This window comes from Prionailurus bengalensis, chromosome B3 (genome assembly GCF_016509475.1).
Source record: "Prionailurus bengalensis isolate Pbe53 chromosome B3, Fcat_Pben_1.1_paternal_pri, whole genome shotgun sequence".
NCBI classification, from domain to species: Eukaryota; Metazoa; Chordata; class Mammalia; order Carnivora; family Felidae; genus Prionailurus; species Prionailurus bengalensis.
The window spans coordinates 19,019,482-19,163,660 of record NC_057355.1 but is presented as its reverse complement, the minus strand read 5'-3'; the positions used below and the strand labels follow the sequence as shown (position 1 = coordinate 19,163,660).

Genomic DNA, 144,179 nt, shown 5'->3' with positions numbered 1-144,179 from the left:
CTTCCAAATGGCACACAAATCCTCCCCCGCCAATTGGCTGCCTATGAGTAACTGGACCAAAAACATAAACATAGTCCATTAGGTCCATAGCAAAACAGGGCAGGGCAAGGCAGGCCCATCCTTGTCCAGATGGAGCTGGGCTTGGCACTTTTTCCTATAAGAGCAGGGCCTGCACTGGACCCTGAGTGTTATGCCCAGGAATTTTCTGGTACACGTAGCACTCGAGAGAATCACTGGCCCATTCCACTGGAGCTTATCTAGGAGATCCTGACCCAAGCCAGTCACCAACCAGTCCCCTTGTCTTCCTTTCTCCTTGCCTTTCCTATGGTTCCATCCACTTCTGTGGCTATTGACCCATACCCAAACTTGTATCCCAGAGTCCTCTCCTGAGTTCCAGCAGGTAAAGCAGCAGTTCTTTGGGACACCCTGTGTCTGCTCTGCAGATGTCTCAAACTATGTCCAAGATGAACTGACTTTATTTTCCCACCTTTTATCCCAGCCCCAAATCTACCCTCCACCTACATTCTCTCTCTTGATAAAATTCATCTAGACACAGGGTCAGGACTTTCTGCTACTCCCCACCATCATCACCTCCACCTCTGCCACGACCATCACTAAAACTTCTACCCTGACCACTACCTCCATATTCACCTCTGTTTGTGCTTTCACCTCTGCCACCATCACCATCACCTCTGTCACCACCACCTCCACATCCTCCACCACTACTATCATAACAACCTACACCACCTCCAGACTTACCTGTACCAACACCTCTACCTCCACACACACGTGCGCGCGTGCGCGCACACACACACACACACACACACATTCACACACTCACACACTCACACATACCCTTAATGGGTCATCCAGTTTTGGTGGTTCTTTCTTCCAAATTTCTTGGAATCTGTCCCCTTCCATGCATCTACCCAAATGCTGCCTGAGCTAGGACTAGGACACATTAATCTTGCCATAACCAGCTCTCTATTCTTCATCTCTTCCTCCCATCTGCCTACACATAACTCTTAGGGGAACCTTTCTAGTGTGCTCAAAGCCCTGCAATGGCTCCCTACCACCTGCTCCTAAACTTCCCCAAATGTACCCTTAAAAAGAAGGTTTTGATAAAATATGGGAAATGCTGGATTAGAAATCTAAGACCTTTCTTTTTTGTGAGATTTGTCAGAACTTTAATATGAATAGCATGGAGACATTTCACTGGGAAGAAAACAGATGTAAGGTGTAATTTTCTGAATTTCTTTTCTTTTTTTTTTTTACAGTCTAGAGGTTTGTTTGTTTGGGTTTTTTTTATACTTAGCATGCCATGAATGAATAGAGAATGGGTTCCAGAAGCCCAGGCTCCTTTCCATTGGTTCTCACAAAGTGAGCTTCTCTGGATGGAGCAGGCTGGTGCTTCAACTGAACCCAAGTATCTTTCTCTTTGGCTTCCTTCACTTTCTGATCATTTTCCTTCACATGCTTCAGGAAGCTACCTCAGCTCTGTGAGTGCTTAATATGATCAATCTGTACATTAATTCTCTCGGCAAGAATCTTGCCTGTAACTTGTTTGTTTACAACAATGCCAACAGCATGCCGGGTGACATTGTAGACTGTGCCAGTCCTTCCATGGTAACATTTGTGGGGTATTTCGTTTTTGAACAGTGCCCATTCCCTTGATGTCTCCAATATCACCTTTCTTAGAGATTTGCATGTATGTGGCCAAAGGAACAACTCCATGTTTTCTAAAAGGCCTACAGAACATATAGCAAATGCCTCTCCACTTTCCTTTTGTGTTGGTCATTTTGGCAAATTACTGTTAGATGGCAGAACTTGCTGAAGTTTCTCAGGGTGGAAGAAGCAAGACCAAGACACCTGTTTTGGCTCTGGCTTCCCCTCCTCACAAATCCCTTCCTGCTGTTCACTCTGCACAAAGGTCCTTTCTCTCCTTGACAACCTCCAAGGTCAACATAATCACCACCCCCCACATACTCCTACCTTACTCACTTTCTAATATTATAATTATCTTAATTTCTGATTTACCCACTGTTCTAGGATCTCCCTATGTGTAGGGAGTATTGGGGATCTCCTCAGCCAACACAGTGCCCGAGAAATGGTGGTGCCCAGTGTTTGTGGAAAACTGTCCAGTGCTTACTGATCTAGGCAGGAAAAGTTGAAGCAGACCAAATAGTGCCTTGTGCTATTTGCCCACACTCTGAATGTACTTCCCTCTCCCCTCTCTTGCTCCTCAGACCACCACACCCTGGAATCTGCCTCGGCACCCCCACCTACAGAACTCCTACTCATTTGCCAATGGCCCAAATCACTAAACTTACCCTGGTGTGTTGCAGTTTTCAATGGACTCAACTTCTGGTCAGAAGTCTACACAGCTGCCCCTCTGTCTTTCCCAAAGCCTCTCACCCACAACCCCACCTGGTTCTCTTCCCACTGGCCACTCTGTCCTATGCCTTCACCCTTCCAGTCAGTCTGCAACTCCTCCCCTTTCAGGTCTGGCCTGGTTCTCCTCTCCTGCCCTGGGCTCTTCCTCAGTGAGTTCTCTTTGAAGCTCCTCCCGTGGCTTTGCCCCACTGCATCCTCTGATAATTCCCTCATGGTCTGCCTCCCTCAGTCCTCTTCTCCAAGATCCCGGTCTGATTCCACCAACTGCCCACTTGACAAATACACTCTGATATCTCACTGAGGCCTCAAATTCTGGACAGCCAAAATATAAACTTTTGATCTGCAGGCTCAAGTATTTTCCCACAGTTCTAGATGGCACCACTATTCACGGCCATCCACCCACTCCCTCACTTCCCCAGCTTTGCCAACAGTTAGCCCCCGTAAATATGTCTCTTTTTAAAATTGTTAACATTTAAAAAAATTATACTGTGATAATATTTCACATGAGATTTACCCCCTTAACATTTTTTTAAGTGCACACTGCGGTATTGTTAACTACAGTCACAGTGTTGTACAGAAGACCTCCAGAACTTCTTTATCTTGCATAATTAAGACTTTATGCCTTTTGATTCCCCATTCCCCATTTCCCCCTCCCTCCAGCCTCTGGAAACCACCCTTTTACTCTATGCTTCTATGAGTTTCACAATTTCAATGACCTTGTCTGAGTGGATTCATACAGTATTTGCCCTTCTGTGACTGGCTTATGTTACTTTACATAATGTCCTCAAGGTTCATCCATGTTGTCACATATTGCAGGATTTCCTTCTTTTTTAAGGTTGAATAATATTCCATTGTATGCATAGACCATAACTTCTTTATCCATTCATCCACTGATGGACATTGAGTTTGTTTCCAGTACTGTGAATAATGTTGTAATAAACTCCGGGGTTCTACTATCTCTTCAAGATCCTGATATCAGTCCTTTGGGGTATGAAACCAGAAGTGGGATTGTTGGATCATATGGTGTTTCTATTTTTAGCTTTGCAGGAAGTTGCCATACTGTTTTCTACAGTAGCTGCATCATTTTGCATTCCCACCAACAGTGCACAATATTTCCAATTTCTTCACATCCTGGCCATTACTTGTTTTCTCTTTCCTTCCTTCTTCCTTCATTCCTCCCTCCTTCTCTTTCTTCCTCCCTCCCTCCTCCCTTCCTCCCTCCTCCCTTCCTCCCTCCTCCCTCTTTCTTTCTTTCTTTCTTTCTTTCTTTCTTTCTTTTTCCTTCTTTCTTTCTTTCTTTTTCGTTCTTTCCTTGATAATAGTCATCCTGACAGGTGTGAGGTGCTATCTCATGGTGCTTTGGCTTTGCATCTTTCTGGTGATTAGTGACACTAACCATCTTTTTTAGTTACCCCCTTTTCTCTTGGTCCCCAATGCTGCCACCCAACCTGGACTCCACCCTCTCTTGCTCGGATTCTTACTAGAGCCAGAGCCTCCAAACAGGCCTCCCCTTACCTATCCATACTTCTACCCATGCTCTGCACAAGCAGAAAGGTCTTTCTAAATATAAACCAGTCGTGATGAGTATAAACCCTCTGATAAATTTCCTCCATTACTCTTGAGATAAAGTGAACATCCCTAGTGTAGACCCTCCACCTCATCAATGTGTTTCCAGCTGCAGGTTCGCCAGCTTTTGTGGGTCGCTCTTCCCACCCTCCCCCTTCTTGCATCACTTACCCAAATTGTTCTATCTAACTCTGTAAGTCCTTTGGAGTTCAGTTCTGAACTGTCCTTTGGAGTGTGTTCTGATAGCCAGCGGGACTTAACATCTGGAATGTTATAAGTCAACAGCTCTGCTCCGAGGGCAGGAGGGCTAGAGGACAACAGGAGGGAGAGTTGTTGAGCCCCAGAGGACAGAGCTCAGCTTGGCGGGGAACAAAGGCACTCGCCAGCACCATCTCCCTTGCCCATCCCCCAGCCAAAATATCAAAGGGAACTGGTTCCCATCAGGGAACTTGCTTGCACCAGGCAAACACCCAATGCTGTGCTTCTGTGGATCCATCCCTCCAACGGGTCTGCCTCCCTCCTGGTGCTGCAGGGCCCCTCCCAAAGCAGACCACCGAATGCAAAGTGAGCTGAGTCTGCCCCTCCTGCCCCTGTGCACCTTGTGGATCCACCTGGACTAATACACCAGATCCCAGATTACCACAAGCCTGGCAGTGTGCAAGTATCCCAGACAGGGGCCACACCACTCCACAGTGAGCCCTGCCCCTGGCAGAGGGGAAGATAAGGTACACACCAGTCTGACTGTGGCCCCAGTGGTGGGCTGGGGGTAGACATCAGGTCTGACTGCGGCCCGCCCACCAATGCAAGTTACTCCAGACAGCACAGCGGAAGAGCCCTGCAGTTCTGCGCCACTCCAGGGACTATCCAAAATGACGAAACGGAAGAATTCTCCTCAAAAGAAACTCCACGAAGTAGCGACAGCTAATTGGTCAAAAACGATTTAAGCAATGTAACAGAAAATGAATTTAAAATAGTAGTCATAAAATTAATCTCTGGGCTTGAAAAAAGTATAGACGACAGCAGAGAATCTATTACTACAGAGATCAAGGGACTAAGAAATAGTCATGAGAAATTCAAAAATGCTATAAATGAGCTGCAAAATAAAACGGAGGTGACCACAGCTCGGATTGAAGAGGCAGAGAAAAGAATAGGTGAATTAGAAGATAAAATTATGGAAAAAGAGAAAACTGAGAAGAAGAGAGATAAAAAAAATCCAGGAGTATGAGGGGAGAATTAGAGAACTAAGTGACACAATTAAACATAATAATATATGCATAATTGGGATTCCGGAGGAGGAAGAGAGAGGGAAAAGTACTGAAGGTATACTTGAAGAAATAATAGGTGAGAACTTCCCTGATCTGGGGAAGGAAAAAGTCATTGAAATCCAAGAGGCACAGAGAACTCTTTTCAGACGTAACTTGAATCGATCTTCTGCACAACATATCATAGTGAAACTGGCAAAATACAAGGATAAAGAGAAAATTCTGAAAGCAGCTAGGGATAAACATGCTCTAACATATAAAGGGAGACTTAAAAGAATAGTGATGGATCTATCTACTGAAACTTGGCAGGCCAGAGAGGAATGGCAGAAAATCTTCAATGTGATGAACAGAAAAAATATGCAGCCGAGAATCCTTTATCCAAGTCTCTCATTTAGAATAGAAGGAGAGATAAAGGTCTTCCCAAACAAACAAAAACTGAAGGAATTCATCACCACTAAACCAGCCCTACAAGCAATCCTGAGGGGGATCCTGTGAGACAAAGTACCAGAGACATCACTACAAGCATGAAACCTACAGACCTCACAATGACTCTAAACCCATATCTTTCTATAATAACACTGAATGTAAATGGACTAAATGCTCCAACCAAGACATAGGGTATCAGAATGGATAAAAAAACAAGATCCATCTATTTGCTGTCTACAAGAGACTCATTTTAGACCTGACAACACCTTCAGATTGAAAGTGAGGGGATGGAGAACTATCTATCATGCTACTGGAAGTCAAAAGAAAGCTGGAGTAGCCATACTTATATCAGACAAACTAGACTTTAAATTGAAGGCTGTAGTAAGAGATGAAGAAGGGCATTATATAATAATTACAGGGTCTATCCATCAGGAAGAGCTAACAATTATAAATGTCTATGCGCCAAATACAGGAGCCCCCAAATATATAAAACAATCACAAACATAAGCAACCTTATTGATAAGAATGTGGTGATTGCAGGGGACTTTAATACTCCACTTACAACAATGGATAGATCATCTAGACACAGGATCAATAAAGAAACAAGGGCCCTGAATGATACCTTGGATCAGATGGACTTGACAGATATATTTAGAACTCTGCATCCCAAAGCAACAGAATATACTTTCTTCTCGAGTGCACATGGAACATTCTCCAAGACAGATCACATACTGGGTCACAAAACATTCCTTCATAAGTATACAAGAATTGAGATCATACCATGCATACTTTCAGACCACAATGCTATGAAGCTTGAAATCAACCATAGGAAAAAGTCTGGAAAGCCACCAAAAGCATGGAGGTTAAAGAACACCCTACTAAAGATTGAATGGGTCAACCAAGCAATTAGAGAAGAAATTTAAAAATATATGGAAACAAATGAAAATGAAAATACAACAATCCAATGCAGCAAAGGCAGTCCTGAGAGGAAAATACATTGCAGTCCAGGCCTATCTCAAGAAACAAGAAAAATGCCAAATACAAAATCTAACAGCACACCTAAAGGAAATAGAAGAACAACAAAGACACCCCAAACCCAGCAGAAGAAGAGAAATAATAAAGAGCAGAGCAGAAAAAACAATATAGAATCTTAAAAAAAACTGTAGAGCAGATCGATGAAACCAAGAGCCAGTTTTTTGAAAAAAATAAACAAAATTGATAAAGAGATAGAGATAAATGATAGAGATAGAGATAAATGATAGAGAGCCAGGCTTCTCATACTTCTTGACTTCAATGCCTGATGAGCCTTGCTTATTCAGAGGCAGCTTCTCTAACAGTTAAAAACAAAGGTTTTGGAGTCAAACAGGACTCCACCTCTCACTAGCTTTGGGACTTGTGACTCAGTTTCCTCATTGGTAAAGGAAGGATAACTGTGTGTGGGGGCTGGCCCGGAGAACGAGCTCAGTGAAGGTCAGCAGCTTTTCCTACCATGTGAGGCAGCAGCCTCACCCCTCTCAGCAGAGGAACAAAGATCCCTATTCTTGCTTTCTGAAGGTTCCGTGTTCTTAGACTTTTCACTCACTCATGTTGCACAGAATGGAGACTGTATTAAGTAGTTTCCAGGGCGCCTGGGTGGCTCAGTTGGTTAAACATCCAACTTCAGCTCAGGTCATGATCTCACCACTCATGAGTTCGAGCCCTGTGTCAGGCTCTGTGCTGACAGCTCAGAGCCTGAAGCCTGCTTCCACTTCTGTGTCTCCCCCTCTCTGTCTGCCCCTCCTCTGCCAGCACTCTCTTTCTCTGTCTCTCAAAAATAATTAATAAACATTTTTTAAAAAGTAGGGCAGCAGTAACAAAGTACCACAAACAAAGTACCACAGACTTTAGGAGATGAGACTTGAGCTATAGAAATGTCTTGTCTCAGGGCTCTGGAGGCTGAAAGTCTGAAATCAAGGTGCTGGCAAGGCTGCTTCCTTCTGAGGACCAGGAGGGAGCATCTGCTCTCAGCGTCTATCCTGGCTGCTGGTGGTCTCAGGCATTCTTTGGTTTATAGAAGCATTACCACCATCTCTGCCCTCATCTTCAAGACTCCGTGTGTGTGTGTGTGTGTGTGTGTGTGTGTGTCCAAATTTCCCCCTCTAAAAAGATACCAGTCATATAGGATTAAGGTCCCACTCCACTTCAGTATGATCTTAAGCACTTACAACTGCAACAATCCTATCTCCAAATGAAGTCACATTCTAAGGTACTGGGGGTCAGAACATCAACTTCCATTTTGGAGGAACACAATTCAACTCATAAAGGAGTCTGTCCATAGGGTCTGAAAATGAGTCCTGGACAGGCTGATGGGGATTGGGAAGGGGTCCCTCTGTGTTCGGTGGTAGGTGGACAGGCTAAGTTTACATGTCATGAAGCCCTCAGACTCAGCCTGGTCCAGAGAATTTCACGTATCTGCAGAGCAGACAGGGAGCCCCACTACATCTCTGTTGAGGGGGTTGAGAACAGGCCTTTCCAGGGCTCTCCTGAGACCCCTTGTCCATTGTTCCACAAGCCAGCTCCACTGAAGGCACCCTGCTCACCAGAGGGCTCCTGGTTGAGCTGGCCCCCCACTCACCCAAGGGGAAGGTCATGGCAGCTCCCACAGCTCACCTTACCTGCTGCAGAGAAAGGCACCCAGCCCGACTTGCCTTTCGCCCCATTACTAAGAACTGAGATGAGCCAGAGCCTTTCCAGAACTTGCAAGACAAATGGGAGTGAGCAACTATTTCTGTGACTTGGTTCAGTTCCCGTGGCTATGTGGTTCAGGGTTCAGGGTCTGGGGTCTTCACTCCTCCTGACTCCGAGGAGTGCCCAAGAGTACACCTACAACAACCACACTGGCTTGTCTAGACCCCACAGACTGCATGATCCCCAGCAGCTGGCAGGCAAAGTAGGCCCTTCACAGAGGCATTTTGTCTACAGTGAAGGTGGCAGAGATTTCTGCTGAGGCCATCCCTTGAGGTTAGCTTGTCACAGTTGTGATTTCTTCCCCGTTTGCCTCCCACACACATCCAGGCTCCTCAGATTTAAACTAGTGCCTACAGCTGATTAGTGACATTCTAGGCACATAGTAGGTGCTTGATAAACATGCTCCAGACTGGCATTTCCATTTTAAAGTGGAATTATCTTCTACTGACCTCTCTTTCTCAAACTACCTCTGGGTGTCCCCTGCCAGGGTTCCAGATTGTCCAGTCACCTCAGCTGGAATCCCTGACCCCTCTCCCAGCCTGTCTGCTGGAAGCTTCTGGGCATCTGTCTCCCCATTTCCTCAAGCCCTCTTCACCTCTCCATCCACACAACCTCCAGTCAGGCCTGCACTTGTCTTACCTCCATCTTGAGGGCTGTCTTCATGCCCATGTCTACCCCAGTGGTATCTCTCCATCCTATCCATCTGCTGTCTGCCTCCAGATCCCCAGGGAAGCCTGGGACCCTGTGTCTGATCATTCACTGGATGGACACTGTCTGGCCTCCGCCTGTCTGGTCGTCTTCCCCTGCCAGCTTTCCCCATGCCCCTCGCCCTCTGCCTCAGCCACACTGACCTACTGCCTACTCCCAGACCACACTGTGCTGTTCCTACCATGCCCTTCCTCATGCCGTTCCGTTGCTAGGGAGCCCTCTTTCCCCAGTTCTCCAGCTGGCAACATGCCTATTCACACTGTGAAACCCAATGCCAACATCATGTCATGGGAGTTGACCATGACCACCCAATCTTTCCTTCCAGAATAGTTTGGACACACCTCCACTGTTGCATTTGTCACTCCACATTGTGATTGTCTGCCCATTAGTCACTCTCTCCCATACGCATCCCAAAGGTGCCCAAACTCCAGTGTGCACAAAATTATGGCAACATCATAAAAAGGTGGCTTGCCTGGTTCCATGCCCAAGATTCTGATTTGGGGGCCCAAGAATGTACATTTTAACAAACACACCAGGTGGTCTTGTTGCAGATGGTCTTTGGGCCCTTCACTGAGAACCACTGGTCCTGTGGGTTCCAGGCTGGTGGATCTTGTCTTATTCAGGGCTATGTGTCCCCAGCTCCAGCTCAGCCCCCGTCACATGGAATTATAGGAGAGCTGGAGTGGAGACCTTGTTGTGGCTATCCCCTTCCACTATGGCAAGTCCCTCAGAACCCCTGAGGCTGGCCCCTAGCTCCATCTGAAGAAGGCAGATCCCACCCCCAGCCTGGCTCATAGGGCTGTGGAGAAAATTGGAGAACGTAAAAACCCCAGATACAGCTTCTGAACCTGATAGCCTATCGGTGGATACTGCCGAACCTATAGCAATCCATTCTTCTTATGATTTTTCCAGAAGTGCAGAGTCCTCTCTCTCTAACACATTCATGAGCCATCTATTCACAAATAGTCCTCAGAGGAAAAAACCCTTCCCTTCTTCGGAATTGATAGAGTTTAAAACCTGTCTTGAGTTTCCTTAGGTCTCTTGCCAAGTTTTAGGAGGGTGGGTGTTAATGCATAGAGATGAAGGCACCAACATTTCCTGAGAATACAAAAGGTAGGAGGTGTTACTAGCACACTGCATGCCTCTCTGATGGGGATGGCCCCAGTGATAGGGAACAGCAATGGCCCTGGGCCTCTGACATGCTAGCCAGCAGAAATGCAGGTAGCCAAGGGCCAGGGCCTGCCTAGAATTTAGCACCCTTGTTTGTGTTTAACTCAACTCCAGTTGGATTTGGCCCTGCACCCACCTGTGAGCTCTGTCTCACCCCACACTGTCATTCATTCATTCACTGATGTGCAAATATTTATTGAGTGCCTGCTACCTGCAGTTACTGTGCTAACCTTGCGGATACAGGGACAACAAAAGACGTCTCCACACTACAAGGTTCACACTCTTTGGGGGGACAGATAAGCAAGCAGGAGCAAAGCAAGACAGTAATTATTGGTATTAAAGCAAATGGAAAGTTCTGGAAGGACTTTAGGGAAAGACTACTAAGGTAGAGTCTTGCCTTTGCCTGTGAATTGGCATAGAAGAGGCCAATGCCATAAGAAGCTCTTATTTCAGAATCTAGGCCCCTCTGGGTGTCACATGTTGTCCCACCTCTATGGCTGCAGCCCAAGGTCACTGCAACTTCATCCATCAGTCCCTGGGTCCAGGCACCTGCAGGTAGAGGGACTGGCCAGAAAGACTGGGCAGAAAGGGCAGAAGGAGCACAGAGGAGCCAGTGTGCCAAGAATCTATGATGCAGACCCTGCCAGCCCTGACATAGATACTCAGGGCAGCTACCCTGGTCTGTAATTGATCTCCTGGACAAGTTCTGTAATTGATCTCCACTAGTTGAGGGGACCCCTTCTTGGATTCCCATGAGTCCTTTGTAGTCTTATTTTAAGAAAATATTTCACTTGAGCTGTATTTGTTCATTCATTTATTCAAAAAAGTATTTATCAGGGGCACCTGGGTGGCTCAGTCGAGCGTCTGACTCTTGCTTTCAGCTCAGGTCATGGTTTTTGACCTGAGGGTTATGTGATTGAGCCTGACATTGGGCTCCAAGATGAACATGGAGACTGCTTAAGATTCCCTCTCTCTCCCTCTCTCTCTCACTCTCTCTCTCCCTCTGCCCCGTCTCTCCCACTCGTGCTGTGTCTCTAAAATTAAAAAAAAAAAAGGTATTTTTCAGGCATCAACTAGGTACCAGGCATAATTCTATGTGCTTGGCCTATATCAGAGAACAACATTAACAAAGACCCTGTTTTCATGGAGTGTGCATTCTAGAAGGAGGAAACAGACAATAAGCAATAAGCATAACAAGTAGGTTAATTATATAGTATGTAGAGAGTTACAGGTGCTAGAAGACTGAGAGTAGAATAGAAGGAGGAGATTGGGGGCTTAGAGAGTGGGGAAGTAAGTTATAATATTAAATAAGATGGTCAGGTGAATCCTTGTTGGGTTAAGGAGATGAAGGTGATACTACCTGAAGGAAGGCTGCTTCTGGCAGAAGGCACAGCAAGTGCAAAGCCCCACATGGGACCACTTCTGGGATGTTTGACCAACAGCAAAGAGACCAGAGAGCTGGAGCCACGTGAGCAAAGGGCAGAGCTATGGAGAAAGAGGCAAGAGAAGTAAGGGGCTGGGGGACCCGGGCAGCCCCTGGGGGGCATGAACAGAAGAATGTCACCAGCTGACTTAAGCTTTAAAACATTCGTCCTGGCCACTTTTTGAGACCAGATGGGAGAAAAATAAGAGACTGGATGGGCCATATGAATTATGGTTGCCATATTCAGGTGTGAACTACTGATGCTCAAATCAGCAGCAGTTCTGGATCTATACCACATGAGGACCAACAGGGCTTCCTGACATTGGATGTGGGAAGTGAGAGAAGAGAAAAGTCTGAATTTGAATGTGTTTCTGTTGCTTGTAGACACAAGAATGAAGCCCTGAAACTGGTATCCTTTGCTCTCACAGGGACTTCCAGTTGGCTGCCTGAGCCTGACCTGCCCTGGTCCCAAGGCACTGAAGACACTGCCTTAGAAACCACCCATTGCCCCATGAGGAATTAGAGATGATGACTAAGCCAAGGGATTGAGTGACCTAGGCATATTTACACACAGAAGCTAAAGTCAGAAAGAACAAAGGGTGTGAATGAGAAATCCAGGAAATAGACCATGGGCCCCAGAGCTTGTTTGGGCTCAGCACACTTTCCCACACACTGTCAGCAGCTGCAAGGCCAGTCCTTTGTGGCTGAAACTCCTCAGTGAGGGCACGAGACCACACACATGAGTTTATTTACGGTGACTTTGCTGGTGTCATGGGAACAGTTGATACTCACCTACCTACCATCCTTGAGCTTCCCAACATTTCCCAGCCTCCCTTGCTATTAGGTATGACTAACTCTGGCCAATGGATTGTGAGCACAAGTGATGTGCTTTCCTTCCAGGATAAGAAATAAGAGACAGTGTGTGTTCTCCATCCCTCTCTTCCCCTACTTCAGTGACCTGAGACAAATGGACAGTTTGGATTGCTGAGTCACCAGGTGGCAAGAACCAGCTCTCAGTGGACCTTATATGAGCAAGAAACAAACTTTTGTTTGTTACAGGGTCCATTTATTGCTACAGCATGACATAGCCTTCTCTGATGAATATTGGCTAAAGACTTTAAGACCAATTTAAACAATAGCAAGAATAAGTAATATTCACATATTATTTTACAGCTTGAAAGAGCCTTTGCTTACTCTCATTTGATCTTGATCTATTTCACAAACTAGGTAGTTCTGTTTGAACATTTTCAAAAAGACACCTTCTAACCATCTAAGAAAAATAATCACAGAGAAGTCAGTAGCTTTTCTTTCTGGAAGACTGCTTTACCACACTGTCAAAAATTACCTATGTATAGTGATAGATGTTAGCTAGAATTATTGTGGTGATCATTTCACAATATATACAAATATTGAATCATATGTTGATGGATGTTAACTCATTGTGGTGATCATTTTGCAATCTATACAAATATAGAATCATGTTGTACCCTTGAAACTAATATAATATTATATGTCAATTATACCTTAAAAAAAAAAAGCAAGAAAAAAGAAGAAACATGTAGCATTTAGGGTGAGTATGAGACCAAAATCCTAAACAAATGTATCCTAACAAAGATTCCTTTTACAAAATGTTATTTTATTATAAATTCCAGTATAGTTAACATACAGTATAATATTAGTTTCAGATGTATCATATAGCAATTCATCACTTCCATACTTCACCCAATGCTCATCACAGCAAGTGCACTCCTTAATCCCCATCACCTATTTAAACCAACCCCCACTTCCTTCTAGTTTGTTCTGTATAGTTAAGAGTTTATTTCTTGGTTTCTTTCTCTCCCTCTCTTTTCTTTATCATTTTCTGTTTGTTTCTTAAATTCCACATATGAGTGAAATCATATGGTATTTGTCTTTCTCTTACTGACTTATTTCACTTAGCATTTATACTCTCTAGATTCATCCATGTCTTTGCAAATGGCAAGATTTCATTCTTTTTTATGGCTGAATATATATATTCCACATCACATCTCCTTAATCTTCTTCATTCATCCATTCATCTATCAGTGGACACTTGGGTTGCTTCCATAATTTGGCTATTATAAATAATGCTGCTATAAACATAGGGGTGCATATATCCCTTTGAATTAGTGTTTTTGTATTTTGGGGGTAAATACCCAATAGCTGGATTACTGGAGTGTAAGGTAGCTCAGTTTTTAACTTTTTGAGAAACTTCCATACTGCTTTCCACAGTGGCTGCACCAGTTTGGATTCCCACCAATAGTGAAAGAAGGTTCCTTTTTCTCCACACCCTCACCAAAACTAAAGAAGCAATTAGTGTGTTTTTGATTTTAGCCATTCTGATAGGTGTGAGGTGACATCTCATTGCAGTTTTGATTTGCATTCCCCTGATGATGAGTGATGTTGAGCATCTTTTCATGTGGCTGTTGGCCACCTAGATGTCTTTGGAGAAATGTCTATTCGTGTTTTCTTCCCATTTTTTAATTGGATTACTTGGTTTTGGGTGTTGATTTGTCTAAGTTCTTTATATATTTTGGATTCTAATCCTTTATTGGATATGTCATTTGCAAATATTTTCTCCCATTTAGATTGCCTTTTAGTTTTGTTGATTGTTTCCTTCACTGTGCAGAAGATTTTAATTTTAATATACAAAGATTCTTTTTTACAGACTCTCAGAGAAGCAATATTTTTAGTTACTAAAAAATATTAACATACACATAAGAATGAACTTACCATAAAAAAGCAGGATTTGTTGAGAAAGCTAGTAACTGAACTCTAGTATATGTGCTGCTGAAGTGAGCACAAAAGCTTTCAACTCTAATAAGGAAAATAAAATAAAATTTTAACAAATGTATAAAGATACTGAGCTCTTGATTGGAAAGGTTGAATATTGTAAAGATGAAATTTCTTCCCAAATTAATTTACAAGTGTAATGTATTTTCAATCTGTGCTCAAGATGACCTTTTGAGTGACCTAAGAGCATTAATATAAAATTCTTCTTGAGGAATGAAAAGATAATAGTAATGAAGAAAATTTTAAAACAAAAAAGCATAATGCATTTCCAGATATTAAAACAAAGCCTATTTTATTTGGACATGTTATTCAGTATTTGTAATCAAGAGGGGACATATGGGGAACTTTCTAAGAGTGGTAGAAATGTGCTATTTCTCAATCTGGTGACAGGAATTTTCACCTTGTAAAGATTTAATAGATTATTATTCACTAATGTTTTTGGTACTTTTCTGTATTGATACATATTTCCTGTTTTAATAAGAGATTTAAAATGATTAATAAAGATAATTTTCCATGGCAATTTTTTAAACAGCCTATCTTAAAGCTACGATCATTAAGAAAGTGTGGGACCAGTGGAGAAGTAAACATACCTATGAAATGGGATAAAAAACTTAAGAAGAAACCTAAGTGCTTCAGTAATACAAGATAAAATTCAAAGGGATTAATGACAAGGGTTTAATGATTTTCAAACTCAGTCTCTGGAGTACTCCACATTTTTCCAGAGTTACAGTGTTTCTTTATGGCAAAGATTCTCATTGAGAGGGCTTGAGATGGAAGGAAAACCATGTTAAAATATCTGTGTGTGTGAATTTAAAAACTGCCCCAATGCATACACGTGTAGTAAAGTAATGATGAAAAGCAAGAAAGTGATAAATAGCTCAAGATATTTCTTACTTCCTCAAGAGAAGAAAGAGAATGAGATCAGAAAGACCTTCAAAAGGCATTCGAAGACTTGGTGATATTTAATTTTTTAAGCTGAGTGGTGGATAGAGGAGGGTTCATTATATTATTTTTTATCCCCTATGTAGACATTATACATATTCTTTGTATGTGTGAAATATTTCCTAATACTGGAGTATATTTGATGTGCCTCCTCAGAAGGTGTATCCACCCCATCTCCAGTTATGAATCACTGGATTAATAAATGATGATAAAACAATAGAAGAACTTGGGGTGCCTGGGTGGCTCAGTTGGTTAAGTGTCCCACTTTGGCTCAGGTCATAATCTCAGGGATCATGAGTTCGAGCCCCGTGTCTGGCTCTGTACTGACAGCTCAGAGCCTGGAGCCCACTTCAGATTCTGTGTCTCCCTCTCTCTCTCCCCCTCCCCTGCTCATGCTCTGTCTCTCTCTCTCTCTGTCTCTGTCTCTCTCCTTCAAAAATAAATAAACATTAAAAAAAATTTTAAATAGAAGACCTTGAAGAATTATCAGTAGTATCCATGACACAGAGTTTACAAAATAAATAAATAAATAAATAAAAGATGATGAAGATAGGGTATAAGTACTTCCATTAAAGCAAATGAAGAAATACTTTTTAGTCACTCCTTTATTCCCCCAGCACCTTACTGCCACACACAAAGGCATAGACTTCCCAATTAGTATTTATAATTGTAATGGGGGGAAATGCCATTCAAAACAACACCAAATGAAATATTTTATATCTACTATAGGAAAAAGAGTATAAATTCTACATGAAAAAATGTAAACCAATTTACTGAACAACGTTTAAGAAGTCTGAAAAACTCCATGAGCTTCACTGGAAATGTTCAGTTTTATAAAGAGGTAGAGTCTGTCCCAAATGATGAAATAAATTGAATAAAATATGAACAAAAATCCTAAAGGATTTCTATGGAATGTACAAAATGGATTCTGTTTAAAATATAGAATAGCCAAAAGTGTTGGAAAAATAAAAATGACAAGAACTTGATGTGCTAGATATCAAAATATTCTATAAAGTTACAGTAATTAAAATATTGTGATATTGATAGCCAGAGTAGACAAATAGATGGATGGAAAAAGACAAGTCTTGGAACAGATTCATGATTATTTGGGAATTTATCACATAATAGAGGACCATCACCAGCAGAGACAGACTAGAATGTTCAATAAATGAAGGTACTACTATTAAAAAATAATATACTTATATTCCTAAAACATCACTATATACAAAAATAAAATCCAGCTGCATTAAAGAATCAAGTGCAGAAAAATAAAATTATAAAAGTATTAGAAAAAATATATAGGGGTATATCTTCATATTTGATATGTAATGTCATAAGCAGAATACCAAATCCACTGGCCATAATAGAAACACTGACAGATTTAAATATCTATAATTTTTAAAACTTCTATATATTAATGACATCATTTGCAAGGTTTAATGATGAGGTAAACTTAGAGAGAAAATATTTGTAATATGTACAAAAGACATTCAAGTTTTAAATTGTAACAAATTTCTAAAAATTGATCAAAGAAAAAAGAATAGCCTAGTAGAATAAATGGGCAAATGGTATTTATAAAAGCAATTCACAGAAGAAATATAAATGGCTGGTAAACCATGAAGTATTGGGCATGGAAATGCAAATTCAAACAATGAGATGACATTTTAAAATCTATCAGATTGTCAAAAATGTAAAAACATTGATAATATCCCATCTGGGTTAGAGTATGGAAGAAAGGGACCCATCACACACTATTGATAGAAGTATGGAACAGGGACCGTGTTTATACAGGGCACTGAGTGGTGTCCATCAATGGGTCACCCTCTGACTCAACAATTTCACAGTTAAAAATATAGCTGACACAAATCCTTACACCATGCATAACACCACATGTTCAGGATCATTTACTGCAGCAGTGCTGGCAATAACTAAATTTGGGGAAATTTCAATGTCTGTTGGGGTGACGCTGTAAGAAATTAATAATGGTGTATTTCTACTATGAAATGGCATGCAGCCCTTTACAAGAATGAGGCAGTTCTACATGTACAGAAGGAGGAAGAGACCAAAGACCTATTTTTTCTTTCTTTTTATTTTTAATGTTTATTTATTTATTTATTTATTTAAATATGAAATTTATTGTCAAATTTGTTTCCATACAACACCCAGTGCTCATCCCAACAGGTGCCCTCCTCAACACCCATCACTCCCTACCCCTCCCTCCCCCCCATAAACCCTCAGTTTGTTCTCAGTTTTTAGGAGTCTCTTATGTTTTGGCTCCCTCCCTCTCTAACCATTTTTTTTCCTTCCCCTCCCCCATGGTCTTCTGTTAAGTTTCTCAGGATCCACATAGGAGTGAAAATATATGGAATCTGTCCTTCTCCATATGACTTATTTCACTTAGCATAACACTCTCCAGTTCCATCCATGTTGCTACAAAAGGCCAGATTTCATTCTTTCTCGTTGGCACATAGTATTCCATTGTGTATATAAACCACAATTTCTTCATCCATTCGTCAGTTGATGGACATTTAGGCTCTTTCCATAATTTGGCTATTGTTGAAAGTGCTGCTATAAACATTGGGGTACAAGTGCCCCTATGCATCAGCACTCCTGTATCCCTTGGGGAAATTCCTAGCAGTGCTACTACTGCTGCTGCCAAAGACCTATTCTTAAATACAAACAATACAGCCTCAAAACAATACATTTATTACGACCCATTTATCTAAGTGCAAAATATATATACCTATTGCAAAACAAAGAACTAGAATGATCCTCACCAATCTATTACTCTGGCGAGAGAAATGAGATTGGGGGTGAGATGGCAAGACAGGCTTTGCAATGAAAAACTTTCAATAATCCATAGTTCTGTTGGATTTGACATTTTTATTTATTTGTTTATTTTTATGTTTAATGTTTGTTTACTTTTTGAGAGAGACAGAGAGGCAGAGACAGAGACACAGAATCTGCAGGCTCCAGGCTCTGAGCTGTCAGCACAGAGCCCATCATGGGGCTTGAACTCGCGAACCATGCATGAGATCATGACCTGAGACGAAAATGGATGCTCAACCGACTGAACTATGCAGGCACCCCAAGGACTTGACATTTTTAAAAGATTATATTTAAAAAATTGAAGGGGCACCTGGGTGGCTCAGTTGGTTAAGTGTCCAACTCTCGGTTTCAGCTCAGGCCATGATCTCATGATTTTGTGAGTTTGAGCCCCACATTGGGATCTGTGCTGACAGTGTGGAGCCTGCTTGGGATTCTGTCTCTCCCCTCGCTCTCTGCCCCTCCCTTGCTGTCCCATTCTCTCTCAAAATAAATAAATAAACTTAAAAAATTTAGAAAAAAATGAAGAACAAGGGATGCCTGGGTGGCTCAGTCAGTTGAACATCCCACTCCTGATTTTAGCTCAGGTCATGATCCCAGGTTTGTGAGATAGAGCCCTGAGTTGGACTCCATGCTCATCATGGAGCCTGTTTAGGGATCTCTCCCTCTCTCTCTGCCCCTCCCCAACTCACATGCTTGCACACACACACTAAAATAAAATAAATTAAAATTTTTTTGAAGAACAGCAAATCCAGAATTATGCCATTTTAGGTTTTAAAAGGCAAATACCTAAACACATATACAGGATTCTTCATTTTGCATGATAGTGCGGGGCCATAAAAATGTGTGATCTGAAACCATGCAAAGCAATCTTAAGAATCAATGGAGAAGACACATTAAACTTTCCTGGATCTTGAAGAGGGACTTAGCCATTTTTCCTCAATATACTTCTGGGTTATTGAATACTTGACAATGATCCTTGGAATGTTAAAAAGAAGAAAAACACATGCAGAAAAAGAAAAAGTCATCTGAAAAAAATACAATTGTTTTTCTAAAAAGATATGGAAAGTGTATATAAATAGAAATATTCCATTAGATTGTTTTTAAATTGTCTTTATTAGATTTTTTAAAATTATGAAGTAATACATATCTTTAATAAGTGAAACAAGCCAAAGACAATAAGGAAAATGTTAATATTTCTGGATTTTATTTTGTTTCATTTGTTTCTGATTTATGTCATTTCTATGCCAACTGTTAAAGCATTTTGAAGTAAATTGTAATAATCTGGTGAAGCAAAACACTCTCCCCACACCATTTCTTTTTAAATAAAATATTCTGGAGTATTCTCAGACTTTATTTTGTCATATTACCTGTAAAACATATTTGTTCCATTCTAAGATATACCACTGAAATTCCATTTACAACTGCATTTTGTTTTTGTTATTATTGTACAGCTTTGTGTTTATATCTCAAAACATGGTGTGTCCCTCCAATGTTGTTTTAATTCCTTTAACAAAGTTAGAAAATTTTTTTCAATAGGTATCATATCCCTTTTGCTAGACTTACTCCTGTAAATATTGTCGAATTATTGTCACTGACATGAATAGGATCTTTCCATTTTAATTTCTAACTAAATTTGTTAGTACAGAGAAATGCTATTTATTTCTACAGATTTACTTTGTATCCAGCAGGCTTATTAGATATTCTTATCAATACCAGTTTTTTAATTAGTTTCTTAGGTTTTCAAGATATCCAATCCATTACAAGTGCATATAAAGATAATTTTACCTTTATTTCTGATGTTTATATTTTAAATCAATTTTTGTTTATCTTAGTAATAAAAGCACATAGTTTAAAAAATCAAATAATATACTAGAAGATTTATAATTAAAAATAGCAGTTCCTTGCCACACTCACTTTTGATTCTGAATCTTCAGATGCAACTGCTTTTATTTATTTTAGCTATTTCTTCTGACATTTTTATAGTATTTATAATTCCAAATGTCATGCTTATATTTGTATCTTTATTCTTATTTTTTGGTTTAGAAACTATTGACTTCCTATAATGGAAAATAAGTATTTACTGTCTTATACCACCCCTCACCCACAAGTGTATTCCCCATTCTCTGAATACAGTTTTGTCACAATAAGCCATTTTTTTCATATTCATGTAGTCGTATTATCTATAGTAAATATTACTTATAATATCTATATCTACATCTAATTGTATATATTATCAATAGCACAGCCACACACATAATGGCAAGGACTGTCTTTCCCTTACTGTACAACTTTTCTTTTCCCTGAAGTTATTAATGGCTTTTGTTTTTTATTTGTTTCTTTGTTTTGCATGTGTGTGCACATGTGTTCTTATTATCTTGTTTTGCTTAGTTATTCATTAGCATTTCTCTGGATACATTCTCTCAATACATTTGAACAGATCCAATCATCTATTGATTTTGTTTCTTTTTTGGAGATCTCTTTTCTGTGGCCCTCTACCTTCCTGCTTTGAATGGGACCAGCTGCTCTGATAGCCAGCAACATAGCTATTATTCTGGACTTACATTCATATTAGCTTTTCACAACAGTCCTTTGCTTCTCAAGTGTGTTTCCTGTGTTTCATTTATTTCAGTTTTTTCATTGTCTTTCTCTTTCCTGCTTTACTCCCTACTGTAAGCCAGATAGAAGATAGATTTTGAGGAAGAAGTAATTTCCACATGCCAGAGAAGTTTTTCAGTGAAGAAAGAAACATGAACCATTAAAAAAAGGCAGAAGAGAAATAGTAAGGTGAAAAAGAGAAAAAAAAATGTGTCACCTGAGAGAAGGAGATAATATGTAGAAGGTTCCCAGAGATTACACATGGAGGAGCTGAGTTTGGAGAGGGAAGTCTTCCCACAACAATCAGCAGGAGGAATTGAAAGATAGATTCTGTTTCTAGGAATTTGGCAGACTAGATTATTTGGGCCAACTCTCCTGCTGAGAAAAATTAAAAATGCTGGATAGAAAAGAAGCATTTTTTTAAGCATCCAAAGCCTGGTTAAATATTAGATTTATTATATTTGCTTTTCGACAGTCAAAAGAGGTCAACCAGTAGTAATTTCACATGTTTCAACCCTAATAGTAAAGACTTAGGACAAAGACATAATGGAAAGAGGAAACTCCAGAGAGGTAAGAGAAATACTGGAGTTACTTTTTCTCTGAGGGCATTTATTGATTGAGCCAAACTTGAACTCTGATTTGAGTTTAGATGGCGAGAGGGCAAACATCAAAAGTGAACAGTATAATAGGAGACTTTCCCCACATTAGGCTAAGAACCTGAAAAGCTATACTCTCACAATAAAGATGAATCGGGGAGCTAAATGAGAGTTGCTGAGTCACTAAGCAGAGTGTGGGAGGGACTACCCCACTCCAGAACTTGCAATCTTAAGTAGGGCGTTATGGAGATTTGCATCCCAAGTTCACATTTTTAGGGTAGTCTAGAAGTAATCTCAGTTGCCAGTTTAGTTTAAAGTGGTCATTAGCTGGTAGTCATCCCAGACAACTAGCAGAAACAAATGTAAATCCTGAAGAAAAGCACTTCATCCCACAAATACTTTTTCAAGAACAATGAGCAACGTACAATAAAAAATAACCAAGTATATAAGGAAAGAGACAGCAGGAGGGAGAGCCAATAGAAACAATGGGTAGCAGAAACAGCCCTCAAAAAGAGTCAGCTATTAGATTGTAAGACACAGAGCACAAAATAATAAGACTTGGGATGTTTAAAGATATTGAAAGCTTAGACATATCTGCAGAGAATAGGAAACTATAAAAAGTAATAAAGAAGACTTGAAATAGAACCAAATAGAACTTCTAGGAATAATTTAAAAGGAATAATCAAAATTCAAAACTCATACTTCTTTTACTTCCATTTTTTATTGTGGTAAAATAAGACATAATATTTACCATTTTAACAAATTTGAAGTATATAATTCAGTGGTATTAAGTACATTCATATTGTTGTGTAGCCATCACCACCATCCATCTCCAGAACTTTTCCATCTTCCTGAACTAAAATTCTGTATTCTTTAAACACTGTCTCCTCATTCCCCCCCTCCCTCAGTTCCTGGCAGCCATCATTCTGCTTTGTGTCTGCATAAATTTGATGACTCTATGTACCTTGTATGGGTGAAATCAAATGGTATTTTCCATTTTGTGTATGGTTTATTTCACTTAGCATAATGCTTTTAAGTTTCATCCATGTTTTAGTGTATATCACCATTTATTTCCTTTTTAAGAAAAGGAATATACACATAGCATAAAATTCACCATCTTACCCATTTTTTAAGTGTACAGTTCAGTGGTACTAAATTCGTGTGCAACCATTCTTGTGCAACCATCACCACCGATCGCAAAGTCTCTTTCCATCATATAAAACTGAACCTCTGTACCTACTAAACAATTCCCCATTCTCCTGTCCCCCCTCAACTCCAGTAACCACCATTCTGCCTTCTGTCTCCATCAATTTAACTACTGAAGTACCTCATATAAGTGGAATCATACAGTATCTGTCTTTTTGTGACTGACTTATTTCACTAAGTATATTAGCCTCAAGATTCATCCATGTTGTCACACATTGCAAAATATCCTTCTTTGCTGAGGCTGGATAATATTTTAGTGTATGTATACACCACATTTTGCTTATTCATCTGATTACAGACACTTGGGTTGCTTCAACATTTTATCTATTGTGAGTAATGCTGCTATGAACATGGATGTACAATTTGGTCTTTGAGGCCCTGCTTTCAACTCTTTTAGGTATATGCCCAGAAGATGAATTGCTGAATCATATGCTAATTCCATTTTTAATTTTTTGAGGAACGATTATACTATTTGCACAGCAACTGTACCATTTTACAGTCTTACTAACAGTGCACAAGGGGTTCCAATTTCACATCACCAGCACTTGTTTTCTGTTCTTTTAATAGTAGCCATCCTAATGGATGTAAGGTGATATCTCATTTTAGTTTTGATTTACATGTCCTTAATGATTGGTGATACTGAGTACTTTTCATGTGACTTTTTGGCCATTGGTGTATTTTTAAAAAGTTTTTATTTAAATTCCCATTAGTTAGAGGTGCCTGGGTGGCTCAGTCAGTTAGGCATCTGACTTTGGCTCAGGTCATGATCTCACAGTTTATAAGTTTGAGCCCGCATCAGGCTCTCTGCTGTCAGCACAGAGCCCACTTCAGATCCTCTATCCCTCTCTCTCTCTCTCTCTCTCTCTGCCCCTCCCCTGCTTTCTCTCTCTCTTTCTCAAAAATAAATAAACATTAAAAAAAATCAAATTCCCATTAATTAACATACAGTGCAATATTAATTTCAGGTGTATGACATAGTGATTCAACATTTCCATACAACACCTGGTGCTCATCACAAATGCACTCCTTAATCCCAATCCCCTATTTTTAAAATTTATTATTTTTCATTTAAATTCCAGTTAGTTAACATAAAGTGTAATTTTAGTGATGAATGGATAAAGAAGATGTCACACACACACACACACACACACACACACACACACTGGAGTATTACTCTGCCATAAAAAAGAATGAAATCTTGCCATTTGCCATGACATGGATAGAGTTAGAGTATTATATTAAGCCAAATAAGTCAGTCAGACAGACAAATACCATATGATTTCACTCATATGTGGAATTTAAGAAACAAAATAAATGAGCAAAAAGAAAAAAAATAGAGAGAGGCAAACCAAGAAAGAGACTCTTAATTATAGAGAACAAACTAATTGTTACCAGAGGGTAAAAGGGTAGAAGCATGGGGGAAATAGGTGATGGGGATTAAGGAGTGGACTGTTGTGATGAGAATCCTGTGTTGATCACTGTATTATACACATTAGTCTATCTTTGGTGAATTGTCTATTTAAGCATCCAGCTTCATGGTTTTTTTTTTGTGTTTTTGTTTTTGTTTTTGTTTGCATGTACATATAGTTTTCCCACCATCATTTGTTAAAAAGATTGCCATTTTCCCATTAATTAATCTTGGCAATCCTAGCAGTAGTCATTTGACAATATGTGAAAGGGTTTATTTCTGGGCTCTTTATTTTATTCTATTTGTCTATGTCTGCTTGATGTTGATACCACACTGTTTTGATTACTAGAGAGTTTAGTAATTTTTGAAATTAGAACGTGTGAGTCCTATGGTTTTGTTCTTCTTTTCAGAGGTTGTTTTGGCTTTTCAGGGTCCCTTGAGAATCTACATGAATTTTAAGATAAGTGTGTCTATTTTTGCAAAATATCATTGGGATTTTGCTAAGGATAACATTGAATCTGTAGATTTTAGTACTGACATTTTAACAATATTAATTCTTCTCATTCATGATGTGTTTCCATTTATTTATGCATCCTTGATTTCTTTTGGCAATGTTTTGTAATTTTTACTGTATGAGTTTTTCAACTCCTTGGTAAATACCTGAATATTTTATTCTTTATGATACCATTGTAAATGGAACTGTTTTTATAATTTCCTTCTCAGATTATACATCATTCATGTATGCAAATGTAAGTAAGTTTTTGTGTATTGATTTTGTATCTTGCTACTTTGTTAAATTCATTTATTATTTCTCACAGTTTTTGTGTGTATGTGTTTGGAATCTTTAGGCTTTTCTATATATAAGATCATATCACCTACCAACAGAAATAATCTTACTTTTCCTTTTCCAATTTGGATGCCCTTTATTTCTTTTTTCTTGCATAATTACTCTTCCAGTATTATTGAACTGAAGTAGTGACAGCAAGCACCCTTGCTTTGTTCCTGATCTTAGAGCAAAAGTTTTCAGTCTTTCACCATTGAGTATGATGTTTGCTGTGGGGTTTTCACATACAGCTTTTATAACATGGAAGTGGTTTCCTTCTACTCCTAGTTTTCTGAGTGTTTTTATAATGAAAGCATGTTGAATTCTATCCAATGCTTTTTTTATACAATTGAAATAATTACGTGGTTTTTTTCCCCTTCATTCTGTTGATGTGACATATTATACTCATTAATTTTTGTATGTCTAACTGTCCTTGAATTCCAGGAATATATTTCACTTGGTCATGGTGTATAATTCTTGTAATATGTGGATGAATTCTGTTTACTAGTATTTTGTTGTGGATTTTTGAATCATTTTTAAAAAGGGATGATCATCTGTAGTTTTCTTGGAGTATCTTTTTCTGGCAATGGTATCAAGTAATGCTGGCCTCATAGAATCAGTTTGGAAGTATTCCTTTATCTTAAATTATTTTGGAAAAGTTTGAGAAGCATTGGTATTAGTTTTTCTTTGAATGTTTGGTAGAATTCACCAGTGAAGTCATCAGGTCCATGGCTTTTCTTTGTTGGGAGATTTTTATTATTTATTGAATATCCTGACTAGTTATAGATCTATTCCAATTTTCTAGTTCTTCCTGATTTAGTCTTGGTTTGTTTTGTATTTCTAGGAATTTGCCCATTACATTTAGTTTATCCAGTTTGTTGGCATACAGTTATTCATAGTACTTTCCTGTAATCATTTTTTATTTCTATAGAAACAGTAGTAATGTCTCCACTTTCATTTCTGATTTTAGTAATTTGAGTCACTTTTTTAATTAGTCCATCTAGCTAAAGGTTTGTCAATTTTGTTGATCTCTTTTTAAGAACCAACTTTTGGGGGGCACCTGGGTGGCTTGGTCGGTTGAGCATCTGACTTCGGCTCAGGTCTTGATCTCGTGGTCCATGAGTTCGAGCCCTGCTTCGGGCTCTGTGATGACAGCTCAGAGCCTGGAGCCTGCTTCTGATTCTGTGTCTCCCTGTCTCTGCTTCTCCCCTGCTTTCACTATCTCTCTCTCTCTCTCTCAAAACATAAGACACATTAAAAAAAAAAGAATCAACTTTTGGTTTCATTGATTTTTCTCTATTGTTCTATCTCCATTTCATTTATCTCTTCTCTAATTTTCATTATTTCCTTCCTTCTTCTAGCTTTATGCTTAGCTTGTTCTTCTTTTTCTAGCTCCTTAAATTGTAAACTTAAGTTGTTGATTTGAGATCTTTCTTGTTTTTTAACGTGTTCTAGCTATAAATTTACACTGCCCTGCCATGTTTATATTGTCTGATCCGTTTTGGTATGTTTTATTTTCATTTTTGTTTTTCTCTAAGTATTTTTTTCTTAGGGTGGCTCAGTGGGTTAAGTGTCCAGCTCTTGATTTCAGATCAGGTCATGATCTTCCAGTGCATAACTTTGAGCCCCATGTCAGGCTCTGCACTGACAGCATGGAGCCTGCTTGGAATTCTCTCTCCCTCTCTCTATGCCTCTCTCTTGCTCATGTGTGCTCTCTCTAAATAAATAAATAAATAAACATTTGAAAAAACAGTGTGCTATTAAATTTCCAAAATTTTGTGAGTTTTTCAGTTTGCTTTTTGTTAATTTCACATTCTTCAAGAACATCTTTAAGATAGCTGCTTCATCTCATTGTGATGAAAGAAGATATACATTGTATATTTAAAATTACATCTTTTTAAAAATTTTATTGAGACTTAATTTGTGACCTAACATATGGTCTATCCTGGAAAATGTCCCCTGTGCACTTGAAAAGAATGTATGTATACACTGCTGTTATTGGATGGAGTGTTCTGCATATGTCTGTCAGATATAGTTAGGTTAATGTGTTAAGTTCTCTATTTCCTTACTTCTGCCGAGGTTTTCTATCCATTACTGTGAGTGCAATATTGAAGTCTCCAACTATTATTATAGAAATGTTCATTTCTCCCTTCAATTCTATCCATTTTTGCTTCACATATTTTGAGCGTCTGTTATTAGGTGCATAAATGTTTACAATTGTTATATCTATTTCTATATTGAGTTTTACTAACATATAGTGTCCCTTTCTGTGTCTTATAAACTTTTTTGACTTAAATTCTATTTTTTTCTATTAGTGTAGTCACCCTGCTCTTTTTTAGTTACTATTTGTAGGGAATATCTTTTTCTATCTTTTCACTTACAACCTGCTTGTAAATTTGGTTCTCAAGTGAGTCTCTTATAAATAGAATATAGTTGGATCATATGTTTTTATCCATGTTGCAATTTTTGCCTTTTGATTGGAGAGTTTAATCCATCTACATTTAAAGTAATTTCAGATAAAGAGGAATTTACTTCTGTCATTGTGCTATTTGTTTCCTGTATGCCTTATAGATTTTTGTCTCTAATTGCCTGTATTTACTATCTTCTTTTTGTTTAGTTAGGTTTTGTTGTTGTTGTTGTTTGTTTGGAGGTTTTCTTGGTAGTGAAATGTGTAAATTATTTTTTCATTTCCTTTTGTGTATATTCTATAGCTATTTTTTTTGTGATTACCATGGAGATTACATTTAACATTTAAAGTTATAATACTCCAGTTTGAATTTATATCAGCTTAACTTCAATAACATAAAAAAGAAATCTCTGTTCTTTACAGCTCTGTCCCCACATCTTTTGGTTGTTGATGTCACAAAATTACATCTTTATACATGTGTGTCCCAAATCATAAACTAATAATTTCAAATGCATTAGTCTTTTAAGTTATGTAGGAGATAAGATTTGAAATCATAAACAAAAGTTACAATAGCACCCCTTTTTACACACATAATTTTTTTTCTTTAAACATAATAGTCTCTTCAATCATGTAGAAAACAAAAAGTGCAGTTGCAAGCTATTGTTACAATAATATTTGGTTTTAGAATTTCCAGTGTATTTTCCTTTATTGAGATTTTTATTTCCCCATTCTGCTCAAGTTGCTATCTAGTGCCCTTTCATTTCACCTAGCAAAGAAGTCTTTGAGCATTTCTTGTAGCATAGATGTAGGGGGCACAAATTCTTTTGGCTTTTGTCTATCTGGGAATGTCTTAATTTCTCCCTCACTCTTAAAGGATACGTTTGCTGGATATAGTATTCTTGGTTGACATATTTTTTTTCTTTTAGCACTTTGAATATATTGGCCCACTGTGTTCTGTCCGCCAGCATTTCTTTTTCTTTTTTCTTTTCTTAAGAACTATTTTATTTTATTTCTTTATTTAATTTAATTTTTTTAAATTTACATACAAATTAGTTAGTATATAGTGCAACAATGATTTCAGGAGTAGATTCCTTAATGCCCCTTATCCATTTAGCCCATCCCCCCTCCCACAACCCCTCCAGTAACTCTCTGTTCTCCATATTTAAGAGTCTCTTATGTTTTATCCCCCTACTTGTTTTATTATTTTTGTTTCCCTTCCCTTATGTTCATCTGTTTTGTCTCTTAAAGTCCTCATATGAGTGAAGTCATACAATATTTGTATTTCTCTGACTGACTAATTTCACTTAGCATAATACCCTTCAGTTCCATCCATGTAGTTGCAAATGGCAAGATTTCATTCTTTTTGATTGCTGAGTAATACTCCATTGTGTGTGTGTGTGTGTGTGTGTGTGTGTATACCACAACTTCTTTATCCATTCATCAGTTGATGGAGATTTGGCCTCTTTCCATACTTTGGCTATTGTTGATATTGCTGCTATGAACATTGGGGTGCATATGTCCCTTCTAAACAGCACATCTGTATCCCTTGGATAAATACCTAGTAGTGCAACTGCTTGTCCTCCAGAATTTCTGATGAGAAATATGCTGATAGTCTTATTGAGGATCCCTCATATGTGACAATTAATTTTTCTCTTGCTGTTTTTAAGGTTCTCTGTCTTTAACTTTTGAATTTTTGATTATAATGTGTCTCATTGTGGTTCTCTTTGAGTTCATTTTACTTGGAGTTTGTTAAGCTTCTTTTATGTTTATATACATGACTTTGATCAAATTTGGAAAGTTTTCAGTCATTATTTTAAAAAATATTCTCTCTCTTCTTCTTCTGGGACTCCTACAATGCATATATTAGTGGACTTTATGATGTTCCACAGGTTCCATAAGCTCTGTTCAGTTTTCTTCAACCTTTTTTCTTCTAGTTCCTCAGATTCCACAATTTCCATTGTCCTGTGATCAAGTTTACAGATTCTTTCTCTTGCCTACTCAAATTTGCCTGTGAATCTCTAGTGAACTCTTCATTTCAGTTATTGTATCTTTCAGCTCCAGAATTTCTTTTATTTTGGTTTTCTATTTCTTGATCATTTCTACTCTGTATTGATATTCCCATTTTGTTCACATATAATTTTCTTGATTTTTCTCCACATCTTTCTTTAGCTCTCTGAGCGTCATTAAGATGTATTTATTTTAAACTCTTTGTCTAGGGGTGCCTGGATGTCTCAGTTGGCAGAGGATGCAATTCTTGATCTTGGGGTTGTATGTTTGAGCCCCATAGAGGGTATAGAGATTACTTAAAATCTTTTAAAAAATATTTAGAAAAAGTATTTCAAAAAATAAAGTCGTTGTCTAATATATCTGCCATTAAGACTTTTTCAGGGACAGATTCTGTTGATTTATGCTTTTCTTTGAATGGACCATCCTTTCTTATTTCTTTGTATGTTTTGTAATTTCTTGTTGAACACTAGACATTTGAATCTAATAATGTGGTAACTTTCGAAAGCAGATTCTCCTCCTTCCACAGGGTTTGCTGTTTTTTATTACTGATTTTTGTTTTTATTTTATTGCTATAGGCTGTCTCTGTGAGGAGGATCAGATTGAGTTATAAACTTAAGATCTTCTCAGGTCTTTTCTGAGCCTCTCCATGGGCATGTGTGATCATTTTCTAATTTTCCTCATACATGCAGTTGTTTTTGAATGTCCTACTCTCTGACGTCTGGCTCCCAAAAGAGGAAAAAGCAAAAAATGAACAGAGTGACAAAGGACAGTAGCTCTTTAAGTCCCTGGATGCCACTTTAGCCAAATGGAGAGAAGTTTCCAATAATGGAGGGAGGTATATGGTTGCATGCCTCTTTGACTACATACCTGTGAGCAGAAGTAGCAATCAGTGATCACATATGGAGTGCATGTCCTTGTATTTGGAGGACAGGAGGATAGTCTTTTTTGCCCACTGTGGCTCCTGTAAGATGTGTGCAAGCTGTTCTAGGAACACATGCATAGCTGCCTGCCACATGGCTGGGGATGGAAGATGGGTAGCTGCTACTGTGCTAAGAGCTTGCCCAAAATTAACAAATTTTACCATCCAAGTCTTTTCCTGGATGTTATAAGACTTCAATAGACCCCAGATCTCCAAATAGCTATATCAAACATTACCAGTACAATGGTTGTTTAGGTTGAGAGACAGATTTTTGGTGCTTCCTTCTCTGCCACCTTCCCAGGATCCTCCTCTAAACTCAGATCTTTTTTTTGTTTGTTTGTATATTTTATTTTTTGAGAGAGAGACTGAATGCAAGCAGGGTGGGGCAGAGAGAGAGGGAGAATCCAAAGCAGGCTCCAAACTCTGAGCTGACAGCACGAAGCCTGATGTAGAGCTTGAACCCACAAACCACAAGATCATTACCTAAGCCCAAGTCAGACACTTAACCAACTGAGCCACCCAGGTGCCCTAAACTCAGATCTTTTAATAAGAGGTTAGAAAAAAGCTAAAGAAAGAATTTGGGAACTGGAAGTTAAGTTCATAGAAATTATTCAGAATGAAGCACTGAGACACATAAAAAATGGAAAATATGAAAGAAAGGTGAAGAGACATGAAACGTGGAGTTAGAAGGTAAATACGTATTTAATCAGAAGAAAGCACAGAAAGAATCAGGCAAACTCAATATTTGTAGAGATAATGGCCAAACACTTTCAGAACTGATGAAAGTTTGGAATGTGTTTCTGGGTGGTGTTCCTCAATAAACACATAACAAAATTTGCTCTGCTGTTATATTGTTGTGGGTGTTAGAAGGACTCAGGAAATTTTTTAATTTTATTAAACCAGGATCACATCACCCCACCCCCTGAGCTAAAATCCAGTTTCAGTGTGATAATGCACTGCAAAATCAGCCTTCACTCCTAATGGGAATGATGATTTCCAGCCCAGCTGAAATGGACCAGAGGAAATTCTTTAGAACACTGATCTCAGGTTAGGATTCCTTTGAAATCTCCCAAAAGAGCCATGACATTTCATTTTTAAAAATCAGTATCATTGGTGAAAAAGCATAACTTCCTCAGAGGATGAAAAAGAAAATCCCACAAGGTTCTACATCAACAACCTAGGCCAAGGCGCCAGAAAAATTTCACATGCTGTCTTGTCATGAGTTACAATCATTGTTCTGGGAATTTTCTCAGGGCTTGGCATTTTTCCTTATAAACAAAACTACATATCACTCTTGAAACTGTCTGATAACTGGAATGCAAGCAATTGCAGCATCTTCTTCAAGCCAAAGAATGATACCCGGTGGCTCCCATAAACCAGGAGTTTATGCTTCATTCTTCATTTCCTAGTGGAGCTGCCTCCATTCAGGACACATATGGAGAGAGGCATCCCCAGATATCTTCAATCTGGCCCCAGGAATCTCACACATGGACCTCAGAGGTCCTTTCTCCTTTACCCCACAGAGTCTTATCTCCACCTGGAGATCAAGGATAAGGTTTCTGAAGACCTATTAGTGTGGACACGAGTTCTTTAAGATCTCTGGATCAAGTACCCATGGTTGGTACATGTCCCTTGTTTGTAAATTAATTCTGGGATAAAGTTTACAAGAAAAAGGTTGATGACCTCTTGGATAAAGACATGTAGGCTCAGAGATAGTTTAAATAAATCAGGCCAAAACAGAAAAGAAATTATCATTAGCAAGCCTTCCAGTCACCTTTTTTTTTTTCTAGTTTCCCTCTGTTAATATCAGGGTAGTGCGTCTCTGTATTATGTAGTTTTGATCTCTACATGCTCTGAGCCCAGAGTTTTCTGATTCCTCCAGGGATGAATAAGGGAGCATCCTACACTTCTGTCTTGTTATCACCTCTTCTGGTTGTGGTGCTGGATCCTCTCTCATAGGTACACAAGAGTGACCGCAGTGGGATAGGCAGTGGGTGACTTACAGTTATTCTTAGCTACCTTGACAGTCTTCTCTCATTTAAGTCTGGGATCTCCCCTTCCCCAGCTTCTTCTCTACTCCAGCTCCCTTTACTTCCCCCAAATACTCTTCTTTTCTTCAGTGATTTCCCATTGTCGTAGGGATCAAGACCAAATTCGTTCCTTTGGTTTTCAAGGACTTCCTCAGTCTGACCGCAAATCCCACCCTGATTTCCAACTTGGCTCTAGTGAGTCTCCACAAGGGGTGCCCTACAGGGTGTTTGGAAGTTCATGGAAGCATTTTGGTTGCTACAAGGATAGGGTGGTGACTGGCATTTATTAGGCAGGGTCCATGCATGCAAATTGCCCTTTAATGGGACTCCCAACAGTCCCACACAGTAAACATCTCAACCTGATGCCAGCAGTGCCCCTGTTGAGAAATGCTGCTTGATTCTGGCCAAACTTGTTCACTCTTCATCCATCAAACCAGTTATGTGTGTTTGTCCATACTGTTCCATCCCACCTGGAATTTCCCTCCTTTCCTCTCAGCTTATCTGAGTTCTACTATTTGTAAGGTCTGACTTGCTTGGATACCCTCCTGAAGCCATCACACCTTCTGAACCCTTGAAGCAACTGTCATCTACCACTGGGAGGTTAACAGAGTCATGTGAAGGATATGGATTCTGGAGTCACACAGACCTGAGTTTGGTCTCATTCTGCCACTTTACTAATATGGTCTTGGGAGAATCACTGCCCCTGGCCAAGTCTAGTTTCCTCATGTCCAAAGTAGAGGTGATAACTGCATCTACCTTAAAAGGTTTTATGAGGATGAGATGCTACCCGGTAGGGTAAAGTGTCCAGCATCACCTGGCAAGTAGTAGTAACTCCACTAATACTATACCAATTTTATTTTTTTTTCAACACAATATATGTATTCAATAAACACATGTGGAGTTAACATTTACCCCTAAGACTGTGGAGTTAAAGCACTAGGTCCCATCATTCTAGACAGGGACTGTGTAAGCAGAGACTCATTTTTAGTCAGCCATGTAAAATGACTTAGAACATGAGCCACTGAGAAATGACAAAGGAAGAGGGACCCCTAGAAGGCAGCACCCCCTGAATTTTGACTTTATGCTAATGCTGAGTATAGTGCTGAAACACAGGCTTAAGTCCACTCTCTTAAGTATGTGCACAGCCCAGAGGAGGCCTAAGAGGAGAAACAGGGGCCCATATATCTCTTTGAGAGAAGTGCCTACTCAAGTCATGGACATCACAGAATGGGAACAAGATGTTGTCTCTCTGACACAGTGTGCCACAGTCAAGCCACCTCCCCAGCTTCTCTTGGCCACTTCCTTTTTGCTCTATGCACTATGAAAACCCTCAATTACCTTGGAGTTTTTCCAGTTTGGCTTTGCTCATGGCCTGAGAAATGTCATTGTCTCCTAGTCAAGGAATGGCAGATATGGGGTCAGAGAACAGCTTCACTGCTTTTATACAATGACATAGGGCATCACAGATATTCAGGGAAGTGTACAAGGGTAGACACCAAGTGAGCCCAGGTTCTCTGGCTTGATCAGAAGCCCAAGTCCCCACAAGATGTGCACTGGCTCTTAGCAAGCACTCAGGGGCTAGCTGATGAAGGCTGAGAATATGACTTACTCAGTAATAAGAAGTGAAAGTTGGTAGAATTTCTGCTAAGAGATGACTAAGAGAGATATTGTAAATCAGAGACCCTTCTCCAATTCCTTCTTATTATTTCCTACTTTTAAAGTTAGCAATATCCCAAAAGTCTACAAAGACCCATCAAGAGTATTCTAGCCCAGCTCCCCTCACCCCAGAGAAACAGTTCAGGCATGAGGCACTGCATTTGTTGCAATTTGAAAACAAGGAAGTGGTCCCAAGCAGACCTAGGTCAATGGACTGATGGAGCATACTGTACCTTCCTGTGTGGAGGAAGAAGGGAGGAGGACTGGAACTGAGGCATGGCTCTGCCACCAAGTGGCCAGAAGGTTCTGGACACCTCACACAGCTTCTCTGGGTGTCTGTCTCCATATTTATTCCATCAGAACATTGTCCCATAAAGATTACTTCTATGATGATGATTTAGTTAAATACCCGATTGACTTTTTTACCCAAAGAATTGGTAAGTAGTTGGAATGATTATGTTGTTCATTTGACTGTTGGCTCTTCCCACAGAAGACTTCTCACCCACCATCCATAAAGGTGATTGGAGGATATCACCCAGATCCACCTGGCGGTGGGGGCGGGGGGTTCTCCATATGACCAGGTTATATGTTCCTGGCTTCAAGTCCTGGCTCAAGCTCGGATCCTGACACCTGTCATCTATCATTTACTCCCCAGGACTGTCTTTTCTTTGTGTGTCCACTGATTCTGCCCCCAGGCCTGGGATAAGGCAAGCTACATAAGGGCTCTGGGCTGGGGTGGGGGGGAGGGATCAGATGGCATTTGTGACCCAAAGGCCAGACTCAAGAAGATGCAGTGATTTCCACTGTCCACAATCCACCAGCAGTGGATGGTGTTCAGCCAGAACACTCAGGTGTTCTTCTCTTACAGAGAAGGTGCAATGAGCACCCAGAGCAGAGCTGGAACAGATAATGATTGTACAACACGTGCTTGCAGACACCCCTTTCAATGCAGGGTCCCATCACAAGTTATGAACAGAAAGCCACTATCATTCACACTCTCGGGGAAGCTGTCCAAAAGAGCCAGGCTGAGGAGTCTTCTTTGGCCAAGGACAAACACAGCTTCCCTTTCTAGGAGCTGGAGAAGATTCAGTTTCAACGTGAAGAAGCGTGAGTCCTTCTCAAACCCACCTCCAGCAATGCAAGCACGTGGCAGGGGCCAGCTGTATGCCTCCTGCCGGCCTTCATACTTCTGGCCTCTTCAACTCAGAGGTTTTACTAGAGGACAAAAAGCTTAATGAACTGGAGCACAATCAACATTTTGAATTCCTCAGATCATTTTTGTAAGATTTTCCTGTAACAGAAAGAGAAATCACACAGTAGAGAAAGAGCATGTCTCTGGTGACTCTTCCTCTTCTTATAGGGACTCTAATCCCATCTTGAGGACCTCACTCAGAGGACCTCATCTAAATCCAGTTACCTCCCAAAGTCCCACCTCCTAATACCATCACACTGGGGGATCAGGGCTTCAATATCTGAATTGGGGGGGGAGGTTACAAATGTTCAGATCATAGAAAACATTCAAGTTCTATGTCATCGGTATCACCAGGGCATGTAGAACATGTTTTCCTGCTGCTCCAAACCTGCTCTGGCCACAGGCTCCCTCCCTATGCAGTAGCCAGGGAAGCAAACCATGTATAACCCCCTTATCCTATGGTTTCCTGGGCAGAGTCAGAAGGGTAAAAAGGCAGTGAGGGAGGTCAGCCTTAATTTGGAGATTTGGTGGTTTTAGACATAGATCCTGAGCTTCCATCCCAACGTTTGGTGTATGGCTGAGAGTGTAGGCCTGTACTCTGGCCTTCCAGAAGGTCTATACTCTTCTGGACCAAAGAGTAGAGCAGGGGCTGTTCCCGGGCCAATGCTTCTTTCTCTGCAGGAACACATAACTCGGCAGCATCTGAGGCCTATGGCAAGGCTGAGCTAGTGCCCTGACTGGTAGCCCTGCAACACCAGCTAAGAGGGGTTCAGAACTGAACCTCAGCCCAGGCTGATGGGGCGGTTGCCTCTCCCTTACATCTGGCTCAGGGCTTTGTTTGATTTATTCTCAGGACACGTTTACAGTGGTAGGGTCCTCGTTCCTCACCCATCCAGGGACTCTAGCTATTTCCCTGATCACCTCCCCCCTACACCCTCTCCCCCACTGCTGCTGTGACACCGACCCTTGGGAACCTGGATGGCAGAACGGATCATTCCCGCCAACACGGCTGGCATGGGGGAGGAGCTGGAAGTTTTTGCCGGTAATAGGCTACCTTCTTCCCTTGCATCAGCATGAAGAGGCTGCACAGCCCACTTTTCCTGTAATTTGCTCATCTGCTCTTGTAATCCTGGGCCGAGTGATGTAATTAATGCCTCTCTGTCCCCCACTTCCTGTAATGATTTCTTTTACAGGCCCCGTTGAAGCCGGAGGCCCACCAGACGTTTCCATTTTGTTCCTTCCATTTCTCCCTTTACCATCACCCTTGCAATCCATCCTGAGACCTTCTGAATGAAGCCAGAACAGCACATTCTTGTTTTTGGCTCACACTTTTCTCCAGTTGAAAGCTCACTGTGTTTCCCTACAAACCGAGAGGCTTCGTGTTGAATATCTCTGAGAAACTCTTACTCAGTTGATTACAACATTGCTGAACTTTTGGCAGAACGTATGTTTATCCATTTAATTATCATTATTAAGTTTCTCTCCCACTCAAATTTTTGGCTTTACATATTATATCATTTTTGGCTGAGTGTCCATGACTCGGGGGAGGGGGTCTATGGAAGAGTAAAAAAAGATACAATTACTCCTATTGACTATCATGCTGTGTACTTAAACCTTCATTTTCTCCCAAGGATAAATAATTAAGAGCTATCTATGGCACTAAGCAAATATTCCTTTCTTTAAACCAATTTCCTTTTCTTTCCTTAGTTTCCCTTCCATTGTTTCTGCCCTCACCAAGTCTTACTCATGCCTCAGTCACTTCCTACTTGGGTTAGAGATGGTTTTGTCTCACCACTGGTCTCAAATGATGTCTTTTGAATATTTCAGAAGCCAGCCAGACAGCAGAACGATTGATTCTAGGCTCTGGAAGAGAAAATTTTAGTCATCTGCTTTACTCACTTGTTAAGCACATTGAAGGATTAAAATCAAAAGCACTCATTCAGATTTCCAAAGCTTCATTGTCCCAGTAATTACCATAATTCATACTTCACCTGTTACGTATGCCTCCCTTTCCTTGGCATGTTTGTGGGTGACCATTTCCAAACCACTGGCCAGGGGAAACAATAGAGCAGTTACAGATGAGCCCTCTGTGGGAGCCCCAGGCCTGCCTTCTTTCCCACCCAGATCCACAGCTCCCTTACTCTTGAACCCACCTGTCTCCAGGGTATGGTGCTATTGGAGGGACTCTGACAACTTTCAGGCTAAGGCATCCACATTTGGCTCTGCTCTAACTCCCATTTCCTAACAACTAACCATTTCTTTTGCTCACCGACATACTCCACCAAGGTTCCCTGCTCTAAGCCTGTCTCCTAGGACCAGCACAGAAGGCTGGAGCCAGAGCCAGTCCACACTTCTCAGGGAGCCATGCTCTCACTGAGTCTGGGCCCACACAGGGATACGTCTCTCCTTGACTGGGATCCTGAGAGTATTTCCCTTCTCTTTCTCCTCCAGTAAGTGGCCCTCAGAAGGCAGCCTTCTCTTACCATTACCCACTTCTGTCTGGACCTTGTCCCTACTGAGGCAGAGATGGCCATCTGCACACCAAAACTGTGTGCTCCCCCACCCGGGTATGGGATGCTCCAGCCCCGTCTGCACTACATTTCCCACCTCCCTGGCATCCAGGAGAAGCCATGTGACTAGTTCTGGCCAATGGAATGTAAGTAGACATGCAGAGAGCCCCTTTAGGTTGGTGTCCTCACTAAGCAGATGTGACCTCCCCATACTCTGCTCTCCATTTGCCCGCTAGAGAAATAGAATGCCAAGGGACTGGCAGACAGCAGATATCCAAAATGGAAGGGCTCTAGCCTGACATAACATATGGAAGAAAGTCACCCATTGACCAAGAATGTCTGCTTTGGACCATCGCATGAGAGAACACGAAGGTCTATTATGCTCAACCACTGAGAAGTGGGGGATCATTGTTATAACCACTGGTATTACTTCCCCTTCACCTCTGGGGCTGCCATCCACTTTCCCAAGGGGCTAATTTCCCCACAACAGTGGAGACCACGCCCTGAGGGTGGGTGGTGGAGCCAGTTTGGGGCCTCTACACCTTTGGGTGAGGTGGCTTCCACTGTGCCTTCAGGGTTATCCCCAGCACCTCTCTCCCCAGAAGGATGTCCAGCAGGTATTGCCCTGGGTGCTGTGAGGAGGTTGGGGCTCATTTGCCACTAGGGGTGAGGCAAGGCTATCTTGGGGTCAATTTCCCAAGTGCACATCTGCACCCTGACTCCATGGTTGTCTGGCCTGTCTCTATCTCTTCCACCTGCTAAGTGGCATAATGATATCTGTCCCACAGGGAAAGTGTGAGGCTTTCAGAAGATAAACTACTCAAAGTTCCTGATAGCAGAGTGAGGGCGCAGAACATGTTAACTCCCTTCCACATTCACCCCACTCTTTCCCAAGAAGGATATCCAGATACGAAATCTTAACTGTATGCCTGCAAATTGCTTAGTGAAACAAAGAGGGGAAATCCCCCCTAAGAATCCAAGATGGCTAAGCCAGACAGGGCAGGTCACTTCTGGCTGCGCCTTTCCTGCTTGGGGGTGAGCTCAGCGAGCCTTGCCGCATTCCAGGGAAGTGAGCTGTCCAGGCCAGTTGTCCAAGCGCCCCGCGCCTTGTCAGGAAGGCCATCCCGGGCCCATCACGACTGCTCAGCAAACTCCTGCACCATGCCAGGAGCCTCAGAAGGGGCTGTGGGTGCTGGACAAGAGTCTGAGGGGCCCCTTCGCAACACCCACCTCATGACAAGAAGGAAGCTGTCCCTCGGGACAACCCTTTAGAACAACCTCTCCATGAAGAAGGAAGCCCCCTGCACCATTGGCAGGAATGCACACTGGTGCAGCCACTCTGGAAAGTGGTAGGGAGATTGCCCCCAAAATTTAAAAATGTAACTGTTACAAGTTACAATTCACATTGTCCTCGAAAACCGACCTCTGTACTCCCCAAGCCGAAATATGTAGCTGGAAGACAGAGTTTCATGATAAAGAAGGAAGAGAATCTGTTACTTTGCCAGGCAATTGGACGCTGTAGTGGCTAATGCCTCCAAGACGGCAAGTCCTCGGGGGGTAAAAGGCTGGGGGGTTTAATAGGACAATACAGGATCTGGGCGGTTTCGAGAGGAATCTGCTACTTGCTGCCAGCCGCGTTCTTACCACGTTCTTATGTCTTCGAGGTGGTCTCATGACTAGCCAGCGCTGCCATCAGAGTCTCATTACTAAGTATCAATATTGATACCTCGTTCCTGGAATAGAGGATTGTGCAGAAAAGCAAGGGAGGGGGTGGGGGAGGCTTCAAGAATGAGGAGGAAATTTGTTCAGTTTGAAGTCAAGAATTGGTGAAGCATTAGTGTGTCTGTCTTAATTTCCATTCACTTTTACATTTCTGTAGGGGTCTCAACACTACTGGGCATTTATCCGAAACATACAAAAACACTAATTTGAAGGGATACATGCACCCCTATGTTTATAGCAGCTTTATTTACAATAGCCAAATTATGGAAGTAGCCCAAGTATCCATGGACTGATGAACAGGTAAAGAAGATGTGGGAAATATATAATATATTATAATATATAATATAATATATATATATATGTATGTATTACTCAGCCATCAGAAAGAATGAAATCTTGGGGCGCCTGGGTGGCGCAGTCGGTTAAGCGTCCGACTTCAGCCAGGTCACCATCTCGCGGTCCCGGAGTTCGAGCCCCGCGTCAGGCTCTGGGCTGATGGCTCAGAGCCTGGAGCCTGTTTCCGATTCTGTGTCTCCCTCTCTCTCTGCCCCTCCCCCGTTCATGCTGTCTCTCTCTGTCCCAAAAATAAACGTTGAAAAAAAAAAAAGAAAGAATGAAATCTTGCCATTTGCAATGACTTGGATGGAGCTAAAGAGTATTATGCTAAGAGAATTAAGTCAGAGAAAGATAAATACCATATGATTTCATAGTTGGAATTTAAGAAACAAAATGAGCAAAGAAAAAAAAAAACAGAGAGAGAGAAAGACAAACCAGGAAACAGACTCTCAACTATAGAGAACAAACTAATAGTTACCAGAGAGGAGATGGGGGAAGGGGGTTGGAGGAAATAGGTGATGGGGATTAAGGAGGGCACTTGTGATGAGCACTGGGTGATGTATGGAAGTGTTGAGTCACTATATTGTACACCTGAAACTAATATAACACTGTAAGTTAACTATACTGGAATTAAAATAAAAGACTTAATGAAAAAAAAAAAAAGCCCCTTCAGGGCCCGCAGCTATCTCCTATTTCTGGTGCAGAATCAGCACTGGTCTTCTGTTTATGTGGATGCAGTCCACAGCTTGGCTCGGATGACCCCACAGCTACTTTCCCACTAGCTGTCTGACAAGGAGGGAACACACTGGCTCTTTTCCTGGATGGTCTCCAGCTCTCCCATCCTCTAGGCTCCACCCTTCCCTTTCCCCCGCCTTGCCTGCCACATCTCTTTGAGCACCTGGGCAGTCCAACCCAGATGCCCTAGGAAGGACACCTCATGCCCTGAACTCAGGAAGAGTGTCCACCAGAGCCCAGACAGAGATGCCTGCTTGTCATCTGTCATCTGTTGGAGCCTGCGACCTTTTGTGGAAGTCCTTCCGCCTGAACGCTGCTTCCTATAAGTCTGCCCGCTCCTCCGGAAGGGTCAATGTCAGTGAGACACAGCCAAGGAACTAAAGTCCACTGGATGTTCCTGGTGATGCTGAAGAGTGATTCAGGACCTCTCATTGAAAATGAGGTCAAATACTGTACCATTATGTTGACCTCTTTTCTTCCACTGAGCACTTATAGCCTCAGAATGTCAGCCAAGGGAAGCTCAGTTTGGGGGCCACGTTTTGCTCACAATTGGAGTCACCGTTTCCTTACATTTAGGGGCATCAGGATGCCATCAACTCTCCCTTCCTGGTGGGAAGGTGGGGGGCTACGAGCAAGGGAGATGTAAAGAGCTCCATTCTTACTCTAATGCTTCACTGAGGCAGCTCTTCCCAAAAGACTGGCCGGGGCCTGAGAACCTCCTGAGACCAGCTTCTAGAAGCAAAAGGGAGAAGCTAACTTCTGTGGGCCCCAATGCCTTCGAAGTGGCCCACACCCCATCCAGGTCCTCCAAATTAAAAGGGGCAGGTGGTATTTTGAGCAGGGGAAAGGGACAGGAGAGAACATGTGAACTGCAGTCCTTTATGACAGGGGTGGATGGAACAGTCAGGGATGGAACCAGGAGACCTGCTCCCCCACGACCCCTTATTAGGTTTGGGGGCCATTAGAAAAATAACCACAGCAGGGTCCACAGGAATCTGACCCTTCCCCCCACCCAGCTGGCCCCCAAATGACTTACACGTTTAGAAAAGACTCTGTCAGAATCCACAATAAAAATTCTCTAAATAAGAGTTGGAGTTTGAAGCTAGTGCAATACTTGGTCTGGAAATGTCAGCTGCTTCTCGAACGATAGACCCAACCCTTCCTTAAAATATCCTGCTCTGCCTGACAATAAAATGCTATCAAGGGTTTAAGGCACTCTTTTCAAAAAGATATTTTTTTCTTTTAACATTATTCAATTTTGAGAGACAGAGCATGAGTGAGGGAGGGGCAGAAACAGAAGGAGACAGAATCTGAAGCAGGCTCCAGGCTCTGAGCTGTCAGCACAGAGCCCAATGTGGGTCTCAAACTCTCGGACCCACGAGGTCCTGACCCGAGCTATAGTCAGATGGTTAACTGAGCCGCTCAGGTGCCCTGGGTTTAAAGCACTCTTGATTTACCGTGGTGCAAAACTGTCAGACTTCAGAGTTTTTTGACAAAGCAAAATTTTCAGGTGGTACCTGGGTAAGTCAGTGACACCAACTGTTTCATTACCAAACAGCAGTGAAAGAGAAAGGGCTGAACTTGAGGGAGCAGACCCACTGCTGGGGATTCCCCAAGGGCCCTAGCCGCTCCTGGCTCCAGGAGGTACACATCCACCCTGCAGGCATGACACTTGGGTGGAAAATGCCTCCAGTTGGGGGCGGAGGGTGGGAAGGAATTTACACCCCAGCAGCTCTCCAGTGTCCCTTTGTGCAAGGTCTGGCCTTATGCTTCAAGTTTCTTTGCAAGTGATACAGACAGGACATTCAGAGAGGACATGCCATGTGGTTTGTGAAAGAGGTTGGGACAGGATTCCACGAGCATCCATGCCATATGAGGCAGGGCTGTCAGGAGGAACGTGGGTGCAGTCTTTGGTGCCCGTGACCCCATGCTCACCCTTACTTCCTGGACTGTCTTTTCATCTCTGCGCTGCCGTAATCGGATGAAGTGTGTGAGGGCTTTCAGGGAATGGACTGTGCCGTGGCCAGCTGCCTTCACAACGTTTTAATCATCACATACTCACCCCGTGTTGCAACACAATGGTCCTTATTCATCCATTCTCTTAAAAACTGCTAAAAAGAAAGAGCAAACCCCAAACGAAGTTGTTTCCGACTCCACAACAGCAAAGGAAACTTAATTACAGTTTCAACCGATCCCAGGAATGTGACCTTTTAATAGTCAATCTGTTAAAGTTTCCTGATCAGCACTAGTGAAGTCAAATGCATGATAAAAAAATAAAATAAAATAAAATCTTGGTGTTTGCTTCTCCCCAAAAGAAGATGATCTGGCCTGGAAGAATCCTTTCTTTTCTTTGGCTAATAATTCCTTGCCTTCCATTTTGCACCACTCTTAGGAGCATCTCTCTGTTTGCTAGGATTCATGAATCCCTTAATAGAGCCAGTTAGATCTTCACATTTATCTGGTTGAATTTCGTTTTTTTACAGAACTTTGTGTTGAGCACCAGGTGCTGAATGAACAAGACACATGGGGCCCATGATCATGAAGTTCACAGTCTGAGGGCAGTAGAGTCCCGTAAGCAGGGAATAAAGAGACCCTACCACATCTGGGCATCAGAGCAGGCTTCAGGCTGGACGGGAGGTCTCCGCTGAGGCCCGCAGAATGTCTGGCATGGGATGGGGGCAGAGAGTCTGAAGTGTGGTGGGTGCCCAGGAAATACCATGCCACAGTCACACCAACAGGGGGCTGAGCACAGGCCAACAGAGTTTGACCTTCACCTCAGGGGCAACATCGGGACACAGACTTGGCATGCAAGTACCAGGTGGGTCAGCTATGGGGGTCATGGACTCTGAGATAGCATCAATTTTAAACCACAACCCATTTCAGAAATGTTAAAATGTGGGGGTGCCTGGGTGGCTCAGTCGGTTAAGCGTCCAACTTTGGCTCAGGTCATGATTTTGCGGTCTGTGGGTTCAAGCCCCATCTTGGACTCTGTGCTGTCAGGTCAGAGCCTGGAGCCTGCTTTGGATTCTGTGTCTCCCTCTCCCTCTGCCTTTCCCCCGCTCACTCTGTTTCTCACTCTCAAAAGTAAATAAACATAAAAAAAGAAATGCAAAATATGGGAAAAAAATGTACATATTAGAATATGGGAAATGGAAGTTCAGTCCATTGCATGAAGTGAAAATCATAATCAGTTCAAAGCAACCTAAGCATCTGAGGGAATGGCAGCCCCAAGCAGGGGGCACTGGCAGGGGTTGGGGAGAGAAGGCCCATATACAGCACCATTTGGGGGAGGCGATCTTGTCCCCTTCATTCCCTTCCCTCAACACTTTTGTTCAGACCAAACCAGATAAAAGTAAGCCTCAAGAGCTGACTGAAATTAAAAAAATAATAATAATAAAAATTAAAAGTCCAGGAAAAGGCTCTCTGAACTAGATGTGGAAACAAAGGGAAGCTTATGTATATGAGGCCCCCCACACTCCCAAAACAGAGCTACCTTTCTAACCCCCAACTCAACAGCACCCCGGAACCCCCAAACCATCCCTTGTTCTGTCTCTCCCCACCCCCAACATGGTAGCAGGTGTCCTGCCCTCCCCTAGACACTCAGTATTCACACACCATATTTCCCTGTTGACATTTTACCCAGATTTTAATATTTCTGAAATCACGATGCCTCTTACAATGGATGTGTACATTGAAGGTGATGGTGTTTTTTTCCCCCTGAAAAGTCATTAAACTGATGGCACATCTCATAATTGTTTACTATCTAGAGACTTGGACTCTAAAATATTCAGTAATCCACGGGCCCAGCAGATCATGCCGTAGCAACTGTGTGGTTTATTAAAAAAAAAAAAAAAAAAAAAAAAAAGGCACTTGGGCTTTTTTGTTTTTAAATGCTGCTGTCTCCAACCGTCTCTCCTTTTTGCTGATGTACACAAAGAACCACTAATAAACAAATTCCAACCTCGATTGGGTAATTCCTCTTAAAAAGAAAAAAAAAATGAGGAATATCTAGATGGTTACAGGAATTGGAGTCACAGATATTTTAGGGAGTGCCTTTGCACCCACACTTAATGGTACAGTTTTTGCAGGGTGAGGAATGACCACAGCAAAGCAAGGTTGGGCATTAGGCTGGTTGCAATTTACTTTGCTTGCTGGCTGTCATTTGACAGTGCCTGTTGACACACAGCATCTTAGTCGTCTTCACAGTAGCCCTGTGACCACTGTCCAGATGTGGAAACTGAGTCTTGGGGATCTAGGGGGCTACCTGAGACCACACAGCATGGAAGAGGTGTGGGGTGGGACTGGAACACAGGTGCATCTAATTCTGTGGAGTCACAAAGACTCCCCAGGGGCACAACACCCTCAGGGCTTTAACCCAGATGCAAATCAGCTTTCCTTAACCCCCTCCCTCCCCTGGGAGAAATTCACATGCCTGTGTAGGGGATAAAGAAACTTTCTTCTTCCCTGCAAGTTTCTTCCAGCTGGTTTAGGAATTAAATTGACATGAGACAGATTAACAAGGAGGAAAAACCAAAGTTTTATTATGTGCACACAGAGGCACAATAATAAAATTGAGACCCAAAGAAATAACCAGTACAGGCAGTTTTTATACATTTTAGACAATATGCTTGTGAGGAATTGACAGAATGAAGAAAAAAGATGCTTGAGAGCTTTAATTAGTAAGGAATTCTAAGCAGAATTTGGGCTGAGGTAGTAAATTAGAAAAAAATAAGGTTTCTACAGCTTTCTCAGTTTTGAAGTCATATCTCTGGTGATAAGGATGTCTTTTTACTTCTTAGTTCAAGAAGAGTACTTTTATTATTTTTATTTATTTTTTATTTTTTAAAGTTTATTTATTTTGAGAGAGAGAGAGTGTGCGCACAAACGAGCAAGGAAGGGGCAGAGAGAGAGAGAGAGAGAGAGAATCCCAAGCAGGCTCCAACATATCAGTGCAGAGCCTGATGCAGGACTTGAATTCACAAACCATGAAATCATGACCTGAACCAAAATCAAGAGTCAGATGTTCAACTGACTGAGGCACCCTGGCACCCCAAGAAGGGTACTTTTTATAGGGGGATTTCTTTCCTGCTTTCATGGGGATAGAGAAGGGTCTGAGGGTCCTCATACCAGCTGTTTTCCAAGTAGTTTCAATTCAAAATAATCAGTATGCCATTGTGGGACACGTGGGGGCAGTCTGCTCTGGGCTCCTTTCAGTTCCCTGCTGCACAGCGCTTCTGTATTCCAGAGGCGTCTCTGAGTGGAGGTCAGATCCTGAGACTTTTCTTCCTTTCCATCTCTGCCTCTGACTCTGCTGGGAATGGCCCCTTGGCAGAGTGCAACACTTTCTGGTGCCTTCCAGATATTAAAGCAGTGAGGTCCAGGCTGAAACATCCAGCCTCCTACCTGGCTGTCTTCAGCCCAGCCCAACCAATGCTTCTTCCTCTGGAGATGGAGAGACCAGGAGCTGTCTTTCCTTCATCCCTCCATCTGTCCACATTCTCTAGCCTCTGAAGCTGGGACTGGGGAGATGATCAGGGATATGTCAGGACCACCTGCTGGCTTGTTCTGGTTCTGTCCCATGCAAGGACCCAGAATGGGATAGGGGTGGTGTCCACTCCTGTAAGTCCTTATGCAAATCTCAGGCAGGAACAGGTTCCAACATCTGGATCAGGTGCTCCCTGAACTCCACATCACATGCCTTGTGGGCTGGTGGTCTTATGGTCCAGCAAGCAGTCAGCTGAGCAGACAGGTCCAGGTCCCCTTTCTCGGGCACCCTGGACTCCAGGAGGAATACCCACTACCCATCTCCCTCACTTGGCTGAGGTGAGGAAGAACACAAAGTCTGCCCCTGCCCACAAGGCTGCCAATGCAAACTTGACTTTCCCTCCTGCTCTCCAGTCCCCTCTTCTTACGGACAGAGGGGCAGGGCAGTCACAGTGCCGGGATGCTGATGGTGGCCCTGTGGTTCTGGCAGTTCTTAGGAAGCCTTCAGGGGGCTCCCTTCCCAATACAGAAAACTCAGACCTTCCATTTGTAGATGTGGCCTTATGCCAGAGCCCAACCAGGGCCTATGGGAAAAGCTTCCTGACATGTTAAAAACGAGAGGGTTAGGTAGCTAGGGAGCAGAGTTCACACTCCTTGTACACTGGCTTACTCATTCTAACCCTTCCATCTTCTTCTTATCTCCTGAAGCCACAGGTAAGGCCCACTGTTAGCACTGGGTCCCAACTTTCTCACAGCCTCCTACTTTGATGAGCAAACTTTGAATGATGAACCTCACCTTTCCACCTGAATCCAGGGTCCAAAGACATTGTGGAGCTTGACTAGACCAAGGAGGCCACACACAGATGAGGTTCAATGTGGTCACTGCAATCGGCTGAACTGTGCCCCCCACCCAAATTCCTAGGTCAAAGGCCTAAACCCCAGTACCCCAGAATGTGACCTTATTAAGAAATACGGTTGGGGAGCCTGGGTGACTCAGTCGGTTAAGCATCTGACTCTTGGCTTTGGCTCAAGTCATGATCTCATGGTTCTTGAGTTTGAGTCTCACATCAGGCTCTGTGCTGACAGTGCGGAGACTGCTTTGGATTCCCTGTCTCCCTCTCTTCTGCCCCTCCCCTGCTCATTCTCTCTCTCTCTTAAAAATAAATTATTTAATTAAAAAAAAGAAATAAGGTCTTTGCAGATTTAACCAAAGGTCATTAGGATAAGCCTTAATCTAATATAACTGGTGTCCTTCTATGACAGGGAAATTTGGCCACACAAGGGAGAACACCATGTGAAGAGGAAGGCATGAAGATGATGGTGATTCTTCAAGATACGGAATGCCAAAGATCACCAGCAAACCACCAGAAGCTGGGAGAAAGGCCTGGAACAGATTCTCGCTCACGGCCCCCAGAAGGAAGCAACCCTGTTGACACTTTGGCCCCAGACTTCCAGCCTCCAGAACAGCGAGACAATATACTTCTGTTGTTATGTCACTTGGATAGTGGTACTTTGTTAGAGCAGCTCTAGCAAACTCATAAAGTCACCAACATCCTGGATTCTCCAGAAAAGTCACAATCCCAACCGTTTTAAATCTCAGTCCTCAAAAGCTGTCAAATGTTGCAGAAATTCAAATTTCAGCTAGAAAATATTCTTTCTCAGGCTGCTTCCCAGACTCCCAAACAGCATAAAAACCCACTGAGGGACAATTAGTCTTGATGTAGGGTTCAGAAAATATTTCACCCCATGTATAGTTGCACCCACAAAAGCCTGCCTCGTCAGGACTCTACCCAGCAGGGGAGCAACCATGCTTTCCTTTGCTTTCCAAACACACATGACAGAATCCGAGCTGGGTTGACTCTGTGGAAAGGCCTAGAGAATCTCTGTGGCACCCCAAGACTTGGTCACCTCCTCTCGGGTGGAAGGCTTGAAGCCCTGTGGGAGTGAGCCAGCACGCACACATGATGCTCCCGACTTGGGGAGCCAATTCCTGCTCTCAAACCCTGTCCTCCACATCAGTGCCTAAGTGCCCACAGGAGGCCAGCCCTATGTGAAGCACACACACAGGTCACTGGGTGCCTTCAGACCTCTGGACAGGCTCCTTATCATATGTCACTACCTGTCTTGAATATGTCTCAGACTGGCTGGTTGTGATTTGCCCCATCACAGTGACACAATTAGGATGGTTCTATAAAACCAACAGCTTGTTTTCTTTGGGGGTGTGGGGAAGACATTTCCAGAAAACTGAAATGCTGCTTTTATGCACCATGAAGTTTCTCAAGCCAGAAGGCCATGGGTGTTTGGTTGGATTGTGCTGCTTGGTTTAGGTGTGGAGCTGGGCTGTCTGACTGTTGCCCACCCTTGGCTGGACAAGCTGACAAGGGACCCAACAGCTCTGCAATGTGAACATTGCCAAAGAGTCAGCCCTGGTTTGAAGTGGAGAAAATGATTCACAGCAAAATGTGCCAAGATGGCTTCCATCAAAACCAAACTCACAGTAGTTTGTCCTTGGAGGAACATCACCTGGGCTCTGGGTGAAGTTTTGAAACACCACAGTAATGTTGGCCAAGGGCTCAGTTAGACCTAATGCCACACATTTGGCCCACAGAAGAAACTCTGAGAGTGTCTCAGACAGAAAGACAGATGTGGGCCACCATCCCACCTCCACCACTACCCCACCATGCGACTTTGGGCCCTCTATGACTCAGTTTCCTCATCTTTACCCTGTGGTAATAGAGTACCCACCTGATAGCGTCATTCTGAAGGGTTAAATGAAATAAAGTGTACACAGAAACCCACATGCATGCACCCATGCACTAGCATTGCGAAAAGTTTTCAATAATCACAGCCTTTGGGCTGTTGGCAGCCCCACGGAATCATCTAGTGCCAGGGAGGAAATGATGGTCCAAGAGGAAGGCCACATTGTGAGCTCAGGACAAAGCAGATGCCAGCACTCAGGCCTCCATCCTGCACTCAGGGAGTTCTGCATCCTCATAAGGAGCTGGGAACACTACACGTCCTCATGCTTTTTCCTTATTAGACCCCAATAATTCTCCATGTCAGGAAAGATGATTTTCTTTAATATGCAAGCCTCTTATTTTACAGGAAGGAAATGATGTAAAAATGGCATCTAGGGGCTCCTAAGTGGCTCAGTTGGTTAAGCGACTTTGGCTCAAGTCATGATCTCACGGTTCATGAGTTCAAGCCCCGCATCAGGCTCTGTGCTGACGCTTCTGAGCTGTCAGCAGGCCCGAAGCCTGCTTCAGATTCTGTGTCCCTCTCTCTCTGCCCCTCCCCTGCTCACGCTCTGTCTCTCTTTCTCTCAAAAATAAATAAAACACGAAAAAAGTTAAAAATAGCATCCAGAAATGGTCACTTAGGTCAGGTGGGACCATAGACACATAATGGTCTTCCATCCTCCACTTTCCCACCCACATTTCTGAGTGGGTTTGTGTGCGTGTGTGTGTACAAATGCAAAGAAGCCAGAGTCACAGAGTTTAAAACCTGAGGCAGGGAATTTTCAAGAAAGTCTCCTTACCTCCAACTCTGTGGGACCAACCAACATGGGCCATCTATTTTGTCATTCAGCTCTTGGTCTGAAAGATGAAATATGGGATTAGAGACAGAGAGGAAAAAAGAAAAAACCACCATGTTGTAATGAAATAAAGATCAAAATCCTCCATGCGGATGAAAACAAACAGGGCTGCCCAGGTCTTACCCTCCATGGGCGGCCAGTGGCCTCACCTCACTTCAACTGAAGTAAACATACAGGGAAGGAAATGCAAGTCGATTAGAGTGCCGCCGTGCATCACCAAATACCGGCTAGTTCCTGGAAGGGACGCCAGCATTTCCCAGCCTCTGCTAAGTAGCCAGATGTTTTCCTCGTTAAGGCTTTCCTCGGGTAGAAATGATTCTTGCGTGCTTAATGCTCAAGTAGATTAGCAGTCTTTCTGCAAGGCCTGGGAACTGTCTACTTTCAACTGCCTTCGGAGATGAAACTGTTTAAATGTATGCTAGTACACAGCATCGTCTATGCAACACATTTACGGAGAATGCTTACCCTGAATCCAACCTCCCTGCCAGGCTGGCTTTCAGTTTACAGCAAATACCAAAGATAGATGAACAAGCTAAGAGGCACCAGGAATAAACAGTCATGCAAATCCAGATTATGGGACATTCTCCAGGCAGCTCTTCTAGATTCTTAATGTCATGCGATTAAAAATGAATAAATAAATCATAAGGTAGGGGGTATTGTTCTAGACCCAAAGAGACCCCTGGATCAAGACCAAATGTAAACCTCGATAGATCCGGATTGAAAATAATACCAAAATAGTTATAACAGACATTCTTATGGCAATTGGGGGAAATTTTGAATACGGGCTGGATATTACATTAGATTATGGAATTACCATCATTTTCTTAGGACCGATATTGGCAGCATGTTTCTATTGAAGAGTGTCTTTATTCCTGCATGCAGGGTGAAGCACTTAGGCGTGAAGTGTCATGATGTCCACAACTTACTCTTAAATGGCTTTTAAAAATATGCATGTATATCCACATAGAGAGAAAGCAATAATATTCAAATCCTCACAGGTGTTGTAGCTACATGGAGGTATTCATTGTATAATTTCTCAACTTGTTATGTTTGAAAATGTATTTAAAGGCTGGGGAAAGAAAAACACAAGCAAACTAAAAATAAAGAGAAAACTAGAAAATATCAATGAAAGGAGAAATATTTTTTAAATGAAATAAAAAAATTTTAAGTGGGGGGAAAAAGGTCATTGTAACTGGAAGCCATGCATTCCACTCCTTTGTCTTCTGAAAAGCAGAGTGGAACACGTATGTGCAAAAAAAAATCCCACCAACCAAGCAAGGAAATAAGAGCATTATAAAATCCCAGGGCAGGCTGGTGGCGACTTCGCAGGAGGACGAGGAGTGCAGATGCCAGTGAAAAGTTCAGTATTCCAGTTTTTGTGTTGTATGGAGGCTTGTTGACTGGAACATAGTAGCAAATGAATAAATGAAATGGGAGCACATCATGCACAGACTGATGATGACAGTTCAAATATCAAGTAAAACACTGCCCAGTGTATGTGAATGCTAAGAAAATGCTCTCATGGTGGAGTCTCTGGTCCTCTGGAAGCAAAATAATTATACTCATTAAGTGATGCTTCCATTTACTCGTTTGTTTATTCATTCCACGAATATTTACTCATTGTCTGCTATATTGCAGGTATACAGTGTGTGTATATAGATAAATATACATAGAAAAATATATACATAGATAAATATATATATGTATATAGATAAATATCTATGTATATATATTTGTGTATATATATGTATGTGTGTGTATATATATATATATATATATATACATGCACACACACATATACATATACATACAGACACTGAAGGTCTCCTATATTCCAGGTATATGTATGTGTATATATTTAATAAATATATTTGTTAAGTAATAATATTTAATAAATATACAAATACATAAATATATATAAATATGTGTAAATCTATATAAGTGTGTATATATTTATTTTATATACTATATATAGTATTACATATTATATATTTATAAATAACTTATTGGGGATCTGCTATATTCTAGGTATATAGTATGCACAGATATGATATATGCAAATATATATTTACTGAGGGTCTGCTATGCTGTAGGCATATATACGTAGGTCAAATGCTATGAAGAAAAACATAAGACATATAAAGGGGCTTAAGAACAGGGAGACTGACCTTTTAGACAAAGGGCTGGGGACAGGCTCTCTGAGAAGGTGTCCTTTGAGAAGGCTGGAATGACTGAACAAACTGTTCTGTGTTCTCAGAGGAGGAATATTCCTGGCAGAGGAACAGTAAGTGCAAGGAAGATTCTAGAGCAGGAGTGTGCTCCATGTGTCAAAGAACACAAGAGGTCAGAGCAGCTCCAGTGAGGTGATATGGGTCAGAGAAGGTTTGAAAGCCATGATAAACACTTCAGAGTTGTTGTGTTGGAAGCAATCAGTGGGTCTTGAGCAGGGAAGTTATCTCTCTGGTTTGTGTTTTTAAAGGTTAAAGCTGAATGATTCTCTTGAGCAAGTGAACCAGAACAGTGTTATGTCCATGAAGGCAGGGGTGATATTCAAGGCACTGAACAACTTGCAGGACCAATGTCATGACCAATCAGAACTGACGCTGGTCCTGGCACAAGAGCCAGATGCTGGAGAGCTCCTGGAACTGCTAGATCTGGGTGAGGTTTCCAAGGCTGAGGAGGCCTAGACCAGTGGGGTGCTGGGGACACTGGAGTTCTCAGACAATGACTATTTGTCCATCTGTATGGAAGTAGTCAACATTTTAACAAAGGAATGGTAAAAACACACTTGCATAAAGATCTAATGAACAGCTAGGATTGAATTGGAAGTTTAAGGAAACCCAGTCAAAGTCATCAATGAGCAGATCTACTTCCTCCCTTTATCCATGGTAGATATATGAATCATCTGTCCATCCACCTGTCCATCCAGCTAGGCACAGCATCTGTAGGTTTTGAACTACTGGTATATGTCAAATACTGTTTTAGCACTGGGATATATTGGCGAACAAGACAGGAAGTGTCATCAATTTCAGTTTAAACTTTAATGTAGACAGACAGTAAACAAATATATGTCAAGCAAATTTCAACCTGAGAAAATAAAACCCTTGATGAGATAGTAGTTAGGAAGCAGGGTGTATACTTTAGATTCAAGAAAGAATTGAGTAAGAAATGGACACATAAAAGAACTAGTTTCTGCTATCTCCCCAACTCCTAAAGTACCTGATACATGGAAGTTGCTTGATACACATTGGTTGGAAGAAAAAAAAATGAATGTGGAATTTATTTAGCCATTAACAAGAATTAGGCATAGTTACACATGGTAACAGGAAAGAGTTTCCATGAATAGAGAGAAGGAATCTGCAGAGAGATTATTTGGTAAAACTAAATGCACAAAGTCTTGGAAGAATCCACACTACATGATTAACGTTGAGAGGGAAAAGCAAGGGCTTTCACTTTTTACTTAATATTGGTTTATTGTTTGCATTTTAAGAGTATATACTCATTTTGAAATAACAAAGACTTTTCAAAGTATGCACACAATGATTCTGTGTATCAGAGGGAAGACCTGGAATGAGCCATGAACAATGGTGAACAGTTTGACCCAGTCATGACACCTACATCAGACATAGTCACTTTAGAGGTGATGATCCTTCTTACATGTGGGCAAAGCACGTTTGCTCACACTCAATGCCATCAGCCAGCCTCCCTGATGCTCCCCAGGGCCTCTCTGTGTCCAGGGAAATACATGCATAGAATATGTTACTGCTTCTGATGCACCTATGTGCTACCTCAGAAACAAGAGGCAGAATGAGTAAAAACAGAAAATAAGGAAGAAAAAGTATTGCAAGTTTCAAAGTACAGCATCCTGGCTGCATTGTTGAAATGGTGTCGGGAGCTACTGGCATTTAAACAATCCAGATCTTCACCTTGAAGGAAGTTAAGCAATGCTGACACAATGATCTCTCAATCCAGGTGAATTCTGTCGCCGGTTTAGAACAAAACAGAAGAGGAAGCGGTCCTTGTTCCTCACCCTGGAAAGACCTGTTGCATGTTGGGAATATCAAAACCTTGGAAACAAAGGCATCCTGTGCAGAATTTTGTGGAAGGATTAGAGAACAAACAGGCATGCCCTCCCTAAATTCTCCTGGGCAGTGCTGGCCCAAGAGTCCCACCATGGACAGCTGCACACAAAACATGGGTAGGTGGGATGCCGGCAGGAGAGCATCCAGGGGTGAGGGCTCCCTGACCCTAGAGGCTGAGCCTGCGAATCACGTGGCTTCAACTCCTAAAAGACCCTGTAATTTTCAGTTGACTAATGGGGGGAGAATCAACATGTGAATCACCTTTCAAGTACTTAATTTAATTAGACAAGGAAAATGAGGCTTCTTTAAAATTCTTACTTGGCATTAACTTCTGTCACAAAGCAGGCTAGCGTAATTGGTAAAAGTGAAAAAGTGATTACTGAGGCTTAAGCTTATTTATCACAGCTGCTGCACTTTTACAAAGTGAGTTTTATGGTGCTAAACCCTCCGCCAGAGCAGTGCAGACCCCGGAGCATGGATTCCAGTCTTTTCATAAACCACCTCTAATAAGCTGCGGTAATAGGATGGGTGGGTAGGGAGGGGAGTATATTAAACAAACAACCCGGCTGGGGCTCACAGCTTAGTTTGCTGCTCTAGGTGCCCATTCTTTCCCCTCCTGTCTTCTCTGTAACTTAGAATCATACAGTATGGCAGGTCAGGGAGCCCTTAGCTCATCTCTTCTAATCCTTGGCAAATGACTTGTCCAGAGCCACACTGCCAGTTACCAGCAAAGCCAGATAAGCCCAGGCCGTGTGAGTCCCAAGTCATGGATCTTTCTATCTCTAGCAAGCTAATCAGAAAGAATGGGGAGCTGGATCTCGGGAGCTACAATTCAGGGTGTTCTGCGGCAGCTCTTTATCTCTTGTTCTTCAGGGTCCTTCCTGTTTTCCCTCGCGTTAGTAATTTTCATTCACCATCTCTTCTCTCCAAGGACCTAAACATTTGAAGGTAGGTTCCTGATCCCCTTCCTCTTGGGTTACTGAGGGCTGACTGCAGTGCACTGTATTCAGGAGGCCCTGGATACAAGTGTGTAAAAGAAAGAAACCACGCCACGTTAGTAACTGTGTTAACCGATGAATGCTAAGAGTGTTTCCTCAACTCAGTAGGCTAAAACATGAATGGATGCCTGCTATGTGTCAAGCTCTGTGTTGGAATCCAAGAACTGAGGAAAAACCAGGGCCAGCCCACACAGAACATACAATCAAGCTGGCAAGAAGACAATTTTCCTTTGTGTTTTGGGGGAGAATATAACACAATATTTGCAATGTGAAAATAGATTTGCACATCCAGGGGCTCCTGGGTGGCTCAGTCAGTTGAGGTCCAACTTCGGCTCAGGTCATGATCTCGTAGTTCGTGGCTTCAGGCCCCGTGTTGGGTTGTATGCTGACAACTCAGAGCCTGGAGATTGCTTCGGATTCTGTGTCTCCCATTCTCTCTCTGCCTTCACCTGCTCATGCTCTCTTTCTCTCTCTTAAAAATAAACACAAAAAATTTAAACTTTGCACATCTAAGTTTTGTCATATTCACTTGGTCTCCCAACCAAAACCAGACAAGTAAAACCAATATAATAGCAGGACAGGATTGTCTGTCCTGGACCAGGAGGCCAGGGATTCAGCTGCACTTTCCTTTAGAAAAATACTTAGGCAAACAGGAGATACAGGGTTTGGAGAACAGACCTGCTAAAATCCTTCCAAGGCATCAGAGACCCTGAATATTTTGTTAAGCACCTCTGCCTGATGAAGGACTTCCAGCCCCCGTTCTACCTCACATTTACACAGGCTGCATCATCATCAGGCAGAGGCTACATGGCTGATGGGCAGGACAAGTCACCTGCAGCCACTGTCCCAAGACCCACTGGGGCCAGGCTTTGGGGCAAGGGGTAGGCAAAGCGTCCCTTGGGAAGTTCCCTCAGAACCTTTGGGAACACCACTATTGTCTTTGCCACATGTGTCTCAACCTGCTCTCCTACCTCCCCAGGTCCCCTGCCCCTTGAGACTGGAACCTTGAGAGCGACACTCATTACTTCTCCCAAGTCCCGAGTTGCATGTAGCAGCTTCTTGCACCATGAGGACAAACTCTGAACACTGCCTTTCCTTCAAGTTGTCTGTTTTTCCAACTTTCCAATGGGAACAATCAAACTCATCAGATTGTACACATTAAATATGTAAAGCTTTTTGTATAACAATTACAAATTCAACTAAACTGTTAAAAAAAAAAAAACACGACATGGTAGGGAGGAGGGAACACCATGAATTCTTTGTTTTTAGCAGGTAGATTCCATACAGAGATGAGTCCATTTTGGTGGCTCTCAGAGTGGCTCCTGAACCAGCAGTAGCAGCAGCCCGTGCAAAGCTATACTCATTTCCTGATGATTTTGTGTGTGTGTATATGTCTTAAAATGGGTAATACCAACTTAGTCTCCAAGAAGCCCACGCTGCATCCTGGGGCTAGGAAAGGATTTGCAGGTGCAATAGTTTCCTCAGGCTACTGTGGGGAGCTCAGGCTGCCCCCAGCCCAACCTGGCTTGGGGCATCCCTGCTGATGCTTCTTTCCATCTTCGGGACACGCCATTGGCAGCTCGCCTCGTGGGTAGAGCCAAAGCACATGCTGGCTGAAGCAGCTAGAGTCACGGTCTCCCCCACCCCAGAGCAGGCTACGACTGTCATTACCAATGTTTGGCAGCCATATTATTTACAGGCTGCTTAACTAGGCTGAAGAACAAAAACAGAAGGATAGCAGAACTACAGGCTACTGGTTTTGTCTGTGCCCAACTTAAATTAAGTAGTTGCAAAAGGTAATTGGAGACATAAAGGACCAGACGTACAGTCAGCTTGTAAGGGGGGAGATTTTTATTCTTTGTTAACACAATACATATAGAACCATTCAGGCTGGCCTATAAAGGGGACTCATTTTACCTGTGGTTTCTGAGAATCACTAGATCTACTTTGTTCACAACTCATGGAGAAGTAGGAAGGTGGTTTCTATAACATCTCATACTAACTGTTGGATTGTTATCTTTTCTCCCTTTTGTCATGCAAAAGCCTGAGGTAATACCTGTCTGTGGTGGTTCTAAGTGTTGTCTGCTGACCAGCAGCATCAGCATCACCTGGGCACTCATTGGAAATGCAGATTCTTGAGTTTCTCCCTGCCCCAGACTTGCTGCATCAGAAACTCTGGGAGTGGAGTTCAGTGAAATTTTAACAAGCCCTCTGGGGGATTCTGATTCTCACTCAAGGTATACAGTGGAGTACCATAATTCCACACTCCAGGAATGGTGTACAGTTTGAATTTAAAACATGGAAGTCCTTGGGCAAGCACAGCCCTACCTGATTTCCACACAGCCTGGCCTCCCCACACCAGCCCTTCTTCTTCCTCTCCCGCAATCCCCACCCCATTATCTCTTATCTGTCACCTGGGCTCCATCACCAGCTGGCTCCTTGAATGCTGGCACTATGCTGGCCCCTCAGCATAGATGCTAAAATATATATAAATATGTATGTATTGATTGAATGAGCCAGCAGTTCTCAACTGGATTTCTCAACTTTTCTGGGACTTTGTGAACATGCTCAGTAAAGACAACAGCGGTGGTGTCTGTGGATGTTACATAAGGGATCCCCCATGCAGAACTCAACTGGGGTTCCACTGTGTTAGGAAGACCAAGGGACTCTTCTCAGGAAGGAGCTTTCTCATACAGTTTTCCAGGGGCACAGTCCGACTGGAGGAGTATCTCAACCTCTATATCATTGAGATGATGAGTTAGAAACTACTAAGCAGGCATTTTATTTTTATCCATTAAAACAAAGTGATTAAAGCACTTTTTAATTTTAAAAATTATTATATGGGGAAGGAAGTAATAGTATCAGTTAATCTCAGGTCAGTTTTTTTTTTTTTCTTTTCGTTTTTTGAAACCCTGTAATAAGTTCCTAAACATCAAGCATTTCCATGAAGCTAGCCACTTACTTAATTATAGGCTTGGTGAGTAAGTGCTTCTACAGAATTCTCAAAGGGATTGCCAGGATCCTCATATAATATAGGGTTTAGATGTTCCACACTGGAGCCTATATACTAGCCCTTTTATCTTAACTCACAAAGGTGCCCAGGAGAGGATGTGATGCGGGGGTATACATCGTGGGGAGCCAGCCTAGCTCAAGGATGAGGCAAGCAATTGAAGGCTGTGAACCAAAGTGCCAGCACCCCCACCCATGGGCCACAGTAGAGCCCGTTCTGGCCACAGTAACCCTCTGAGGGCCTCTCAGGACAGTAATGTCATGGCTCATCATCCGGAAGAGTCAGCATTGCTGTTGTTCCCCTCGAAGCTCCGAGTTTTTCTCTGAGGTAACTGGGGAGCCTGCAGATGTTGGGTGGAGGGAAGCACAGTGGACTGCCAGCAAGAAGGGCCCAGCATCTGGCTGGCACCATCATCTGCTGCGAGACCACGGGCAAGCTCTCCAGGCTCTTCTAGTCAGGGCGTCCTCTCCTTTCCCCAAATTACAGCATGGGGCCCCCCAGGCCCCTTCTTGCCCCAAAACTCTCTGCTCCCTAAGACCTTCTCACTGAAGATGGAGGTTTAGGACTCATGTGGAAATAGTTAAGTGAGGAGATGAGAAGAAAGATGGGGGAGGAAGGGAGACCAAGGCAGCCGATTCACACCCCAGCCCAGTCAGGGCCACGTGGGAACTCCAGGCCCAGGAGGCAGGAGGAGGTGTATGCCATCATCACCTGGCTCAGCGCAGAGTACTCAGGACTTAGGCCAAATACATGGGCAGGGCCCCAGAGGTGGGTCGAGGAGCTGCCCTTGGTACTGGGCTGGCAGGGAAACACACTCGGAAACTACCACAGGGTCAATGTGCCACTTGTTGACACTAGGGGATGACAGGGCCCTTTGACAATTTGACAGTAGCCCAGACCCTCTTCCCTAGAAAACTCACATGTGCACCCATACAATATGTCACACACTTAGATTTCATAGGTTCTACATTAAGAACCCTCAGGAACACAAGTGCACACAATGAACAAGACAGTGGGTGGCATCTGTGATAACAGGGGCAATACAGATGTCTGGAGGAGCCCAGGGAAGGGTGAGTGAGGCCCGTTTGGAGGCTTGGGAAGCATCCCTGGGGAGGAGGCACCCTGGTGAGGTGGGTGGGCCAGGGCCTGGCAGAGCTTGACAGGCAAACTGGAGTGGGGAAGAACCAGCTTCAGCCTCTTCAGCTGTGAAAACGATCAAAGTACCTACCTCACAGGGTGCTAGTGAGAATTGACAAAGAATAAATGGTAGCTTAATGGAATCTATGTGAGCAAATCGAACACTGGTTCTCCTCCAATTTTCTTACCTGATAACAGAGCTTTCAAGGGGCTGTTATACCCACTCCCTCCCTCCCTCCCTTCCTCCCTCACCATCTACAAGGCCCCATGACTACAGCCAGGCATTGTTTGCTGGGCCACAAAGCCCAATGCGAGATCCCTGCCTTCCAGGGGCTTCCAACATGGCAGGTGGAGACAAACCTACAAACTGGTTTCCCCCTTGGAAAGAGGAACTGCAGGACAATCTCTCCAATCATGACTTCCCAAGGGAAGGAAGCAGAGGGGAAGGGCATTCTCACCACTGGAACAGGAATGCCTTGGAGAAGCTGTCCCAAGAGGCAATCCCAACTACTGTCCTGGGTTCGGGCTGGGTGTCCAATAGGACGGGACACCCCTGCCCTGCTCCCCCCACCACAGATCTCCCAGCTAACACTCATTCCTGAGCACCAGCCCCTCCACTGCCTCCTTGCCTTAGTTTCCCATCCCCTTCTAGACCTGACTAACCGGTTACTATAAATCCTCAGTCCCCTAACACGGAAGTCCTGCTCACGTCATGACACACAATCAGAGTTGACCTCTGCAGAGGCACGCAGGCCTGCCCTACTTCCATGAGAGCCAGTTTTCTGTCCAACACTATTCTTTGATGAAAATCTCATCTCTGTTCATCTAAGGCTTCATTTTAGTAATAACACACACACACACACACACACACACACACACGCTTTTGTGGGTGTGTGTTAACACATTCATCACTTATGCATTATGGGACAGATACACCAGAGGACAGATTGAACAGGAATCAGGAGTCAAGGCAAGTATGCTCAACAGGCTGTAGCAAGTTGCTGCATCCCAGGACCACAGCTTCTGTGACTCAGGTGAGGCCATCCCTTATTCTTTAAGGGGCTCCAAGGTAAGGAAGAGACTGCTACCAGCTCTGGCTGTCTCAATTCTAGGCTCCTGGTGGTGTATCTTGGATTTTGTTATGGAACTGTGGCCATGTGTTGAACCCATTCCTCCCCGGACGAGCTCTTCCCACGAGGAGGTGTGAGGCGAGGGATTTCATCTCTCCACTACTGGTATTACCCCGGCAGGTGGAGACCCTAATAGCCCTACAACTCATGCCTTAGAAACACCTGCCAGGGGTGGGGAGGTGGTGGTGGTAACTTTCAAATCTACCCTGAATTGGGATTGACAGGAAGTTGGAAGTGAAATGACCACCTTATTGACATGTCTGCTGTGATTTTAACCATGGGACCTCCAAATGTTCCATGGATACTTTCTGGAATAAAGCATCATACTTTTAAAGGCTGATGAATTAGGGTAAAATAATTGGACACCCTTCCTTTAAAAAAAATTATTTTGGTTCTAATTAGTTAACATACAGTGCAATATTGGTTTCAGAATTCTGGGATTCATCACTTACATACAACACCCAGTGCTCATCACAAGTGCCCTTAATACTCATCACCCATCTAGCCCATTCCTCACCAATTTCCCTCCATTAACCCTGTTTGTTCTCTATTATTAAGAGTCTCTTACAGTTTGTTTCCCTCTTTCCCCCCTTCCCATACGTTCATCTGTTTTGTTTCTTAAATTCTACATATGAGTGAAATCATATGGTATCTTTCTCTGACTTATTTCACTTAGCATTAATAAACTCTAGCTCCATCCATGTTGTTGCAAATTTCATTTTTTTTAATGTCTATTTATTTTGAGAGAGTCAGGGGGGCAGAGAAAGGGAGAGTGAGAGAGAATGGGGGGAAGAAGAGGGAGGGAGGGAGGGAGGGAGAGAGAGAGAGAGAGAGAGAGAATATCCTAAGCAGGCTCCTGGCTGCCAGCACAGAGCCTGACTTGGGGCTTGATCCCATGACCACCAGATCATGACCTGAGCCCAAATGAAAAGTTGGATGCTCAACTGACTGAGCTACCCAGATGCCCCAAGATTTCAGATTTCATTCTTTTTGATGGCTGAGTAATATCCCATATATATATATATGTATTACACATACATGTATATATATATATATGTATTACACATACATACACCCCACATCTTCTTTATCCATCCATCAGTTGAGGGACATTTGGGCTCTTTCCATAGTTTGCCTATTGTTGGGAATACTGCTATAAACATCGGAGTGCATGTACCCTCTCAAATCTGTCTTTTAGTATTCTTTGGGTAAATACCTAGTAGTGTAATTGCTGGATTGTAGGGAAGTTCTATTTTTAACTTGCTGAGGAAACTCCATACTGTTTTTCAGAGTACTGGCTGCACCACTTTGCAACAGTGCCAAGAGGGCTCTCCTTTCTCCGCATCCTCACCAACGCCTGTTTCTTGTGTTGTTAATTTTAGCCATTCTGACAGGTGTGCCATGGTATCTCATCGTGGTTTTGATTTGTATTTCCCTGATGATGAGTGATGTTAGCACCTTTTCATGTGCCTGTTAGCTATCTGGATGACTTCTTTGGAAAAATGTCTATTCATATCTTCCGCCTATTTCTTAACTGGATCATTTGTTTTTTGGGTGTTAAGTTTGATAAGTTCTTTATAAATTTTTGATACTAACCCTTTATCAGATATGTCATTTGCAAATATCTTTTCCCATTACATCGGCTGGCTTTTAGTTGTTTCCTTTGCTGTGCAGAAGCTTTTTATCTTGATGAAGTCCCAATAGTTCATTTTTGCTTTTGTTTCCCTTGCCTCTGGCAACATGTGTAGTAAGACGTTGCTATAGCCTAGGTCAAACAGGTTGCTGCCTGTGTTCTCCTCTTGGATTTTGATGGTTTCCTGTCTCACACTTAGGTCTTTCATTGATTTTGGATTTATTTTTGTGTATGGTCAAAGAAAGTGGTCCAGTTCCATTCTTCTGCATGTTGCTGTCCAGTTTTCCCAACTCCATTTGTTGAAGAGACTTTTTTCCCATTGGATATTTTTTTTCTGCTTTCTTAAAGATTAGTTGGCCATATAGTTGTAGGTTAAACTAACATGACACCTTCCATGTCAGTAGTGACACTTGGTCCCCCCCCACCTCTAAATCTGCAAGTTTTACTTTTTAATTGCTGAAGGTAATGATTTAATCCCTAAGAAAATTTACCAGCACCCTACATACAAACTTCAGAAGCCTCCAGATAAAAAACAACTATTTCTTATTTTACTTTTTTTTTTTTAATTTTTTTTTCAACGTTTATTTATTTTTGGGACAGAGAGAGACAGAGCATGAACGGGGGAGGGGCAGAGAGAGAGGGAGACACAGAATTGGAAACAGGCTCCAGGCTCCGAGCCATCAGCCCAGAGCCCGACGCGGGGCTCGAACTCACAGACCGCGAGATCGTGACCTGGCTGAAGTCGGACGCTCAACCGACTGCGCCACCCAGGCGCCCCTTATTTTACTTTTTAAAGAAGCATCTATTTTAAAGTGTACACAACAATTAGCTGCTATCTGATACAAGGATATTTATTTCAACTCAACCTTATTGCTAAGATGAAATATCCAAGTTCCTCCCTCTACTCCTTGGCAGGTCTCCTTAACTCCCAATGGGAATGTATATCATAAATGTAAGAGATCATAAAATGTGATGGAAGGATGGGAACATCTATCAATCTTAGTTGCCTGCATCAAAGATGAAAGGGAAAAAAAAAAAAGCTTGAGTTTGAATGCCACAGGGGTCTCAGTACAGGCTCATGTATCCAGTTATGGGACATCTAGCAAACATGCAGTGCAAAACAGAAACACAGCATGCCGAGAATTTCTGTTGCCACCCTCACAAGGATGGCAGTGTACTTCCTAAGGGCGTCTCCAGAATCGTAGTTGTTTCTCTTCAGTTCAAAAAGTTGTGGCAGAGGCTAAAATGGAATTTTCAGAAAACATTCTGTAGGAAATTACAGGCAGTGTATGGATGTGTGGGCTTTAAATCTAGGAAGTACGTATAGAAAATCCCGAGCCCTGCCAACTCTTGCCAAAGTGTGTCTCATCCCATCATTGCTGTGAACAATGGGTCAATTGCTGTTCATGGGAAGCAACTGGTGCCAGTGAGAGGAGAGCCAGCTAGTCCCGGGAGGGCCGGAGAACGCAGGGGTTGAGGAAGCCTGGCTTCTATGCCCTACCGCCAGTCACTACGTGCATGGCCACAGCTACCAAATCACTTCCATTCTCAACTGCCCAGCTTTCCCACCTGTAAAAGGGTTTGGACGAGATTCAGTCATTTGAAAAATATTGATTGTGTAATACTTTGTGAGGCACCATGCCAAGGAGGCACTCAGGAGAAGGTTAAAGAACATAAAGAGCCACCTATGCTGGTGCTTTCCTACTACATAGAAAGTGATACGATTTGTGCTCTGCAGGCTGAGCATGGAGGGTAGTGATGGGCCAGGGGTTCTGCCTCGGTCCCCATCTAGTTGCCCTGAGGACTGAGGAGAGCTCTAAGCATGGCTGTAGCCCACGGAGATACACAGTGAGTCAGGGCTCCCTGTCTAGACATGCTGAATTGGACATACATGGAGTGTCCACTGCCCCAACGGGAACAGGAATCCTTCAAGAAGCTTGATGCGCTGTGCCAGCTCAGGACGCAGTCTCCTGGTAGACAGAATTCCCTGCAGCCAGAGTCCAGCAGTCTCTCTTTGGAAGCTTGCCATTACAGTGTCACGCATGGTTGATCATGTGAGTCCGCTGCCCAGTGATGATGGTGGAGGGGAGGCCAGAGGGATGTGGACAGAGGGGAGGAGGAAGGAACAGCAAAAGGCAATACTGGCAGGAATGAGGACTCCACTTACCTGAGATTTGGAGCTGAGAAAAGCTGATGCTGTCATCCACTTATCCCTGGTTTCCTTGGAGGCTTTAAGGGAACTATTTGAGATTTAGGCAAATAAGGCCAGGGATCTGTCCCCCAGGAACTCACTGTGCAAAGAACTCACAGCAAATGGTTTCTTAAGAGCACTGGTAATAAACCAAGAAGAAATGCAATCTGTTCCTCTGTGGTGCTACCCAAGATGATAGATGGATGTAGCCCTGACTAGTTTGCTAGGCATTCTTCCTAAATGGTAGTAAGCTAGAATTCTACCCAGGTAAGGCAGGAAAAACGAACAATCTGGGAACTCTACAATCAGCACACAAAAGCAACCTGGTGTGGCCAAGGTCATACCTTGTGCACGTGTATGTACTTCGCTCAAGGGTTAAGTGGCCAGAGGGAAAACCTAGAAAGCCCCTAGAGAAATACAAAATGGTCATGTACTGTAAACCCATGCCCTACCCCTACAAATGGTCTTTTTTTTTTTTTTTTTAGTAAAGAAAAAGAAAACTGAGCAGTGACCTGACCCAACACTATCAGAGGAAGAAAAGCAACATTAGCTTCAAGCCTGAGCAGCAAGAAAAATAGGACTCCATTTGCCAGATAAAATAGGAACTCCCTGCAGCTGGATTACCTCTGTGTCAGTCACAAAGGCACAGCCTACTCATCATGTGACCGAGTCTCTCAACTTCAACTAAGTCCTGTTGTCCAAATTAAGCCACTTCTTTTCTGATTCATAAAATACTGTTTCAGAGAAAAGTGAATCACTTCATTACTACTTAGTGTAACGTAAAAGAAGTCACACTTAACTAATGTGAAACAATTACCTAATTAAAAGGAAACATAAAAAATGTGCTAAGCATGATTTTTAAGACGCTGGAATAAACCAAGATTCAGAACATATTTGTAGTAACCATAAACAATTATATGAATTTTTTTAAGGTCCTATCTGCAACAGAAGAGAGTAATTCCCTGGAATCTGATCCTTTACCCGTAATGGATCTTCAGAATTGATAAATTGCATGGTTTGTGGATGCACAATGGAAAACGCAGCACAAGGCACTCTGGGCATCAGCGAATGAACGAAACAAAAGAGCACATTTCAATACTGAGTGTGACACTCCTTCAGGACAAGAGACCGAGCACTGGAGCAGCAGCACTAGCTCAGGGTTTCATTCCCACACCGACCATCTCTTACAGGACCTTCCTGCAGATCACCTCAGTCTTTCCAAATGGGATTCAGAATGTTAACTGTCGCTCAGGAATCACAGAGTTCTTCTGGAAGATAAAGAAATACCTATAAAAGGCATCATGATCCCTTAGTAAAGAAATATATTTACAAAAGTTTAAATACTATTTACCAGCAGCATAAAGAAAAGTCATGAGACCCAGCAGCGCCATATGCCGACTTGACACCTCAGTTATCTAACACTTAAGACATCTCAATGGTAATGACCAAATAACTAATGACCGAATAAAGACCAATTACCTTTGTATCTTAGGAGTCTAGAGCAACTCGGGCCTAAATATCTGGCAGTGGATATTTAAAATCTTTATTGGTATTTAAGCTCATATAAGTTCTAACATCAAAATTTGTAAGACGTGTTAAGAGAACACAGTTACATTATGTTACATAAATACAGGCAGCAGATACAAATCCATTTTCTCTCTTCTCTGAAACGCAGCTACATGGGATGTGGAAATATTTTTTTATCAAGTAGATAATCTGTTTTATCAATAGCTAGTAAGCCATTTTTGTAAATTGTCAGCTGAAAAAACAAAACACTACTTACATCATATTGGAAAAGGAATGACCTCAAGATTTCCAAGCAACACAGCTATTTTTCACATCTGAACTCCCCTGCTGATCATTAGGAATGGTTTCAAATGTCCCATTCTTGGCCTTTGGTTGTGCCAAACCCTGGACAAGTCCTCAACAAAGTTAGTTGCAAAATATCGGTTATTTCTGCATCGGGGTGCTCCGTCTCAACTGTCTGCCCTCCCTTTTCCTCAGCACACCATCACTCACAGTAGTGTGAAGTCTCTCCTGAATCAAACTGTGTTTATATTACATAAAGGAAGTGTGAAATCAGAGTTGTCTTGCTTTTATCTCCTGCAGACTAATCAACTACCTCCAATTCATCATTCTGTTCTGTGCTTAGAAACAATGTGGTCCGAACTCTGTGTTCAGTCAAGGTGTGGCAGGCATGAGGCAGAGGTGAATTGGGCCCGAAAGGGCTCGGTGCTCAATCAACACTCTTTTGTGGTGGTACATGCAGAACACGGCGAAATAAGTGATTAGGGGAAGGGGCAAGAACTGCCTTCTCTGATCTAAACTGATGCTGTTTTCTGGATCACGCTCTCCATACAGTTCCCAATGATCTAAAATGCCGATGAATGAAAGACAGATCTTCGTTTCTTTTCACCGAACAGCCTAGAATATGAAAAAGCTAAGGTAGACTAGAAATAAAACACAATTCCGAAAGGGTTTTAAACCAGATTTAAGTTTTTTTTTTTTTTAATTCAAATTGACCCAAAGCAAAACTTACATTACAAAGGAAGAACAAAATACATTATGATATAACACTAGGAGTTACATGAAAGCTAAATTTGTGGGCAAAGGGCCTCATCCCAATCACATTCTGGGCTACTGAGCAAACCTGCAGGGAAGTTAGAATCTGTTTGCATACGGTCCACTCTGGTAATGAAACTATACATTCTTGTCTCTTAGGGTGTGCGTCTGACAAATCACTCTAGACTCCTCAGGCTCCAGATGTGGACTCTTTCTCCTGCCAGAACACTGAATTCTCTAGCGGAAATGCTGTTCCAAGCATGACTGATAATGAATTAAAAAAAACAAAACAGTCAAGTCCTCCAAACTAACAAGCGTGGATTATTCTGTAGTAAATAGTTTAGAAATATGGGAATTAAATAACCTAAAAAACACTCTTAACTCTGCTGTACATTTATAAACACAAATATTTACACGCAAAAAAAAATCTTCTGTTTTCAAAAGATGAGGTTGGCAGTTCATTAATGATCATAATCTTTTATGAGTTGGTTTCTTTGGTGTACTTGCCAAATATATTTTTATAAAGGTTTAAGAATAGGTTTAAACAATAAACTCCAAAAGGAACATAGAAGGCTCAGTGACAAATTTGATAATGTTTGGAACACCGTGGTGAAGATTCAGGAAAAACCAATCAGTTGATCTTCTGAAAATACTTGTTCTCTCTACTCATGACGTGACCACAGAATGCATCCCTGCCAATTAAATTGAAATGCGGACCTACACGTTCGTCCCTGTATTCTACCGGTTACCACCTTTGAGACTGAAGTTTTAGTTGTGGTTGAATAGGGTATGTGATTGGGATTTCACTAACAAAACCAAAACATTCTCTTTAAGCTTCCAGGTAAATCAAACTTCAAACAATAAACAATGGAATTATTCACTTCTTCATTAAATAGAAATTTCAATTCCAGGAAGAGCTCTCATAATTTTTTTTCCAAAGTTGCAGCAGCAATACAGAACAAAGAATTTACCTTAATCTGATCTTCTTACTTGGAATTCCCTGACTCAAACTCAGTGGCTAACTTAGTTTGGAAACCTCCAAATGGCTGGGGAAAGAAATCATTTTAATCTACCTGAATAAATGAATACACACGTTTGAGGAAAGAAGCCCTGTGTGACGGTAATGTTAATATTCCTGCTCAGAGTGCAGGGTCCCAGGCGCCCTCCCAGCTCCTCACCTCCCTAAGGCCTGGGCTTTGAGGGGGAAATAACACTCAATTCATTTCTGGCCATGCCATGCCCCCGATGCTGCAAGTATGTCTCAGTTCTGACTTGGGCACTGGTTAAAAGAATGAGAACACAGTTCACTTCCAAAAGGGATTCTCTCTCTTGGAAGATGGAGATGACCCATTTCTATCCATCAGGTTCCAGTTAGTTTTGGAATGGTTATAAAACTGGCCACGCTCTCACTGGCTCCCCGCAAAAGAGTCCATGTACCCCATCAGCAATCCCCCAAATCATTGTTTCCAAAGCTGCCCGTTCTTGTTCTTCATAAACCTATGCAATGCCTACAGCAGATCAGATACTCCAACACCAAAGCTACTCCGCATCCAAGAGAACAGACTTTGTGCTTGAGAAAATGGCGCTGCTGGCTCTCTAAAAAATGTAAAGCCAGAGTAGATTCTTAATTCTGCTTGCACTTTCCAGATGAAAACGTTTTATACTGAATGACTTAAAACTAGAAATTCAGACGAGAGAAGCCCTTCATCTTGTAAACTTCTGATAACAAATTTATTACTAGTGTGTAAATATTTTGAAATTTCCCAAAGCACTAAGAACAATACTGGGATATTTGAAAAGGTTCTTCTGAAACCAATATGATGACAAATCAAGCACAGAACACATTTCTAAGGGCATCATCATAGATCCCTAATGCTTCTGGAACCTTTCCCGTTGTTACACATTATCATAACCATGTTTACACTGCAAACGTATGCCCAATCAACCCAGAAAATAAAACGACCGTCCAGAAGAGTTTCACTGTGCATAACCTTAAAATGAATAGGAAATGTTTAATTAGCATAACAGGAATTAACCAGACTTACAACTGCGCACCCATTCGAAACTGTACCCTTTAGAAATCGTTTTTTAAACTGGGAAGAGGAAAAAAAAAGAAAAGAAAAAAAGAAAACACCATGAAACCACCCCGAATTATTGAACCGTTAAAGCCAAATGGTTTGACAATATTTTGGACTATTTTTAGGGAAGACTCTACCACCAGGATATGAAATTTTCTGCTTAAAGTGAATGACAAAGCTTACAATGGAAATTGCAACTGACACACTATGGTTCTGCAATTAAAATTAAAAGTAGCGGTTCCTGTCCTTGTGGGCATGTTGGAGCCGGTTGTGGAATGAGAAACATCAAGTGAAATAATGGATAAAATACACCAGAAAGAGTATTGCACGGAGGCACTGTTTTAAAAACAGAACACACTGGCTTTATAAAGTTATCTTCTTTTTCCATTAATTTTTTTTTTTAAAAGCACGATTCAACTAGAGACAGAAGTTGAGTCCCAATGTCTCCGGGTAGTGTACTACAGTTGTTAAAAAAATAAATTAAAAAATAAGAGCACACCAACAGGAAAGCAGAGGTACTGGATTTATGTCATCCGAAAGCTACATTAATTAGGAAAGGAACAGTTTGAAACCGCCAATTTGTACTCATTAAAAATGAATGAGGTGACAGCATTACTTTAAAAATTTCTTCGGGCATTTTCCAGTAGAACCCAGGATCTCCCCCCCCCCCCCACCCCGGGTGGAGCTGTGCCTCCAAACCTTAACAAGTGCTCTGCCGGTTCATACCGTCGTGCGCGCCCATGAAACCATAAATTTGGAAAGGGTAAATTCTCCACTTCAGCCCTGCTTGTGTCATTTTGGAAAAACAAGTTTTGTAAATGCAATATTGTATAGAAAGCTTGGACCTCTTAAACTTGGACCAAGAAACCAAATTAAGACCTTCAAGCATCTGGGATGTGTGTGTGTGTATGTGTGTGTGTGTTTGTGTGTGTGTGTGTTTGTGTGTGTTTATATATATATATATATAAAAAAAATCCCTCCCCTACCATGAAAACCAACCAAACAAACAAAAAACCTAAAAGTGTATACCTGCTTTCTGACTTCACAGCAAATCAGAAATTGCATAGGATATACTTTGTGCAAGGCAAAAAGCCTTTTAAGTATCTGGAATATAACTCCTAATCTTGCTCACAGTTCTGTGTACATCAGATATCGTCAAATTTGTGTTTTAAGTAGTCTTTCATGACCTTGGCAATTGGTAGTTCGTCAAGTAGCTTTAGGTTTTGAAGGCCTATACATTGTCGAATTTTAATTCGGCACAGGTCCTGTAAGTTTCTGGGCTGTCCTAAAAAGACAGAAAAAAAGAAACTGTTACAAAGCTACAAAGTACAGTATTTAAGGCAGGCTTTTCAGTTTTGAAAACAACTGTTTATTTCAGAGGGATGCGCCCCTCTGTGGACTTCACATGCAAAGGATCAAACAGATTCTTACTGAGAGGACACATCCTGGGTACCTTTGTGGGAGGTCTTATTTGATGCTTTTCACAACCTTGGGAGGATAGATATTTTCATCTCTATGTTACAGATATAAGGACTCAAAGTCTTAAGGATGGGAGTAAACTGCTCAATGTCAGATGACCACCAAAGGCTTTTCAGCAGAGACTAAAAACAGTTCTTTTGATTCTAAGGCTGGTATTCTTTCCATTACAAATCAGAATGCTGGTTTTCATCCTGGGATGCCTCTAATATGCTGAGTGAGTCCATATGAACAAATCATCCCTCTGGGCCAAAGTTCCTCCATCTGAAAAGTAAGGGGGCTGAATGAAATGCTGTCTAATGTGGCCCCTGTCATGCTATGGAGCCTGGAGATAGCATGATCTCCGGGGAGCTTTCTCAAACAACATCGGCGCACCTGCTCGCCAGGATTCCGGACACGGCACACCTTGGCTGTGGGCATGAGGGCCTGGACTGCGAGGGCAGGGAGGCAGGCGGAGAAAGCACTCCACACTATTCTGAAGCTGTGTGTCTTCAAACCTCACACCCTGGACATGTGCCAACGAAAACCGCTGCTGCCACTCAAAAGAAAAATTACAAAATCCAATTTCTTTTGCTTTGGAACACTGTATTTTACCAAAAACGACTTAGATGACCACAAACACAGGCAAGAATTCGAAGCAGCAGTGCCTCAGTCGTGTTTGGATTCACATAAATTCTGCTTCCATATTAAATGGTAATAATAACAAAAGCTAACATGCCAAACGCTTACTCCGGGCCACGTACTCTTCTAAGCTCTTAACATACCCTAACTCGTTTCATCCTTTTATGAGGGAAGTACTTTGATCATCATCCCCATTTTACAGACTCCTTGCATCTCAGAGAGATTAAGTAATATGCTCAAAGTCAGGTAGAATGCCATACTTCAGCGGTTCTCACAACTTACTGGTCTCAAAACCTCTTGGCATTTAAAAAATTTATCAAGGACCCAAAAGAACTTCCATCTATGTGGGTTGTATCTATCAATAATTAGGAGGTAAAGCAAATTTTAGAAACACGTATTCATTAAAAAAAGATAAAAATAAGCTCATTACACGTTGCTATAAATAACACTGGCACAAAAATAACAATGTTTAGAAAAATAATACGAAGAATGACATTCTTTCACATTTTTGCAAAGTTCTTAACAGGCTGGCTTAATAGATGATAGTGGAGTTCTCATATATGCTTCTACATTCAATCTGCTGTGCTAAATGCACATCATCTCGTCTCTGGAAAAGTCCACTTACACTCATGAAAGAAGGAACATGAAAAAGGCAGGTAATGTCTCAGTATTCTGAAAACTGTTCTGACCTCAGATAGGGAAGGGGTCTTGTGGAGCTCCAGGGGTCCCCAGGCCCTACATGGGAAACCACTGCTACCCTTAGTACTTTATACCCCTCACTTGAACTGTCCTTGTTTGTAGCAATCGCCATTATTCAAAATTAAGTAATTCTCCATAAATGAAAAGGGCTCCTTAAACTGCTCTGTAAAAAGCCTGTATGAACATGTGCTTTCCAAGAGTTACTTAAGACATGGTCTCTTGACAGAATCGCAGAAGCTACTGCTTTCCTGGAAATGCCTGTAAAACAGGTGCATGGGTATCTACGGATATCTGCCCTGGGATCTATGTGAGGCTGTGACACATACACACTCATGTGTCTCTCGCCAAGATTTGTCTTCTCCATTGTCCAAATCTTTGCTAAAAAAGCACTTCATTAGGATTGACAAAGTCAGGTTCCCCATTAGATACTCTAGAGCTCTCTTCTACTACAGCACTTAATAAGGTTATGATTTTACATTTATTTGGTGACTATCTATTAATGCCCACTTTCCTCACTATGTCACATGTTCCATGAGGGCAAGACCACTTCTGGCTGCCAAGGAAGCCCAGTGCCTGACACAATACTCCATAAATACTAGTTGAATGAATAAATACTTAACAGCCTTGTCCATAAGGGATAAACCAGCCAACTTATTGCAAAACCCACCCATGTCAACAGCAAATCATTTTCTAACCTGTTTTGAATTATTTTTCACCACCCTTCATGGGCTACCATTAGGAAGGGAATAAATTATCATTGTCATTTTTCAATAAATGCTTACAGTATTTGATCTGCAAATGCAAACCAGAATAGGAGTTAGATATGAACCTTCTTTTTTTTCGAAACAAAGAATCTGATTTTGCTAATAGATGGCAGGTTCTTTTCAAACGGAACATTAATAAAAGGAATAAGCTCAATGTATTCAGGCAAAAAAAGCAGGTGAGGACAAAGTTAACATGTATGAGTATACATGCGCACTTAAATGAAAACATACCATCCAACAAAGTAGAAAAACTATGTTACTGGAATTTGCTTAGCTAAGGAAAAAAGAAGGGATTGAGACAAAGGAATATTATGTATGGGGATCTTCTGATAGTCCTGTTTTGTGGGAGACCATGCTCTCCAAAAGTAACTACACCTTCGCCTATGCCTCATGCTCTTTTTGTACAGACTGAGAACTACCACCATTAAGGTGCCCTTTCCTTGAAACTATGGCAGAAGTGATGTTATGTGACTGCTATGGCTAAGTCATAGAAGGGGACACGCTTTCACCTGGCCCTTGGGACATTCACTCTGCGAACACAGCTACCCCCATGCCACGAAGAACTCCAAGCAGTCTATAAAAAGGAACTGAGGTCACTCACTGCCCAACAGCCCTGGCTGAGCTCCCAACTGCCAGCACCAAACTGCCAGCCATTGGAGTGAACCATTTTGAAAGTGGAGAGGACCCAGTCAAGTGACTCCAGATGGAGCAGAGAAGCAAAATAATCTACCATTACTGTGTGAAGGCACTAAAATTTGTAGCATTCGATAACTGAGATCCTGGGACCCGGAAGCAGGGTGTTGCCATTAAAAAAAAAAAAAAATCTAAAATATGTGGCTCTATCAGTGGGACCAGGTGGTAGGGAAGGGCTCTGAGGAGGCTGTTAGGGCTTAAAAGAATGTTTCAAATGTTACTAGAAGCTGGAGGAAAGGGGAATCTTTCATTAGTGGCAGAAAGTTTGGCAACACTGTCCCCTGCTGTAACGTGGAATGTAGTAAATGCCCTAATGATCTGGTTAAGAAGATTCCGCAGCCAGAATACTGGCTCTCCTCATTGTCTATTATAAAATGCAAGAAGGCAAAGATAAGCTAGCAACTTTAATCCAAGGGATGCAGCTACAGAAATACTATCATCCTCAGAAGGTATCTCCACACGGGCCTTTTCCAGGGAGAGATGTACTTTCTATGTCTAAATATCAGACAGTTTTACTCAATTTGCTACTGATTTCCCTTTTCCTTAAGCAGTTTGTTGTGCTGTGGCAATCTTTGCCTATCTTGGGACAATCTGATTTTTTAGAAATTTCTTGACCATGTATAATCCCTGTCTGCAGAATGGCCTTTAATGGGAGAGGCTTATCTTGGTGGTTAAAGGCATCCACCCTGGAGCAAGATGGCCCAGGTCTGAGTCCTGGCCCCACCACTTTCAATCTGTGTGGTCCTAGGCAAGCTACTCAGCCGCCTGCTTCAGATTCTTCATCCATGAACCAAGGATGGTAACACCTACATCACAGGCTTTCTACCAGCATAAAAAGTAAATTTTGCTAACATGCTCATGGCACAGTAAGAGCTATTTAAGTATTTGATAAATAAATATTAAAATGGTAATTGTAAATACTTGTAAGGATAATGTCTACTTCTCCTTCCCAGAAAAGAAGAGGACTCTTCTTGGAAGCTGAGGTCTCCATCTTCCTGGTGTTAAGATACTGAGACACCTAGCTGACACCATGGGAGCAACTGGTAATCCATTACGGGGAAAAGACTCTGGGCAACATGACGGAAATGGCACTCTGGAAATCACTGCGTGACTTGAGTCAAGCAGAGGTGTAAGAGCTTTGTGTAAACAGCTGTGCAGTGACGACGGGAGAGATGTCCTTCTACAACCGTGCCACAAATACACAAATACAGATCTGAACTAATCTTGCCATGAAAAGCAGGCTAAATAGTAAGGAGTGGTAAGGACTCCTTGTTGTAATTACTGCTATTTCTAAGACTAAGGAGCTATCTTTTCAGGAGTATCATTTTAGGAATGGAAGGTCATGATGGAAAAAAAAGTACTTATTTTGTTGTCAATACATCACTCAAAAGTACTTACGGAGCACCTACTATGTACTCAAAAATGCACCGCCCAAGGATTAAAGGGGTGAGGGGAGAGGAGGCAGCAGTGGCAGAGGAGAAGAAGGCAGAGGAAGAGAATAAAGAGAACGAAACCAAAACCAAAACCAAAAACAAAAACCCTCAATACGCACATGCACAGTGTTTATTAGGTGTCTCAGAAAATTATTCCTACCCTACTAAATAACAACTGCCTTGTCCAAGGGATTGTAACAGGGGAGACCTGGCGGGGGGGGGGGGGGGGGAATCTCACAAGAGTATAATTTAAGGAATCATAAACACTTGGGGAGATGCAGAAACACTATAAGGTGTTCACACTAACAAACTACAATGGAATTGCATAACAGTTCAAAGGGCTATTAGTCTTTCCATTTGGTAAAGAAGCCCATCATTAGTAATAATTGGGCTGGTCTAAAGTAGGAAATCAGCTTTTGAAGGATCTGGTCTAGGATAAATTACAAAACCAGGCAGCAGCATAATTTAGAAAATTAAATGTCCTAAACCACCTCCTTTTGATATCACCATTACCATATTTATGATAGGATAGACAAAACATTTTTGTATAAGCTAAGTAAAGAAAATGAAAGCACAACAAAGGTCCCAGTCTTCTTTGGGAGAAAGGGAGAAGAGGCTGGACATTTCAGAGGGGAGGGTGGAAAGAAACACAAGGAAAGACTGAACCTCCTCTGGACTGCTTTATACAATCCAGCTTGTCCCTTCAAGCAACTCCCCACCTCAGGTCAGCATCTGGAATGGTCTCCCAATACTTCTGTTTTATTTCAGCTTCCCATTTTAAAATCCTACTATAAACATGTTTTATTCCTTTGCTCTTCTCTCTGAATTCCTTTCACAGGGACTCAGTATGAAATGTGTTCAACAGGGGCAGCTGGGTGGCTCAATCGGTTAAGCGTCCGACTTTGGCTCAGGTCATGATCTCACAGTTCATGAGTTCGAGCCCTGGGTCAGGCTCTGTGCTGACAGTTCGGAGCCTAGAGCCTTCTTCTGATTCTGTGTATCCCTCTCGCTCTGCCCCTCCCCTGCTCGCACCTTCTCTCTCTCTCTCTCTCTCTCTCTCTCAAAATAAATAAACATTAAAAAATATTAAAAAAAAAAAGAAACGCGTTCAACAAATCTTACTTCATAGGACAATGGCAATTTCTACCTTGCCTTAAAATAAAAATCATGGTATTGTAAAATAATTTAAGCTTTAGAATCCAAATATATACAATATCAGCCTTGATGACATCTGTCCATTGGTTACATTTTTTTCCACAGGCTAAGTGAGCTTTGACCTACATTCTTCATTTGCACCAAACAAAATATTGCTTCCTAACAAGTGACAAATCTCTAGAAGCCTACGTTAAAAAGCAGAGTGCAATATAGGGGCACCTAGGTGGTTCAGTCGGTTAAGTGACTCTTGATTTTGGCTTAGGTCATGATCTTAGAGTTTGTGAGTTCAAGCATTGGGCCTGCAATGGGCTCTGGGCTGACAGTGTGGATCTGCTTGGGGTTCTCTCTCTCCCTCCCCTGGCTCATGCACACATGTGCACAAACTCTCTTTCTCAAAATAAATAAGTATTTTTAAAAAATTCAGAAAGCAAAATTAGTATCATGAAAAAAAGTCAGAATAAGGTAATACTTTCTATATCAAAGAACCTTAAAATGTAGGATAAGTTGATTTAGAACTGTGTACTATTTATTTCTAAAAGTGATTTTAGTAATTGGTACTGAAAAGCCTATCAAGACTACAATGTAGATGTCTGGCAAATTCCCAACTTCTTTGGGAAAAAAAAATCAATAATTAAAAATCACCTTAGGTAAAATGTGTTACATAATTGATTTCTCCAAAGAGTTACACTAGGTAACACTGTTTTGATATCATCCTACCAAAAAAAAAAAAAAAAAAAAAATCAAAGAAATTGATTAAAGAAGCATTTGAAAGAAACACAGGAATAAGGGCACCTGATATAAAGGTGTTGTTTTATGTGATCATCTGCTGACATGCCTGTCGTTCCATTAGATTTAGCAGAGAACACCACAGCCTAAAATTTTCTTAAAATTAAAAAAAAAAAGTCATGACCTGTATTCTTACTTTTTAAAGTTCGAAACTGTTTTGGAACTTTAACTTTGCAGCTAAAACATAGTGTTTGACTATTTAAATAAAAACACACTTCAGATTACTGCAGTGTTTATAAAACAGTGTTCTTAAATTTTTTTTTTAATGTTTGTTTATTTTTGAGAGAGAGATTGACAGAGTGGGAGTGGAGGAGGGGCAGAGAAAGAGGGAGACACAGAATCCCAAACTGGCTCCAAGCTGTCAGCCCAGAGCCTGACACCGGGCTTGTACCCACGAACCATGAAATCATGACCTGAGCTGAAGTCGGACACTCAACTGACTGAGCCATCCAGGCATCCCTAGAACAGTGTTTTTAAACACCTGTGATGCTGTTCTAGAAAGTAACAAGCTTACGTACTTGACAGATTTAAGTCTCCACCAAAACAGTTTACCCAATTCATTTCCCTTCTACCTAATCTTTTTTTCAGAAATATAAGCCATTTAATTTCTTAAATTATACAATTTGAAATACAACCCAGTCCTATCTTTTACGCACCACTGAAGCATACTGAGTGGTTGCTTCAGGTCTATGAACAGCATCTACTGGAAACACAGATCACTGCATCAACTTGGACTCCTTAGGACAGTAAACACAAACCCAAATAGCATATTCTTTGCCGTAAGAAAAAATCTATACCAGAGCTTGCCACAGGAATAAAAGATGCTGTGTAATTTGTTCAGCTGTTTAGTGAACAAAATAAAATGGTTAATTTACTGGACTTCTTGCGCCTTGGATATGCTGCTCTCTAGAAGTGGGATCTAGAGTCCAGGGTACTTACTAATCCTCCAAATTAATCTGAATAATGAATCTGTTTGCCCTCATGCATCTGACAGAACCACAGTTTTACAGACACACTTCAGCAAACACTGATCTCTAGAGATCCTAAATTGTAAATATGCTGGCATAGGGCAAGTCGTAATTTAAAGCATTTCATTTTATCCAGGCATTGTTTTATGTGATCATAGAGAAAGAGAAACTGTAACTGCAAAGAGAAATATATCAGAGATTCACCAAATTTGAAAACACTAGGCTAACAAGGTGTCCTTAAAAATTTGAATAGAGAAGTTATACATCATTAGGTCTCAAAGTTTTTAAGTTTTATGGCCTTTATGCACTCTTAAAATTGGAGCACCTCAAAGAATTTTTGTTGTGTGGGTTACATCTATCAGTATTTGCCACTCTTAGAAATGAAGATTGAGAAATTTAAAACATATTCATTGATTCATTTAAAAATAACAGTAATATGGGGTGGGGGGTGCCTGGCTGGCTCAATCAGTGGAACTTGTGACTCTTGATCTCGGGGTTTTGACTTCAAGCCCCACGTTGCATGTAGAGATTACTTAAAAAATAAAATCTGAAAAAAATACAACAAAATAAATAAAATAAAAATAACAGTAAGATAAATTCATCATCACTTGAAGTAAATTTTGTGGGGAAAAAGAAGCTGCTTTCTAAGATAAAAAAGGTTTCACGAGAAGAGTGGCACTGTTTTACATGTTTTTGCAAATTATCTCTTAAAGTCTGGCTTTATAGAAGACAGCTGGATTCAGACAGCTGCTCCTGCATTCTGTTGTGATATGCGGTGTTGATTGAAGTAAGTGAAGAACACCCAGCCTCACATAACTGGAAAGGGAAGGAATATTTTCACAGCCTTTTAAGATAATCATCGTCTTTGATACTTCACCAAAACTCGACAAGTGTTATTTTTTTAAAAGGTTAGTTGCAATAGGAAATCTGAAACAAAATCAATGAACCTTTTGTACTCTTTCACATTAAAATCCATTGGTCCATCTTGCCCTTTGAACAGTTCACTACTTATGAGATCTTCCAAATGCTGGCCCATTTCATTACACGGTATCAAAAAATCACTTTTGTTAGTATCACTGCTGATCTCAAAAAAGTCTTTACGTATTGGGAACGTACCAAAGTCACAGTAGCAAACACAAGCTTTTCAAAATTCTGATTTTCACTTGAAAGCTCAGATTTTATGGCTTGCCATAAATACTGTCAGTTGTTTCCCTTAGGGTGACAAGGAAATGTCTGCCAAATATCCAAGGTGAAATGGCTGTAAGTGTGGCTGTCAGTCGCCCTTCCAGGTAAAAATGGGTGTTCCACACACACAAAAGCTGCTGGTGCAGCTCAAACAACTCAAAGGAGTGCGTTTCCTCAGTTCAATCACAGCACTCTGCAACTCAGTAAGAATACTTTCCATCTCCATTCCACAGAATATTAAAAAGGCACACACGCAGAGGGATCAGATTTAATGGGATTAATTTTAATGCTTCGTCAAAGACATCCCTAAATGGAACTGGAATCTTCTTTAGTGAGATTGCCCGGTGGTGAAGAGCACCAGGACTGCTGGTACCCTTGGGGGCCATGGCCTGAGGAGCCAGCAGGTTCACCTACTGTTGCATTCACACCCAGTCAAATGTCAGTGCAGTGAAAGAGGCAAATCACGTAGCGTTGCTAGGAAATCTGTTTTGCCTGCATGGGCACCTAAAACGGTCTCAAGGACCCCCGGGGAGTCTGCACTGTTGCACATAAATTGTAAAATAAAATCTCAAGCAGCAGGAAACCATCCCCTTTAAGAGTGGTTACTGGCAAGAATTTTAAGAAGGGAGAGACCCCAGAGACTATGGTCTGATCCCCCCATGGTTCAGAGGTGGGGCACTGAGAACCAGGGGGAGTGGGGAGGCCCAGCGGCTTGCCCAAGTGTTTTTAGTCAAGTCAGACACAGGGTCAAGAACCCATTAGCCCCTCTCTCCACCATTAGATACACCTAATTTAATAGCACCTCTGACACAGGCAGAGCTGAGAGGTCTTCAGAATGGTAAATGGGAGAGATGTGCCTCTCAATTCCAGTGGGCAAATCACCACTCAGCCCAAATGACCACGGATAGGATGGTTTTCACATTGTAAGTAACAATGATAAAACTAATGAACAGACTTCCAGTTTCAGCTCCCAAACATGTCAAGAGCTTGGAAGTCATCACTCCCATCCTCATAAGAAGGAAAAGCTGAACAAGCTCAAAATCAATGACTTCCCTTGGACCAGCCCACCCGTGAACAGACCTCCCAGGGCAAACGTCCACCACAGCATCAGGAGAGAGGAACAAATCCAGAGAGTCACTGCAGAGATGTGTGTGCCTGGTGCAGAAGAGGTCAGAGCCCTGAACTGGCAGAAACACTTAAATGATAATTTTGATGAATTACCTGAGGCTGTGTGTGGACTGGCCTGACAGTGAGAGCCCCCACCTGTTCTCTCAGTTTTACTCAGGAGCCCCACCAGGTTCTCACAGTGAGTAGCTGATAAAAACCCCTTTGTGGTTCTAGCAAGGGAGGGCAAGAATAACCATATGACCTATGCCCAGAACCTTCTCCATAACAAAGGCCTGTTCTCTACAAGGAAAGACATTACCAGAGTCTTATCCCACCTGGAGAAAGAACATTTCTCTGACTTCAGCCCCCAACAGGCTTTCGGTCTCACCAAGGGGTGTACGTGTTGAGGAGGAGAAAGATGCGGGGGCGTGAGGGGGCAAACTAAGAAACGCTTATGAAGGCCACAGCCCAGGGACACAGGCCCCTGGATACGCTGAGATCTTCATCTGTAGACTGTAGACTGCTAGCCTCCCCCCACCCTGCCTCCACAGCAACAGGGGTCCAGTGTGAGGACAGTGGACTACAGGTGCATGTGAAAGAGCCGCGAGACGCCAACACTTCCGAGAAGCCCAAAGTCAAGAGGGGAGACAAAAGCAAGGACGCAGGAGTCTGAAGCCTCCGGCACCTACAGCCTTGGCAGACACAGCACACAGCCCAGCTCCTCACCAGGTTAACACAGAACCTGACATTTAAAGGCCTATTTACCTCAGTTCCTGTTACCTGATCCATCATGCCTGGCTTCAATAAAAAATTACAAGACAGGCTAAAAGGCAAGAAAAAACAACAGTCGGAAGAGACAAAGCCAAGCATCAGAGCAGACTCAGCTATGACACAGATGCTGGAATTATCAGACAGGCAATTTAACTATGATTGCTCTTTTAAAACTAACGAAAATATTTGATGGTGGTGGTAAAATCTTGCCTCTCTAATGCCTTAATGAAATAGCAGCTCTGCAGAGGTAGATTCCACACAGTAAGTATAGACGTGGATGTCACTGGCAAAGTAAGGAATGGGTGACGAGCGCAACCTCTCCAATAGCTCTTGACCTTGCTGCTTGCACAAGTCTTTGATTCCACTTTGCCTTCGGAACATTTCCTTCTTATGCAGAAAGGGTAAGCCCTACAATTGAAGGATTTCCTCAGCAGGCAGCACAACACGGCACCCGTTCTTCAAACAGTCCAGCCTATCAGACATGGAGGCTGCCTCCTCTCAGGGGGCGCTCTCCAACAGGGAGTCATCTTGTTCAAGTGGCGCTCTCTAGCAGGGAGACATCTTGTTTACTGCCCTCTCTACTCTGACTTGACTCTGTTCTCTAAAACCTTCTTCCAATTTCCACACCCTTGTGCACAAGGAGCTGCAGGTACCAGTTCTGTTCAGTCCTGAGGCCTTCTCCTGCAGAGGTGGCTGGCTGAAGAAAGTCCATGGCGACCACATGTGTGATCTGTGCCTGAGCATGAAGAAGTAGGCTTTCCCCTGAAACCAAGTTCCTCACTACTTCTCTCCGAACAAAATTCCAGGCATGCAGGTAATTAAAATCCCTTTTTGTCTCCCCATAAGTTTAAAAGTTCTTGCTGGTCAATGCCTGAGGTTCAGCTTTCCTGTGGAATTCCTCTCTCTTCAAAGATTTTACATTCCGAATAACTCCTTCGTCAGTAGGTATGTTGAGTAGGGAGGGGAATTTACATTATGGCACAGGGAGATGATAAGGGGTAAAAGAGCACTGGATTACAATCTGAGTTTGGTTATTATTTAACCATATCCTCAGGGTAAACTTTACTGGTGAAATAGTCTTTATCCACGTTTAATACTGTACCTGTTTTAACATTTTCTTGTGCTTGCCCTTTTTCTATTCATAAATGTTTACTTTCTTTTTTGAATTGGGCAAACATTCCTACAATGTTCTGCTCTTCCCTCAGGCTGGAGAATTTGAGTCCATTTCCATAGACCAGAGCTTCTAGGATCCTCTTTGCTCCGTAATGGTGTTTGACGCTATGTGCAAATTATTCTCCTTTAATTACCTGTGTTCATTTGCACGATCCTGAGAATGAGTTTTTCCTTAAATTTTGTGCCCTAGGCACCCGCACCCCACTTGCCTCACCCGAGCCTTGGCTTTGGTGCAAGGGGCTGTTTAACTCCTCATCCAGGGACTCAGCCCTAAATGGACCTCTCCCTACCAACAAATGGGTGTCTGCTGCAAACTGTCTCCACTACCATTTCTACCTGTGATCAGTCACACCTGCATTGTTCCGTTGTTCACTTTCTCGTTTTTTTTCCAAGTAAAAGAACTAAAAGAACAGAAACTGGCTTCTCTAAGCTGGAAACATCTTTCCTCCTGCAAAGTGATCCACATTCTTGTTCCAGGGCACAAAGAAGCTGCTCCTTCACTTGACTGGTTTTCTGGAGGAGATCATGTCGAGTTCCAGCCATTCTAGGAAACAGAAGTTTCTGGAAGTCTGGTTGCAGGTGAACAGTACCAGCAGTTCTTCATGGTGTCTGCCTCTACCCACAGTCAACAAGGCACCAGCAGATACTAGTTTATACCTAAGCCACTCGACCTGTTCTGTTTCTATGCGGTTTGTATCAGAGTTTTTATGGCAATTTTTCTAAAAAGCCACAGTAGCTTTTAGATTCCATAGGATTATAACTGTCTTGAGCTCTTCTAACTTAAATAAACTGCTTCTAGTCACAATGGTGCAATGAACAGTAGAAGAGACTTGAATAAAGACCACCAAGTGGCATTTCTGCCATCCTTATACCTCAGGGGTCTCAGATTAGAAGCCAACAGCTCGGTGCCTGGTGCTCAATGGTGTTGTGGAGGCCAGGAGGAGCTTGCAGATTTGACTTAGTGCTCCCTGAACTATCCGACCTTCCTTCACTCTGGCTTTCAAGAGAGCTCAGTAGAGAGCTCCAAAAAGCATCAGTTACAGTTGGTTCTTCTAACAGATAATTACTCACTAGGAAAAGAAAATCTAATAAATGATGCACAGGTCAAGCAGAAACGTTAACTTTGGTTTTGGCAGGAAACGTCACTGGAGAATCAACAAGGAATGGACTATGTTGAGGCACCTGAACACAACGATACCATAGCCTTCAAAAGGTTGATGGCCCTTCACTTCTGAAAAGCATACCAAGTTTGCTCGGCCACCAACCACCAGTCAACCAGCTGACCCACATTTCCTGAGGGCCTACCAGGTACACAGCTCCACTCTACATGTAGCAGGAGATCTCAAATACGAAGAGGCAACCCCGTAACTCTTTCCACGTGCCCCTAATTTTAAAGGTACCTGTGAGTTTTCTCTGTAACTCAACAGTCTTGCTCCCCAGAAGCACTCTGTGCTGTAACTCAGCAGCTCTGAGGCTGATGGGAAAGGGCAGCGCCCCCCATCCCTCCTTGGGTCTCCATATGCAGACTACAGAAGAGTCCACCGAGCTGAAATTAGGAAGCAAGGGGAGAATAAGAATCTAGGGGATTCGCTCTATTGGAAGCAAGCCAGCCTTTGCTGTTCATCCACTCCCGTTTAATTATTTTATTTAGAAAAGTACACATAGCCATTAAAATGTGCCAGGCACTGCTTTAAGTGCATTATAAATATTAACTCATTTAATCCACATGACAAGCCTGTAAAACAGATATAATTATCCTAATGCTAACAAGAGGACACTGGGGCACAGAGCAGTTGGGTAACCTGCCCAAGCTGACACGTGGCAGAGTCAGGGCTTGAGTTTGGGCCGCCTAGCTCTAGTTGATGCTGTTAACTGCCGAGTGAGGTATTTAACAAAAGGAGCTGAGGCATTTATGTATATAATATGCCTTCCCGAAGGCAGTCACGCTAATAAAACCAGGAGTCTCTAGTGAGAAGTTAAGACAAAAATGACAGCAAGAACACAAAGATATTCAGAATGTATAAAGAATAAAAGATACTTCACAGGCTATTTACCATGACAGAATCCTAAGCTCAAGTTCAAGAGTAATCTTCTCTCTCATAACACCAATACCTCTCCCAGTCTATGCATGAAGACTGCTAGAAAATTTGCTGAAAAGAATCAGCACTTGAAATTTCACAGCAAACTTTTCAGAAAATGTGGCCTGTATCTGAAGAGTCAGAGTAAACTGGTGAGGAACCAACATACAGAACACCTCCCATCTCTCCAGAGGTCCCGTGCCTAGAAAGCTCTCAGCAAGGGACCACCTACCAATCAGCCCAAAACACCTCTCCCAAGGCACACAGACCTGTACTGTGGAACATGGGAAACACCAGGCGCTTGTAATTACAGTCAATACAGTTAAATTAAAAATTCAGTTCCTTGAGGCACCTGGGTGGCTCAGTCGGTTAAGCGTCCAACTTCGGCTCAGGCCATGATCTTGCAGTTCATGGGTTCAAGCCCCACGTTGGGCTCTGTGCTCACAGCTCAGAGCCTAGAGCCTGCTTCAGATTCTGTGTCTCCCTCTCTCTCTGCCCCCTGCCCCCACCCCTGCTCATGCTCTGTCTCTCTCTCAAAAAATGAATAAACATTAAAAAAATTCAGTTCCTCAGTGGCATTAGCCATGTAACAAGTGTACAACAGCCACCATATTGGACAGCACAGACAGACCATTTTCAGACCACGCAGAAAGACCTACTAGACAGCACACGTTAGATCCTGAGTGTGATTTCTTTTTATGCTTTAGTGTGTATACACCCAGTGGTGATAATGTCTTTTCCTTTTTACAAACATACAAAATTCAAATTATACTTCATTTCTAGACTGCTAGAAAACTTGCTGAAAGAATCTGCAAATTTCTACTCCCAAGTTCAGTTCCAAACAAGGGGGCAGATTATCTACAAGGTCAAGTAAACTCCTTTCCCCTTGGTACCTGGTACCCTAATTTCTTCCTTATTAATGACTGAAAGGTAAAAATCAGGCGAGGAAAGAGGAATTCACTAAAAAGTGCAGCAGTTGGTAAAATCATATATTTTGTTTATAGACTTTAGCTTCATGTTTGGAAGCTGAGCTCTGAGACACACACTCGACTAGTCACACAGGACACCCAGCAAGAGAAGGAGGCAGTGTCCGCACAAACCAATACCCCTGCTGGAAAAATGATGCAAACATGTGCACCACAACATGAGGTAGGTCATATGCCTCCAGGCTTTAAGAAGAAGTGCCCACACAAAACCATGTCGAAAGTGGAAGTCATGTGGACCAGGGACGGTGGCACCAAATTTCCTACTGACAAAAAAAATCTTTTCTTACAACAACTTCTAGCATCCTTAACCTGCATTATTAGTATCCCTAAATCAGGAACACTGCTGTTCATCTCATGTGGGGTCACATCATAGGAAGCCAGCAAAGAAACAATAAAACGGTGAGCAACAGCTTAGCAAGAAAGCACAAATTCTAGGACACTTACACAGACATAGAACCTAAAATCCCAAACTCTCCTTCTCATTCCTCAAGCTGAAGTCCATGAAAGCCTGAACGACTATGTATATGACCAGCAAGAACTGCTTTGTTCTAACACAGATCTTAGTGAATTTAAAAATTTCTCTTCTCTCTGTCCTTTTCTCCATTTCCTATCTTAGCCTATATACATACCCCTGTTACTTTCAGTAACACAACTGAATTTGTATGAAACCTTGTGATCTAGAAGTTTCTTTTTACTTCAGATGAATGAAGTAGAATATTAATAATAACTTATTAATAAGCAGGGCTAATAGGAATCATTAGTGTCTGGTCATTTTAAGTAGTGAAAACATCTAAAGCCCCTCAGAAGATGAACATTTTAAATGCAATGACAGTAATAATGAAATTACATACTTGTGACTTCTTGTAAGAAATCCAAACATGGTCGACTACTTCCAGAAATACTTATTGAAACAGCCAATGGGGTCTGTCCTTCATAGTTCCTTGTGTTTGTGTCTGCTCCATAATTATATAACATCCGTGCACAAAGCACATCATCCCTAAGGGCAGACAAATGTAAAGGAGTCTGTCCATCTTCTAAGCGACCCAAGTTTGTGTCTGCTCCTCTCTGAAGGAACATTCGGCAATAAGAGTGATTGCTTTTGATCACAGCGTATCGCAGCAGGAAACCGTTCTGGATGTCAATGTTGGCATTGTGGTCCAGGAGGATCTTCACGCAGCTTGACCTCTCTCGGATGATAGCGAGCTGAAGTGGTGTTGTGCCTTTATCACTGAGCGGGTCGACCTCCGCCTTGAACTCCAGTAGAAGTCGGACAAAAGAGTCCCTCCCATAGTGAGCAGCCACATGGAGGGGAGTCCAGCCGTCATTACTTTTGGCATTAATAATGTCACTCCTGTATTCAGACTCTAACATCAGGCGTGCGATCCGGGCCCGGCCATGCATAGCTGCGTAATGAAGAGCAGTGAAGCCTCCGATCAAGTCCTTAACTGTAGGATCAGCTAGAGTTAAAACCAAAACGAAAACATTAGCAGACTTGAAGACAAAACAATGGTCTCTACCATGGCACAGGGCATTTAAGACGTTTCCATAAAAATTGCGAAATGACTGAACATTATAATGAACATCAAGTACTTCTTTCCTCAATTGAAGCATAGTTTCATGGAAAATAAATTTTGGTAGAAAGTTATCAAACCTGGGTTAACAGAATGAAAATGACTTACAAAGTATTTAAAAGATAGATGGGCAAAAACAGAGAGTTCAGATCGCCACATCCCCTCTCTTGGCTAATTTAACCAATTGCTTTTGGCTACTCAACTCTCTCATCTCTGTATTGTTTCATGTTTCTCTTCTGTTTTGAACTTTTTGTTTTATTTTCTCTTGTGTTTCTTGGTCTTAAAGAGAAGCATGTGTAGCAACATCTGCTGCTCTAAATTACGGATGTACTGTGGTCTGGCAGGCCATGTTGTTTTAGGGTGTATTAGGTAAAAAAAAGAAAAAAAAATTTTCTGTGGTCTGTAAAAATTCCAAAGCATGTAAGATATATGTTAAGTGATCTTGATAAATCATGTTTTCATAAGATAAAAGACTATTCTGGATTCTTAGTTTTACAAGAATTTTGGAGTTTATAAGAATTAAACACCACATTGGGTGAAAAATTCGGAGAAACCTCAGCACTGTATAAATATTATTTTCTAAAACAGTTCCAAAACTCTCTCCTAAATGGATTGATTTCTGGAGAGAAAGAGAGAGAGAGAGAAATGGGAGGGGGGGGGGTAGGGGATGGTGGGAGGAGGGAGAAGAGGAAAGAATAAAAGAGAAAGAAAAGCAATAATCTATCTGCTATGTCACTGACTTGTCACCTGCCCCCAATCTCTCCTGAAAGCAAGGGTCAGTTCTGTATAGCTCTCCTCCCGCTGGCCTTCCGGGGCTGTGGGTAGAAGTGCTCCTTCCTACTATGTAGGTCACTGCCTGGAGGCTAGCAATTTCACGTGAAAATAAATTGTTCAGACCTAACTACTTAGGATTAAAATGCTTTCTCCTTATAAACATCACCCTTAATTTCTGGTTTGTTCATGAAAGAGAGAAATTCATGAGTGTTTTTCAAACAAACGAAAAGCTTCCCAAGTTATATGATTAAACATTCAAGTACTGTTTACTAAAATGTTATTTCATTCCAAACTATATTAGGACAGCTGTGTCCCTCAGGAAAATCTGTGAGGCAGAAAACTATATATAAAATATTAATAATACTATGGAGAATAAAAATGACAATTAAGAAGTAGTTGCTAACAAAACCTGTAAAAAAGGTTAACATTTTATGTAAGCTGTATCAGTTGAATTTATAAAACCACTTAGTATAAACTGACAGTACCCAAAGGTTGTATTACCATTTAAAGAAACTAAGAGTATTCCATCTGCCTTGGCCTTCGCTAAAAGAAAAAGATACAATACCTATTTACTCTGTGACTTAAAAAAAAAAAAAAAAAAAAAAAGCAAGAACATTTAAACAAAGCATTTTGCTGCCATCTGCTGGTATCAGGCATGAACTTCAGCTACTAATGTTTTCATTTAGACAGCTGACACTGAAGCCTTCACATCTGAAACCTACCTCCCTTATATACAGAGACCAAGTGAAGACAGGCATGAATCTAAAAGAATACCTTTAATTCAAATGAAACAATGAATTCTGCCAAGACTTCCATTTCTAATCTATAATGAGCAGCTTCCGACATTCTTTCTTAACTTGTCAGATTTAAGAATACCTTCTTTGATTTCTCTCACCTTTTTTCATCCACCAGGGGTGTCTTTAAGGTGCCAGCACACAGTCTTGTGTGCATCCTATACTTGCTCTATTTGACAGTTAAGACTGAAAATATGTTACGTGAAATGGCACTAGCATCTTTGGTTTTCCACTTTACTACGTCTTTTTTAGGTGCTACTTACATTTTGGTGCTATACTGAGCTAGGAAAAACAAAGATTAACAGATACAACAAGGATCTGCTCAGTCTCAGAAAAACCATGAAAATGCATTAAGTAAGCACACGCTGGAAACACAGCACAGCAGAGATGTAAATTAACAATGCATGAAATTGTATACTTACTGTCCTCAAGGAATTAACAAATGGGAGACAGAAGACCAATGAGGATGTAAACGAAGATTAATTTAAGAATTATTATTAGCCAGCGCAACAGATAAGAAAAAGATCTCATTTGTGATAGTAACAGAAACCACAGAAATCTAGATAGAAAATAAGAGATGGAGCAAGGCACATGTCAAGACATTTCTTTGAACTCAATTCACTTCATCTGTATCTGCTCAAATGTCCCTTCTGAGAAAAAACTTTCTCTGAACACTAACAGAGCAGCCCCACCCACCTCATTACTTTGTCTGCTTATAGCAAGCCTCCCTCCCTCCAAGGTGCAACTTACTTTATTTTCTATTTTTATGTTTTTCAAGTGCAACTTATTTTAAACAAATTATAGCATAGTCTCAAGAAATCCATTTAAATCTACTGAAAAAATTTAAAGTGTGTATAAAAAATGCTTCCCACCAATAGGATTTCTTTTTTTCCAATAGCTTGACTGAGGTACAATAAAATCCACTCACTTTAAACGGAGGTTGATGAACTTTGACGAATTATATACAGCCATGTAACCACCACCACAATCAAAATATTTCCATCATCTCAAGAAGTTCCTTCCTGTCTCTTTACAGTCAATTCCCTGCCCAGACTCTGGGTCCCAGGCAACCACTAAAGTTTTGCCCTTCCAGAATTTCATAGAAGTGAAATCACATAGTGTGTAGACTTTTGTGTTTGACTTGTTTCACTCAGCAAGATGTTTCTGAAATTCACCCATGTTATCAGTGTGTATCAAAGGTTCATGCCTTTGTATTGCTGAACTGTATTCCATAATATGGATACACATTTATTTATGATTCACCAGCAGGTGGACAATTGTGTTATTTCCAGTTTGAGGCAACTATGAATAAGGCTGCTGTGAACATTCACAACCAAATCTCTAAGTGCATATGATTTCATTTCACTTGGGTAAATACCTAGGCAAGAACTGGCTGGGTCACGTATTAAGTGCATGTTTAACTTCCCAAGAAATTGCCACATTGTTTTACTAAGTGGCTATATTTTCTCATAACTGAGTTTATAATTTAATTGTGTATATATTCTGGATACAAGCTTTTTGTTAGGTATGTTTTATAAATATTTTCTCCTAGTCTCTTGATTGCCTTTTCTTGTTCTATATGGTTTTGTTTTGTTTTTTGAAGAGCAGAAGTTTTAAATTTTGATGAAGTCAACTTTTTTTTGTTTATTGCTTGTGCTTTGTGTGTCCCATTTAAGAAATCTTTGCCCAACACAGTATCACATAGAATTTCTATATTTTCTTCTAGAAGTGTTATACCTTGTTTTTTAAATTTGAGAGAGAGAAAAAGAGCATGTGTGAGTGGGGGAGGGGCAGAGAGAGAGGGAGACACAGAATCCCAAGCAGGCTCGGTGCTGTTAGCACAGAGCCTGATGTGGGGCTTGAACTCACACGAACCGTGAGATCATGACCTGAGGTGAAATCAAGGGTCAGAATGAGCCACGCAGGCGCCCCTAGAAGTGTTAAACTTTCAACTCATATTTAGAAGAATGACTTATTGCTAGCTGATTTCTGCGTACAGTGCGATCAGATCAAGGTTCACTGTTTTCCACACAGGTATCTAGTTGTCCAGCACAATCTGTTGTAAAAACTATCTTTTTCCCAATGATTTATGCTTGTGCCACTGCTGAAAACCATTTACCATACACAAGTATGGGTCTATTTCCAAACCCTATCCTGTTCTATTGACCTAAAAGTGTATCCATACACCAATAGTGGCTTGTCTTGATTACTGCAGCTTTACAGTAAGTTTTGATAGCAGGTAGTATATATCCTCAAACCTTTTTAAAAACTTTTTGGCCAATAAATTTTGGAATCAACAATTTCTTCAAACCTGCGGGATTTTGATTGGAACTTCATCACCTCTAAAAATGGAAACCATCCCGTAATACTTTAAATAATACTGATTCTTCCAAACATGAACATGAAGTATCTATTTATTTAGGTCTTCTTTGATTTCCATCAGGAATGTTTTGTACTTTTTCAGTGTGTAGGTCTTGCACATCTTTCATTACATTTATTGCTAAATATTTTAAGTTTTGTTGGTATAGTAATGCAGTTTCAAAATTTCATTTTCCAAGTATTAAGTGCTGATATAGAGAAATAAGGTTCATTATATACTGACCTATGTATTGTCTACCTAACTAAATTTTAGTTCAAGCACATTATTGTATATTTGTTATGCTAGTCTATGTACACAATTACATTCTGTGTGAAGAAAGCTTCATTTCTTCCTTTCCAATCCACAGGCCTCTTATTTAAACAAGAGTTGAATAAAAGTGGTAAAAACATCTACTCTTGCCTTATTCCTGATCTTGGAAAGCAATAGGCAATTCACCATTTACTATGATGCATATTATAGCTTTTCTTAGGTGCCTTTCCTTAGGTTTTAGAAGTTATCTTCTGCTTCTTGTTTGCTGAGTCTTTATTGATGAATGGGTATTTCATATTGTCACATGCATCTTCTGCATCTATTGAAATGATCACTTGGTATTTACTTTAGTTCTATAGACAGTGGAAATTACCATGCTTTTCATATCTTAAACCTTACATTCCTGGGGTAAACTGTAGTTGGCCATGATGTAATATTCTTTTTGTTGTATACTGATAAGATTTGCTAGTATTTTGTCCAGGATTTTTTTTTTTTTTAATCTATTGGCACAAAGGATACTGGTATATAGTTTTCATTTCTTTCAGTGTCTATTTGGTTTTGTATCGGGGCACTGCAAACCTTGTACAGTACATTTGGAAGTGTTCCCTTAGAGTTTGGGTAGTGCTGTTATTGTTTATTTTTTTTAATATTTGAAATAATTCAACAGAGAAGGCAGCTGGGCCTGAAGTTTCCTTAGTGAAAAGTTTTAATTATCAACAAAATTTCTCCAATATAGGGCTATTAAATTGTTTTATTTCTCGAGTCAGTTTTGACAATTTGCGTCTTTCAAGGAACTGGTTCATTTCTTCTGAATGGCATAAAGGTGTCCATTATATTCCTTATTACCCTTTTAATGTCTGTAGGATCTGCCCATACATAATACTGGTGATATGTCTTTTATTTTCTTCATCAGTTTTCCCCATCATTTTCCCATCTTCGATCCCACTGATTTCTCTTCTATTATTCATTCCTATTATTACTTTGGGTGTAATTCCAGCAGTACATAGAAACTGTTCCAATATAGCTCTTTTCCCCTCCCCTCTCCTTTGTGTTACCATCGTCAAATATATTACATCTCTACATAAGCCTAACAGCAGTTTTATACTTGTTTTATATTGTTGTCTTTAAGAGATGAAAAGGAGGAAAATACATTTATACTGTTTATGGCAGAATGATTCTAAGGTGGCCCCTCCCATAATCCCTGCCTCTTCATGTCCATGCCTTTCTGTAATCCTCTCCCGGCCAGTTGTAAGCAGAACGTAGGACTTCCTTCTAACTCAAGAGTGTGGCAAAGGTGATGGCCTGTCACTACTGTGATTGTGTTCTGTTATATGAGATTCCATCTTGCCGGCAGACTCGCTATAGTGACTCTCCTTGCTGACTTGATGAGGTAAGGAGCACGGGTGGGAAAGCCTACAGGACAAGAACCTGCAGCAACCACTGGAACCTCTAGCCAACAGCCAGCAAGCAGCTGAAGTGCTCAGTCCTAGAAGCCCAAGGAAATTAACCTGGTAACAACCTGAATGAGCTTGGAAGCAAATTTTTCTCTACTCAAGCCTACAGATGAAAACATTCTGGCCAACACTTTAAAACTGTAGGGTAATAAATGTGTACTGTTTTAAGCCATATGTTTGTGTAGTTTGTTGCACAGTAATAGAAATGAATATACTGTTTGTTAGATGTACCTGAGTGATTACCTTTACCAGTGATCTTTATCTTTTTGTATGGAAAACAAAGGACAGTTTTGTTAGACATAAAATTCTTGATTGACAGTTTGTTTTCAGCAATTAGAATATGTTATCCCACTGCCTTTTGGCCACTGTTGTTTCTTATGAGAAATTAGCTGTTAATCTTACCAAGGAATTCTTGTACATAATGAGATACTTCTCTAGGTGCTTTTAAGATTTTCTCTTTGGTTCTGGCTTTCCACAGTTTGACTACTATGTGTATAGATGAGTTCATCCTACTCGGAGTTTGCTGAACTCCTCAGATGTGTAGTTTAATATTTTCCATCAAATGTGGGAAGCTGTGGCTATTATTTCTTTAAATATTTTTTTCTGCCTCTTCCTCTCTCTCCTCTCTTTTCTGGCTCTCCCAATATGCCTCAGGCATATGTCAGTATTCTTGATAATGTCCCACAGGTGTGTGGGGCTCTATTTTTGTTGTTGTTCTTTTTTTATATGTTCCCCAAACTGAAATAATGTCTGTTAATCAATTTTCAAGGTCACTGACTCCTTCTTCTGCCAGTTCAAATCTGCTGTTAATTACTCTAATGAATTCTTCATTTTAGTTATTGTACTTTCAGCTCAAGAATTTCTATTTGGGGACACACACATATATTCATATGTATGTAAATTCTATCTCTGCATTGCTAGTGTCTATTTGATGAGTCACTGTCATCACATTTTCCTTTAATTCTCTGAATGTGGTATCTGTCCTTAGTTCTTTGAACACATTTATAATAGCTGCTCTGAAATTTTGTTAACTAAGTATATAGCATCTGGACCCCTCCAGAGACACTTTCTATTAGCCAGCTTTATTTCCTGTGTATGAGCTATACATTCCTGTTTCTTAAGCATGTCTCACAATTTTTCTGAAAACTAAAGATTTTCGACTATATTGTAGCAACCCTTGATTGTATCCAGGTGGGATGCCATTGCTGTTTGTTTTAGTGAAATGGGCAGGCTAACTATACAAAATCTGTCTCCTCTGCAGTATGCAGCCACTTACATGTCTGCTTAGCTGTTAATATTATTAAATTCTGGCTTCTAGGGGCCACTACCAAGAATAACTTATGTTTGGCAAAAATAACTCTCTTTGACCAATGACTGGTCAGAGGTTGTACTTAAACATCTCTAATGAGCAAGGCTCCCACACTTTTTGCCAAGGTGATATGTATACAGGTTGAGGCACACATTCAATATTCAGTGAAGCTCTCATCTTCTGGTCTCCTGTTCAGCCAGGGTTGAGTTGATAACTGGGGTCCTTTGTGGTCTTTCTTAAGCATGCATGTAGCCTTCCAAATTCCCAGGAATATACAGAAGCTCAATAAAGCTCAAATGGCTGTCTCATTCTCCAGGTCTCCTATTAAATGTGAGGGTACTGTGTTGCTTGCTCCAACCAGTATCACAGCATGAGGCAGCTGTGTTGTTGGCCTTTCTGGATTGTATGCCACCTAATTTGAGACCACTGTTATTTTCAACAATGCTCCAGGCTTAGGGCATTTCTACTGAGCTCCAAAAGCAGGTCTGCCCACTGGCAGCAAGGAGAATGCCAGTCCTCATGATAACGTGCCATAGAGATTGTTGGGGGACAAAAAGGGCAGATGGGGGCAGCCACTCTGAGTTCAGTTTCTTACGGTAAAAACTTGGATAACTGGTATAAAATTCTTTTCTACTATAAGCAGTGAAAGTTATAAATTTCTCTCTAAGCACCAAATACATCCCACAAATTTTGATATATTGTATTTTCATTAGCATTCAGTTCAGAACACTGTTTAATTTCCAAACATCTGAGGCTCTTCTAGATATCCTATTGTTGTTGATTTCTAATAAAATTCCACCGTAGTCAGAGAACATATTCTTACAATTTCATAAAATTTACTGAGACTTTATCCTGGTATCCTATCATGTACGCATGAAAAAAATCATGTACACAGGAAAAAAAATGTAAATTCTGAAGGTGCTGGGTGCCTTTCAGTTTTCAAAATCTTGAGTTTTCAAAAATCTCAATTAAGTCAATGTGTTTGATGTTTTTCAGATTTTCTCTAGTTATTGATTTCTTTATCTAGTTGTTCCATCAACTGCTGCAAGATGTTAAAATTTTCAACTGTGATTGTATAACTGTCCATTTTTCCCTTTAATTATCAATTTTTTGCCTCATGTATTTTGGGCTCTCTTACTGTGTACACATCCCATGATCCTTACTCCTCCTTCTTCAGTTCTGGTACTAGTTTATGTCTTAAAATAGATTTTATATGTTAGCCATAGCCACTCTGGCCTTCACTTAATTACCATTTGCATGGTGTATCTTTATCCATTCTACTTTCAACCTATCTGTATCTCTATAGTTAAAGTGTATCTCTTATAGGCAGCATTTCATTGAATCTTGTCTACTCCTTTTTGACAATTTCTAGCTTCTAACTGGGAGTGTTTAGTCCATTTAATATTTAATATAATTATTGATACTTAGATGAGCTTAGATCTGCCATTTTGTTTTCCATTTATCTCCTCTTTTGTTCCCCTTCTTCCCTTTACTGCCTTTTTTATACTATTAGGTCATTTTTTAGTATTTTATTTTAATTTCTCTATTGACTTTTTAGCTATATAATAAAACCTTGGTTTGCGAGCATAATTCATTCCAGAAACATGCTTGTAATCCAAAGCATTTGTATATCAAAGCGAATTTCCCCATAATAATGGAAACTCAGATGCGTTCCACAACCCAAAAATATTCATATAAAAATGATTACAATACTGTAATATAATGCAAAATAATAAAGAAAATACAAAATATAAAGGAAAACAAACAAATTAACCTGCACTTACCTTTGAAAACCTTCGTGGCTGGTGTGAGGGAGACAACAGAGAGGAGGGTTATTGTACAGGACGACATTTGCTAGCATTAACGAATCACAGCTATCTACTGACTCAAGGGAATCATTTTCTTTTTGTGCAACTTTATCAAGGAACCTATCCATTGACCCTTGCTTTTGCCTCCTTTTGAAGATTTCACAGAAATGTAACACTGCATTGACGATCAACCACAATCCCACAGCAAGAGAGAGAGAAGAACCACTGGCTCCGTTGTGATCACGTGATATCTGGCGTCAAGTACAACTCATATTGCAAGACATTGCTCATTTATCAAGTTAGAATTTATTAGAAATGTTTGCTCGTCTTGCAGAACACTCACAGAACAAGTTACTCGCAATCCAAGGTTTTACTACTGTACATCTTTGTTTTTGTTTTTGTTTTTTTAGTGGTTGGTCTAAAGATTGGAATATACATACTAACCTGGCCAAAATCATAACCAGATTTGTATAGATGTACTATGATATGCATCTCATTTGTATTTAAAAGCAAAATCCTCAAATCAGGAAAATACACAGATAAACACCATACCCTAGTTCACTATACATGTGATTACTCTTTAAAAAAAGGTTTGGGAAGCACCAAATACAATTAGCTAAGTTACACAGGTACAGGCATTGCGTGGAGGTCTAAAACAGTTATACATTGTGCTGTATTAACACAGGATAGAAAGGCAACAGTGAAGGAGGAAAAAAAAATCTAGACAAATACCTAAAACTTTGCTAAGAATTCACCAAAAAATACAAAGTTGGAAAGTCAGATGGTATAATGTCTCCAAACAGGATTTCTCCTAGAAACAAATTTTTTCATTAATGAAAAACTGAAAATTTAGAAAAGCAGCAGCACAAAAACCCAGCATTTCCTGATAATTACTCGCACCACTGACAGTAGGCTTGCAGCTTTTCTTCTATACCTTTTAAAAAATTACACATACTTGTGATTATAGTCTACCAATTTAATCATTTCTCTGTATTTGGGCATGAGAATTTTAAAAATTATATGAAATGAAGGGTGAAATTTTCAGACACAAAAAAATTCCTTCATTTAAGATGGATTTATTGGAATAAATTAATTAGAAGTAAATTTACTGGACAAAAAGATCTTCCAATTCTAAGGATCTAATACATACTTTCAAACTGCTTTCTAGAAGTGCTTTCATAAATTCCTACCATTTCTTCTTTATCACATTTGGGATAATAATTTGCAAAATCTTTCCTTTTTGAAAAGCTAAAAATAATTTCTCACCACACTGCTATGGATTTCTTTGATTCATCCCTTACCTCTCTAACTTATTTCCATGTGTTTCACCATGAGGATTTTACCTACTGTATCAAGAAGAACTCTGAGATTCTTTCCTCAGGTTCCTATGGGGATGTGCTTTACGGACTTAACTTCTACTGCCCTCCAGGTTAGTTACATGAACCCAATCTAAAGATAAATAATCCCACCTAAGATAGGGTCTCTTAATGTTATTTTTATAAAATGTCCAACATGATCTTAGAATTTTTAGAGAGATTCCTAGTGGGAAAATGAAGATGATAGTAATAATGGGTTTCTTATACTTTCCACTATTATAGTACAGACTCTTCTGCGTAACTTCAACAGCACAATAATCTGAACAGAAAGATTAAGAATTTGTAATATACTATCACTAATTATTATATTAGTTATTATATTACTAATATATTATATTATGTGTCCAATATTTGATGTTACTGTTGTAATGGTTTGGGGTACCATGAACTATATCCACATAAGATGGGAATAATAAGCAACAGCAACTAGCCATTACCCCATCTTTCTCCCTCTCCTTCCTGTCCCCTGAGACCTAACAATACTGAAACGAGGCTAATTTATAACGCTATAATGGCCTCTAAGTATTCAAGTGAAAGGGAAGAGCCATGTGTCTCCCACTTTAAATCAAAAGCTAGAAATGATTTAAGCTTAGTGAGGAAGGCATGTCGAAAGCCAAAACGGGCTGAAAGCTAGGCCTCTGGAGCCCGCTAGCCAAGCTGTGAATGCAAAAGGAAAGTTCTTGAAGGAAATGAAAAGTGCTACTCCAGTGAACACACAAATGATCAGAAAGCAAAACAGTCTTATTGCTGATACAGAGAAAGTTTTCGTGGTCTGGACAGAACATCAAACCAGCCACAAGCTCCCTTAAGCCAAAGCCTAGTCCAGAGCCAGGTCCTCACTCTCTTCAATTCTGTGAAGGCTCAGAGAGAGGAGGAAGCTGAAGAGGAAGAATTTGAAGCTAGCAGGTTGGTTCGTGAGGTTTAGGGAAAGAAGCCGTCTCCATAACATCAAAGTGTAAGGTGAGCGTCAAGTGCTGATGTAGAAGCTGCAGCAAGTTCTCCAGAAGATCTAGCTGAGATAGTTAATGAAGGTGAGTACACTAAACAATAGATTCTCAACGTACACAAAACAGCTTTCGATCGGAAGAAGATGGATGCCATGTGGGACTTTCGAAGCTAAAGAGAAGTCAATGCCTGGTTTCGAAGCTTCCAAGGACAGGCTGACTCTTTTATCAGGGGCTAACGTGGCTGGTGACTTTGAGTTGAAGCCAGTGCTCATTTACCATTTCGAAAATCCTGGGGTCCTTAAAAGTCAACTAAATCTACTCTGCCAATGCTCTATAAAGGAAAAAACAAAGCCGGGATGACAGCACATCTGTTTACAACACAGATAACATACCATTCTAAGCCTACCTTTGAGACTTACTGCTGGGAAAAAAAAAGATTCCTTTCAAAATGTGACTGCTTGTTGACAATGCACCTGGTCACCCAAGAGCTCTGATGGAGATGTACAATGAAATTAATGTTGTTTTCATGCCTGCTAACACAACATCCATTCTGCAGCCAATGGTTCAAGCAGTAATTTCAACTTTTAAATCTTATTACTTAAGAAATATATTTTCTAAGGCTACAGCTGCCATACACAGTGATTCCTCTGATGGATCCAGGGAAAGAAAATTAAAAACCTTCTGGAAACAATTCACCACTCTAATTGTAGTTAAGGACATTTGTGATTTGCAGGAAGAGGTAACATATCAACATGAACAAGAGTTTGGAACAAGTTGATTCCAACACTCATGGATGATTTCCAGGGTTCAAGACCTCAGAGGAAGAAGGGACTGCAGCTGTGGTGGAAACAGCAGGAGAACTAGGATTAGCAGTGGAGCTTGGAAGGGGCACCTGGATGGCTCAGTTGGTTGAGCATCTGACTTTGGCTCAGGTCACGATCTCGTGGTCTATGAGTTTGAGCCCCGCATCGGGCACTGTGCTGACGGCTCGGGGCCTGGAGCCTGCTTCAGATTCATTCTCTCTCTCTCTCTCTCTCTCTCTCTCTCTCTCTCTGCCCCTCCCCTGCTCATTCTCTCTCTCTCTCAAAAATGAATAAATATAAAAAAAAATTTTTTTTTAAAAAGGAGTGGAGCCTGAAGATGGAATTGAACTGCATCTCACAATCTAACTTGAACAGTGAGAAATTGCTTCTTACAGGTAAGCAAATAAAGCGGTTTCTTGAGACGGAATCTACTTCTGGTGAAGATGCTATGAAGGTTGTTGAAATAACGAAGGACTTAGAATGGTACATAAACTTAGTTGATAAAGCAGTGGCAGGGTTTGAGGAATGACTCCAATTTCGAAAGAAGTTGTGGGCAAAATGCTATCAAGCAGAATCGCATACTACAGAGCAATGTTCACGAAAGGAAGAGGCAATCGATGTGGCAAACTTCACTGTCATTTGAAGAAATTGCCACAGCCACCACACCCTTCAGCAACCACCACCCTGATCAGCCAGCAGCCGTCAACATGGAGGCGAGACCCTCCACCAGCAAAAGGATTAGGACCAGTTGAAAGCTCAGATGTTAGCATTTAGCAATTAAGTATTTTTTAATTAAGGCATGTAGAAATATTTTTAAACATAATGCACACTTAACAGACTACAGTATAGTATCAACATAACCCTTACGTGCACTGGAAAAACAAAAATTCATTGACTTGCTTTACTGTGATAGTCACTTTATTGACGTCGTCTGGAACCCAAACTGCTCATCTCCAAGGAATGCCTGCAAAGCAGCAAAATGTAATTTACCTGCACAAGCTAATGTTTTATATCTGTGAGGCCTAACATAGTAGCTACTAGTTACGTGTAGCTATCGAGCACTTGAACCACGGCTACTCTCAATGAAGAACTGAATTTTTTAAATTTCATTTAGAATTTATTTTTTAATTTCTTTTAAAATTTAATTTAAATGTAAATAGCCATGCCTGCTACGGACAGCCTAGGATTAAATAAGAAAGAGAACCTCACTTTTTTTTTCTACCTTCTGGAATAGAGACAGCATCAACTAACCAAGTCAAACTTGCTCATTTTCTCAGTGAAACTGGATTCCTCCCACAGGACCAACAAGTATGGCTTCACACAGCTGTTCCCTAACCAGGCTTCCCTGGTGGCCGTATCGCTGGCATCCCAGTAGGGTCCCAGGCAGCCTGTTATCTCTGCATTTGGGTTAGAGCTGATCATTCACTAGCGGTTTCACTGTGCAGGTGAACAGGTATTACAGTGGTGAATGGTTTGTATTAAGCATCTGTGTCTTTTCTTTTTAATTTTTTTTAATGTTTATTTATTTTTAAGAGAGAGACACAGCACGCGAGTGGGGGAGGAGCAGAGAGAGAGAGAGAGAGAGAGAGAGACAGCATCGGAAGCAGGCTCCAGGCTAAGCTGTCAGCACAGAGTCCAATGCAGGGCTCAAACTCACAAACCATGAGATCGTGACCTGAGCCGAAGTCGGACGTTTAACCAACTGAGCCCTCCAAGGTGCCCCTATGTCCCCTTTTTCTTAATTGCATTTGGTTAACTTTCAGCTGCTCATTCAATGGCAACTCTTTCTCCCCCAGGCCCCAGACCTCAGTTATCTTGATTTCTTTTCACTGCCACCACATGGCCAACTAATCTATCAGCAAAGCCTGTTGGCTCCACTTTCAAAACCTCTCCAGAATCTGACCACTTCTCAACGTAGGACCACTTCTCAACTCATCCTTCTTGTCTAGGATGAGCCACTAGTATCTCCTGCCTCAACTATTCCAAAGCTTCCCGACAGGTCTTCCCCTTTATCTTTTGCTCCTCTACAATCTACCTCCTTAAGCCAGAGTGAGCCCTTCAGTAAGGTCTTCTCATTCTTCAGTTGAGAAGCCTTCGATGGTTTTCCATTCTCAGTTGGAACAAAGTCCAAAGCCTTTTTGAACCTTCAAGGACCTACGGAACACGCCAGTTCATCATCTCTTTAGCCTCTCTCCCATCGTTCTGTTCTTGCTGTAGTCTTCCTGGCTTTTTCTTCAAAGTGCTAAGTACGTTCCCTTCCCAGAACTTGTGCAGCACTCGTTTGTTCCCTTTGCCTCTTTAAAAAAAAATTTTTTTTAATGTTTATATTTGAGAGAGACAGTGTGCAAGCAGGGGAAAGACAGTGTGCAAGCAAAGACGGAATCTGAAGCAGCTTCAGGCTCTGAGTGGTCAGCACAGAGCCCAATGCAGGGCTTGAACTCGTGAACCAACCACAAGATGATGACCTGAGCCAAAGTCGGCCGCTTAACCGGGGCCACCCAGGTGCCCCATTGTTCCCTTTATCTTTAACGTTTTTCTCCCAGATATTCTCATGGTGTGGTCTTCATTTCTTCCAGGACTCAATTCAAACAGCACACTGGAGGCCTTCCCTAAATACCTAATTTAAAACAAAATCCTGTATACCTCTTTATCCCTTCTCTGCTTCACCTTTCTTCACAGCACTGATTACCACCTGACCTTGTACATTTCACCATCAATTTCCTTCACTCAGAAATGTTTAAGGGCTGGGGCGCCTTGGTGGCTCAGTCAGTTAAAGCGACTGACTCTTGATTTTGGCTCAAGTCATGATCTCAAGCCACTCATTGGGCTCTACGCTGATAGTGTGGAGCCTGCTTGAGTCAGTTCAGGTCTTCATATCACCGTCCGTGAGATCAAGCCCCACATCAGGCTCCATGCTGATAGTGCAGAGCTTCCTTGGGTTCTCTCTCTATGCCCCATCCCCACTTGCACACGCTCGCTCTCTCTAAACAAATAAACTTAAATACAAAAAAACGAAATGTAAGTGCCATGACAGCACTTTATTTTGTTGCTGTATTCCCATTACGTTCAGAACAGTGCTTGACACATAGCAGGTGCTCAATAAATGTGTTTAGAGTGGGGTGCAGGGAAATGAGACCAGAGTTCTGATCAGGAAGCAGGCACCCACCTGCTCTTGCTGAGATTGCAGGCCCTTTTACTAAGTTCACATACTATCACTAGTGAATTTGCTAAAATGCATCCGTTTCTGCCACTCCTCTCTATCAGATGTTAAATGGCTAATACAGTCCATAGAATAAATTATTGGATATGCTCTAATCATACTGAATTTTTCTCAGTTCCTAAAACCAAACATGTTCCTTTCTTCTTCTACCCTTCACACTCAGTGTCCTATGTGTTTCAAAAATCCCACATCTCTGTCCTTCCACTGCCCCATCCCTGCCCCACCTTTCAGGATCTCAAGTCAAACTATATTTTCTCTAGTAAACCTCTTTTGCTGTGGCCCCCACATCCACCACTGCAACAGTGGGGACTTTTTATACCCGGCACTTAGCTCACTCTGTTGGAACTGCATTGTATCCGTATAGGCAGGCCATACAGAATCATAGCTAAGACAGTGGATTTGAACCCTAGCTCCACGATTTATGAGGTGAATGGCCTTGGGCAAATTATTTCCCATTCTGTGGCTCAGTTTTCTCAATGGAAAAACTACTACTCACCCTCACAGAGCTGCTGTGAAGCATTAGGCTACTACTAAGTGCTCAATAAGCATTGGCTATAAATCTATCCAGCCACTTGACTATGAAGGACCAGACGGCTAGCACAACGCTCATTCTGTACCTTGGTGCCTGGCGCAGAGCCTGGCATATGTTAGGTACCCAATGAATATTTGCAGAATAAATACATGAATAAGTGATTAATGGAGGACCAACGGGCCGCCTCATCTAACTATCTCTATGAAATTTCCCCCACCCTCATGGGACTGGGGGCCAGGAGGAGGAGGGGAAGAGAAATGAACCTTTGTTTTTTGTGGCTTATTTTGCTCACTTACCCACATTTGAACTGGACTTCAGTTCACCTTAATACCAATCACAAGAGAAGCTTATTAACAGGAGGGGGGGCCAATCTGGAAATTTTCAAGCTCTTAAAGAAACTATGGTTTTAGGACAAGAGCAGGTAGGTCAAATTCAAACACTTTTCTAATCCCACAACAAGACTGGCCCATTTTCAACCAATATTCAATATTTTTAAAGAAAGGATTAGTCTTGTCTCCGTATGGCTGGGGAGCAATTCTGTGAGATAGCTGGTATGTGTCTCCTCTCTCTCTCATTGAGAACAAAGAAGATATGGGTGCTACCCTCCGAAGCTTCAACAGGAGATAAAGACATTAAACAGAATAGTACACAAATAAATCATTACATTTGTGATAGGAGCTACAAAAAAAAGGTACAGACAATAATATCATACAACAGAAGGATCTACCCAAGTCTGGATGATAAGAGATTTCCTTGAGAAAGTGATACATGAGAGCTGACAGAGAAGCAGGCATGAATGAGGTGAAAGTGGTAGCAGCAGGGTGAGCAGGGGGACTCAGCAGGTCCTGCGCATAGGCCTCTGGGCTCAGTGGATGTGAATGAACACAGAGAGGCTGCGGCTCAAAGATGAAGCTGGAAAGATATCGCAGAGGAGCCAGAACAATGAGGGTCATGTAGGTCACATTAAGAATTTTGACTATTACCCTAAGAGAGATGGAAAACTTTCAGTGATTTTAAAAAGGAAATATTTTCATTTTAATTTTTCTAATGTTATTTATTTTTGAGAGAGAGGGAGAGAGGAGGGAGAGAGAAGGAGAGAGAAAGAGAGAGCGAGAGAAACAGAGTGCAAACAGGGGAGCAGCAGAGAGACAGGGAGACAGAATCAGAAGCAGGCTCCAAGCTGTCAGCACAGAGCCCGATGCAGGGCTCGAACTCACAAGCCGTGAGATCATGATCTGAGCTGAAGTTGGATGCCCAAATGACTGAGCCACCCAGGCGCCCCATTTTAATTTTCATCACAGATCATTCTGTTTAGAGACTGGCTGGGAGGGGGCAAGACTGGAAGCAGGGATGAAGGAGAACATCATCACAGTCCTGGTGAGGCACGAGGATTCCTCACCCAAATGTGGGGCAGTGCCTCCAATGAAAAGAAATGAGAAGATCTGGCAACTATTTAGAAGAGCGTCGAGGGTGGTTTCTAGACTGCTGGCCTAGCAGGCTGTGGTGCCGTTAGCTATAAAAGAACATGTCCAAGCAGCAGCCTGTGCTGTGTGTGAGCCAGGAACGTGCAGAGGCTTAACACGCAGCTGGACACGCTGGTCTAGAGGTCAGAAGGCAGGCTTAGACTAAACACAGAGCACTGAGAAGCATTACCTGCGGCCAAGGGCACAGGGAAGGAGGAAAGTTCTTCTCCTGTTAATGTTTCCAAATTGATATATAATGTGCTAGGAAAAAAATACTTCCCAAACCTCCTAATTCTGTTAGGGTAACAGGAGTGAGTAAAAGGTGCTATGTAAAAACAATTGAGAAGCTTCTCCAAAACATTTAGTTCTATTGTTTTAAAATTTTATAAGAAAACATAAAGGGCTAAGAGTAGCCAAAGCATCCTTAAAGAACAGAATAACAAAGAGATTTGCCATACCCGCCTCCTCCTGCAAATCAAAACTTTAATTACAGAGTGATATTAATTATAACAGTATTATACTAACTCAGGGTTATACCAACAGACACTAGACTCAATGGAACCATGCATATATGAAAACTTTATATCTGAGCCAGAAAGACACAGCAATGAGGACAGAAGTGATGACTGAGGCTACCCTTATGGGGAAAAAGTATGAAATTGTACCTGACCATCTCATACTAGACACCAAAATCAACTCTGGAATAGATTAAGGATCTATGTGCCATAAAACTTTTTAGAAGAAAATACAGGCAAATAATGACCCACTGGCATGGTGTGCAAGACACAAAAAGCACACATCCTAAGGTAGATGAAAAATAAAATTCAACTACAATAAAATGCAAACTTCTGCCCAACAAAAACAAACACGACATCAAGAAGATAAAGCTAAAACCGGAGAGAAGATTGGCACAACACATATCTAACAAAGAAGAATATACGAACAATTCCTACAAGCCAATAAGAAAATGACCAGCAAAGCAGCCCAGTGTTGCAATGTTTTGTTACTCAAATGTCATTTCGGGGTGGGGTGGGGGGATGGGGGGGTGGGGGGGGAGGAAGGAGAGAGAGGGGGAGAGAGGGGGAGAGAGGGGGAGAGAGAGGGAGAGAGGGAGAGAGAGAGAGGCAAGCAAATCACAAAGAGGAAGAGCAAACCATCTTGTGATGGATGCCTTGCAAAGGTGGGGGAACAGGCGCTATCCTACTGGTCAGTAAAGACAGCGCCATCCTAACATTTGCAGAACAATTTGTCAAAAAATCTATTAAAAAAACCTTTTTTTTAACATCCTTTTGGTTTGGCAATTGCACTTCTAGGAATTATCCAAGAGATAAACTCTCACATACATTAAAAAAAAAAAAAAATTCAGTCAAGGACATTCTCTGTAATACTCTTTCTAGTAGTAGAAAAATGAAAAATCAAAATGTCCAACAATGAGGAATAAGTTTAAATAAATTACATCTGTGCGACAGAATGTGAGATACTGTCAGTAGTGATAAGGAGTTATTGCTGGGCTAAACTGGCAGGTGGAAAAAGCAAGATGTGGAATAGACTATTAACAAGAAAAGGAGCAGGCTAGAAGGAGGAGGATGGAATATTATATGCACCTAGACACACAGGTTATATCTGCCGGGACACAAAAGAAACCAGTAAGAGTGACTGCCTCTGGGAAGGGATGTCACAGACAGGTGCTAGAGAGCAGGCGTTTTCCCCTCACTGAACAGTGCAGAATAACTATCCTTTGGTTTTTAACCACATATGTTATGTTCTCAACAAATAAAATCCACTGAGAAAATTTTAGCCATGCTCAAATAAAAAATAAAGAATGGTTTAGACAAAAGACAGTGCGTCCATACTAATAAATATTATAATTAGCGGCTAAAAAAAAAACACAGTAAATCTATGTGTATTATAGAACAGTCCCAAGTATTTTCGGGGGTAATGAAAATGTTCTAAAATTACTTGTGATGATGGATGCCCAACTCTACAAATATACTAGAAGCCACTGAACTATATGCACACTTTAAATGGGTGAATTGTAAGGCATGTGGATTCTACCTCAATAGAAGCTGTTAAAAATACCTATACACACACACACACACACACACACACACACACACACACCCATGGCTACACAGAGGGGAGGGTGGTGAGTGAGGACGCAGGGTTCAGAAAACTGTGGCCCACAGGCCAACTTTGGCCCACCATTTGTTTTTATGAAGTTGTATTTGCACACAGGCATACTCATTTGCTTCAAATTGTCTATGGCCACTTTCATGCTACCTACAAAGGCAGAGTGGAGTATTTATGACAGAAGACAGTAGGGTCTGCAAAGCCTAAAATATTTCCTATCTGGTCTTTTACAGGAGTTTGCCAATCCCTTATTTAGAAAAAATCTTAAGTTGTACAGTTCAGCAGAAAACAACTGCAGGATACCATGGTCAGTACAATATCATTTTATATTCTAAAACCACACACAACACAATATGACATATTTTCTGTAAGTATAAGCAAGTAACAATATGAGGAAATTATCCCAAACTCATACCTATGGTTACTTCTGAGAAGGGCAGGCAGAAAGGATTGGGAGTTGGGCAAAGGGGTCTTTGGCTTTATTTGTGATTTATTTGAAAACTGTTTTACTTAAGGAGACACAGTAATGTTATTACCTGAGTAATTGACTTTTTTTTTTCCCCTTAGTTAATTGCTTAAAAGCAAGGCTGGCAGAAGCAAAAAGTAACAGGACTAGGTTGTCAACTCTTGGGGTCACCTGGGTGGCTCAGCTGACAGAGCGTCCAACTTCAGCTCAGGTCATGATCCCACAGTTCATGAGTTCAAGCCCCGTGTCAGGCTCTGTGCTGACAGCTCGGAGCTGGGAGCCTGGAGCCTGTTTCAGACTCTGTGTGTGTGTCTCTCTCTACCTCTCCCTGCTTGCTCGCTTGCACTCTCTCTCCCTCTCAAAAATAAATAAACATTAAAAAAAAATGTCAACTCTGATCTTGGTAAGCACTGCCAGAATTTTTCAGATCCTATGGTTTTCAATTTCCCTGATCTTTATCCTGTTCCTCTCTGTATTTCCCCTTCATCAACATCAGGACTGAGGTTTCTAAAGAGGAAGGTGAACTGAGGGAAGAGCCAGGGTGGCAGGAGGGAGGGAGGACAGCTACACAGCAGGCATGGGACAGCGAACGGCTGGGCCGTCAACGATCCACCGTTTCAGGGATTTAGTTGCTGTTATGGAACCCCTGGGGTGTGTGAAGACCCGGGGTCCCGGGCTTAGCATCGCCCTGCAATTAGTTCCCACTCACAGCCTCCATGTCCCTAGTTTCACGTAATTCGCACGACCTTCAAGAGAACCCTGGGACTTCTCAAGTTTTCTGTACTTCGGGTGGGTTTACAAGGCTGACTCATCTCATAACATAGCACACCTTAAAACAAAACCAAATGGTTGTCAAAGAGCAGTGCAGGCCCCGGAAGGGGCATGTGTGGAACCTGAGTCCCAAATAAGCTGCTTTACACCATAATTTACAAAGATAAAATGGGTATGAATACAGAATACATCTAGCCCATCTTTGGAAAATTAAGAAATTCAACTGGGGAAAAAAGTTAACTAGTCTGGGATAATTATTAGCTCTTATTATTATGGAAATTTTTAACTATGGGAATGCACAGATTTTCAAAGCAAAAGCATAAAATGTCAGATGTCGTTCCCAAATGTGTATATTTATACACAACAAGACCTCAGATAATCTATCTTCTAACCTACAAACTATGTACAGATCTGGAAAAGGCAGGAGCTCTAAAACAGTAATAAAAGATGCCATCCAAAAGTTTTTTTTTTAAAGAGGTAACTTCAAAAGATAGGACTTCATTAAGGGCATGACACTTAAAGGGACCCCTGCTAGGTCTGTTTGCATGAGCAATTATCAAACGGGAAACTTGTGCAACTCTCTAATTGTGGGTACCACAACCACTTCTGCTTCCGAAACAGAAGCAGCCGGACAACATGGAGGGTTGCTTTTACTTGAAATGACCCAGGAAAATCTGGCTGTGTATAAATACAGTTACAGGCGGGGGAAGCACATTATATTCACCAAATTGCGCTTTAAACAATCTGGTTTTAAGCAAAACGCAGCACACCTGCAACAAATCTTCACAAAAGAGAGAATAAGAAGGTGGGTATCAACCAAAGGGAAGCATTAAACATTATATACATGTACACATATATTTAAACTAAATATAATTTAAGTTTCTCCTTGACAAAAAAGGTTTGCTTCCAGAAAACTCACCTCCATGTTCTAGAAATACTCGAACACATCTTTCCTTCCCTCTTGCTGCAGAGAAATGAAGAAGGGTCCAGCCATTAGCATCCCGGCCATTTGGAGAATAGCCTTGTTCTAACATCTTTCGTACTGTGTGAACATCCCCAGCAGCCACTGCAGCCTGAATCTGCAATTCTTCCTGGAGTTCAGGGTTCCTTCGACAATGGTGGTGTAACATCCTAGCTGAGTCCACTTTTTACCAAGGATTCATTAGGTCACAGGGAACAGCCTTTAAGGGCAAGTAGAATATGTGAAATTTAGAATACTTGGCTCCTCGCAGTGTGTCTATTAAATAGCACAGAATTTTCCATTGTTAAATCATGTAAATCTTAGTCATGACAGTTCATCCTACTACAACTAATTAATATGCACCTCTTATAACCAGAACTTTGGTAGCTTCCCAAAGATTATAAAAGATTTCAAACAAAAAGCCAGGCATAATGCCTTAAGTTGCAGTTACAGGAAATTTCTTCTGTAGTCTTTTGAAAACTCAAAGCAAACATCCTATGAACATAGCAGCATATTTTAGGTATAATGGAAGGTGATGCTGGGCAGCCAGAAAATGGGAGACAACAGAGTAGTCAGGTGAGTGCTTGCCTTAAGAGTTTGATTTCCCTGGGGCACGGGGGGGGGGGGGGGGGGGGGGAGGGATAGGGCTCAGTTGGTTAAGCATGTGATTTCCTCCACTCAGGTCATGATCTCATGATCCGTGAGTTCGAGCCCCCCGTCAGGCTCTGTGCTGAGCTCAGAACCTGGAGCCTGCTTCAGATTCTGCACCTCCCTCTCTCTCTGCTTCTCCTCCACTCATGCTCTGTCTCTCTCTCTCTCTCAAAAATAAACAAACATTTAAAAAAAATTTTTAAAAAGAGTTTAATTTCCCTAATGCATGCAGTTATAAACCATTCAAGGACTCGATCACAGATCAGTGAGTGAATGCAGGGTATCAAATGGTCAATTCATAGCCTATGAAGATTAAAGACTATGAGAAGCATTTAAAAAAAAAAAATGAAAAACTTTAGATGAGTCCCCTAAAGTATTTCAATATTTTATTTTTAGCCCCAAAGGGTGAGAGGTTTGGCGGGGGAAAGAAGTACGTGGGGTAAAGTAAAATGCATAGAGAGTATGCATTTTCCTTTTGTTTGTTTCTTTCTATCCTCCCCACTTTGTTATTTGATGCATGATTTACCACCCCTCTTTTTCTGCTACGTTATCTTTTCCACTCTTCTAATTTCAGTTTTCTAAAAGTTTTACTCTAATTGGCAAAGTACCAAGATCACACAAAATATCTAAAAACTCTAAGAATCAGGGCACCTGGGTGGTTAGTCAGTTAAGCATCTGACTTTGGCTCAGGTCATGATCTCACGGTTCATGAGTTTGAGCCCCTCTTCGGGCTCTCTGCTGTCACCGCAGAGCCCACTTCGGATCCTCAGTCTGCCCCCTCCCCTCTCAAAAACAAATTAATTAAAAAAAAGAAAATGTAGAAAATCCAAGTGAGATTAAAAAAAAAAAAAAAACCTGTAAGAATTGAAACAACACCACATGAAAAAAAAATCATTTTAAAGAAAAAGTAGTGTCCTGGACTTCTGCACCCTCTAACAGGTCACAAAAGAGGTGTGCACTCAGGCTCAATATAAAACGAGATCTCCTTCATGCAAAGAGGAAAAAGTCCAAAGTGAATTGTGAAAAGTGGCCCTTACATGTGTGTGTACAAAAACTTTTTCAGTGGGTTTTTAAGCTTTACAGAAGCTTACAGAAGCTTAAACTAACACGCTTCTAAGAAGCCATTCCATCTGGGCTAATTTTAAGGAATAGATTAGACTCATCTCCTAATTAGGCGGCTTCCATTTCTAAAAATAAAAAATTATGTGATAAAGTCCTTTAAAGACATTTTGGTCTCCTATGTAGGTTAGACATCTTGGGATAATCTTGTTACCAATAATAATTTATCTTGCAAAACCTCTTGCTATAGATTGTGCAAAGGTAAACTTAAGCCTGACCTAGGTCAAATCATCACAGCTTAAGAATACAATCAAATGTCCTATGTTGTTTCATAAAGTGAAAATGGTTATTTCAAACTCGTATTCCTATTAAGTAATATAATTTAAAAATATCAGGCTACTATTACAAAGAGCTATCTCCTCAGAGAAAATTTGGAAATGAGAAATTTCCTGACAATTTGTCTCCTTAATAAACATGATTTTCTCCCTTATCCCTTTGCTTAATTACTTTTTCAATCAACACTATAAAACTAAGTCTCTCATCTTAAAAACGACCAAGAACCCTTTTGGAATAGCTTTCTGTGTATTTTTAGAGTTGTAAGCAAAGACACTGAATACCACTGGAAGAAATTAATGAAAACTACTACTATATGCTCAAAATCAGTTTTAACAGATTTTTTTTTTTAAATGAGACCATTATCTTGGCTCTTAAATGAGGTCTACTATGTAAGATTCAAACAGTATAAAAAATAAACAAACAAAAACCTGGATTTTCTTTTAGCAAGTGTTGTGTTTAGTATATGTTAGCTGCTTTGAAGGGAAAAGCAAAAGCTATATGGATTTTCCTCCCCAGAACTGCACAGATGACCAATAACCTTCAGTCACTTACCTTGTAGAAGAATGTCCCTTCTTCTGATACGTGGATTGCCTAATAACCATTGTGCACATACAGCATTGTGAGGAGAAGGCTCAGAGTGTGTCCAGATTGCAGCGTGATTGAGCTTTCTTAACCTAAAAACAAATACCAATTATGGGAAGATTCCTAAAAATAATAAAAAATCAGAGATGCCTACACACTCTACCTTTCAATGAGCTTAAATTTTAGTGCTTTCTATCAAACTTCCAGAGCAGAGAAAGAACTCAGGTCAGTTCTTAGAGAAAATGATCTTGAGACTTACATTCATCTCCAAACTGGTACAGGATATGGTGTATTTTCAGGATTTTTTTTCTTAAAAGGGCAGTTTTTTGAAAAAGAGTAAATTAAAAAAAAAAAATCACACATTTGAAATTTAGATGCAAGTACAGGTTCCTTTTATCTTATTTTTTGCTCTATTCAGAATATATTTTCAGGCTTGCTTCATCTGAATTACTTTTTAACTGACACTGTTAGGCGTGTGCTCTTTTCTAAACAGGACAAAAATGAAAGTATGTGTTCATTCAATATAGTAGGTGGTCAGGGCCAAAATGGAATCTATGACAACCAAAAGGAGAGTATATCTTTAAATGCTGGCTCTTCATATGCCCTAAAAAGCATTATGTTAATCATTTTGAAATGGTTATTCCTTTATATATACATCAAACTGCGTAAAAGATTAACAACATCCTTGCCAGCTTCCCTATATGAATTCTGGAAAAATCCTCTCTACAATTGAAAGAAAAAAAGGATCTTTCTTCATATAGATTAAACCCTAGGTCTATGAACTCCATTAAGGTTAAGAGCACATGCTAAGTGACTTCCACACTTTATGCTCAAATCACTCTAGAAGTTACTCACTGAGAGAACTATTACCCCACCCCATCCCAGTAGGGTAGGTATGCTAACCCCTCCATCACTTAAACAGGAAAGGCTGGGCTACCTGAAAACCTAACAACCTGACGTACTATGGGGAAGAGTGGCAGTCCTAGGTGCTGCTGGTTGCACACCAGAATTTACAACCAATCCACATCAGTATATAGTCCACTTTGACCCTTTCCTTTTTCCAAGGCCAAAGACTTGGCCAGCACACACTTGGAAACAATATTTAACTTAAAACTAACTATCATTTCTTAAAAAAATGAATTAGAGAATTAGACATGATCAGAACAACTCCTACAAGGCAAGCTGCAAAAAATGCAGAACTATCCTTACAGAGATGCCCAATTCTGAGAGTGGGGCAGGAAATATACAATATGAGCCTGGAGCATCTCACTGTGCCAAAAAGGAAGTGCTCAAAGAGAAATGCAGTGATGGGGGAATGTCACAGGAACACGGGCCAACCACAAGAGCTCTTAGTAGCTAAGCTGGAACAAGTTGAACAAGATAAATGTAAGTGGTATGGATTCTAACCCAAAGCCTAGAATAAATACCAACAGGCCCATAATGCTCTGATTGAATAAATAAAGGATGGAGCAGAATCAAATCTCCTGTACAGAATTCCATATAATTGCATGGATCCCCCCTACTCAGGGAGGTAGAACATAACTCCCTTCTCCTTTAGTGTGGGTCATGTAGAGATTTCCTTCCCATGAGGAAAGCATGGAAAAGGAGGGAAAGAACAACTTTACGGCAAGAAACCTGAAAAACACCACCTCAGCCTGGTGATCATGGTTAACAGGCACCAGTGCCAAGTCACGTGACAAGCATGGAATGAGGAGAATGGCAACTTACTGTGGTGATCTTTCTCTCCAAAGCCCATAACCCCCACCTAATCATGAGAAAAACACCACACAAATTCCAGCTGAGGGACATTCTACAAAATACCTGACCAGTACTCCTCAAAATGTCAAAGCCATCAAAAACAAGGAAGTCTGTGGAATTGTCATGGCCAAGAAGAGCTTATGGAAACAAGAAGGCTAAATGTAATGTGGTATCCTAGATGAGATCCTGGAACAGAAAAAGCATTTTAGGTAAAAGCTAAAGAAGTACGAACACGATATGGATTTTAATTAATAATAATGTTCATTGTTGGTTCATTAATTGTGACAAATCCATCTATTAATATAAGCTGTTGGTGGCAACTGGGTGTGGAGTATATGGGAATTCTGTACTGTCTGTGCAATTTTTCTGTATATCTAAAACTATACTAAAATAAAAATTTGTTTAAAAAATGCAAACGAGGTCTCCAATGATAAGCCTCCAGCATTTTCCACAAATGAACAGGTGATTATTTTCCACATGAGCTACATCTACATTGCAAAAATCAATGGCACTGGCTGCCTTACTTCTAAGGGTGTCCTTGGTATCCCCTGCCTCCCAAGAGAAGCGGAGATAGCTCTCCATGGTTTCAAGCCTTTAGGAATCTTGTTCTTAGGCCTTCTATCTACCCATCGCCCCTTTCATGGAGGCAGAGGGGGTAAGTGGGGAGGAGGGCATGCAAAGTGGGGGTTGAGGGGAATATGAAATGGCACTGATTTATTAATAACATCAAGAAAAGGCTTTGTGTTAAAGGATGAAGTGACTATTTCTCTGAACAAGAAAGATGCACAAACCACAATAACTTGCAATAATGCCATATGGGCTACTTCAATCAGACAGATGAAAGTCCACGGAGCCCCTGACATGTGTTTGGCACACTGCTAGGCCTTGGCCACTGGTGTCGCCCCCTGGTAAAACTTTACTAGAGAGTTCTGCATACTTAAAATAAATTAGATACACCTAAAAATGTTAAGATCATTTTTCCCTTTTCTGACAATACCAAGTGCTATAAACAATAACTATAGGTTTAAACCAAAAGAGCACTTTACATGCAACAGTTTTTACTGGAAAAAAACAAGACACACATACCATGCACACAGAGTCCTTTGTCAGCTGCATCCCTTAAATTATGAAAGGCAATGACTTAATTACCATTACCAAAACATCCTAATAGTCCAAAGCACCAGACAAGTAATTAATTTTTATCTTGGTGTTATTTTAGGAGAGTTTGCACTTAATAGAGTATAGCTATCCATATATGAATACATAAAAAAAAAGACGATTGAACTTAAAAAGTAAATACAATATCTAGCACTAAACATACTATTTAAAAAATCAGAGAGAAGTTGGGGTGCCTGGGTGGCTCAGTCGGTTAAGTGTCCGACTCAGGTCATGATCTCACAGTTCATAAGTTCAAGCCCCGCATTGGGCTCTCCACTGTCACTGCACAGCCCACTTCAGATCCTCTGTCTCCCTCTCTCTCTGCCCCTCCCCTGTTCCTCTGCACGTGTTCTTTCTCTCTCTCAAAAATAAATACTTAAAAAAAAAAAAATCACAGAGAAGTCCAGACACAGGAAAATGGAGAAAAGTCTATATTCCCCTCAAGGAGTGCACATTTGAAAATCTGATAGTTCATGAAGAAGTCACCTATAAAATAATAGAATATGGCCAAGGAGGCTATTTTCTAAAGAAATAAATGTACAGTGTAAGCTGTTTTTAAATTAATGACTCACAATGACTAAAATTCTGAGGGTATAATCTTAGAAATCCCATTCCAGGTTTCAGTCAGAAAAGACAAGAAACAAAAAACAAAAAACAAACCATGCAGACAAGACTTCAGAATTATGTATCAAAATGAGCCACTTCCCCAATGTCTATCATTTTTATATGAGGTTTTACTGCAGGATAGTGTGTTGAATTGTGTTGTTTAAATTTTACGAATCCATCTTTTCTAATCTACGTCAGGTCAAAAGGAAACAATGCAGGCCTCTGAGCTTTTACACTGTTGACCATACTAGAAAGTATACATTTAGGAATTAAAATTAACACTGAGGCACCTGGGTGGTTCGTTTAGTCGGTTGGGCATCTGACGTCAGCCCGGGTCACGATCTCACGGTTCGTGGGTTCAAGCCCCACATCGGGCTCTGTGCTGACAGTTCAGAGCCTGGAGCCTGCTTCGGATAATATGTCTCCCCCTTTCTCTCTCTGCCCCTTCCCACTTGCGCTGTCTCTCTCCCTCTCTCAAAAATAAACATTTTAAAAAAATAAAAAATAAGATGTTAACACTAAATTCTATAAAGATGCCAAAGGAACTTCATTAAGTTAAAACTAAACTTCTTGCTTCACATAATTTAAAGAAGTTTATATTCACAGAACAGAGTGAAGAGTAAAATAACTATAATATAAAATATATTTAAGACCTGTCTAAAATTGTATAAAACTTTCACCAGATTTGCCACATGTCCCCGATTTCCTCTGGCATAAATGATTAGTCACTAATGGCTCTTTGCATATTATTTTCACTAAAAGTCCACATATTTTTGGATTAGGTGATACAAATTAGAACTGTGCTTTCAGATTTCACACCACTAGAAACAAGATAACAGCTTGCTACTCAAAAAAGGAAATAAGCATTTCTTTGTAGAACAGACAGAGATATACAGGCTGGTAAGAAAATAAAATCAGCAACTCCAAGGATATTGGCTCTGAGGAAAAAAAAAAAAACCACAAAACACCATTGGGTCACAAGTTCTAAGAGGGAAGATGGCTGCAGAAACACTGTAAGGCCCAAAGTGTACAACATGGCCGAGGTCTATGTTGACCAGCACTATTGATATGATCAAGAGCCTGGAACCCAAAATAAAGTAGAAGTGTTTTCTAGTATCATTCCTCATGGTTAGCATGGTGTTTATGTTCTAAAACAAGTAAGGGTATTCATATTTCCTCCAAATTACTGGGCCTCCGCGTAACACAAGGATGTGTTATCATGCGCAACTTATCTGTAATTCTCAAATGTTCCAGCAGAAAAACCAACCATTTTCACGGAATGTGAAGGAGGCAAGAAAGGAAATTGTATAATGCACTATCCAGACTCAACTCAAGGCTTAAATCACAAATGTTGTAAATGAGGAGGTCTTGTCAATATTATCATATTAACCCCTGTCCGGCTTTATCATCTTAGCAGCCTTACATCAGTACCTAGAAGGTTTGCAAAAAAAGAGACAATCATTCTCCTTAAGGAGTGTCTTCAGCTGAAAATGAAATAAAAGGATGTAAGTCAGATATTAGGTAATATATAAACCTTATCTGACTTTAGGCTTTTTAGGAATAGTATGAACTTCTGTGTTACCAAAGTTAAACGTAAACAAAACAGATATATATAGAATATTAAATAATCATGCATGATATTACTTCAGGTATAAAGAATGTAAGTATAGAGCCACAGCATACTCTAAATGCATCACTGTAGATCTTCAGTTAAAATCAGTTATTCTCCCTATGTGACTATAAATCTATATTTGGTTATCAAATAAATCAGGCTCTTTCCATTTTTTTTTTCTCTAAAAACCTGTATACACGGCAATCGAATCAACACAAAGTTAACTACCAATCTGAAAAATATAAACTACCTAACTGTCTGTCCATGCTGGTAAATAATTACCCATATTAAACATTTTAAATGTTCAGCATAATCTAGACCAAACACTCTCAATCATGCTAATACTAGGAATAGATGCCAACGATTTATATACATATTCCCTAATCATAGAAAAGCAGTTAAAAGCTGAGAGGAGCAATGAAATATTATTTAAGCAATGAGAATGATCTGGCGGGCAACCAGAAGAAAGCAGTGTTCTCTCTGTAACTTACAAGCCTGACTCGCCACAGACCTGCTCCCTTACCATCTCAGGTGGTAACACCCCTTGCAAATGAAAACATGCTAGAGTCATATCTAAAGTAGAAAAAATATGTAAGTGAGAAGGCCTGAATAGAAAACACATCATTTGTCTTTACCTTAAAAACATATTCCAAATATGTTAGCATTTAAAAGACAAAATTCCTAAAGTAATCATTGGGCATCTCTCTGGAGATTCGCATATTTGCATAATGAAAATTGCCTTTAACTTTTATAGACTTCTGCCTAGCTTTTACTGAAGTGAAGTGGACCCTATATGCACATAAAGGCTGCCCTAAATGTTCACCATGGAACAGTCAGTGGTAGATACTGATTTCAATTCCATTCAGTAGCATACACTCTCCCTTTGGAGTCCAGTACCAGGTCTCAAGAATATGCAAACCCTCAGAGCACTTAAAAGTATCTTTAGCAATGTCTTCACAATTAAAAGAATCAGGAAAGGCATAAATTTCTTTTGGGGGAAGGCAGAAAGTCCAGTGGAACAGAGTAAATCAATGATTTCCTAACAACTTCTGCTATTTTAAGTACTTCTTTGTACCTGAAATTCCCTAAACAATCTGAGATATTAAAATAACTCTGAGATTAACAAGTCACTTTATACTCCTGTTATTGGATGTTAGAGAAGTCATTCACTTGACTAATTTGTGAATTAACTCTTATATAATTTCCCTGATCATATTCCCTCTTTAGGAATTACATGAATGTCCTAAACTTACCTTTGGTGTATTTTCCAGAAGCAGCAACAAAATATGACGACAGAAATGTGATCACATGAATTAGATGCTTAAATTTCAATCTAACAAATTATCTGTAAGGATTTTGAAATAAACCTTATCTATGAAGAGTGCAAGAATAAAGCCCTAGATTCTAAACACACCAAAACATCCCTTTGTTTTCAAATTCATGAGTGTCAAATGATTAACAAAATATTGTATGAAGTTTTGTAAGTTCTTCTAGAAAATCTAAGGTGTCACAAATATTACTTATCGTTTTATAACAGTTTCAGAACCCATTCACATCTGTCAACAGAAACACATAAAAGCCAGAAGAGTTAGTTACAGGTACGTGCTTCAGGAGCAAATATTGCTTTCATACTATCCACACTATTAAGGTACACAGATTCACTTTTCACTAGCAGAAAAAGTCAAGTTATTTTCCAAAAGTCATAAATTTCAAGCCATTACCGCATCTTCCTCTACCAAACCCTTGTCTGTTAGTTAACTCAAAAGATTTTCTGACAGAGTTAGAGGAAAGGTGATAGGCAGACATAAGGGGAAAACAGAAAATTGTGGTTTAATTAAAAAGCAGAGTCATTCAGAATTAACAAGCAATTAACAAGGAATTGAGGAATTCCTCTGGGAGTAAGGTTTGGGGGGGGGGGCTACAAAAAGGTCTCAAAGTCTCAGAGCAGGGTAAATGGTACAGTGTACAGAAAGATAATGCAAAAAAGAAAAAGAAAAAAAGAAAACACAATGTACAGAGAAGGGAAAATATGTTTCTGGGATAGAGAAGTTATTATTAATTAAAATCTTAAGGATCAGGCACCGGCAGAGTTTTGTTTTTGCTGGGAAACTGGGTGCCAGGAAAGACTTGCATTTCCAGGTAACCAGGCTGAAAATAAAGCAATGCTTAATGAGATAGGGGCTAGAAATAAACAATGGGGTGGGGAGATCTGGCTTATTACCTTTATACAGGATGCTGGTCAGAGGCTCTCTGCTGCTTCTCTGGTGGGTGGCTTGACCCTTCCTGCTCTCTCGTCTCCTCTAGCCAGCTCAAACCTGGAAAGCAAAAACCAGTGAGTGGTGCAGTGACCCAGGGGCGAGGAGGAAGGGGCTCTGAGAAGGGGTAGCAAAAGGAAGAGTGATAAGGGCAGGCAGGAAGAAGCAGTGATTCTTCCTCCCCGCCAGTCCCCTTCCCCTCGGGGGAGGTAACTGACTTTACCTGTCTCCTCAGCTGCTGCTTCTCTTCCTCCTTTCAGCCTTCTCCACACTCACCAACTTCTCCATTGAACAAACATCCCAGGCAGGGCCGGACACGGGTGTTCCTGATCCTTCTTGGTGCCTCACGGCCCCAGCCCGCCGAGCATCCAGACAGCCGAGCAGAATGGGGGCGACGGTCCTGACCGCCGGGCAGCCTCGGGGCAGGGGTGCAGGGAGGAAGTCCCGGCTCGGGTGGGGGGGGCAGTCCCGGTCTGAGGGCTCGGAGCAGGGGGCTGCCGCGCTCCGGGCCGGAGGCTCCCAGCTACCGGGGCACACGAGAGGTCTCAGGGCAGCGAGGTCCCGGGTCATACAGGGTCCGAAGTGCCAGCCGCAGGGGCTCCAGGCAGGGGGCTTTCGGGATGCACTTTGCACTGGGCCACCCCCGCCCCCTCCCTCCAGCACTTTGGGGTCACTGGGATGGGACCAAGCCTTCAGCAGCCAATCAGCGGCCGCACTGGAGCCTGAGCCCGGAGCCGTAAACCAGGTCCGGGGTGGGTGGGGGTGGGGGGTGGGGGCGACTTGGTTGGTTGGTTGCTTCCTTCTCCCCTCCTTACCCCCAGCTGCCCCCACCCCTTGCCTGCCGTAAAGCCATCTGCGCATTCGCGACAGTTAGAGGAGGCGTGCCGATCGAGGCTGGGACTCGTCTCGGATTGGCCTCACTCATTTCCCCCTCGGCTTCCCCACTGTGGCTTCCGATGCTCCGCCCCTGGCGGAGGGACTCGAAGCCGTTGCTAAGAGACACTGTACGCCGAACGGGACCTCTGCGCATGCGGAAGGAGAAACTAGCTTATACTTTCCGCGAAGTACGGTGGCCCGGAAGGCGCTTTTGTGGGTTAGGATGGTGGTGGCCAGGCTGAGTCTCCCAAGCCAGATCCCTGGCAGGTAACTGGGAGCGGCTGCGGAGCTCGGCGGCGGGGGAGGAATGTGTGCCGCCGACTGAAAGGCAGGTCAGAGGGTCTCAGGTTGGGGTGGCAGCAGTCCGCAGGAAGCGAGGAGAGGGGCACCCTGTGTCGCCGCCCCTCCTCAGCGCTTTTCAGAGGCGGGTGCCGGGTCTGTGGCTCGTCTTTCGGTCCCCGAGGCCCCTTTACCGACCAGGCTGGGCTTGCCTCGCCCGGAGAGGAGAAGAGGACTCTCTTTGGAACGGTGGTAACGCTGCAAGAGCTTTCCTGCGAGGATAGCGACCCTCACGGATTTCTGACAATGGAGGGGAAAGGAGAATGGAAAATAATGCGAGATGGACGGGTTTATTGAGTGTGTGTATTCATTTAGAAAGTGTTAACTGGCTAGACACGGTTCTAGCCGGTAGGGAGACAACAGTGAACAAGAGAGGTGCGATCACCTGTCCTCGTGGAGCTTTCGCTTTAAAATAGGAGACAGATAACCACAAAATTATCACAAAGGTATATGTTATATAAAGAAAGTGAAGCAAATAATGGGATCGAGTTTGACTAGGATGTGATGACTATCTTAGATAAGTAGTCAGGAAAGGTCTCTGAGGAAGTGATATTTGAGCTGAGATCTGAATGAGGAGGGGCCAACCGTGCCAAGATCTGGGGCGATGGGGTGGGGATAATTTTGAAGGCAGGTGGAATCAACAGTACAAAGGCTCTGATGCTGGAATAATCTTTGCTGTTTAACAGCAACTGCAAGAAAGAAGACCCCCGTACTTGAGCAGAGTGAGTAAGAGGGAGAATGATTGGTAGTAAGGTTGGGGGGTGTGGGAAAAACTGCCGATCTTTGCAGGACATTGTAAGCCATGTAGGGAAATCACAATATCTTATTTATTTTTTGAAAAAATCCCTGACTGCTTAGGGGGAAAGACTGTAGCTGAGAGCGGGGTTACTGCAAATCTGGAAGGCTATTAGAGTAATCTAAACAAGCATTGACATTATTTTAAACTGAGCCATCTGATATACCAAACATTTGGCTACCACCAATGTCTACATAGAAAGGCCTATCTGATTATATAAAAGAAGTAATTTAATATGCCAATTACTTTTAAGTAATAAGATAAATTAAGATGTTGTGTGGCCGGTGGGGGTCGCTGCAAACACTTTGAATTTGCACGCCCCCCCCCCCCCCCCCCCCCCCCCCCCCCCCCCCCCCCCCCCCCCCCCCCCCCCCCCCCCCCCCCCGTTGTCTTCTACACTATTCTTCATTCTGGAGTACATGTTTTGGTGCTTTCCTCATGAGCTACATACTGGCTTATGTAAGCAAACACCTCAGTCCTGCCCAGGGAAGCCCATAGTCAAAGTGTGGGTAAACCAAACTAGAAAATATTTATAGACCATGCAGTGAGATAAATAGTCTGAGGGAGCACTTGGCACGGCCCCCTAATCCTGAGTTGGATATGTGAAAGCCTTCCCCTGGACTGCAGGTTTCCACATTAAAGGTTGAACGTGGGAGGGAGAAAGTTGAATGTGATTTAGTGGGAAGGTGCCAGGCAAAGCTTGGGAACCCTTAAAGTGCATGGTTTTTGAGGACCTTAGAGAAATCCTGTAGCTTAGTTTGTGGGGCAGAAAGTTGAAGGGATTCCAAGAGGCAGATCTTGAAGGACCTCTAAGCCCTGTCCAGGGGTTTGGACTTTTTCCTAAGGAAGGTGGAGGGGTTTTTCAGAGGAAAGTGGGTGTGATGTGGACTAAGAAACAACCAAGTAGCGAAAAATCTGTTAGTTTGTCGGGGGCAGAAGTGTTGTACTGCAATAGTGGCTGTGAAAATGGAGAGAATTGGGGTGAGGAAGGGTTCCAGGAAGATGTCTGAGTTTCTAGCTTGGTTTACTCGGAGATACACCTAATGTGAGATGTAAGAGAAAACAAGTTTGAGGGACCTCAGAAGTTGAGCTGAATTTATGCTAAAGGTGCCTGTGGGACCTCCAAGTGCAACTCTCTGATAGCGTTTTGAGTCTGGAGCCCAAAACTCTCTGGGCATACTTGGGTATAGCACCCAGAAGACAGTTAGACCCTAACTGGATTCTGGAGTTGTTAGCATAGAGATAATAATTGAAGACATTGAGAATCCATGAAATTGCTCTAAGAGAGAGGCTGTAGAGGACTGAACATTTAAAGATGCCAACTGTTTTTCTATTTTATTGAGAAATAATTGGCATACACGATTGTGTCTGTTTAAGGTATATGGCATGATGGTGTGATTTTTATAAATTGTGAAACGGTTGCCGCAGAAGGTGCAGCTAACACCCATCTTCTCATATAGATACAATAAAAAGAAATGAAATTAAAAAAAGGAAAAAAAATGTTTTTCTCGTGATGAAAACTCTGAGGACTTACTCTCTTAGCAACTTTCCTGTATGTCGTACAGCAGTGTTAGCAATAGTCGTCATGGTGTACCTTACATCCCTAGTATTTATTGAACTTATAATTGGAAGTTTGTATCTTTTGGCCACCTTCCTTGAATTCCTCTCCGCTGCATTGTCTGCCTTTGTAACCACAAGTCTTATCTCTTTTTCTATGAGTTTGGAGTGGTCTTTTGTTTCGATTCCACATGTAAGTGAGATTATATAGTATTTTTCTTAGCATAATGCCTCCAAGGTCCTTGCGTGTTGTTGCAAATGGATTTCCTCATTGTTTATGGCAGAATAATTTGCCATTGTATGTATATTACACAACTTTTTCATCCATTAATGGACACTTACATCACGTCCATGTCTTAGCTATTTAAATAATGTTGTTAGGAACATGAGGGTGCAGATATGTTTTCAGGTTGGTTTTTTTTTTTTTTATGCTTTTGGGTATATTCCCAGAAGTGGAATTTTTGCATCATATAGTAGTTCTGTTATTAATTTTTTAAGGATCCTCCATACTGCTTTCCAGATTCCAGAGTGGTTGCACCAATTTACATTCCCACCAACGGTGTGCAAAGATTCCCTTTTCTCCACCTCTTGCCAGCATTTGTTAACTCTTTTTCATGATGGCAATTCTTAACAGGTGTGAAGTAATATCTCATTATTGTAGTTTTAATTTGCATTTCCCTGAGTGGTGAGGTTGAGCATCTTTTCACGTACCTGTTGGCCTTTTGTATATTTTCCTTGGAAAAATGTCTATTTAGACCTTTTGCCCATTTTTATTTTTTTAAATTATTTATTTTTATTATTTTTTATTTTTTAATTTACATCCAAGTTAGTTAACATATAGTGCAATAATGATTTCAGGAGGAGAATCCAGTGATTCATCCCCTACACATAACACCCAGTGCTCATCCTAACAAGTGTCTTCCTTAATGCCCCTTGCCCATTTAGCCATCCCCCCACCCACAACCCCTCCAGCAACCCTCTGTTCTCTATATTTAAGAGTCTCTTATGTTTTGTCCCCCTCCCTGTTTTTATATTCTTTTTGCTTCCCTTCCCCTATGTTCATCTGTTTTGTATCTTAAATTCCACATATGAGTGTAGTCATAATGATATTTGTCTTTCTCTGACTAACTTTGCTTAGCATAATACCCTCTAGTTCCATCCACATTGCCACAAATGGCAAGATTTCATTCTTTTTGATTGTCAAATAATACTCCATTGTGTATATACACCATGTCTTCTTTATCCATTCATCTGTTGGTGGGCATTTGGACTCTTTCCATACTTTGGCTATTGTCGATAGTGCTGCTATAAACATTGGGGTGCATGTGTCTCTTCGAAACAGCACACCTATATCCCTTGGATAAATACCTAGTAGTGCAATTTCTGGGTCGTAGGGTAGTTCTATTTTTAATTTTTTGAGGAACCTCCATACTGTTTTCCAAAGTGGCTACACCAGTTTGCATTCCCACCAGCAGCGCAAAAGTGTTCCTCTTTCTCCGCATCCTTGCCAACATCTGTTGTTGCCTGAGTTGTTAATTTTAGCCATTCTGACTGGTGTGAGATGGTATCTCATTGTGGTTTTGATTTGTATTTCCCTGATGTTGAGTGATGTTGAGTATTTTTTCATGTGTCTGTTAACCATCTGGGTGTCTTCTCTTGAAAAGTGTCTATTCTCATGTCTTTTGCCCATTTCTTCATTGGATTATTTGTTTTTTGGGTTTGAGAAGTTCTTTGTAGATTTTGGATACTAACCCTTTATCTGATATGTCATTTGTAAATGTCTTCTCCCATTCTATTGGTTGCCTTTTAGTTTTGCTGATTGTTTCCTTTGCTGTGCAGAAGGTTTTTATCTTGATGAAGTCCCAATAGTTCATTTTTGCTTTTGTTTTGTTTCCTTTGCCCATTTTTAAATTGGATTATTTGTGGTTTTTTGGTTGAGTTGTACGAGTTCGTTATGTATTTTGGACATCAGATGTACGGTTTGCAAATATTTTTTTTCCATCCTGTAGGTTTTCTTTTCACTTTACTGATGATTTATTCAGCTGTGCAGAAGCTTGTTAGTTGGACATAGTTCCACTTGTTTATTTTGTTGCTTGTGCTTTAGCAGTCATCCAAAAAATTACCAACACCCATGTCAAGGAGCTTTATTCCTCTGTTTTCTTATAGGAGTTTCATGCTTTCAGGTCTTATATCTAAGTCTTTAATTCATTTTGAGTTAATTTTTGTGAGTGTAAGACATGGATCCAATTTGATTTTTTTACACGTGAATATCCAATTATCTCAGCACTATTTATTGAAAAGACTGTCTTGTCCATTGAATATTCTTGAATCCGTGGTTAGATATTAGTTGGCTGTATATGTGGGGATTTATTTCAGGGCTCTCAATTCTGTTTCATTGGTCTGATTGTTTTCATGCCAGTTTTGATGGCTATAGCTTTATGGCGTAGCTTGAAATCAGGAATTGTGATGTCTCTTGTTTTGTTCTTTCTTAGGATTTTTTCTGGGTTTTGGGGGTCTTTAGTGGTTCTGTGTAAATTTTAGGAGTGTTTTTTCTACTTCTATAAAAAAATACCATTGGAATCTTAATAGGGGTGGCATTGAATCTATAGATGACTTTTGGTAGTATTGACATTTTGACAATATTAATTCTTCTAATACGTGAACATGAGATACCTTTCCATGTATTTTGTCTCTGAATTCTTTTATCAGTGCATTGTGGTTTTCAGAGATCTTTCACCTCCTTAGTTACATTCATTCCTAAATGTTTTTGTTTGTTATTTATTTTTGGTGCTATTACATGTGGGATCAGTTTCTTTATTTCTTTTTCAGAAAACTTGTTGTTACTGTAACAAAATGCTACTCATTCTCATATTTAATTTTGTATCTTGCAGCTTCACTGAATTCTTTGATTAGATGCAACATTTTTTTGGTTGAGTCTTTAGGATTTCCTTTATGTCAAGTCATGTCATCTGCAAATAGAGATAGTTTTACTTCTTCCTTTCTAATTCTGATACTTTAATTTAATTTTCTTGCCTGATTGCTCTACCTAGGACTTCCAATTTTGGAGAATACTGGGGCATGGAGAAAGATGAAGAGTAGAACTAGGAGGGCAAAGCACGCGACATGCTGTTGGAAGATATCCCTTCTGCGTCCATCTTTTATAGGGGAGGGAGGTCCTCTTGAAATCACAGTTCACCAGCTATGTTCCTTTTGTCTTCCAGGCCTTGTCAGTGCCTTAGCCACCCTCCTCAGCCTCCCCTGACTTTGGCATCACCCTTGAACTTTCTGTAGACTCTAACTAGACTCATTTTATTTGTTTGTTCGTTCATTTGTTTGTTTAGACATAATGATTGCTGTCTTAGTTGGGACAGAAACCAGAATCATGGAAGGATAGCCTTTGTTTAGAAGTCTCAACTTCTGCCTTTAGAATCACAGCATCTTCATTAGTGGAGCAATGTAGATTCAGTGACCTGTGGAGCTGTGATCAGATTTGAACTTACTGTTGCATTTGGCCAAAGCCCAGTTTTGAGTTTTTCAGTCAATTGACAAACTATAGTAGCTTTTCATATAAAGAAAAGCATTTTTTCATTATAACAATGACCATGAAAGTAATTATTTTTCTGTATTCTGAATTTAAATATATAGGTTATCTAAAGAAAATCTCCTAAAGAGATAGTGGCACCTTTTTTGTTGTTGTTTTTATTTTCTGCATACAAAAAAGGATTAAATTACTAGCAGCTTGTTTTTTGATAATTTTGAAATTGGGTGATGGCAAATGTTTTCTAATGAATAGACTGTGCACTTAAAATTTCTACCTATTTTTTACTTAGGAATATTAAAGTTTTTTTAATGTTTATTTTTGAGAGAGAGAGAGTGAGAGAGACAGTATGAGCAGGGGACAGGCAGAGAGAGAAGGAGACAGAATCCATAGCAGGCTCCAGGCTCTGAGCTGTCAGCATAGCCCAACAACATGGGGCTCAATCCCACGAATGGCGAGATCATGACTTGAGCTGAAGTCAGATGCTTGACCGACTGAGCCACCCAGGCGCCCCTTACTTAGGAATATTTTTTAAGAAAATACTTTTTAGGGGCGCCTGGGTGGCTCAGTCAGCTAGGCATCCGACTTCTGCTCAGGTCATGATCTCACAGTTCCTGAGTTCGAGCCCCACATCAGGCTCTATGCTGAAACCTCAGAACCTGGGGTCTGCTTCAGATTCTGTGTCTCCCTTTCTCTCTAACCCTCCCCTGCTTGCTCTCTGTCTCTCTCCCAATAACAAATAATAAACAAAAAAAAATTTTTTTTAAATACTTTTTAGCATTTTAAAATGCCATTCTGCTTAGTTTTCACTCTAGGAATTTTCAGAATCAAAGTTCTAATATCTTTACATTTAGATAAAGTTGATATTAATGTAATTCTATGCATATTAATGCTTGGGATCAGAAGGCTGATGTCTGTAGCTGAAATCATTATGTTTTCTTCTTCTTTTTTTCTTTTTTTTTTTTTTTTTTTTTAGGTAGGCTTCATGCTCAGCTTGGAGCACAACATGGGGCTTGAACTCATGACCCTGAGATCAAGACCTGAGCTTAGATCAAGAGTTGGATGCTTAACTGACTGAGCCACCTAGGTGCCCCTGAAATTATGATATTTTTAATTGAATTGTTAATTTTGAGAAATTGTAGATTCACATGCAAGTGTAAGAAATAATACAGAGAGAGACTGTATACCCTTTTCCTAGTTTTCCAATGGTAGCATCTTTCACAACTATCGTACAGTATCAGAAGCTAGATAATGACATGAGTACAATCACTGATCTTGTTCAGATTTCCTGTTTTACCTGTGTTCATTTATCTGTATGTATATTTAGTCCTATGCAGTTTTATCACATACAGCAGGTTAGTGTTGCTCTCACCAGTTCCATGGTCACAAGGATCCCTTGTGTTGGCCTGTATAATCCTACTGCTAAGCGGGAGAGGCCCTCCCTAGCCACTGGCAACCACTAATCTCTTCTCCATCTCTCTAATTTTGTCATTTCAAGAGTAGAGCCGCACAATATGCAACCTTCTGAGATTGGCTTTTTTCTCTTGGCTTAATTACATAAGAGCTATCCAAATTATTGTATTTATCAATAGTTCTTTCCTCATTGCTGTGTAGCATTCCAGTATGGTATGGATGTACCACAGGACAACCATTCATCTATTGAAGAACATCTGGGTTATCTCCAGTTTTTGGCTATTATAAATGAACCTGCTGTGAGCTTTCATGTACAGGTTTTTGTGTGAATGTAAGTCTTCATTTTGTTGGAATAAATGACCAGGTGTGTAATTATTAGGTCATATAGTAGTTGCATGTTGAGTTTCTTATTTTGTTTTAAAGATCTTTTATTTTAGAGCAGGTTTAGGTTCACAGCAAAACTGATCAGAAAGTACAGAGATTTCCTGTATACATACCTCCTGCCCCTCACACATGCATAGCCCTTCCCTGCATTATCAACACCCCCCCATCAGAGTGGTACATTTGTTACAATTGATGAACCTACTTCCCAAGTCCATAGTTCACACTAGGGTTCACTCTTGGTAGCGTACATCCTCTGTGTTTGGGCAAAGATATAATGATACGTATCTACCATGATAGGATCATACAGAGTATTTTCACTGCCCTAATAGGGATGCTCCCCTATTCATCCCTTCCCTCCACCCCAACCCCTGGCAACCACTGATTTTTTTACTGTCTCCATAGCTTTACTTTTTCCAGAATGTCTTATAGTTGGAATCATACAATATATAGCCTTTCACATTGATTTTTTTTACTTAATACTATGCATTGAAAGTTCCTTTGTGTCTTTTCATGGCTCAATAGCTCTTCCTTTTTAGGACTGAATAAGATTCCATTGTCTGAATGTACTGCAGTTTCTTTATTCATTCACCCACTGAAGGATATCTTAATTGCTTCCAAGTTTTGGAAATTTTGAACAAAGCTGCTGTGGACACTTGTGTGCAGGTGTTTGTGTTGACATAAGTTTTCAGCTCCTTCAAGTAAATACCAAGGAGCACAACTGGTGGAACATATGGTTAAGAGTATGTTAGCTTTTTAAAGAGACTCTACTAGACTGTTTTCCAGAGTGACTGTACCATTTCATAATCTCACCAGCACCATAAGAGTGGTCTGGTTCTCCATATCCTCTCCAGAATTTGGTGTCACTAATTTTTATTTCAGTTATAATGATACTGGTATTTAATGTGATTTTAATTTATATTTCCCCAGTGGCTGATGTGGTTGAACATCTTTTTAAGCACTTATTTGCCATCTGTATATCCTCTTCAGGGAAAGGTTTGTTCATGTCTCTTGCCCATTTTCTAATTATTATTATCTTTTAAAATACTGAGTTTTGACAATTCTTTATAGATTTTTAGATACTAGCGCCATGTTGGATATGTGAGTAGCCAATATTTTCTCTCCATCAATAGCTTGTCTTTTCATACTCTTAATAGGGTCTTTCACAGGGCAAAAGTTTTTAATTTTGTTGAGGTCTGGTTTATCAATTTTTGTTTTTATACACTGTACTTTTGGAGCCAAGTTTAAGAACTTTATGCCTAACCTTGAATCCCACATATTTTTCTCCTGTTTTTTTTCTTTTTTCCTAAAGTCTTATTTTAAGTCTAAAGCCCATGATCCATTTTGAGTTAGTTTTTGTGAAGAGTTGAAACTATTTTAAGTGAAGTAAAATCAAGGTCTTAATCACTCATATTTATACCGCCTTTAACTGTTGATGGGCTGATGTTGATGTATGATGTGTGGATACTTTGGCTTTTCATCTTGGGTTTGATGTATCTTCTGAAAGTAATTTAATATAAAAATTCAATCAAATGGATGTCCTGATTAGTGTTTTAACCTTTGGTTGCTGAGTGTCTTTTGAAAAAAGTAATCTTGGTTTGCGTTGGGAAGTTATTTGGTAATTGACCTTGAGTTTAGATTTTGTGCAGCATGTGAAAATCATTCTAAGAATAGGTATTCTGCTTTACAGTATTACGGGAGAAAATCTAGAAAGTGTTGAAGATTAGTCTGTGTGAATTTTCACTCACAAAGTTTTCGATTTGGAAGCTTATTAGAGCTCCTCTGTTCATCCATTGTCCTGAGGCTTGGAGCATCAGACAAAACTTGAGGAGGACCCCAGGCTTTCAAATCAGACTTTGTCAGTTCAAATCCTGACTCTGCCACTTAACTCTTTAACTTTATCTCTCCTTGCCTTAATTTACTTATTTGTAAAATGGGTATGATAATTATCCACCTCATAAATCTGTTGTGAAACTATGACTCACTTAGATCAGTGTCTGGTACATAGTAGGCACTCAGTAAACTTTAACAATTATTATTCCCAAAGCATCGACTTTATGTGAAGATGAGTGGGAATACATTGTTTTTATATTAAGACAAACACAGTTTATTAGGAATAGAATACGCAATTCAAATCATTTATAGCACTTCAACAGTAAAAGAGAGACTGGAGGCAAATTTTATGCTTATACTAGGTATTCCCTTTGGCAGTCTGGTGGTGGAGTTCATTCTCCTCTGCCAAGAGGCCTTTTCTGAAAAAAAACTCTTTGAAAGACACTACCCATTTACTGTCCCAAACAGACCTTTCCTATTATTTGTTTCCTTCTCAAGCTAGACATATGTCTCACGTATATCTAGCATGGCTTGCTCAAAAGCTTGTCTGAGGGGTACACCTTCCTCCATCCCAGGCTGGTAATGAGCTTGAGATGTACCAACCTTGGAATGACACTTCAGGGGGAAAAAGTGTGGTTGGTCAAATCCCCTAGTTCGTTTTTGCAAGATTTGTCCTTTCATGTAATACTGTAATTCCTTTCACAAAAAAAGCTATCATTCTCCATAGGCTGCTCACAGACGTTTGTTTCAGTGCAGGTTTCTTTGGCCAGCATCAGTACTTGAAAAGACATTGTCATGAGGAAAGATTGATGCTTAGTCACAGAAGAACCAGCCTAGCATCTGTCCTCTTCATTCATTTGGTGCGTGTGAAGGGAAGGAAAAATTCTTCCTCCATCCTTCAAGCTTCAAGGCCTTCCAGCAGGACTAAGAATTAAATTTACATGAGATGGATTAACAGAAAAAAAGTTTTATGATGTGTGCACAGAGGCCCAATAATGACCGGGACGCCTAAAGAAATGACCAAGATAAGCGGTTTTTATAGTTTTTAGACAAAGAGACAATAAATCTGTGAGGAATTAACAGGACAGAGAAAACTTAACTTCGGGAGCTTTTATTAGTAAGGAATTGTAAAGAGAATTTGGGCTGGGGGAATAAATTAGTAAAAAGTCACAAGGGTTGTTATACAGCCTTCTTGGCTCTAAATTCCCTATCTCTAGAGGTAAGGGCATCTCTACCTCCTGATACAGGGAGGACACCTCTCATGGGAGATTTATTTCCTGCTTTGGCAGGGACAGCGGAGGAGGGTCTGAGTGTTCTTGACAGGCCATCTCTTAAGTAACTTTTATTTGAAATAATCAATGAGCCAAAGTGGCACCTTTCGGGGCAGCCTGTCCTTGGCCCTGCTACACCTGCCTAGCATGTGTGGGCCCCCATTGATGCTTTTGTTTTTTCCTCTGTCTATAAAGAGTCATTTTGAAAATGTCTCTCCTTGATTGAAAGTTTATAACTTTTAGATCTGATTTCTCGCGACCACGCTTACCAGAGAACCTGGGTCCCACTATGACAGAAAATAGCCCATATCCCCCCCGAAATGCTCACTTGCTCATTTGTTTGTTTATTTATTCATTTACTGGTATCCACTTCAGTTTTGAGTGCTGAAATGGCCCTTTTCCTAGGTCAAAAATGGTTGATTAGCAGCAATCTTATTCTCATTCATGGTAAAAATTCAAGAACTTATAAGATACATAGAAATATTATTGGAAGTGTTTTTACTGTTGTAGCATTGAAATAAAAATAATTTCTTTTGTGGCTAAAAATTATAATACACTCACACATGTGCTATTAGTTAAAACCTAAAATAGTCTATTGTCATAAGATATTTGACATACAAAAGTGTCAGTAGTTTATGTCAACTTCAGTAAAAGATGCTATTGGTTTTATTGGGAAGAAATGTTACTATCATAACTAAAATATAAAGTAAAGTACAATGGAAATGGACTTTGAAGTAGAATATGAAAACTAGTTTCTGATTTGTGGCAGACGGAACTCACCAGACAATTAAGAAAATAAGTTTATTCAGGCTATTGCAAAAGGGAGAATGTTCATTAATAGAATACCTCTCAAAGAAGAAGGAGAGGATGTGAGTTTTTATGAAACAAGGGAGTCAATGAGGAAGCATGGAGGGGAGTCCTATCTGGGAATGTGGTGAGCACTTTCTTGTAACATTAACCATTTTTGCTTTTTGGGAGCAGTGTTCAGGGTAACAGATAACACTGAACTTTGTCAGATAGAACAAAGTTACCGATAATTACTTACATTTCCAAATGATGTGGGATGTATGCCACAGTTTGAAAAGAGGATTCAGAGAAACTTAACCAAAGTTTCACTCATAACTTTACATTAAAATTTACAGGTTTCCTAATACTTACAGGACAAAAACAAGGCAGTTCATCTTGGCGGAGGAGAGAGTAGGAATCAGGAGTTGAAATGCCCTAGAAGCTAAGCCAGGGAAAGAAACCTGTAGTGAGGGAGGTTTAAAGACCAGGCAGGGGCAAGTCAGTGGGCCATATGTAGAAGTGAGACCAACCCAAAGTAAGTGACAGGACTCCTAGTAGGTTTCCTCCAGGGATGACTGAGGTTAAAGATGGGCAGGGCATTTATAAATGGGCCAGAGTAGATGAGGCAAGGCCGTGGAGCTTATTAAAGGGTAGATTGTCAGACAACAAAATCATCACCAGTACACAATGAACTTTATCGGCAATTGTATTTAACTCGTTAACTAATGAAAGAACTAGGCAAATGTCACAACTGGCCTAAAGAGGAAAAGTTAAAGAGCCACATGAGTTTATATGGAGTAAGAAATGTGGAAATAAATTTACAAATAGAAAACATAATTGGATTTTCCCACCGACGGGAGGGATGCCCCTCCCCAGACAATTATTTACATGATTTGGGGGTTCCCCCTTCCCCCCCCCCCCGTTTTAGTGGTGTTTTTTTTACATTCTTCCCCCCCCCCCCCCACCGTTATTCTCAAGTTAGTTAAATACAGTGTAGTCTTGTATTTGCATGTTGTAAGACAACAATTATTTGCATTGCTATCAGTAATCTACAATTTACAAAGGTGTGAAATAGCTCAAAGGCTATGAAAGGACTGAGTCCCAGAGGATCAGATAATTTCCTGAGGCTCAGCATTCCATTGGATTTTCAGTAATCTCTAGTTTCTGCCAAGATCCTAAATTTTTCCTCATCATCTTGCTCTTTAGTAACTACATTAATACTCCTATTACTCGTAATATTTTCTGTTCTATTCATCTATCAGTGATTGTCCATATTCCCTGCTTTATAAGCCATGCCTGACCCCTTCTCCCCACTCTTGCTGGTCTCCATTGTGTCAGAGTCAGGGACACCCGAATGTCTAAAGTTGTATCCAGCTACAAGTACAGTGTGCTCCCGTTTGGATTACTTTTGCTTATTAACATCTTGTTTTTTTCCTTGGGATGGCATTTTTAAATTTTTTATTAAATGTTGAAAGCGGTGACTAAGGATCTTTATATTATCACTAAATTGAAGTTGGGAATTAATCATCATAACCACAATAGTTTGACCACATAACTATCTAACTAGGTTTTCATCTGTACATTGAAGGTAAAGTGTTTTTTTCTTAGTTTATTTATTTATTTTTGAGAGAGGGAGAGAGAGAGAGAGAGAGAGAGAGAGAGAGAGAGAGAGAATCCCAAGCAGGCTCCACACTGTCAGCACAGAGCCCGATATGGGGCCCGATCCCACGAAACATGGGATCATGATCTGAGTGAGCCAAGATTAAGAGTTGGACACATAACCAACTGAGCCACCCAGGCACCCCTGAGATGAAGGTTAATGAATTGGAATTGAGCCCCATGGGTCTCAGCCTGAGTGGGTTTGCCCCCAAGGGAGGTGCTATAGGCATCTAGTGGGTAGAGGCCAAGAATGCTGCTATGCTGCCTACAAGGCACAGGCCAGCTTCCCCATAACAAAATTATCCAGTCCCGAGTGTCAGTGCCAAGGCTGAGAAGCCCTTGTGGCCCACTGAAAAATGTTAGAGGGAAGGTGAAATTTCTGCTCCGATAAAATTAAAAATAATTTTATGGCCTTAAATCTTACAGAAAGCATGCATTTCGTTTTTATGGTCTTAAAATAATGTTCTTATTACCAGTTTTCCATTTTAGAAATTAAGCAGTCGTCCTTACCTTTGAGAGACTAATGATTAAGTGGAAACAGATGCCTTTCCCTTGTACTACGATGTATATAACACTTGTAATTTAAAAATTATTTTTCCTATTTTAGGTTTCACTGAAGAACCCTCTTAGAGATTCATCGCATTTCTAAGATTAATATTTACAGTTTGGAGTCGTCAGCTTTCTCATGAGATGTATTTTGGCAGCCAAAATGAAAGCTTTTTTTGAAGTGCTAGAACAATTCTACAAGAAGGTACTTCTGGGAGCCACACTTGAAAATGAGAGCCAGGAATACATCTTTTATCTCAACCCAGCAGTTTTAGCTCAGGATTGCTCTACAGCCGCTTCTCCAGAATGCTCGAACCGCCGTGGTGTCCAAGGCAGGCACCAGCCACCCAGCACCACGTTGGGTACCATTTCCGTAGTGTCTGTGTGTTTGAAGAGACACTCTCCGACGTGCAGCGCCCGAGAAATCATGCTCCTTCAGTTAACAGTAATCAAAGTGATGATAACCAGAATATTGTCTGTTGAAACTGACTTCCACACAAAGGAAAAATACAGAGATATAATTACAATTCTTTTAAAATCCTCTGACATCGATTCAACCTTAGTAAGCCAGTTGTTTTTTGTGGATTTTTTTTTTCTTTAGATGCAGATTTTTAGGACAAAAGTTTTGACAACATTTGGCAATAGTGGATAAACTTATTTGTTTTCCCATAGACCTGTATGTTCCAAAACTCGGATAAATTGTTATGTCACATGGCTGCCAAGTGCCTTGCACTACTTCTGTATTTCCAAATGAGAGAAGAGGTAAGATAAGTAATCAAATTATGTTGCTTCTTTTATAGTTTCTTTAAAATTGTTCTTTGGCCCTGGATTTTCCCCTTCAGATGTTTGTACCAATAAAATGTTTGCTCACCTAAGAACACATAAATCCACAAAAGTGTAAGAATGGAGTAATATAATAGTGACTTATATCAAAGATTAGAGTCTTAAGTATGTTGTAAATCATTATAAATCAGATTCTTCACCTCAAGGATGGGTTTCAAGTCAGTCCATAACTTTCTTCAGCTTCTCAGAGGAGCAGGTAGGCCTGCTTCCTTGTCTCCAAAGAAAGATTTAGGAACCCCTGCTGAAGACCAAGACCATTTTTACAGGTTTAACATAAATAAATTCTAAGAATGGTCCTCAGCATAATATTAAAAAAAAAAAATACAAACAAACAGCATCAGATTTTTCTCTTATCTCAGAATTCGTTAATAAATGTAAGCACCTACTGATTTATTTTAGCTATAATTCCTTGTTGTTTTCTCAACATTTTTGTCCTAAATACAAAAAGGTGGTATTTGTAGTAGAAAATCTGGAAAATGGGAGAAAGTGTAAAGAACAAAATAAAAACCACACGTTAACCACACATTATCCTACCACCTAGAAGTAATCACTGCTAATATTTTCATGTTCACTGTTGAGATTTTATTTCTATGGCATATTGAATTTTTAAGCTAAAGAATATTAAGATATTTGTGTCCTTGTTTTCCAAATACTCTGCTTTTTTTTCCCCCAAGGGAATAAGAAATGTTATATGGAGTTGTATATAATAGGTAATTTGTAATTATAAAGAAAATTTTATGTTATAACTTAACTTTTTGTTTTTTGTCGTAGATAGCATTAAGTAATTCCTGGATTGCTTTTTGCCAGACAAATCTTTCTGAATACCCTGAAAATGAGAAAGCAGTGTACTGCCTCTGGACCCTTACTTTTATAATAAAGGAAATCTTTAAAGACACATGTTCACAAAAAACAGGTACAAATTATGGTCCCCCATAAATGCCATTCTTTTGCTCCCAAGGGGTGTGATGTTTATAATGAAGATTAAAATTTATTTTACAGCATCTGATCTGTCTTCAATGTATGAAAAACTAAAGACTCTCCCTCCAAATTTTTTGACTGAAGATACCTTTTTAAAATAAAACATAAGACAAAAATTAAACCTCTTTATTATTATATATCCCTTTCATAGTCTGATGCTATTGATATTTGTAAAAAGGATAATTAACCATGATTATTAGCTTTTATTCTTTTGTTTGTTCATTTGTTTCAAGTTTTTATTTAAATCCTACTTAATTAAGAAATAGTGTAATATTGGCTTCAGGAGTAGAATTCAGGATTCATCACTTACATAAAACACCCAGTGCTCATCCCAGCAAGTGCCCAGCTGAATCCCCAGTACCCATTTAGCCCATCCCCCTGGCCACCTCTCTTCCAGTAACCCTCAGTTTGTTCTCTGTAGTTAAGAGTCTGTTTTTTGGTTTGCCTTTTCTTTTCTTTTTTCCCCTGTGTTCATCTGTTCTGCTTCTTAAATTCCACATACAAGTACAATCCTGTGTATTTGTCTTTCTCTAACCGACTTATTTCGCTTAGCATAATTCACTCTAGCTCCATCCACGTCATTGCAAATGGCAAGATGTCTTTTTGATGGCTGGGTAGTATTCCATTGTGTATAAAAACCTCCTCTTATTAGCCGTTATCCTATGTATCTTCATTTGTTCACATGAGTGAAATAATCCAAATCCATTTTTCATCGTGTAAAGTGATAGTATTTATAAAAATTGAATTGCAAATTGTGTTTTAAGAAGCCTTTGTTTTTCTTGTTGTTGATATTACTGTTTTTATCATTGCAGAAATTTTAAAGCAGTTCCTGACTCTTTTTGACACTGCTTTTGAAGTTTTTTACAATTCCTTATTTTCTCAGCATTTTGAAAGCTGCCAAGACACCTCTAAAATAATAAACAGCTTGATATGTTCCCTGGAATTGCTTGAACTTCTTATAGCTTCCAGAGTCCATCTGAAGCTACCTTTCACTTGCCAGAGGATGTTATTTTTGAAACCCTCTTGTGTGCTGGGTGTTATTACCTGGCCCGTTCAGGCTTTTGTCAAAAGGAGGTTCATCATATTCATCAAAAAGTGCCTTCTCTGGAAAGTGGGTGAAGATCTGTGTCGGGGATCTGGCCCTGCCCTGATGCCACCAGATCAGCATTTAGGTGTAGACATGTTGGCTTTAGCTGATGCTGTTTTGCAAGCTGTGGATTTGGGCTTATTGAGGACATTGTCTGTCCACGGAAAACCTCCCTTCTTCGGTGGAGATGAAGTTCAACCTGCACATGAGCGTGTCCTTGGTCCAGATCATGTAATCCTCAGAGCAGCAAGCCTACTTATCATTAAATCCTTAGAAATCAAGTTTCAAAACTGTGCTTCAGCAAATGAAATGAAAGGTAATTCTCTGAATTCCTTTTGTGTGCAAAGTGACGAGTAATTGTTTAGTGATATAAAATAATTCATAATTATCAAATCTTAGGACTATAACTTCACTAATCTACATGTTATCATAGTTATAATTTATTAAGTTTTATTTTAAAAAAAGAATTAGAATTCCCTTAAGAAACATGTCAACTTTGGGGCACCTGGGTGGCTCAGTCGGTTAAGCATCTAATCTCCACTCAGGTCATGATCTCACAATTCATGAGTTCGAGCCCCCCCATTGACAGTGCAGAGCCTGTTTGGGATTGTGTCTGTCTTCCTCTCTCTCTCTGCCTCTCTCTCTCTTTTAAATAACTTTAAAAAAAAGAAGAAACAAGTCAACTTTTTGTGGGCTAAACTGAATTCATATAGTATAATTAATGACAAAAGTTAAAAAGGTGTTATTGAGTCACTTCAAGGCAGGTGATATAAGTCTGTTCAGTTAAGATATTTGTACTATTTCATTCATATTCTGCTTCATAAAATTGGGGTAACTACTAATGTAGATAATGGATAACTAGGAAATGAATTGAAACTAACATGTGAGAAGTTACACTGATTAAGAAATTGTTGCATATAGGGGCACCTGGGTGACTCACTCGGTTAAGCGTCTGACTTCGGCTCAGGTCCTGATCTCATGGTTCGTGGGTTCGAGCCCCGCGTCAGGCTCTGTGCTGACGGCTCAGAGTCTGGAGCCTGCTTCGGATTGTGTGTCTCCCTCTCTCTCTGCCCCTCCCCCACTCATTCTCTCTCTCTCTCTCTCTCTCTCTCTCTCTCTCTCTCATAAATAAACTTAAAAAAAATAAAAAGAAATTGTTACGTGTTTAAAGTAGAATATTTAATTTAGGTGTTGGGGAAGACATGTCCTCCATTTCATGTGATAAAAAGGAATAGTAGATGTCTCTAAACAAGCAACATATAGTTTTACTGAAAGGTTTGAATTGTAAGCCGTGACTTCCCTGCGTTGCTTTGAATGGAGACCATTTTACGGTGTAATTACTACATCCTAGATGCCATCCTCACCCTGTGCAGTTATAATTTACAACACTAGGTGGCATATGTTCTACAAGTCAGAGTTTTAAATTGCGGTTACAACTCCCCAAAACTTTTTTGGTTTTTGTGCTTGATAGTAGTCTTTCTTTTAATACTTTAAATATTTAAACAAAAATTTTTCCTGTTATTTTGAAGGCAAAATGATTTTTTCTTGGTTGCATTGTCGCTTCTAGTAACAGACAGCTGCACCTTCCAGCGAAGTGATTTCTTTTGTCTGCTACTCCTTCATTTGTGTGTTTCTAGCTAGAATTCATGTAACTCTTGCTTCTCAGAGAGCATCCATTATTTGGCACTTGCGGCAAGTAGATGATCTGGTTGTACATTTTAATTGTATCTTCTTGAATGAGTCACTTCTTTTTCTCTGATGTTCAGTTTCCTAATTTGCAAAAGAGAGCTCATCCCTCACAGGATTTTTGAAAAGTGTGAATTATGATGATAATGCATGTTGGAATACTTGAAATGCTATAGCTTTCTATGTAGCAAGATATAAATGCATTCCTGAGCTGTTGCCTGCTCTTTGAAATTTGCATTTTTTGAAGTTGGTTTACAGAATTTCATGGCTCAGTTACTGACCTTCTTAAAGCCTCACCTTCAGCCCTCCCTTCAGCCACACAATGCATGTGAGTGGATCTCCAGGGTCTTCATAGAACAAGACGATGACATGGTGGAAGCTGCCAGAGCATCATTGGGCATCTACCTAACGTTGATCAGGCCAGTAGATTTTAAAGTAATTGTAGTAACTACATGCCAGGAAAGCAGAAAACATTTTTAATAATGTGCTGGACATACTGTTTACTTTCCATCATTAAGGGGGGGAAAAAAATCTGTAACAATCTTGTGGTTTCCTTATAAGTTCCAATTCCTTTCTTTAACCCTGCCCTACATGAAAATGAGATTACATTTGAGTTCTCATTATGAAAACTTGGCTGGGTAGGCAGATCTAAGGCAGTAGAACCAGACCAGGGGGCTGGAAAACTCGGGTTCTGGTTACGCTTCATCAGTTTCACCTGTGCGATCAGGAGTACGTTAGTACCATTGTCCGAACCTTAATTTAATCGATGTTCAAAAATGCTTTTCACCCCCAAGACTAACTTTCCCATAATGAGCTTCTAGGACTTTCACCTTTTTAAAGGTGAGTACAAACATGTAAGTAACCAAAGCAGCAGCTCGAAATTTTCATTTTAGTATACAGTTGCACTGAGGCTAATACCAACCTGATGCAAATATGTGAAATTGGTCATGAAGTTCTGTTAGTGATGACATGGTTTCCGCTGATCCTGTTTCTGCTTTAGTAAAGCAGCTGCACATGGGGTCATATCATCCCGTGGCAAATAGCTGTAATCAGCTACGGAGTTAATAACTGATGACCTTTTACACTATTTCTGCTCTGCTTTATTAAAGTCCTAAAGTATTTGCCTTATTTCCATTTCTTTCTTGGCTTCAGAGAAAGGGATTTCTTACTAATGACCAACGGCACAGTGTCACGCTGCCAGTTTCTGACTTGTATTATGGCCCTGCTGGCAGTGGCTGCCTTCAGACTGTAAGTGTTTGGGGCCAATTTTCAAAAGGTTCTAATCAAGAACACAAAATTCCTGCATGTGATTTGAGTTAGGCTCCAAAACGGTGAGACACAAATTCAATCTGAAAACACACATGCCTATTAAAATAGATCTTAGTTGTGCTCAAAGCTGACTTCTTACTCCTCAGGAAGGAGGAAACCTCTGAATTAAATTTCTAACTTTCTTAATTTCACTATGTCCAGAGAGGCATGTGCTCATGCCCTACGTATTTTTCCTAATGTAGTTGTATCTGTTAAGATTGTTTGGTTGTAAAAAGACCAACACAAACTGATCTAAGCAAAAGAAAAAAAAAAAAAAAGGAATTTATTAGCTCAAAATTAGAAATTCCAGGGGGTCATGTTGGCATCAGACGTCACTGTATACACAGGGATACAGTCACGTCATTGATCATCGCTCTTCTTCTCTGCACTCATTCTCAGGCAGGGCTGCTGGCAGTGCCCAGCTGACACCAGACTTACAGTTCCAATCTTTAATAGCTCTAGCAAAAGTCCCAGTGGGGGGGATCAGATTAGCCTGCTTGGGTTACAGATTTATCTAAGGAAGCAGTCATTGTAGCCAGGAGCGTGAGGCACTCTGACTGGCGGTCTGGGTCACGTACCCATCCTTATTGAGGAGACCCTGGAAGGAAAGGAAGGAGGTCAGTCTCCAGCCCCCACCTTACTCCATGCAATTAGTTACCTGTAGGCGTGAGGAACTCTGATGTCAAGACAGGAAGACAGAGGACTTTTTTGGCAGACAATAACTAGTACTGCCAAGGTCCCTGAATTTTACTTATTTTATTGACTTGGGTTATTATATAGAATTTGTAGAGGAAGAGATTGTTTTGATGTTTTTTTCTTTGAAGATAATGCATAGATTAGAAAATAATCCGATAGGTGAATTTGTGGTATGTGAATTATATCTGTTAAAACTGTTATTTTTGTAAAAAGTCATTAATCTGAGGTCTCTGTTGCCTTTATTTTCAGAGAATGTAAAGCTGCTGAAAGCTTGACCCAAGAAAAAGAAATGTGCAACCATCACACACATGAATATGGCTATAATCCACACTGCGTCTTCTTATTCTTACTAAAAAATATAGGATTTGATGCTTCAGTTCTTCTTGACTTTTTGATTTCATCGGAAACCTGTTTCCTTGAATATTTTGTTAAATATTTAAAGTTACTACAAAAAGACTGGACTGACTTTTTCACGATCTGCAAGTATTTTGATGTAACCAAATCTAAAGACAACATAAATATCTGTGCTTGTAGCCCCTCACTTGTCCAAGACACGAGCAGCAACCAAACAGAACTGAGACCTTCGGCTGCTCTTGGTAATCACAGAAATGCCCGTGCTTCCGGCTGCTGGGTTTCTGATGCCTCTTCCAAACCTCTGAACCAGCTTGTGATGCCCAAGGAGACCCCCGCCACGCTCCTGGCTGATAGCCCATCTCCCCCACGAGCTTCTCAAAGTCTGGTAGATTATGACAGCTCTGATGATTCTGAGGTAGAAGGCACAGACCGGCGTTCAGCAAATGGTAAACAAGTATCTTTACACCAAGAAGCAGTGAAGAAATTTCAGGACACAGTTGGAACAAGTGGGGATGAAAAAGAAGTGAGCCTCGAGCCTCAGTCAAGGCCTCTGGTTCCCAAACAATCTAATATTCTCTTCTCCGTTGATTGGGATACAGTCCCGAATAACGTCTCTGAAGTGGGACTGTCTTCCAAAACACTGAAGTGCTTTGAGGAGCTACAAAGTGCTGTTTACCGCTTGCAGAAGAAAAATCTTTTCCCGTATAATCCCACAGCACTTTTAAAGTTGTTAAAACGTATCGGGGCAATATATAATGAGAGTATGAACGCCTTGTAAAACGGTAGCACTTTATTTCCAGGAGCTGTTTTTCCCTAATGTAAATTGTGCCTTAATGAGATAATAGTAAAAAAACAACAAACAAAAAACCAAAACACCCTCACAAGCATTCTCTAAATCAAGTCTATCTTTTTGTCCTTTCCAAGTAACCTAGTGACTGACAAATATACATCAAATGCCAAGTCACCTGATAAATCACTTGAAATTTACAGGGTTCAAATTTGGGTTGGTCATTTTGTTAGGTTGCTAGGGCTGCTGTAACAAATTACCACAAAACTTGGTGGTCCAAACAACAGAAATCTATTCTCCCATAGTTCTGGAGACTAGAAGTCCATAATCAAGGAGTCAACAGGGCCATGCTTTCTCTCAAGGCTCTAGGGAAGAACCTTCCCCGCCCCTTCCTATCTTATGGTGATTGCTGGCACTCCATGGTATTCTTCAGCCTGGAGCTGTGTCCCTCCAGTCTCTTCCTCTGTTGTCACATGAGGTTTTCCCTGTATGTGTCTATCCAGTTTCCCTCGTACAAGGACACCAGTCATTGGATTAGGGTCTGCTGTTGTGTAGTATGGGCTCATCTTACTACATCAGCAAAGACCCTATTTCCAGATAAGGTCACAGTCATAGGTTCTGGGTAGGTGTGAGTTCTGGAAATGACACTATTTAATCCAGTGTTATTTGTTATTTCCCTCTGAGGTATTTACATGTAATATGATACATAAGAACTTAAAATCTCAGTGACTATCTCTGTATATGTAGGTGTATGGTCTGTTCTGTGAAAAGGAGTCTATTCTTTAAAACACATTTTTCAATCACTAGATAATACTTCTATTTAAAATCGTTGTAAGGTGCCCCTGGTGCCTCAGTCGGCTAAGCATCCAACTTGATTTCAGCTCAGATCATGATCTCACAGTCATGAGATAGAGCCCTGTATCAGGCTTAGTACTCATTCAGGTGGAAGTGGAAAGATCAGTGGAACTAAAAAGAGGACTGCTAACTGAGACAGCAATGAGATGCTAATGTTAACCAAATACAAGTGCAGAGGTCAAGGGGTGCCTGGGTGGCTCAGTTGGTTTCACCCCAGGTCATGATCTCATGGTTTGTGGGTTTCAGCCCCATTTCAGGCCCCACGCTGTCCGTGTGGAGCCTGCTTGGATTCTCTCTCTCCGCCTCTCCCCTGCTTACACTCTCTCTCTCAAAATAAATAAATTAAAAAAAAAAAAAAAAAGAAATGCAGAAGTCAGCAAGTTTGGTAACAGTTGGTATACATTGGGGCAGTTTCTACATAATTTAAAAAGCATATTAAAGAATGTGTATTCAAAGATGTACGATGCACATTGTAAAAAAAGCAGAAATACCTGGTTAAATAACATATATACTCCATAGAAGACTTTATACCTGTGGAAACAGTGGGCTATATCCATGTTTACAGAGATGAAGTATCTGCAGGAAAAAACAAGTGAATATATAGGGCTCCCATCTGTTTAAGAAAAGAAGGGGACAGGAGTAATGCACCTATACATTTATATATGCTTTTGTGTGTATGAAACATTTATATAAGAAAGTCCTAACTGATTGCCTCGGGAAACCAATCCGAAGGAGATTTGGCTTCTCGTTGTACATCTTTTTTTACTCTTTTATTTGTTTGTTTTTAACTGGGTGCATAGTTTTATTTTTGTTGTTTTAGTGAAAGTAACCTTTTATTTAAGAAAAGCAAAAAACAAACTGGATTCTTTATGCTCCTAAAGGTACATACATGTTGAATGCCTTAAAAGACATGCTTATACTGTTGTGGTTTTGACCTACCAGTGTTTCTCTATAAAGTTAATAAGGAACCATCAGCCCCTTGTTAGACCTAAAATGAGGGAAGAGGCCATCTTCTATGTATACTGAGTGTTGGTATTTCAGTCTCTGACCTTTGGGTGTAAGTCAATTTGTCAGACACTCATGAAGTCCTATCAGTGGTCAAGGTGACTGATGTTGGCTATCCTTGGCCATTCAGAGTATCCAAGAGCCCTTCTGAATTAGCCCATAAACGAAGACCAAACTAGTGATGCTTGGCGTGATGAGTTCCCAGCCTGTAGCTCCACCTCTTTAAGTGAACACATAATGTGTCTCCAAGAAAGCACAAAGTATCATGAGTCTAATTTATTTTTTTAACTAGAAATATTAACAGATATAGCAAGTTCCACATATAAGTGTATGGCTTGATAGATTTTCATAAACAGCATACCTGTGGAACCAGTAACGACATCAAGAAACTACTGGCACCCCAGAAGTCCTGCTGGGATCCCCTCCTGGTCACTGTCCACTTGTAACCATCCCAAATTGCAACAACATAGACTAATTTTGCCTGGTTTTGTTTTTTATAAAGGGAATCATTAAGTATGTGTTCTTTTATGGCTGGCATCTTGAACATTATTTGGAAATGTGTTCAAATTTGGTTTTTAAATAATTGCCAATGAAGCGCCTTTCAGCTGTTATTAGTAACAAAATACCTTTAACCCCTCAAAATTGTCTTGGCATTCCCAGCATGCTAGGATGGTGAAATTGACAAACTGGTTGAAACAAAATACAGACTCAAACAGGTTATGCAGGGCCTTGTGCAATTGGCCCCAACCTGCTTCTCCAGCCTCACCTGTCGGGTCTCCCCCCACCCACTGTCTTAGCAGCACAACCTTTTGTCGTACATAATTGTTCATCAAGCCCCATCTTAAATGTCGGGTCTGTGAAGCCTTCCCCTACTGTTCTCAACCATTAGATCTTAACATGCTTCGTATTCTCTTCACTGTGCTCTTTCCTGTATTGTAGGGTTTGTCCTATTATATTTTAATCCTTAGTCTTCATTTGCCAAGCTCCTTTTACATAGTCGTTTGTGGATAGCATCATGTCTGTGCCATTATATGTCCCACAAATGCTGACTAAATGGGATAGAGCCCTCTCCAAGGACTTGATAATCTCCTGGAGGAGACAGGTGTGAAGAGGCTTTCCTTTAACACTCACATGGCACTTCCTATGCCAGCCACTGTTTTAAGGGCTCTAATAATACTCGCCATTATGTTGGAGGGCAGGTACTATTATAATCCTTGTGTTGCTGATGAGATAAGTAACCTGTCCAAGATCACCCAACTGGTAAAGTGGCAGAGCCCAGAGAATGGATCGAGGAAGTTTGGTTCCAATGTCCTCATACTGTTCTCCACGATCTCATGCTAGAAAGGGATATTGGGGTCAGATCATCCACGACCTTCAGGGCTATGCTAAGGAGTTTTAATGGTTTTATAGGCAATGGAGAGCTATTGAGGTTTTTGAGTAAATGACTGGTTTTGTGTTTGAAAAAAAAAAGGTGACTTCCATAGCAATATAGTAGCTAGGCGGACAAGCAACAAGATTAGAAAGAGTCCTGCAGGAGTCCCACTGGAGTCAAGGGCAGTGGAAATGGCAATGAGGCAGCAAGTCCTGGCTGAATGCCTGCATCCAGCACTCTCTCTCCAGAGACCCACTACAACAAGAGTAAAGAGGCAATGAGACACAAGGACTGACTGAGCAAACCTTAGAAAACCAAATTCTTGGCTGCAATGGAGAAAGTTGAGCATCCTGATTACCAGGTGAGTCTCCCTGAAGACAGGAGTATCGAGCATTGCACTGTGTGCCAGGGGATGGTTGATTGAAAGCCTATTTAAGAATTGCCTCTAGACCCTCTGTCCAATTTCATGTAGCTAAACCATTGTGCTCTCTCTCAGGTATGTAAGAGGCTTATTTCCCTGAGAGAGTGAAACGGGGACTTTGGACTAGGGAACACCAGGCACAGCTGAGGATAGGCATATCACACTGAAAATGGAATTAAGTAGACACACTGAATGTTGAGAACCTCTGTTGTCCCCAGCCTTCTCCCCCACAAGACCAGATACCGCTTTACTGAGGAATCTGACCAACCCAAGAAAAAAGACCTAAAGCTATATGGGAAGGTTCCCCAAAGAAATTTCTCACCAAGTCACCCTACTCTGAAGCCCACAGTCACAAACCTCACCCAAATGCATAGACCTTCTGATGGGCATTTAAATGTTCAACTCTTAAGTATGAGTGAACAGCCAAGGATCATCAGGCATTTGGGGAAAGTCTCTAACATGGAAGAGAGGGCCAAAACGAACTAGACAGATTAAGCTGTTAGGAAGTTAATCTATGAATATCCTCAGAGATAAATGGTTATAGAGGATATTACACTTAAATTTTTTTTCAT

The 144,179-nt window shown here is 41.0% G+C and overlaps 2 protein-coding genes and 1 pseudogene across 8 annotated transcripts; 1 reads left to right on the top strand and 2 right to left on the bottom strand.

The window, feature by feature from the left end:
• Nucleotides 1-1,311: 1,311 nt before the first annotated feature.
• LOC122467991 lies at nucleotides 1,312-1,816 on the bottom strand (annotated as a pseudogene).
• A 66,109-nt stretch (nucleotides 1,817-67,925) lies between these two features.
• Nucleotides 67,926-118,072, bottom strand: ASB7 (ankyrin repeat and SOCS box containing 7). The gene is made up of 6 exons (XM_043554803.1): nucleotides 117,444-118,072; nucleotides 117,187-117,280; nucleotides 109,802-109,923; nucleotides 107,162-107,423; nucleotides 85,047-85,652; nucleotides 67,926-69,585 (listed from the first exon to the last, which is right to left on the bottom strand). Exons 4-6 carry the CDS (start codon nucleotides 107,370-107,372, stop codon nucleotides 69,446-69,448), a joined length of 957 nt encoding a protein of 318 aa, XP_043410738.1. The 5' UTR covers nucleotides 107,373-107,423; nucleotides 109,802-109,923; nucleotides 117,187-117,280; nucleotides 117,444-118,072; the 3' UTR covers nucleotides 67,926-69,445.
• A 157-nt stretch (nucleotides 118,073-118,229) lies between these two features.
• On the top strand, nucleotides 118,230-143,274 carry LINS1 (lines homolog 1). Of its 7 annotated transcripts, XM_043554797.1 has the most exons (9): nucleotides 118,287-119,157; nucleotides 128,710-128,813; nucleotides 129,994-130,158; nucleotides 132,277-132,777; nucleotides 132,888-132,977; nucleotides 133,830-133,971; nucleotides 134,849-135,439; nucleotides 137,057-137,228; nucleotides 139,063-140,040. In XM_043554797.1, exons 4-9 carry the CDS (start codon nucleotides 132,355-132,357, stop codon nucleotides 139,943-139,945), a joined length of 2,301 nt encoding a protein of 766 aa, XP_043410732.1. In that variant the 5' UTR covers nucleotides 118,287-119,157; nucleotides 128,710-128,813; nucleotides 129,994-130,158; nucleotides 132,277-132,354; the 3' UTR covers nucleotides 139,946-140,040. The 7 variants fall into 7 exon arrangements, with proteins under 7 accessions (XP_043410734.1, XP_043410731.1, XP_043410732.1 ...); XM_043554799.1 differs by lacking the exons at nucleotides 128,710-128,813; nucleotides 129,994-130,158 and having other exon boundaries at nucleotides 118,230-119,157; nucleotides 139,063-143,274; XM_043554796.1 differs by lacking the exons at nucleotides 128,710-128,813; nucleotides 129,994-130,158 and having other exon boundaries at nucleotides 118,263-118,363.
• The last annotated feature ends 905 nt before the right edge of the window (nucleotides 143,275-144,179 follow it).

Bases quoted from the DNA above. Each gene is read 5' to 3' on its own strand.
- ASB7 (XM_043554803.1), bottom strand. From the start codon at position 107,372: ATGTTACACCACCATTGTCGAAGGAACCCTGAACTCCAGGAAGAATTG. The intron at 85,653-107,161 runs GTGAGTTTTCTG...TTTTAACTCTAG, and splicing joins AGTATTTCTAGAACATGGAG to CTGATCCTACAGTTAAGGAC. The intron at 69,586-85,046 runs GTATGTAATTTC...CTGTCTTTTTAG, and splicing joins TTTCTTACAAGAAGTCACAA to GACAGCCCAGAAACTTACAG.
- LINS1 (XM_043554799.1), top strand. From the start codon at position 132,355: ATGAGATGTATTTTGGCAGCCAAAATGAAAGCTTTTTTTGAAGTGCTA. The intron at 132,978-133,829 runs GTAAGATAAGTA...TTTTTGTCGTAG, and splicing joins ATTTCCAAATGAGAGAAGAG to ATAGCATTAAGTAATTCCTG. The intron at 133,972-134,848 runs GTACAAATTATG...TTATCATTGCAG, and splicing joins CACATGTTCACAAAAAACAG to AAATTTTAAAGCAGTTCCTG.